This window comes from Theropithecus gelada, chromosome 12, assembly GCF_003255815.1.
Source record: "Theropithecus gelada isolate Dixy chromosome 12, Tgel_1.0, whole genome shotgun sequence".
In the NCBI taxonomy this organism is placed as follows: Eukaryota; Metazoa; Chordata; class Mammalia; order Primates; family Cercopithecidae; genus Theropithecus; species Theropithecus gelada.
The window spans coordinates 98,869,101-99,013,279 of NC_037680.1; the positions used below are offsets into that span (position 1 = coordinate 98,869,101).

The 144,179-nt window shown below is 41.6% G+C and overlaps 1 protein-coding gene across 4 annotated transcripts; it reads right to left on the minus strand.

The window, feature by feature from the left end:
* Positions 1–14,917: 14,917 nt before the first annotated feature.
* On the minus strand, positions 14,918–114,953 carry PAX3 (paired box 3). Of its 4 annotated transcripts, none has more exons than XM_025404702.1 (9): positions 114,488–114,953; positions 112,939–113,174; positions 111,501–111,627; positions 110,133–110,267; positions 47,819–48,024; positions 36,551–36,716; positions 35,421–35,635; positions 16,988–17,234; positions 14,918–16,481 (listed from the first exon to the last, which is right to left on the minus strand). In XM_025404702.1, exons 1-9 carry the CDS (start codon positions 114,570–114,572, stop codon positions 16,447–16,449), a joined length of 1,452 nt encoding a protein of 483 aa, XP_025260487.1. In that variant the 5' UTR covers positions 114,573–114,953; the 3' UTR covers positions 14,918–16,446. The 4 variants fall into 4 exon arrangements, with proteins under 4 accessions (XP_025260487.1, XP_025260486.1, XP_025260488.1 ...); XM_025404701.1 differs by having other exon boundaries at positions 111,501–111,630; XM_025404703.1 differs by lacking the exon at positions 16,988–17,234 and having other exon boundaries at positions 111,501–111,630.
* Between the last annotated feature and the right edge of the window lie 29,226 nt (positions 114,954–144,179).

Here is a 144,179-nt window from a genome sequence, read left to right on the forward strand (position 1 = left end):
ACCTGACACCAGTTGTCTACCTGACAGAATGATGGTGGAAGTGATCTGATGGAGATACTTGGATATCCCTTTATTGTACACTGTAAGCAGAAAATAGATCTGAGCAAAAAGAAGAAATAGAGCATATAAAAAGTCCTATGCTTTAGACAAATCACACGTGTAACTAGAATTTTAGAAAATTATAGTAGACACACGGAGAAATGTAGTAGACACAATACAGCACAAGGCATTGTGTCACGGGGTCCTGGCTACCTTTCCAAGCCCATCTTTCCTTGCTTCTCCATGATCTCACCCAAAGGCAGTTCTCAAAGTGTGTTAAGCTCTTTCCATGAAAAACTCACTTCCCCTCAACCCAATCAAGTCAAGCTTCTACTCCTGGATATTTTTCTTTTCACCTTTCAGACCTAAACCAGTGTCCCCTCTTCCAAACCTTCCTGGATCACACTACCCAGGTCTGACTCAGGAGACCTTTCTCTTTGTCCAACCCTCTCCAGGTGAGATATCTACTCACTCACGTCTTCCTGATTCTGCTATGTGCTCCTTGAAGAAAAATAGACCCATTCATGGACAACCCATTATGGGACTCCAAAGGTTTACATTAATTAGAAACCTGAGGTGTTGAAATCCAGGAAGAAGCCATTTACCTTATAGAGCTGAAATCAGTGCATGAACCTGCAAAGCAGTAGACAGGGCTGAGGAATGACTAGCTATCCAGGATAGATGGTTAAGTTCTCCAAGTATCTCCATCAGATCACTTCCACCATCATTCTGTCAGGTAGACAACTAGTGTTATATTTATCAACAAGATTCAAATGCAGCTTAGATATCCCTTTCTCCCATCACCATTGCTTCCCTTCACCCCCATCTGCTCTTACACAGTTGAGCTGGAGCTGTCAACACTGTGAGGACTGAGCAACCACAACCAGCAGGCAATATTTTAAAAACTGGCTCAGGGCATACAGGAGCAAGATGGCTGAATAGGAACTGCTCCAGTCTCCAACTCCCAGCGCGAGCAACACAGAAGACCGGTGATTTCTGCATTTTCAACTGAGGTACTGGGTTCATCTCACTGGGGAGTGCCGGACGATCGGTGCTGGTCAGCTGCTGCAGCCCGACCAGCAAGAGCTGAAGCAGGGCGAGGCATCGCCTCACCTGGGAAGCGCAAGGGGGAAGGGAATCCCTTTTCCTAGCCAGGGGAACTGAGACACAAAACACCTGGAAAATCGGGTAACTCCCACCCCAATATTGCACTTTAAGCAAACAGGCACACCAGGAGATCATATCCCACACCTGGCCGGGAGGGTCCCACGCCCACGGAGCCTCCCTCATTGCTAGCACAGCAGTCTGTGATCTACCGGCAAGGCAGCAGCGAGGCTGGGGGAGGGGCGCCCGCCATTGCTGAGGCTTAAGTAGGTAAACAAAGCTGCTGGGAAGCTCCAACTGGGTGGAGCTCACAGCAGCTCAAGGAAACCTGCCTGTCTCTGTAGACTCCACCCTGGGGACAGGGCACAGCTACACAACAACAACAACAAAAAAAAAGCAGCAGAAACCTCTGCAGACACAAACGACTCTGTCTGACAGCTTTGAAGAGAGCAGTGGATCTCCCAACACGGAGGTTGAGATCTGAGAAGGGACAGACTGCCTGCTCAAGTGGGTCCCTGACCCCTGAGTAGCCTAACTGGGAGACATCCCCCACTAGGGGCAGTCTGACACCCCACACCTCACAGGGTGGAGTACACCCCTGAGAGGAAGCTTCCAAAGCAAGAATCAGACAGGTACACTTGCTGTTCAGAAATATTCTATCTTCTGCAGCCTCTGCTGCTGTTACCCAGGCAAACAGGGTCTGGAGTGGACCTCAAGCAATCTCCAACAGACCTACAGCTGAGGGTCCTGACTGTTAGAAGGAAAACTATCAAACAGGAAGGACACCTACACCAAAACCCCATCAGTACATCACCATCATCAAAGACCAGAGGCAGATAAAACCACAAAGATGGGGAAAAAGCAGGGCAGAAAAGCTGGAAATTCAAAAAATAAGAGCACATCTCCCCCAGCAAAGGAGCGCAGCTCATCGCCAGCAACGGATCAAAGCTGGACGGAGAATGACTTTGACGAGATGAGAGAAGAAGGCTTCAGTCCATCAAATTTCTCAGAGCTAAAGGAGGAATTACGTACCCAGCGCAAAGAAACTAAAAATCTTGAAAAAAAAGTGGAAGAATTGACGGCTAGACTAATTAATGCAGAGAAGGTCATAAACGAAATGAAAGAGATGAAAACCATGACACGAGAAATACGTGACAAATGCACAAGCTTCAGTAACCGACTCGATCAACTGGAAGAAAGAGTATCAGCGATTGAGGATCAAATGAATGAAATGAAGCGAGAAGAGAAACCAAAAGAAAAAAGAAGAAAAAGAAATGAACAAAGCCTGCAAGAAGTATGGGATTATGTAAAAAGACCAAATCTACGTCTGATTGGGGTGCCTGAAAGTGAGGGGGAAAATGGAACCAAGTTGGAAAACACTCTTCAGGATATCATCCAGGAGAACTTCCCCAACCTAGTAGGGCAGGCCAACATTCAAATCCAGGAAATACAGAGAACGCCACAAAGATACTCCTCGAGAAGAGCAACTCCAAGACACATAATTGCCAGATTCACCAAAGTTGAAATGAAGGAAAAAATCTTAAGGGCAGCCAGAGAGAAAGGTCGGGTTACCCACAAAAGGAAGCCCATCAGACTAACAGCAGATCTCTCGGCAGAAACTCTACAAGCCAGAAGAGAGTAGGGGCCAATATTCAACATTCTTAAAGAAAAGAATTTTCAACCCAGAATTTCATATCCAGCCAAACTAAGTTTCATAAGTGAAGGAGAAATAAAATCCTTTACAGATAAGCAAATGCTTAGAGATTTTGTCACCACCAGGCCTGCCTTACAAGAGACCCTGAAGGAAGCACTCAACATGGAAAGGAACAACCGGTACCAGCCATTGCAAAAACATGCCAAAATGTAAAGACCATCGAGGCTAGGAAGAAACTGCATCAACTAACGAGCAAAATAACCAGTTAATATCATAATGGCAGGATCAAGTTCACACATAACAATCTTAACCTTAAATGTAAATGGACTAAATGCTCCAATTAAAAGACACAGACTGGCAAACTGGATAAAGAGTCAAGACCCATCAGTCTGCTGTATTCAGGAGACCCATCTCACACGCAGAGACATACATAGGCTCAAAATAAAGGGATGGAGGAAGATTTACCAAGCAAATGGAGAACAAAAAAAGCAGGGGTTGCAATACTAGTCTCTGATAAAACAGACTTTAAACCATCAAAGATCAAAAGAGACAAAGAAGGCCATTACATAATGGTAAAGGGATCAATTCAACAGGAAGAGCTAACTATCCTAAATATATATGCACCCAATACAGGAGCACCCAGATTCATAAAGCAAGTCCTTAGAGACTTACAAAGAGACTTCGACTCCCATACAATAATAATGGGAGACTTCAACACTCCACTGTCAACATTAGACAGATCAACAAGACAGAAAGTTAACAAGGATATCCAGGAATTGAACTCATCTCTGCAGCAAGCAGACCTAATAGACATCTATAGAACTCTCCACCCCAAATCAACAGAATATACATTCTTCTCAGCACCACATCGTACTTACTCCAAAATTGACCATATAATTGGAAGTAAAGCACTCCTTAGCAAATGTACAAGAACAGAAATTATAACAAACTGTCTCTCAGACCACAGTGCAATCAAACTAGAACTCAGGACTAAGAAACTCAATCAAAACCGCTCAACTACATGGAAACTGAACAACCTGCTCCTGAATGACTACTGGGTACATAACGAAATGAAGGCAGAAATAAAGATGTTCTTTGAAACCAATGAGAACAAAGATACAACATACCAGAATCTCTGGGACACATTTAAAGCAGTGTGTAGAGGGAAATTTATAGCACTAAATGCCCACAAGAGAAAGCAGGAAAGATCAAAAATTGACACTCTAACATCGCAATTAAAAGAACTAGAGAAGCAAGAGCAAACACATTCCAAAGCTAGCAGAAGGCAAGAAATAACTAAGATCAGAGCAGAACTGAAGGAGATAGAGACACAAAAAACCCTCCAAAAAATCAATGAATCCAGGAGTTGGTTTTTTGAAAAGATCAACAAAATTGACAGACCACTAGCAAGACTAATAAAGAAGAAAAGAGAGAAGAATCAAATCGACGCAATTAAAAATGATAAAGGGGATATCACCACCGACCCCACAGAAATACAAACTACCATCACAGAATACTATAAACACCTCTACGCAAATAAACTGGAAAACCTAGAAGAAATGGATAATTTCCTGGACACTTACACTCTTCCAAGACTAAACCAGGAAGAAGTTGAATCCCTGAATAGACCAATAGTAGGCTCTGAAATTGAGGCAATAATTAATAGCCTACCAACCAAAAAAAGTCCAGGACCAGATGGATTCACAGCTGAATTCTACCAGAGATATAAGGAGGAGTTGGTACCATTCCTTCTGAAACTATTCCAATCAATAGAAAAAGAGGGAATCCTCCCTAACTCATTTTATGAGGCCAACATCATCCTGATACCAAAGCCTGGCAGAGACACAACAAAAAAAGAGAATTTTAGACCAATATCCCTGATGAACATCGATGCAAAAATCCTCAATAAAATACTGGCAAACCGGATTCAACAACACATCAAAAAGCTTATCCACCATGATCAAGTGGGCTTCATCCCTGGGATGCAAGGCTGGTTCAACATTCGCAAATCAATAAACATAATCCAGCATATAAACAGAACCAAAGACAAGAACCACATGATTATCTCAATAGATGCAGAAAAGGCTTTTGACAAAATTCAACAGCCCTTCATGCTAAAAACACTCAATAAATTCGGTATTGATGGAACGTACCTCAAAATAATAAGAGCTATTTATGACAAACCCACAGCCAATATCATACTGAATGGGCAAAAACTGGAAAAATTCCCTTTGAAAACTGGCACAAGACAGGGATGCCCTCTCTCACCACTCCTATTCAACATAGTGTTGGAAGTTCTGGCTAGGGCAATTAGGCAAGAGAAAGAAATCAGGGGTATTCAGTTAGGAAAAGAAGAAGTCAAATTGTCCCTGTTTGCAGATGACATGATTGTATATTTAGAAAACCCCATTGTCTCAGCCCAAAATCTCCTTAAGCTGATAAGCAACTTCAGCAAAGTCTCAGGATACAAAATTAATGTGCAAAAATCACAAGCATTCTTATACACCAATACCAGACAAACACAGAGCCAAATCATGAATGAACTTCCATTCACAATTGCTTCAAAGAGAATAAAATACCTAGGAATCCAATTTACAAGGGATGTAAAGGACCTCTTCAAGGAGAACTACAAACCACTGCTCAGTGAAATCAAAGAGGACACAAACAAATGGAAGAACATACCATGCTCATGGATAGGAAGAATCAATATCGTGAAAATGGCCATACTGCCCAAGGTAATTTATAGATTCAATGCCATCCCCATCAAGCTACCAATGAGTTTCTTCACAGAATTGGAAAAAACTGCTTTAAAATTCATATGGAACCAAAAAAGAGCCTGCATCTCCAAGACAATCCTAAGTCAAAAGAACAAAGCTGGAGGCATCACGCTCCCTGACTTCAAACTATACTACAAGGCTACAGTAACCAAAACAGCATGGTACTGGTACCAAAACAGAGATATAGACCAATGGAACAGAACAGAGTCCTCAGAAATAATACCACACATCTACAGCCATCTGATCTTTGACAAACCTGAGAAAAACAAGAAATGGGGAAAGGATTCCCTATTTAATAAATGGTGCTGGGAAAATTGGCTAGCCATAAGTAGAAAGCTGAAACTGGATCCTTTCCTTACTCCTTATACGAAAATTAATTCAAGATGGATTAGAGACTTAAATGTTAGACCTAATACCATAAAAATCCTAGAGGAAAACCTAGGTAGTACCATTCAGGACATAGGCATGGGCAAGGACTTCATGTCTAAAACACCAAAAGCAATGGCAACAAAAGCCAAAATTGACAAATGGGATCTAAATAAACTAAAGAGCTTCTGCACAGCAAAAGAAACTACCATCAGAGTGAACAGGCAATCTACAGAATGGGAGAAAATTTTTGCAATCTACTCCTCTGACAAAGGGCTAATATCCAGAACCTACAAAGAACTCAAACAAATTTACAAGAAAAAAACAAACAACCCCATCCAAAAGTGGGCAAAGGATATGAACAGACATTTCTCAAAAGAAGACATTCATACAGCCAACAGACATATGAAAAAATGCTCATCATCACTGGCCAGCAGAGAAATGCAAATCAAAACCACAATGAGATACCATCTCACACCAGTTAGAATGGCGATCATTAAAAAGTCAGGAAACAACAGGTGCTGGAGAGGATGTGGAGAAATAGGAACACTTTTACACTGTTGGTGGGATTGTAAACTAGTTCAACCATTATGGAACACAGTATGGCGATTCCTCAAGGATCTAGAACTAGATGTACCATATGACCCAGCCATCCCATTACTGGGGATATACCCAAAGGATTATAAATTATGCTGCTATAAAGACACATGCACACGTATGTTTATTGCGGCACTATTCACAATAGCAAAGACTTGGAATCAACCCAAATGTCCATCAGTGACAGATTGGATTAAGAAAATGTGGCACATATACACCATGGAATACTATGCAGCCATAAAAAAGGATGAGTTTGCATCCTTTGTAGGGACATGGATGCAGCTGGAAACCATCATTCTTAGCAAACTATCACAAGAACAGAAAACCAAACACCGCATGTTCTCACTCATAGGTGGGAACTGAACAATGAGATCACTTGGACTCAGGAAGGGGAACATCACACACCGGGGCCTATCATGGGGAGGGGGGAGGGGGGAGGGATTGCATTGGGAGTTATACCTGATGTAAATGATGAGTTGATGGGTGCAGCAGACCAACATGGCACAAGTATACATATGTAACAAACCTGCACGTTATGCACATGTACCCTACAACTTAAAGTATAATAATAATAAATAAATTAAAAAAAAAAACTGGCTCAGTATTATATTCATATTATATTAGAAGAGTAAGCAAAGATCCATAATGTCTTATAAAACTTAGAAAGCCAGTTTCTCTTACGAGCTTAAATAATGTGAGCATGGGTCTAGAGGTCTAATAGAGAGTAACGGTAAGCAAGTATTTAAGAATTCACTGAGGGCATATTCTAACTGAAACATGGTGTTGTGGAGCGATTACTAAATGGAAAAGTAGGAAGCCTGAATTGTATTCCTGATTCCACCATTATTAGCTGAGTTGGAACTATTAGACAATCATTTGACTTTTCTGTTGCTTAATATTCTTGCTGTAAACTGAGAATCATATTCATGAGCTGCCTTCCTAATGAAGATATTGGGAAGGGCAATGTAATGTATGTGAAAATTCCTTGAAATTCTAAGGTGTTATACAGACCATCACAGATGCATAATACTACTCCTCAAACTCTTTGATATTTACAATTAAATAAAAAGTCTACAAATATAGAAATAGATATGGAGATATTTTCTTACTATCAATGTTCAAGTTGACTTTTTCTTTTTAATATTAAGCTTGAGAGTAAAAACAAAAGAAAAAAGGAAAATAAGTTAGATGAGATAAGAAGCTAAAACAAAATAAAACAACCCCCCCAAAGTACTTGAATTTTGCAAAAGAAAACCAGATTTCAGAAATTTAGTGTTTATAATATTCCCTTTATTGTACACTGTAAGCAGAGAATAGATCTGAGCAAAAAGAAGAAATGGAGCACATAAAAAGTCCTATGCTTTAGACAAATCACACGTGTAACTAGAATTTTAGAAAATTATAGTAGACACATGGAGAAATGAGACAGTTATGTAGTAATTGACATTAGTAATAATTTTTTTTCTAAAAATTTTTTGTGGCCAGGTGCAGTGGCTATGCCTGTAACGCCAGCATTTTGAGAGGCAAGGCAGGTGGATCACTTGAAGTCAGGAGTTCAAGACCAGCCCAGCCAACATGGTAAAACCCCATCTTTACTAAAAATAGAAAAATTAGCCATGCATGGTGACAGGAGACTGTAGTCCCAGCTACTTGGGAGGCTGACACAGGAGAATCACTTGAACTTGGGAGGCAGAGGTTGCAGTGAGCTGGGATCATGGCACTGCACAATCTGGGAGACAGAGCAAGACTCCTTCTCAAGAAAAAAAAAAAAAGAAAAAACAGGTTTGTTTGTTGTTGTTGTTGTTTAATTTACTGTACTTGAATGATCATGAAAAGGTATACTTAGTATACTCATAGGTATACTTGGCTAAAGACTGGAAGAGAATATACGAAACTGAAAATGTCTCTCATGTTGGTAGAATAACATACTGTTAAGCTTTCTCTAAAATTGGACTCTTGTCTTAATTTTTAATTGGAATGAAATTAAATTGATAGAACTTTTTTTAAGAAAAGAAATGTTACTACTATCAAATATATATCGTAACTTCAGCTGCCAACTAAAGAAGTGTTGCCAAACACAAATTTCTGTAAGTCCTTTTTAAAAAAATACATGCCCTCTGAATTATAATTGCCATATAACTTTGTTCATTCATAAATAGTTCTTGTGATCTTGAAGACTTGACTTATTAAGTACTCTTATTATTGTCAGTATAATCATATTTACATCACAATTTTCTTGGCAAGTTCTTTATTTCTAATACAAAAGTTAACTAAACTTTAGCTTTTATCATATAATCATACAAACTGTATTTTGAATTCATCCATAGATTACAGCTCCTTGAATGTAGGAATCATGATTTGTTTTGTCTATCTCCCAAACACCTGGGATGTAGAGTAAATGCAGTGAATTCTATAACATCCTAAATGCCTTCTGTATTCTTTTCTCCAATTGTAATGGACCATCTCTTTTATATTATCAGAAATCCATAAAGATTAAAACACACAATTACAGAATTTCAGTATTTAAATCAATTGCAGCTGAAAAGAAGTAAATCTGTTATGTTTAAGGTGTAAAGAACTATTCATGTGCTGCATAATAATCAAACATACATGGTAAGCAACAATTTAATTCCATTCAATAAACATGTCAGACAGGTTGATAGTGAACAAAACAAAGCTGGAAACACAGGAATGACCAAGACACTGTCCTTATCTTCCAAAAACTTAAACTATGGAAGAAATAGACAAATCTAAAGCAGTTATGAAACTGTTCCTGTGGGTAAGTCTGGTGTTCCAGATCTCCTGGTATGGTGACTAAAAAGGACCATTCTCACTTTCCTTTTGATATCCAGTTTCTTATACTGCAAAGAGCCATACTGATTAATGACAAGAAGTACAGCATTTGACCAGGTTCCTCTCCTCCAAATACTTCTGGGAATTCCTAAGCAAAGAGTGTGTCTTTCCTAAACCTCACTCTGTCATCTCAGTCAACCAGTGGACTTTAAATGGCTGCTGCACACAATGCTGCTTGCCCCCTGGAGATTAGCCTTCCTCCAGCAGTGTCCTCGTACATTGCATCATCTCTCCCCAGCTTGGGCATGGATCCTTCCCTGAATTCCTTAGGATGATGGTTAAGGCTGTCTAAGGCTTTTTAAGGGGTTGGGGATAACTGAAAGGGACTGTGTTATAGTTCATTCAGGCTAATAAAACAGACTACCATAAACTGGGTGGCTTATGAACCACAGAAGTTTATTTATCACAGTTCTGGAGGCTGGGAAGTCTCAGATCAAGGCGCTGGCAGATTTAGTGTCTAAGGAGAGCCTGCTTCCTGTTTCATAGATGGCACCTTCTCACTGTGTCCTCAGATGGCAGAGAAGAAGTAGCAAACTCTCTTGGGACTCTTATTGACAAGGACACTAATCCCATTCATGAGGGCTTCACCTTCCCGACCTCATCTAATCCTAATTATCTTCCGAAGACCCCACCTTATAACACCATTACCCTGAGGATTAGGATTTCAACATAAAAATTTGGGGGCAGGGTGGGGAGGGGACACAAACATTCAGACCATAGCAGACTGTGAAATAGAAAATCCAAGCCTCGGCATAAGCTGCAGACTCTCCCAGATCCTTCTCCGCCTTTCCCTACCTGGCTCTCTCTCTCTCTGCAGGGGATTGGTGTATGGAGCACAAGCTTGACTCCTGTGCCCTCTGGTTCTAACTGGGTTCAGTCCATGGGAGCCCCAGCAGGAGTTGGGAGATGAGAAGAAAATTAGACCAGGACATTTGTCCCCTGGATCCCTCCCTTTGAGGTTTCCTCTGGATGTCTGCATCGTTCTTCAGAGGTCACTGTCAGAATCACTTGTTCTACACAGCTCTTTATTTCCAGGTTTCAGTAAGCTCACCCTCCCCACTCCATAGCTGCCCAACTATCCTCAGGTTTCTACATCATCCTTTGTGATTTCCCTCCACCACTTCATTTGTAAATAGTCTCTTATTAAAAATCCTTCTCTAAGTTTCCAATTCAAGTATAGCGGCTGTTTTCTGTTGGGAACCTGACTCAGCCATGATTGCCTGAGAGGACAGCAGCTCTCCCAGACCCACATTCTTCTACTGGGGCCCTCAGCCTGCCCCCTTTGTTTCTGGGGGTAGTTTCCTTCCCTTGAGTAGGCCTCTACTCTTCCAAGACAGAAAGCAGGAGTTGGTTCCCTACAACTAGGTATAATCTGCAAACATAAAACTCTACCTACAAATTGAGCTTTTGACATGCTTGTACAAAGCTACTTAGCTTCTCGTCATCTCTATGTGCATCTACGTGTAGTCTACCCTCCATCTCAGAGTCAGATGTTTGCTTTTCCTTTACACAACCAAGAGACCCACTAGTGTGCTTACAAAGGGGAAAAGGGTAAAGCTTGCCCCAAAGAAGAATTTAAACTTGGAGCTCAAGTAGAAGAGAGAAAGCAACAGTTTTTCTCATTTTGACCCATCAAAGTTGAGCAAAGAGATCTTGGGGCCTGTCCTTGGCAAAGCACCCAGTTAAGTAAGAATGGATCATCCCAGTAAGCCTGGAACAATCTATAGAAGTATTGAGGAGCATTGCAGCTTCCCAGGCAAATGCCAGGGACAAGCATGGAGCAGCTTCCAGACCTCCAACAAAGAGTCGTCCATCTATAAAAATGCAGCTGGGCCACTAAGAGTGAGCATTACCCCCCTACCAAACTTTGGGGGATCAGCTTAGGAAGAGGATAATGATAGTAGACATATGTTCCTTCACCCATGAGTTTCTTTCTTTCTCTTTCTTTTTCTTTCTTTCTTTCTTTCTTTCTTTCTTTCTTTCTTTCTTTCTTTCTCTTTCTTTCTCTTTCTTTCTTTCTTTCTTTCTTTCTTTCTCTTTCTTTCTTTCTTTCTTTCTCTTTCTTTCTTTCTTTTTCTCTCTTTCAGGTTTGTTGGGAGATAAGGCTAAGCTGTGTCCATACTTCCTGTCTCAGGTGGGCTGTGGTGAACAGCCCTGACCACTGCTTCAAGCCCCAGAAAAGTTATCTAATCAGGTGTGGCCACAGTTGCAATGCAGCCAGAGGCCTCTCCCAGAGCTCCTGCTTTGTCAACTTTCCTGGCATTTGTCTTAGTGGATTCTAAGTTCAGTGATCTGAATGTTCTCTCTTTTTCTCCTCTCTCTCTCTCTCTTTCTCTCTCTTTGTTTTTAATGTGCAGATTACTGAACAGCCAGGGCTAATAGCTACTTTTCTAAGCAATAAAGCAACTGGCTATTTCCCTTTTCTGTTCTAATCCTTCCAGTGGTGAATCCCACAAATCACCACCTTGTATCCTCTGCTACTCTCAAAATCATCAGAAATATGGCTTTTGAGTGACTTGTTAGGCTAGCTGCCTCTCACTCCTTTCCTAAGACTTTGTGCCAATCTAACCTTGGGGCAATCTGTGTACCTCTGGTTATACAATTATCTCCCTGCTCAGAAGATCATGTAGGGACAGTATAAGAAAATTGCTTTTCATCTATTTATTTATTCATTTATTCAACAGGCATGTTCTGAGTACCTGTAATGGGTCAGACATGGTGCTAGGCACGTGGGACGCCATGGTCAGCAATTTCAAAGCGGGGTCTATGGAAAAAGGAAAACTAGCTCATATCACTGGCATCTGGTGAGAAGTCCTGTACCCAGCTTTGTTTTCTTCCTTTTCTCTCATGCATCATCTACCATTGACTTAAAGCTCCGTGAGTACTTATCTGAGGCTGAGGCTGGCCATGTGGAACTTTTTGCACAAATACTGCCAGTCACCACTTACTGTGCCCACCATGTTTGACATCAGCTTTCCTTATCCGTGAATGACTTAACACCAAGACTTATTCCATCAGAATGGTTGAGGCTCAGGTAAATAGATTTCCTTCTTACAGATACTTTGGTTCTGGTCCTGTGTATTAATTTTAACTCTTAATTATGTAGTTTTCAGATAGAGTCTTCCATGCCATATTCAGATAAAAGGCATTGATGAATCCATCTCCTTCTCCATTTAAGACTTCCTAAACTTATAGCCACGAGCCAGTGATCTTGTCTCTTACTCTGGCTCTATACGCCAGCACTAATGAAGATCCCTTCTAACCTAGGATGTTTCCCAAGCATCCAAGTGTATATGAAAATACATTTCCAGACTGGGCTAAATCAAAGGCATAAAACAATATGCTTGCTTCTGTCATAGATGTGAAATGTATGATATCTATTCCTAGAAAAATTGCTGCCAAGGAATGGCTCAGCAGCTGACAAGCTGACAATGTTACATCCACAATTTAATATTTGAGTTTTAGTTTTCAGCTTTTACTTTTAATTTTTCAAATGAAATTAAATAACTACATGGACAAGGGGGAACCCCCCACATAAAATCAGGTTCAAGTTCTGTTGAATGTCAAAAGGTCAAAGTTCTTAAGGCTACTTGTCCCAGCAAATGAGGGTAGGAACTCTGACTGAAAGAAATCACATGGCATTTCCCCAGAGATTTATTAGATATTTTAAGAGTCTGGAGAAAAAAGATTTACAGGGACTTTCAACATGAGAAGTAATAGCAGAGAAATAGATTTCAAAGACGTGCAGAAACAAGAAAAGGACACAAAGAAATATATCAAAATAAGATATAAGCCATTCATGGCAAGTTCTGGTATCAGGAGACAGAAAGGAAAACCGATCATGTAAAATGAGTTTCTCTTGTGTAATCTGAATCCCGGCAGCATTCCTCTCATGTATTGGGAGTGAATGATTTTTTAAAATGCCTGTTTGCAACTTGAGTTTGGCATGAGGATAGACTGATGTAATTAAGTGGGTATTGCAAGCAGCATTTGGAGAGGCAAATAAAACAAAGAGGTTCTGCCACATGGTTGCATAGAAGCCAAAGTCTTTTTTTTTTTTTTTTTTTTTTTTTTTTTTGCCATTTCTGGCTATATGTAATGTTGGCCCAGATTCTTAACAGCTTTGGCCTCAGTGCATTTATCTATAAATTGGGGTTAATAATGCCCACCTTATGGGACATTGTGAGGATTAAACAAGACAACGAAAGTAAGTGTGCTGTAAAGATTATCTTCCTTTCCTCTTAAATTATTTTTGGAATAATTGTCAGAAGAAGAGCAACACATTTGATCAGAAAGATGAGTGTGTGAACTAAAAAAACCTAAACCATTTTACAACTTTGGAAAATGTTACCTACCGCATTTCAAGTTTTTGATATTGTTAAACTATGAACTCACATGCGTTCAATCAGCTGACCAGTGAAACTTTCCTGTGCTGTGGAATGTTCCACAGCAACGATCCCCAGTATGGCAGCTTCTGGCCCCATGTGGCTATTGCACACTTGAAATGTGGCTAGTGCAACTTAGGAACTAATTTTGTCATTTTATGTACTTCGGTTTGCTTTAAATTTAAATAGGGATACATGGCTAGTAGCTTCTAATTGGACAGCACCCTTTTAGATCTTCCTGACTGTAAGGTTTTCTCACACCAGTCTTGAGGAAGCAGAAGAGCATGAGTTTAAACACCTCGGGCACCGAGATTGCACTAGGTTCAAATCCTAGCTCTGCCACTGAGTGATTCATGTAAGTTCCTTAAGCCTCAGTTTTTTCATCTGTACAAAAGAAATGGTAATGACATCACTTGCTGCATGTGATATGTGGAGAGTAATAAATAAGTTAATACAAGTAAGAGCTTCAAAAGGTATTATGATTATTCCTTCTACAATAACAGTCCTCACACTTTATTGAAACTGTGCATTTATTCCTCTGCCTTCTCCACTAGGCTACAAGCACTGCTATAACACAAGTGCCAATCACCATGCCTAGCACATTTGGACTCTCATTAAATACTTTCAGGAAGAAGGGAGGGAGGGAGAGAAGAAAGGATCAGGAGAGGAAGGGAAGGAGAAGGAAGAAAGGAAGAATGAATGAAGTAGGCAGTAATATCTTTCATATAGAATAAAGTAGGCTGCTAAAATAAAATAAATAAAATATGAGAGTTTTAATTACAAATTTCAGTGGAGATGACTTAGAGATGAAGATGGAGCCTGGTACTCCAGGGAAAACGTATATCTAAGTGACAGTTAAGGGACTAGATAACTCTGAGAGAACCAAAGGAAGATGAAGGAAGCTAAACTGAAGGGTTTTTCTAGATGCTACACTGATAAAAACATAAACTTCAATCCTTAAAAGTGTGTTCAACAAGCTTCTTCAAGAGAGTACAACTGTGGGTTGTGTAACCTTACTTGTCTACAGTATATTCTCATAGAAAGGTTCCACTAGAAGTGAAGTACATGTATATTGGGCTCCCCATTGCCAAGTTTTCATTTATACTACATTCACCAGTTCCCCCAAAAAAGCAGTAGTGGGCAAGTTTTCATAACTGTTTATTCATTATAAATAGTAAATATTTACTGCACTTTTTACATGAAAGACATTTTTACAACACATTGTTGTTGGTTGAGGCTGCAACACAAAGATAGTACTTCTCTTGTTCCATCACCCTCTAAGACCAATGCATGAACTAAACTCGGTACTATGTCTAGTCTCACTAACCCGCTACGTCATAGTTCTTAACTCTAAAAGGAATGTATTTGTGCCTACCTCATTCATGGTTCCAAGAATAGAAAGAAATAAATAACACTGCCTTTCACCTTCTTGTTCCTCTCAACAATTCAAAAAACAAATTTATTGACATTCTAAAATGTCGCCACACAAACGTATGTAAACCTCAGTTCCTATAATCTTTTAATATTGGATATCAATGTATAATTTAAAAGTACGAGAGCCATGTGAACATTTCTGTTCTTGCCCTGCCTTTCATAGAAAAGAGAAGAATGTAAACGTAATCAGTTTAAAAGCATAATTATCTGATCTGATCTCTAATCAAAGGAGCAACACGGGTGTTGGTTGTCCAGCAAATGGCAAACATCACTGTACTCTATAACTATGAATTATGGGCTGTGAAAATAAAAGCACCTGCAAAAATATAGTTCTGATTTTGTTTATATCGCCTTGGGCATTGCCAAAGCATCCATGAGGTACACAGTATTGCACACTGATAAGCAGATATGTGAATGCATGTCACTTTCTCTCCGCCATGCCCTTCCTCCAACCCAGGTGGGCTACCAAATAAATGTGAGCTGGAAAAACGTCACACACCTCTCCCCACACCAGAAAAGGAAACAAGTCCTTCTTCCTGGTAGCCCATATCCTGTTAGCAAGACGTATCCGGGACATTTATTGACAACTAGATTACAAATGAGGATACAGTAACAAATAATTTATTTAGGAGGTCCTTTACAGCTAGTCTAGCTTCCTAAAAAATGGTGGCATTTATTTTTACATCAATTTCCAGTGTGTAAGAGTCAAGGATTCCTCCATTCTTGCTTCATGAAGTGAGCAGTTTTAAAGTTGTACAAGTATCAGCATCGAACATCAACATGTTATACTTTAGAGTATTCTATTATATTTTAAAATAGCCTGCTTGCCCAAACCAGTCCAGGTAAATCTCAATACACACACACACACACACACACACACACACACACACGTGCACGCACACAAGCAAATGGAATGTTCTAGCTCCTCGATGATCAGCACTAAAGAACTGGGATATTTTGATATGTAACCATGTGAAACCATTGCCTTAAAATGTTGCATTTGTTCTTTATTGCTCCAGGTCTTCTTCTTCTCCACCACTTTTGTCAAACATGTTCAAAAAATTTGAAACCAACTATTGGAGGAAGAAAATCAATCGCTCTCCTTTGTCTCCTATTGGGACCTCCCCGCCCCAAACAAAAGGGTAATTTTTTTTTTTTGTTTTCTGAGCAGATTCTTCATGTCTAGGCTGCGAAGACCAGAAACAGGGCCAGTTTTAGCTCCAAGTGGACAGTTCACTTATGCGATATCTGGCTTGAGATAATGAAAGGCACCTGTAAGGAAACACACGCAGCTTCTTAGGTCATGCTGGGACAATTCACAGTCAGGGGCAAGATCAGCTACAGGCTGACAATGTCATATTTAATACCGTGGTATCAAAGGCTTGAGACTAATATTTTTATTCCTGAGACAAGTTTGACACAACTCTGTGTCCCTGGGATTATCCCCCATATGATCCTGGAGCTGACCTCATTAAGAACATGTGTTTCTAATGTCAGGGATTATTTCATTTTGGCCAACCCTTGTGTTTCACCTAGTGGCAATCAGGTTTCACGTCTCAACAATTAATAATCGCAAGATGTTGTTGACATCGGTTAAGAAAATAATTACACAAGGAAGCCCTTGCTGGAACAGTCAGCTGGTTTTGCAAAAAAAAAAAAAAAAAAAATCGATACCGGCATGTGAGGCTTAATCATGCCTCTAATTGACCTTTCTTAAGCAAGAGTTGAGTTTATCTCCCTTCCAGGAGTAATTGCCCCCTAAAAAGTCCAAGGCTTACTTTGTCCATATTGCCCATATTGGTAGCCTGTGACAGGGTCCATACTGTAGCCTGTGGTGCTATAGGTGGGTGGACAGTAGGACTGAGATGTTGGCAGACTGTCCAAGCTCTTCATATGGTCTAGTCTCTGACTGCAGCTGGCCGACACCGTGGTGGTAGGTTCCAGACCCCCGGTGAGAGGGGAGAGCGCGTAATCAGTCTGGGGCTGATGAGGTACCCCACCGTGGTTGGTCAGGAGTCCCATTACCTAAAAACACAGCCAGATTGGGAAGAAGTTAAAATGCAGAGAGAACCAGATTGCAGCCTACAGCTGAAAGAATAACTTGACGGTTCAGTTTTTATTTCTTTGGAAATCTGTTAAAGAGCTGTCCTGGAGACTATGACCCCAATTCTAAGTGGCAGAGATATTACATCATGCCCGACGATAACATCTGACTGCAGTTTCAGAAGAAGGAAAGGGGGAGGGAGAAGAAGGGAGAAGAGGGGGGAAAGGAAAAGAAGGAAGGAGAAGAGGAAAGCGAGAAATTACACCATGTCTCCAGTGATAAAATCAGACTGGAATTTCAAAGAAGAGGAAAAAAAGGATGAAAAGAGGGAGAAATTATATCTGTTCATACAGAAAAATGTCTATTCATACATTATATCTGGAAGTTTCACATGTGGTTTTTAAACAGTCATTTGCTTATATTTTTAAAAGATAAATGAATCCAAATCAAGTTATTTTTCATGTACTTTGAGATCTCTGTGCCTTTTTTTTTTTAAAATAGTGTTCCCTCTCAAGAAAGCCCCTTTCCTTATCTTGACCATCCTCTGGTAATTAGAAATATTTACTCGCCTCCTGATGGTCCCTGGTACTTTACTTACCCCTTCCACTGTATATTCATTAGTTCAGTCACCTGCTTTGACTGGTGAGAGCTTTGAGAGGAGCAACCTACTCATCTTTATATCCCAGCACCTAAAGCAGTGAGTGCTTGACACATATTAAGTGCCGGATGAATGAAATGTAAATGATTCTCCAAGTAAAAGCCTCCATTACCTACTATTTTATTTCTTCCCTAAACCACCATTTCATAGATATATAGTGTTAAAAGGAAAGACAAGCCTGAAATGCAAACATGTTCTTAAAACATTCAGTTTTGTAAATAACCTGGAGAGTAAGACAACTTGGGAAAAAAAAAAATATCCTGTGAAAGAACAACTTTCAGATCAACCTGGTGAAGTGTTTCACAAACTCAAGATCCCTGACCCTTACAGCACCTCGTGGTGAAAGTAAGTGGATAATTAATTTTGCAGCTGGAAAACTGCCACACGAGAGGGGAAGTGATTTTTCTAAACTGTGTACCCTTCTGTGGCAGGGTTCAAAATCTATTGCAAAAGAAATCTAACACCAGGTGAAGAGCCCCCCAAGACACATCCACTTACAAAGTATTTAAATGCAGTATCCAACAATTCCACAACATTTCCACAACAGTCGTGTCTTATTTTTGGAAGTCTGAAGCCTATAGAGATTAAAGTGTGTAACTAAGAGAAAGAGGAGAGGGCAGAAATGACAACGAAGCCCTTATTATAAGCCCTCGTGCTAACTGCAAAATAGCTCTCATAATTCAGGCAATAGAACCCTGGATCTAGGAGTTCCAGCAAGGCAGGAATCTGAGAGGCAGGTCGGGCACAGGGCAGGTCTAGTTTTGCTTCCCAGAAAGCATCTCAAGTCAGATTCCAAAAGCAAGGATCCCATAATTGCCTTTGGGAAGGGTTTGCATAATCCTTATGATTAAGCCTAATCTTCTTGAACTACAGCTCTGAGCTGATCCATCTTCAGTTAGCCCCCAACAGACAGGGAAAAAGAGATCCACCTCCTGTGGGTTATCAGTTATCCACTCTTCCTCCATTTGAACGATCATTTGGATGGATGTCCCTGCCTTCCCCAGAAATCCTGTTTTTCATTTTGCTGTCTCTCTTTCATTTGAGTTATTGTCTATGCACGCACATGGGAAGGTGGGCCCATGTGGGCAAAGCAACACAGCAATGCCCACATTTTGAAAGACATCCCAGGAATCTAAAATTTTTTGAGATATGTGGCAAAACGTCTTTTTTTTTACAATTTTTAAAAATGTTATATTCTTTAAAAAAAACAAAAAAACATTATTTGTGGCAGAGCTTAGTTTTGTTTTAATGGGGATTTGGAGAAAGTGAAAGTCAAAAAATAAAGTAAGCATCAACAGGACTGACAATTCCAGGAAGATGGAAAATCACTAGAATGTGGGCTCTTTTAGGGCCCTACCCAGCATGGTTTATAGCAAGTTAATTTCTTCATCTCTCTATTTTAAAAAACTTGAACATAACTAAGAATGGATTTAAATTAGTTCCTGGAAATGTTTTCCATCTACATGGGTTCTTTTTGCGTTTCTTTGAGCTTTACAGATGATTTCACAGGATATACCTGGAAAATTCATGAATTTCAGTTGATACACTAATTTATTAATTATGAAATTTCAGCCCAAATTAGACATCTCTTTTAGAAGGAAAGATTCTTTAAGTTAGAGGTTGTTTGGTGCCGGTCACACTCCTTTCAAATCAGGAGTACATTTTTGTGTGTGATCCTGATGGGTGAGATTGGACATGAACATAACATTTTAAAATGTGATTTTTCTTAATGAAAGGAAATAAATCGCACAGGCCAAATATTTTACCAGGAATAAGTTGTGTTAAGGAAAATTCAAAAACTTAGGAAAAGCAATTTTGTAACTATATTAGTCCAGAGAAGAAAGATATCCAGTGGCATTAAATAAAAGGAAAATAAACTTTAAATTAATAGTGTCCTTCATGAAGATACTTACTTGAAATTCAGTCAATGGTATGTCGCTTTAAGGGAGAAATGGAATGCTCTATCTACAGTTATACTTGATGAGCTCAGAGCAGAATTTTATTCAAAACACGCACACTTTCCCATGAGCTATATGTACATTTTTGTGATAAACTTTTTTAAAAATCCCCTGCCACACATTTTTTGTTTGCATAACTTTGAAGGCAGCAATAAGCAATTACAGGGGACAGGCGAACCCAAGAAGGTCCTAAAAGAGAAGAAACAAGTCCTTCCTATAAGCAAAAATCAGCTTATGATGTTGTTCATGAAGCAGTTTTTGGCAGTCACTGCATTAGAAAATTCCTCAGGACAGGATTTAACTCTAAGACCTTGAACTTCATCTATTGAAGGATGGAGAAGGTACCCTGTCTGCAGGGCCATATTAGGGCAATAGAAAGATAGTTCCTCAAAGATTCCAGGGCTGAGTAGCTTTAAGACATCCCGAAACATGACTCAAATAGGAAGGACACCTGCAGAGTCTTCCTGTGTGTCACTATTGTCACACACAGGAAGCTAGTGAGGGCGTCTCCTTTAGCCACAGCACTCAGCACAGCAAACCAATACTTGCAGGGGCTGATGTGAGGGCACAGAGGGGACCAGAGACCAGTTATCTTTTGTTCCTTTGACTTCCCTGATAGAGCCCCTAAGACAGACATTCACAAGTTCTTATTTCCACTGTGATGGTCACATATTATTATCATAATCTCAAGAATCTTATAAGGATGGGGAATACTGCACTAATATTTTCCTACATTTGGCCTGAAACTGAGATTAATAAATAACTATAATGTGATTTCTTTCAATATTTCACACTGAGAAAACTTGAGAAATATACACCATTTTACAAACCTACTGTTTTACATTTTTTAAAATTATGTGCTGGCAGGGGAAGTGAGGACATCAATAGAAAATGCATTACTCTCCCCTCACATAATGTAAAACCTCAAGTCTCTGTAGACGGTTCCCGTTACACTTTCATGTATGTTTCTTTAAAAGCTACTTTGTGTTTCACGTGGTTCAAGGGAAGCTATGGAAATTTCTTTCTGTGCACAAACAAGTTGGTAAATGAACTTCTTAGAACTTATCCAATATGGTTATGGAATGCCTTCCAGTCACATTTTCTTTTTAAGAATAATGTCAGAATTTCTTTTATGCATGCTTTTCCTACAAATTCCTTCGAATTTGTAATTCAAAGCCTAAAATAAAACCTTCATTTGTTGTAAAGTGGATTTTTTTGCCCTCCCCTTAAACAATTAGTAAGGTATTTCTACTATAGGGCTGGCATTTTGTACCTGATTTTTTTGTTGTTGTTTTAATTTGGGGTATTAGAGAAGCTTGATTGCCTAGTTTTGACAAACAATTTCAAAGAAAAAGAAACAAATTCAAGGCTACTTAGTTCTGTCTCCTGAACACTGATCACACTCATTGAATGCCAGGTAAATCCAGGAGATGCAATGACCAGAAAGAGTTTTTCTTTAATAAAGATCTCTGTTCTGCCTCGCCAGAAAAGGAAGTAAGGAGAACTCTTTCTTTTTACTTTTAGTTGTGAACCATCTAAAAACAAAATCTATTAAGCAGATTTCTAAATTGTTACCTCCAAAATGTGTCCCACATACTGTTCCTAAACTGTTTTCTGAACAGCCTTTAAAAACAAATTCAAAGCTTCCGAATTTATGTCCACATTTCTTCTACCAGCTCCTCCATCTTTTGCATTATTAGAGAGACATTTTGTGAAGATCTCTTTAAACTCATTCTCAAGTTTCAGAATTCCAAATAGGTTGTTTATATCTTGGTTGGAAGATTATATGGTTCAGGAAAAACTTAAGTCTTTACAATTGCTCCATGCCATATTTCTCTTGAATTAATTTTCCTATTTTAAGATTAAATAAAAAAGATAAAAACTGTGGGCCAAATGAAGATTTACCTTTAAAACTATGTCTGGAAAATATTTGTCTTGGCACAAGCATTATGGTTTTCCCATCAGTTGAAAGTGCCTGAAGCTTATCAGAAATCTAAAATGATTTAGTAAATTATGGTGTACATCCAGGCGCTTCTTTTTTCTTTAGTAGGAATTCTTGGTTCACGTCTTTATTTTCTTTCCTGTTCTTAAGAAATCAGATGTTCTGATTTAACATTTAACATACACATTTAGTTAGTTTTTTTTTTTTAATGTTGTGAATTACAGCTTTGTATGACATAAAGAGTTTTTTCAGCCTTCTATCCTTTCCTCCAAAAATCTACTGACTATATTTTTTATTTAGATATAATTTATTTTCAGAACCAAACAAAAATGTTCATATATTTATCCAATTTTTTTTTTTACCAATATGGGTGTTACTGGAGTCATCTAATGGTTAAATTTCAGTAACTGTATCTTTGAGGTTAAAAACCTAAATTTAAAGAGCAGAGACTTTCCTGAAAATGTTGTCCTCAGATTCAAATGCCTTAGGAATTATCCTGCAGTTGATTAGCATCTAAATAATTAGATTTTGGGTCCTGTCTGTTTGAAAGCCACAAGAGGGAAGTTGCCTGAAGGCAGAAGTTTCTCTTAAGGTATGTGTGGTGACCTTCTCACCCATCCTGAGAGTTAGGGAAAGGCCAAGACTGACCTTTACCTAACCAGATAGAAAACCTGTGCATGTAAAATGCCCAGCTTAGTATGTCTTTATCTGTTTTATTTTGATCCTTAGCCTACATTTTACAAGTAGCTGTACTTAGTGCATGATGAAGAAGTATGAGTGCCAGACAAGTGTGCTTCATATGCAGCATACATTTCCAAGTTTTCATTGTAAAGAGTACAGTAAGTATTGTCTCAGTTAAACTCTAAGGGATTATGTATGTTTCATCTCCAGCCCTGTGACCAATCACAGAAATAGCTTATTTTTTACCAATTATTTTGAATACGTATTGCTCAATAGAGTTAAGTGCTAAATTTAGTAGCAATATTCTTTGGGGACTGATGACTAAAATATAAATCTAGACAGAGAATTAGCACAGAAATGAGTTGCATAACCATAGGTACTTGTTCTTAACAAGGCAGATGTTCTTTTAATTTAACATTTTATATGCACATTTAGTTGTTTTATAAAAAACCATTGTGAATTATGATTTTGTATGATATAAAGGGTTTTTCAGCCTTCTAGTCTTCCCTCTAAAGTGTATATATATGTAACTTCTAGTTTACTTCTAGCCAGTGATGAATAACCATATCATGTCCATCTATTATCAATAAAGCCCATTAAGGAAAAGCTCATTCCACCTAAATGAAAAAGCATGCCAGTTAATACCACTGGTATTTGACTATGTTAGACCCACCATGGGCATAATAAAATTCTCATATGTTTTAATTCATTTACGCATGCCTGCATTTAATATGCTTTGTGACCATGTCTACAATTAATATGATTTATGGGAAAAGAACATGTGCAATATCGGGGGAGTATAGCAAATATTTTTTTCTTCTATGAATGAAAAATATAACAAAACGGCTCAAGGAAAATTGTTGGCCCTTAGCATATTAAGAGGGACTGACGGAGCCCTGAGTAAACTTGGGGGAGTTAATGATATCCTCTTATCTGACCCTGACACATTTGCAACATGTAATTTACAGAAGCTCTGTCCAGGGAATCTTGACAAATGCTCCTGAGGATGTCAGGGCAATGTTCCATTCTAATGTAAAACAGATGTGGGTCAGATACCCTCATTCATCACTTAACACAGAGAGCCTCAAACTCTTTCTGGGAGGAATGACATTACCTGCTGTTAACTCTTCTCATTTCAGGAAATTTCTCACAACCACAGTAGCCCTCTAAAGCGTGTGTGCTCAAACCTATCACCGTTTCAAAATTCAGTCTGAGAACATGACTGTGGAAAATCAAACGTGTATCTTGGTTTCATTTCATGACTACTCTAGGATACTTTTGCTAAATATTAATTGACCCTTTGAGACTTGGGATTCTAAATATAGAAAGAGAAAAGCTCTATGTTTGGGCATCTCACAATACTTCAGTGATATGGCATTCAAAATTTTCTCTCTAATTGCTTGTAAACCAAACTTCCATGTAAGGAAATGCAGAGCTGATTCACCCTAATAACCATTCATAAATGCAAATCTTGCTGACCTTTAACTTCACAGTCCCATTTGAGACTCACAGATCACTTATAATAAACTAGAAATACTGCCTTTTAGCAAAAAGAGCTTCAACTCTGCCTATCCCAAGCAGAGGAATGTTGGTCTATATATACTATATTCCCATTTCCCTAAAAGTTTTCCCTCCACCTACCACTCTAACAACATGTAAGGCAGACATTCTGAGCTGCTAAAAGAAGAAAATGGTTGTCCAGCTCAACAAAGAAATGTCTTCTTTCTTCCAAACTATGTAGGATGTAAGCAAATACTTCTGTGGCTGCCCAAAGTCAATAGCATAAGGTTCCATCTATGAAATGTCTGAAGACTACAGAAAAGAAACTTCCCTACCCTTCTCTTCATGTGAAGAAGGTACATCCTTAAGATAAAGAAAAGAACTAACTGAAAATACCTGGTGATACTGATTTACCTGTGATACTGATGAGTAGATGTCAGGAAACGTATTTCTGTTAATCATGGGGAAATGGAGAACAGGCATGAGCATACTCTTTAGAAAACACTTTCTGGTCTGTTTCATAGGCTCTGTGGTAAGGCAGAATAAGCATTCATTTAAAATTCATGGAATTTGGCCAGATGTGGTGGCTCATGCCTGTAATCTCAGCACTTCGGGAGGCTGAGGCCAGAGGATTGCTTGAGCCCGGGAGTTCAAGACCAACCTAGTCAATACAGCAAAACTCCGTCTCTACAAAAAGAAAAAAAATTAGCTGGGTGTGGTGGCATGCACCTGTAGTCCCAGCTACTGGGGGCCTAAGGGAAGAGAATCACCTGAGCCCAGGAAGTCAAGGCTGCAATGAGCTGTGTTTGCATCACTGTACTCCAGCCTGGGTGACAGAGTGACACTCTGTCTCAAAAAAATATTAAATTTAATCAAATTAATGGAATTTGTACCAACTCTACAAACGTGAGACAACATCTAAGAACACAGTCTTCTAAAAGCTAGAAACTACTACACCATTAAGCTAAAATCATATTTAACTTAATTCTCTCCCATACCTAACTCCAGGGATGCTGAACCAATAATGATGCTGTGCTCTCTTTTCTACCTTACGACTTGTACTTATGGTCATAATCTGGGCAGTGGTTATGTCTCCTACCGCACAGGCAGCTTGGTGTAGACTGGCAACATACAGAATCTACTTCCATCTACAGAAACTAATTCTGCTCCTGCAGATCCTAGCAAAATAAAATCTTTGTAATCTAGTGATTTTAAAAAGTGCTCCCAAAATCACTTAGATTGCCCCTTATGTTCCAAAACCTTTTTTTTTTTTTTTTTTTTTTTGAGACGGAGTCTTGCTCTGTCACCCAGGCTGGAGTGCAGTGGTGTGATCTCGGCTCACTGCAAGCTCCACGTCCCAGGTTCACATCATTCTCCTGCCTCAGACTCCCGAGTAGCTGGGACTACAGGCGCCCGCCACTACGCCCGGCTAATTTTTTGTATTTTCAGTAGAGACGGGGTTTCACTGTGTTAGCCAGGATGGTCTTGATCTCCTGACCTCCTGATCCGCCCGCCTCCCAAAGTGCTGGCATTACAGGCGTGAGCCACCGCACCCGGCTGTTCCAAAACCTTTTGATGGTACATGATGTTTTAGCTACCCTTATCCTTGGCTGGTGAGAGAGAAGCATCACTGCATATCAGATTCCCCTGCCTTTGAGGCAAGTATCATGCTTCTAATTTACCCATTATCTATTGTTATAGAAGATGGACTGCATATTTTCAAAAATACATTCATGTCAATATTACATTTCAATAAGTCAAAACTAGAATACAAAAAGAAAAACAGCAGGACGACCTCTCCCCTCCCTGTTCCCAGCCCCATGAAATGAAGGATGGTTGACTTTAGTTTTCATTATAGTGGGTTCTCATGTTATTGTAATCTGAATTTCTCAAATAAATTGATATTAGTACATTATATTTCTGGAGACTATCTTATCCAGCCACCTTAGAGTTACTGCATTCTGAGTGGACATCAATATGAATCCTTAGATCTTTGAAATGTCTAAGTGGAATACTTGAAAATATTCAAGTGGTAAGTTTACCAACATACCGCCTTTCCTTTGATGTCACTCAGTTTCCATGTTTGCTTTATTTTTCATGGACAAGCAAAAGGATATTTTCTGTCAGAGATTCACATAATTTTTTTTTTCTGACTCTGTCACCCAGGCTGAGTGCAATGGTACAATCATGGCTCACTGCAGTCTCACCCTCCCGGGCTTAAGGTGTCCTCTCACCTCAGCCTCCTGAGTAGTTGGGACTACAGGTACAGGCCACCATTCCAAGCTAATTTTTGTATCTTTTGTAGAGAGGAGGTCTCACTATGTTGCCTAGGCTGGTCTCAAACTCCTAGACACAAGTGATCCCACCTTAGCCTGCCAAAGTCCTGAGATTACAGATGTGAACCACCACACTTGGCCATACATGGTATTTTTAAGTCAACAATAATGAAGCCCTATTGCAACAGCATTAGCTTTATAAAAAAGCATTTAATGTTCCTCAGCCTAAGTCTACAAGACAATTTTTTTTAGTATCGTCTAAGTTGAACAAGAAGGCACAGCAGAAGCTGAGACAGTTTAAACAGTTTATGTGAAAATGTGCAGCTAGTAAGCGACTGATAAGTTTGAACTCTATTGGGGCTGTCTTTAAATTAATGAGTTATACTTACACTGCAATCAATTCACTAGATAGGAATTCTTTCTTCTCCTTTACCCCCTTATTTGCCTCATCCTAAATATTATTAGGTAGTTTATAGTCTCTTCTTTAAAATTAGTCTCCCCCTACTCTAAGTTCTTACACAAACGGCTGACACTGTTTTAAGGTAGAAGGCACTATCAGACATTAATTAGAGAAAAGCATTCACCCATGGAAAAAATCAAGAAGCCATTTTAGAAACAAATGAATCAAGAGTTGGGTCTCCACCTGGGTTTCCCATCATTCAGTACATCCCAGGACATGTTCCTCAAAACTTGATAGCTCGGTATTCAACAAAAGGGCGCCATAATCAGATTAGAATACACTGAATTAAACAAAGTTAAACATGTTTTCATACTGCAAGACTTGTCAGGGCCTTTAGTAGGCTAATGTGCACTCATACACTGAAAGGTAAAGGGATGTAATTTCTGAGTTTTACCAAATTTTACCTTCAGAATGCTTTTCTATCACACCACTGTTCTACAGAGCCTGCTTTGGGGAACAAGACTTTATCATGAGACTTGGTTTGGTTTCAGAGTGTGCAAATAGTATCATTCCTCTAGAAGCTTATAATCAAAGGCAGTGGGGGTATGGATACACTATAATAGAATAGAGTCTAGTATGCGTTTTAACAAGGTATAAATATAATAATGTGGCATCAATAGAGGCTAAAAAAGAAATTTTGCCTGGAAGAGTCATGGAACGGTTGACATTGAGCCAGAAGCACAGAGCGACACAAATAGAGGATCAGCTCTACAGCAGGTATTTTGAAATCTCAGGACAGATGCAAGAGTTTGACAGATGCAAGAGTTTAACTAGATTTTTTTTTTTAATACAAGCTGCCCAAAATGAGACATTAGTATTTTCGTGAGAAAAAAAAGAAGAGTTACTTCTTTAAGTAATGCTTGCTTCTTTCATTAGTTCAGTCCTAAAGGTTACCTGAACAGTCATCTTACAGCTAAGAAATATTCCCTTCAATGTAGACACACTACCCCATGATTCTGCAAAATGCACTCTCCTCAAATGTCTCCCAATTTGCCATCTGTTCCATTGATCAGCAGGGGCAATGCAATCGCTAATCTCAGAAACTCTAGTTTACTGAATTCGAGCTAAATGTCAAGAGCAATTTTTAAATATTATACTATACATTGAAAAATATATACCTCTGATGAAACCCAGACTGTTTTACAGAGACAGATTCTTTGGAAAAACAAACACACACATACACACACAAATAGTATACAACTAATGACTGAATCAAGTCTTCTATGCCTGTAATACAAAGCATACATTCATCCCCTAATTGAATAAATATGCAAGTATTCAGATTTCTGAAGATATTGCCATTTTGCAAATGCAATAATAAATTAAAAGCTTTACATTGCATTCCAACCACATATAAAAGGTTGATTCAGGCCATTGGCCCCACATAGTATCTAGCACGGCTGTGTATTGCCGACTACAAAGAGAAACTTTTTATCCTAGTTGCTTTGTTATAGACAAAGCAATAATGCTCATTTTTTTTTTTCTACTCAATAGCTAGAGGAATTCAAATGGGACTAAAAAAGAAAACACAAGGTTGTTGCATTTGATTTGCCCAATGTACAGGAGAACATAGCTGACAGAATTTCTATTTAAATCAGTTCGGCAGACACAAAAATAATTAATTCAGCAAGGAAGGTTTTCTTGTGGCTCATTTCAGTGACATGATGTAAGATTCAGTCACTGGTTGCTACATTCTCCCTTTCTTTAAAAAGGAGATGTGGGCCAAGTCGTTGTCTCTCTCACAATTCGCCAAATTTAACTAACTCAAGAGGCTATGACTGGAGCTGACATAAACCAGGGCTCTCCTCATACTCTTTAAGTGTAGCAGCCACAGCCTTAGAGAAAAACCAAAAGTACCAGGTCAATTACAGGCTGCATTGATTCAACAAATGGATTAACAGCCATGTTTTCATCCAGGAGCAGAACATCTCGAAAACCTGATATGGCAGAATGGAAACCTCCAAATGGCCAGTGGTTTTTCTGGTGTAGCTGAAATGGGCTCGTTTATGATCATAAACATTCTTGAGCCTTCATAAACATGGAGGCTTCTGAAGTCCTGGCAATCAGCTCACAAACTGCTTTAGAAAAGAAACAGAAAGAGGCTCAAGTCTTTGAGAGACTGCCACTTTTGTAAAAAAAACACCTCTCTGCCCCCAGCTTTGTTTGACACCTAACAAATTTCTTACACCCAACAAATTTCTTTAATCAAAATCACTCCTTTTTCTTCTACAGATGAATTCCTGGAAAGTGTAAAGGGAAGAAAGCCCCTCCATTGGGAAATAGGATGGTGGCAGGCTATCTGCTTGTCTGATTCTTCACAATGATAAAGGCAGGTCAAGGGCACAGAATTTGCAACCAGTGTGTGAAATGGACAAAATGAATGGCTTGTCAACAAGACTAGCCTCAAGTAGCTTCTGAATGTGCACCCAAAAATGTCCCAAAAAATTATCTATCTTGAAACAGAAGCTGGCTGTATCGCCAGGCTGAACCTTATTGCTTTGCCCTATATCAACAGCAAAAGAAAAAGGCAAGGAATTACCAAGCCACGGTGGGAAAGATTTTCACAGCAACAAATGAAACAGAGAAGTAACCACTGCAACCATTTTTAATGACTATATCCCATCCACGTAACAGGTCCTTACCCCTTGGATGAGCAAACAACCATCATTTTGCCTTGGCCGCTGAAAAATTTGAGATCGTTGTTAGCACTGTGGTCCCAAAAATGACAAGTGAAATCAAAAACAGTCTTGAGTTTTGAGTACACATATTAACACTTAAATGCTTCTTCCTAATAAGTTTCAGGATTAACAAATGTTTGTCAAAAGGAACTGTGCTGAGCAATTGAAATCTAATTTGAAATGGAACCGTGATAGTCTAATACATATATGCATGAAACGAAGAAGCTTCCTAATAGGCGTAGCTGACACCAAATATGCAATTTACATACATTACACACTAATAATCTCAATTTTAATATTATTCTTTAAAAGCAACTGGATGGGTGGTAGAGTTAAAGGTTTGCTTTTGTAAAATGTGAATAAGGACAAAAAGTTGATCCTGGCATTTTATGCCATTAACCACAGTCGTCTTAGTGTAAAGAGCTATCTGCTCTTTCTGAGTCTATTTCAGAGATGGTATCTCATCACCATAAGTCTGTGATGATTCAGCCGGACTTACTAGATGAATGGTGGATAAACTGCAGATGAGATCTGCAGACCTCCTCTTTGTTCCTGAGTGGTGCTGAGTGGTGGGCAAACATTCAGGCATTTTCAAGCCCAGTACACAAATCTTTATGAGAATTTTTTCTTTCCTCAGCAGATTATCCATGAAATAGGACAGGTGTACTGGTTATTCAATTACATCTTACCCAAGACCTGAACAAAATTTGAAACGAGGACTCACAGCATAGTTCTTACCATGGGGATTTATTAATAACAGTTAAAGGTTCTCTAAAACAAAACTTTTTTGTAATTTAAGCCTATTTTCTTATTTTGTCATTGGTTTCACTCATAAACCAGAAACTAAAATCTGCCCATCTGCTCTAAACATAAAATATGTTCATAATAATCCAGATTTATACCAAATGTATTTGTAAGTATTGCTGAATTGAGAGGAACTCAAAATTTATGGGCTCTGAGGTTGCAAACAGAACTTCCTCTTTTTAGAGAGGAAAATGCTTAAAATGAATGTAGGAAAAGCTCAGAAAGCTTCTTGGATATCAAATGGCTTCATAGGGAAAAAAAAATGTCAGTGATATAAGAGTAAATGAATCAAAACCATATGGATCAAATTTTCCCTAAAATACACAGTTTGAAAAATTAAGGAGGAAAAGTGCTTGGCAAAAATGTGTTTTAGGTTTTACCAAACCCAAAACATTTGAAGAATCATTTGCAATGGTTGATGAACCCTAAATGCAGCCAAGTTGGCCCATTTTGCATACTACAAAACAATAGGAAAACTTCCTAGAAACCGTGTAACCCACTGATACTGTATTTCACTCAGGAAATCTTTAGAAACTGTTATCGAAGAACTGTGGAGTTTGTAGAAGTGGGATGGGGGTGAGGCATGAAATGATAAAAGTTTGTTAATTTAATTGGTCTTGTTTTGGGGGTTTGGCAATGTGTGTCTTGGGGGTGGGGGAGCAGTGAGGGTAGTATTTCTTGCAAAGAAAAGTTAATTAGAAGAACATGGGCCAAATGTTAATTAGCCTCACATCTTGAGCATATGGTAGTACTTCCTCAGCACTCTGTATTCCAAGGCAGCATTCCTTTTTCTTCCCACATGTGTAGGAAGGTGCTGGTAATGTACTCTCCTGGGATGCAGGGGAAATAAATGGTCTGTATTACCCCCTGTACTATATTGTCCTCACATCCACAGAACAGAAACTTTCAGAAGGATGGTACTACAGAAGAAAGCCTGTGTTGCAGTGAGTTAAACGCTTTCCTTCCCAGAGGGTATTTTGTCATTCATTATAAGCCCCATCTCCAAACAGGTTATGCAGTTCAGACAGCAATCCAGAGATGACAGAAAATTTTGAGGTCATTAGCCTGTCTCCACCCTCTCACGCATCACTGAGAATCTCGCCTCAAGTTCTCTGACACATCCAGCCTTCAATGGAATGAAAAACCAAGCCCACCATTTGTGAAGCCATTCCACCCTGACTGCAAGAAAATTCAGTCGCATATCAGTGGGGCAGCCCTTGGAAAATTTCTTAGGACATTATGCTTCCTCTGGTGGCGACCAGCCACTAAAATGTGTAATTTGTGTTCATAGAAGAACTAGTAAGAACTGGACAAGACATAGAGTTGGCTCTTAACCCTGCCACTAGCTCATTCCATCAATTAGGTGATTGTGTTGCCTTGGCCTCAGTTTTCCAATAAGTAAAATGAAAATATTCCCCAGATATTGTTGCTGATTCCCTCAGAACAAGAAAACCTTGCCAATGATTAAGTAATGCACAGACCCTTTCAGCAACTTGAGGAGGAATAACATCAGAGTTTCTAAAGGTTGCTATTGGTATTCTGAGATTTAGGCTGTCACAAATACAGATCAGTCCATTGTCAGGCTCTGACCATCTGGACAGGTGTGACCTCCCTGAGACACTGTTTCACGCCAGCCCCTCATGAAGCTGAGGCCTTCTCTGAGGAACGGACTGAGGGCATCTATGATGCGCCATTTGGCAAATGGCTCTAATTCCCAGCCTTTGCTCGGGAGAACAGATACGTTAGAGATGCAAAACAAAAACCAACTATTGTATACATACACACACACACACATAGAGAGAGAGAGAGAGACAGAGAAAGAGAGAGAGAGAGAGAAAGAAATGCTTTGGCTATCCTTATAGTGTCTATTAGCTCCTTGATGAGAAACTAGAAAGCCCATTCTACAATGGTTCACACGAATTCTAGCTCACAATTTCTAACTGTGGATGGCAAACAATACATCAATGTCAATGGCTCTAGGGGAAAAGTTGAATAAAATGCAGAAATATTTTTAACATATCAAATAGCTCCACCAGAGAGATATACAGTGAGCTGACCACAGTGACTCAAAAAACTATATCCAATTCCGTGTAAATTGACAGGTGGCAAAAGGCCTATGATGACACGTAAATACAGAGAAAAGGCAAGATACAGAGGTGTATATACTGCTTTCTACTTTCTCAATTATGTTTCTAAAGGAGGCATAAGAACCTAAAAAGGCTAGAAGGCAATATGCAAAGATATTCATGGTAGTTGCCCTGGGGGATTCTTTTTTCTACTTTACAGACACTGTTTAAGCAATTTAAGCAATTTTTTTTATTTCTCTACAATGAACATCCAGTGCTTTTATTCTGGGGATAAGATAAAAGACCAATGGAAATTAAACTTAGCAAAAAGAGCATAAATTAACCTGAACAGAAAACTTTAAAAAACTAATCTCTACTAAATTATTTTATAATATGACTAAAACCCCCTGCATCTGTTTTTTCATGAAACTTGTTTTGTCTTCATTCAACTATGGGCTATAATAGACAAGATCCTAGACCAGGAACCAGGAATCCTAGATTCTAGTCTCAATTCCCTCCCTGTCAGTTCTTTGGCTGGCAGAAGGTGACAATCATTTTGGGCCTCAGTTGGTTTTTCTGCGTATTAGATAACCAGACAGAGGTAGAGGAAGTAGGAGAGTAAGTAACAAGGAAGAGGAGAAATGGTAATCGTAATGCTATTAGTTATCATCAGTTAGCATAACATTGTCTGTGTTACATGATCCAATATATTAATAAGTACTCTATAATAAGCAGTGACTTATTAGAGGTCACCAGCCTTTCTCTAGTCCCTTCTTTAGTTAACAAGCAAACTAGGGTGCTAGACATGAGCTCTTTGCTCCACATTTTTCTTTAAAATATTTTTAAGAAAGCCAGATAAGCACCTCTTGTTTAAATAGAGTCATTATAGAGAAGTGAGACAGCCCAAAGTCTACAGAAATCTAAGTTCGAATCCAATTCTCCTACTCCACTGTTACATAAACATGTTTGGCAAGATACTGATTTACTCGTTGTCCTTTGTTCTTTAACTTTGCCTGAGGAAATAAGGAAGAACTTCATATTATGTGTCTCTTTTCTAACTCAGTGGGGTTGCCACAAAAACCAAGAGAACATAAATTCCTAGTGGTGGTTTGAGGTGGAAATGTATGGCAGAAATGCAAAATACCTTGCATATTGCAATGTAATCAGGAATTAACATAATCATGTAAGATACAGTAAAGAAATACAGGAAAAAATGCCTATGAAATTTTCCATTGCTTAGTATTAGAATGATTTCGCTCTAACATCAACTCCAGAATCATAGCCAGGCTTCTTGAAGTCAAGGATTAATAGTTAGGAGATCACATTCTAGCAATTCTACTTATGTGATACTTGTATAATACAAAAGAATACACATCATAACATACAAGGTAATACACTTATACAAGAAACTACCAGTTTCACTTATAGAATACAGGTTCTTGTTAGTTTTATTGCTATTGAATAAAATAAGGTACTAAGAAATGCCAATGGAATCTGGGATCTCCCTTTTCAGAAGCAGCTAGGGCGGGAGTTTACTTTTATTAAAAGTTTCAACCAAATCATGTTCATAAAAAGCTTTTCTATGGCCCCCAAAACTACAAATGTTGAAAAAGTCGCAGAGATAAGTACATTTGATGTTACTTCTAAGTTGTGGAAGAAGCTTATATGCTATGAATCTGGGTATTTTAAGGATGACTTTATGAATATAAGTCCATTATTTTCATGCAGAAATCACATTCACAAATGCCAGCACTTGGAAATAAAATGTATTAAAGTCCTGTAGGAAGCACTTTCATTGTTTTCATGTTGTTATTTTTCAGCTGAGGTTTAAAGCCACTTCATAATTATTTTTTTATCCCAGGATGTGCTATAGGAATCTATGAAACTTAATTACATTTACTGTTACAAAAAAGGATTTATGAACTTTTGCCTTTAGGCGGAAATGTTTATTTCATTGCCTTTGCTATCCATTCTTTTCAACTCCTCCGACTTTGAACTTTTCAGCTGCTCACAGTTATCACCGTGGTGCAGAGCCCAGGAACTTCACTCCCAAGACACACACCACAAGTTGAAGAAAACGAAGAAGGCAAATATATACGAGTCGTTATTTTGGCCACCCTTTGTGCCATTAAAATCTCATTTTCTGCCTATTAGAATGCCCTCTTGGTGCTTAGGCAGCGGTGATAGTCAGTGATTAGTGTGTAATTGAGTATAATTGTCTTTTCACTTTTCATTTGTGTCATTCTGAGCTTCTCTCTGTTTTTCTAACCACCAAGAGGAAAAAGGGGGTTGAAAACAGATAAAGCTGTTCAAACTCTCTGAAGAGCTTCTCGATTGCAATTATAGATTGCAACCCCTTGTGACATTTCTCCAAATTTAGTGGGCAGCTATCCTCGCCACCTGGGCCAAGCACTCTCTAATAAAATCAAGGGATCTGTATTTAAACAACTGCTAATAATGTCAACCTCGGACAGATGCCACATGTAGGAAATTTAACCAACCCTCTCACATGCAATTATCAAGGCAATTTATTAATATGATCTCCCAAGAAAAGCTCATAGTCCAATGCCAATTAGAAAAACAATTACAACATTCAAATATTTATATAGTCCCAAAGAGCAGTAATTCCCCTAATTTGTGCATTTATAACTCATTTATTCCAGAGTTTGTAGTCATCAGCTGGGTCTCTCTCCACAGGACTCATTTGCTTCCGCTCTGATTGTTTTGTCAAAGCTTTAGTGTTTTCTTACGAGGTGCTTTTGATCGAAACTTCATCAGCTGACCAAATACAATTTAAAACAAAAAACAAAACAAAAAGTCTGCCACTGTTTGCAAGTTTCTTAACCAAAGCCCAGAACTAGGATGGAGAAGACAAAACATGGCAAACACCTTCACAACTAAATACGAACACAAAGTCTCCAAGATTATATCAAAAATCACTTGAATTTTAAGTCTAAGCTACAACTTTTGATGAAGCCAGTAGGAAGGGTGGAGAGAAAGGAAACTAGAAAACCGAAATCATGTGGCTTGTATAAAGAATACATTATGGTTTAAATTTGGCAATTCATTACACCACTGCCTCAGGGAATTGAGTATTTGGTTCTGGTATACAGCAAATCGTCTGTCTGGAAACACGGGACTGACCTGAGGTGAGAGGCCATTGCCAATGGTGGGGTTCATGGGGTTGGAGGGCCCGGACGGAGGCACAAAGCTGTCTGTGTAGCTGGAAAATCCATGCCTGGTGCTGGGGAGGCAGTAGGCAGAGCTGCTGTCTGGGTTGGAAGGAATCGTGCTTTGGTGTACAGTGCTTGGAGGAAGCGGTTGAGGTCTGTGAACGGTACTGCTGGGATCTGACACGGCTGAAATGAAAAAGACTGTCAACCATCATGTTTTCTTTTAGGCCAGCAGAGAAAGTTCCGTGCAAAAGTTCATCAGCCACCAGGCCATCAGGAGCATCTATTGATCAAATCAAATGTTCACTTCAAATTGCATTTCTTAACATGCAGGTGTAGAATCACCCATAACAGACACAGTCACACCCATCTCTGCACATATTTGTAAGTGACATATATACTCTCACGGCAGGCTCACCCAGAATACAAATGTAGAAATCATATTAGCAATGCTAACAAGCATATTTTGGTAGTGAATGTTATTCATCAATATGAGAATTAACCAATGTAAGGACTGCAAGTCTCAAATTTCTTATCAAATATAAGAAATGTAAGGACTGCAAGTCTCAAATTTCTTATCAAATATACTTTTAAAGCACCTAAATATTTGTGTAATAACATAGTTTCAAATGCCTGGAATGCTATTTCATAATCCAAAATAATTGGGTCTTACAATTTAACTTTATCCCATTCACCTCCATGTACTAACAAATAATGACTTTGTCAAAGCTTACCTTCCCTCTATTATTCCTGCAGTTAGTAAGCATCATCGAATTCCAGTTAGTTGCAAACTGGAGTGAAATGTAGAGGTAAAATTTTAACAAAAGAAAAGCAAATCCCATGGTTATTTAGGAAGTTTGTTTTGTTTTAAAATGCTGCATTGGAATTCTATTACAGCACAGTTTATCTAGAGATATTCAGATACATCATAGAACAAACTATGTTTCTGAAATGTGACAGGTTAAGTCCAGGTCAACCCGATGTATTATAATTACAAACAACATGGGTGTCAGCACTGCAGAAGGATTCACTTGTATAAAATATCCACCAGAGAAATTGCCTGGAAGCTACTTTTTAATCTCCTTGACTCTTCCTCGATACCTTGTGGAATAGATGTGGGCTGGTAAGAGGTCTCCGACAGCTGGTACGTCGGCAGGGTCGGCATGGCAGTGGGAGGGAACCCCCCCGGAATGAGATGGTTGAAAGCCATCAGTTGATTGGCCCCAGCTTGCTTCCTCCATCTTGCGCGGCGGTTGCTAAACCAGACCTATGGATTTAATTTAAAAGTTAAGGATTTCACTGATGAAATAATAGTACATTCTTAATGAATTTTTCATGCTAAAACAGATTAAAGGCCCCTGACTGACAGGGAAATAGATGCAAGAGTTCTCTGCCTTCTGTGTTGTTTGGGCGAATTGTCAGGACTGAAAGATTTTAGCGTCAAAGGTCAGTAGAGGGGCTTCAGGGACCCTCCATGGTCTTGCTACAGCAGCCCCCGTGAACCTTGTGAGGACTATGGGCAGGAATCACTGAGCAGGAGTAGGAACAACAGGAACTCCCCTCCCTTCCCTCAACACCCACCCACCTGCATGTGGAGAGCCTTCTGGGGAGAATACGTGAGCCTCTGTGACCCTGCATGGCACATGTCCTAAATGTGGCCTTGCCTATTACACCAAGCCTTGTATTTATATTCTTATTAGTCTGTCTCTGTATTTCTCTGGTCACTATGGGTATAGCTTCTGGATGGTCATATAAACTGAACAGAGGATAGGTGGAGCCATTTTTTCATCTCTTCCAAAATATGAGACATTGCTCTGATCTCGGTGGAAATAAATGCCAAAGAGGTAAGTGTTTCAAAAAATGAAAGCCTCTTTTTTTAAATCTAAAATAATTCATTTGTGTCTTATTTCTTTCAACAACGGCTTTAAGCTCCTAGAATACGCTGTGTCAAGCACTACGCTAACCAGGTACGTTCAGAAAAGCCAGATACAATATAATAAAATGCCCTCAAAGAATTCAAAGCCCAAGTATTTTGTATGAGTCAATGGAGAGAAAGGGCAATCATGACAGCAAGAAATGTAACTGAATATCTAAAATGTTGAGAAATTGTGATATAAGGCCTTTAATGGGTCCTGTGCTCCTGCCCAACTCTTACATGTGCAGAGTTTAAATGTAGAACTTGGGGTGATTTTTCCACGGACCACACATGATGTTTCCCTCAAAATGAGAGAGAATTTCTACCAACTAAAGATATTCTAATTCCTACATCAAAAGTTCATTGAAACTTTTTTTTTTTTTTTTTTGAAACAGTCTCTTGCTCTGTCGCCCAGGCTGGAGTGCAATGGCACGATCTCAGCTCACCCCAACCTCCACCTCCCGGGTTCAAGCGATTCTCTTGCCTCAGCCTCCCGAGTAGCTGTGATTACAGGTGCCCACCACCATGCCCAGCTAATTTTTGCATTTTTAGTAGAGATAGGGTTTCACCATGTTGGTCTTGAACTCCTGACCTCAGGTGATCCACCCACCTCAGCCTCCCAAAGTGTGGGGATTACAGGTGTGAGCCACCCATTGAAACTGAATATGGAGGAAAGCACTGTGCTTGGGGATGGAAGGATATAAAGGGAATAAAGTAGGATCTCTGCACTCTGGTAGTTTGCTGTCTTGTCCTCATGGGATTCCCAGAGCAGTCAAGGAGACCAAAATAATTGCTCACTAGAGGTAGAAACTCCATATTTGGAAGCACAGAGAATTAGGAAAACTCTAAAGTTGGAAGCAAAAAGTTTCAGCTTATTTTAAAGTTTGATTCTAATTTTGACGAGCGATGGCTCGAGATGGAAGTGGCATCTCCTTCCTGTCGTACAGGGCAGGCAGATGCGGCTTGTTCCAGGAGGTCAGCTGGTCTAAGAGAAGATGAGAATTGATTTCCTTCCAGAGCAATGTTAACAATTTTGCAACTCAATTGTAATTTTTAAAGTCAGATCCATTTAAGAGGGAAGGAAAAGATTTTTCTGGAGCAGGAAAGCTCAATTTAGTGAATCCTTGGCCGAGGGATTTGCTCAAACTTTTGGTACTCACCCAAGCATTTGTCTGAAAAGAGTTTTGTCTTCTCTCGCCATTGTTGCAAGATACTGGTAAGGAAAGCTGTTTGAACTTCCTCAAAACATCAACATGTAATACTCCTTAAGTTTCCAACAGGAAAACGAGGTAAGTTAATATTTTCCCATGTTGATATATAATTGAATTAGAGTTTTACTTAACTTAATAAATTGCCACCTGGGGTAATAGAACCATGAGCAGCACTTAATTTCAGGTCTGCATCAACTGTGGTCACTGCAAGTCTGAGCGCCTATTACCATGACTCCCAAAGGCATCAGGGTAAGAAAATCATTTTCAAGAAAATTCTGGGAACAAACTGTATTAGCTTGGGGAGGCTGAGGTTGGGAAATTAGGGTCATGTTCATGCCTGAGTGCACTGTACTATACCACACACTGTGGTTGCAGTTTATATTATAATACTTCAAGATTAAGGAGGTACTCCCGGCTCAGATGAGGTAGTCCTCTGCAACTGTCTAGCCCAGCAATGTACAGTGCATCTCCAGCTTTATATTGCTGGGAGGAGAACTGGACTTCCAAAAGTTTTGATGTAACTTCACTCATGAAGATTCGCTATGCTCAATTCCACCGGTGAAATCATTTATGAAGAACTCAGAAAGGTATGCTTCGGTTGTCAGATTTGTTGCCAATCTCTGTGTGCCACCTGCCTTCTATAACCTTTAGATAAGCAAACCCAGGGGTAGTGAAGCCTGATCTCTCCATCAATCTCAAGTTACTGTTGACTCAAGGTTCATTCTAACTCCACCATAACCCAATTTTTAAAAACAAAAATGTCTTTGCTCAAATAATAAAGAAGCAGCATCATGAGTTTCTACAAATACCTTCCAAAGACAGAATCCAAACAGAGGAGGAATATAAGGGTTTTGGGGTTTGTTTTCATATTTTCTAAAATGATATAAATAGGTAACAAGGACATTGAGTAAACCCACCAGGAGTTGGATTAAAAAGTCCTTATATTTATACTACGATATCTATTATATCCACAATAAAAAGTGAAGAGAAATTGTTGTGAAGCAAATTTTTACTGAAAAACAAAACTTCAACAAGAGGTTCAAGAGATTCCCAAAGGAAGGAATCCAAATGTTGTTTAAATTTAGGTGAAATAAATCCAGAGGGCTATTTCTGAGAGAACCAGGGCTTAGTGAGGACTGGCCTACCTGTCTCTGGCCATTTAACCCAATTTTTTATCATCTTACCATTGCCAGCCTTCTGCATTTTCTAGAACCAGCTGAATTTGTCAAAAGAAGCATTAAAGGAAAAATACACTAAAGTTGCAAATTAAGAACTGGTCTTTGCCTTCTTTATGTTTTGAAAGTCAAAAAAGACAAATCTTCTATGTTTAATAGACTAAAAAGAGTACCCTAGAAATGACCTTCACTTTCAATACCTGAACAAACCAAGTGTAGTGATCCTAGGAGACTGTTATCAGTCCACATTTAACTGAAATTTTCTTGATACTCCTAAGTCTTAGATAACTCTTTCAATATTGAATCACTAATTCCTAACAGACAATCAATGAATAATCTATGGAATGGCATGTGTGAGTGTATAACACTGAATAAGTTCATCTATAATATACATATTTATAACTCAGTGGTTACACTTTCTAGAAATTTCCCCTTGTTTTGAAAAGAACAGCAGTAGCAACAGAGGCAAACTGGCCTATGACTGATGTTCTAGGAGAGAAAAGTAATTTTCCACACAATGTCTTTGCCAGTAGGGTGGAAAGAACAAGCTTTACAAAGTTGACTACACACGTTTAAATGAAATTCTATGATCTACAATTCAATGTAATTTTACTATCCCCATACAAGATTACCTGGCCTTCCACATCACACTTAGCATGTTAAGGAAGTGGGGGCAGGAGGTACAAATTGGTCAGTAACCTACTATACTATTAGGCACAGTTAATTGCCTATCACTGCATGTGTAATATTACACCAAAAGTCTCCCTCAAAGCAAGTTGTTATTTCATTTGATAAACTGCAGCCTGGTTCGTTTTTATCTGCCTCCTGTACTTCCCAGCTTGGATGTCTCTCTACTGAGCCCTTCCATAAAGCCGTATTTCATGTCTTTGAAAAATGATCTTTAGATGCATTTCTCTGGTAGTATAATGTCCAGTGATTTTTTGAAACAAAATTTAAATTGGTTGAAAGAGCCCCATAACATCATGATAAGTAGGAAAAAAAGATAGTAATTAGAAAAGAAATTTTCCTAACTTTTTCTCTTCATGAGTAAGCAAACCAATTTGTTCAGACTCTCAACATTACAAGTTGTGGGGACGGGTGAGGATGGGGAAACTAGTACTTTCTACAGTAAAGATACAACAATACGTCTTATTCACGTGTGCAATGCAGACCAGGCAAAAGTTGAATCTCAACTCCTCACTTACATTAATACTTCTGTGACCATGAACAATTTGCTTAATATCTGGGGGTCTCTGTTTTCCCATGTGCTAAATGAGGAATACAAAAACTACTTCACAAGATTGTTGTGACAATTAAAAATACAGTACAATCTTAGCATTCAAAAGAATACCAAGGAGATATTAAATGTTCAATAAATGTTAGCTATTAAGTAAAAAGTCTCACACTGACACTTCTATCTGAGAAAACCAAGAATTAAAGCTCTGTTTTGCTTCCTTCACTCTGTGGTGTCCAGCCAAAGCCTTTTGTGTCTATGTGTAAACAGGAAAGTGCCCAGGAAACACCTCAAATAATTGAAAGCCGGTTTGACTTCAATGGAGGCTTAGGTCAAATTTGCTTCCAAGTTTCATGGATTAGTGCTAATTGTCCCATGGTGTCAGCCTAATTTTGCCCATCAATAAATTACTGGTTCACATTTTTGGTGGCGTTCTCAAAGGCAACTCAGCCTGTATTATTCAAGATGGATTATTTCAAAGGCAATTTGAAAAATGGTGAGAGAACATAATAGTTAATCCTTAGAAAGAGAATTTGCAACAAGATTGTAAAACGTTTGGTTAAATACTAGACTCAGGATGTTGAATGCTGAAGTGCCAAGTACAGTACTTTCCAAGTAGAGAAATTCATGGCAAGCTGCTCATTTCCCTGGACCTTCTCCTTCACTCTCACCTCCTTTCTCTTTCTATACCAGGTTCTCCCAGCCTTCCTATCACTGCTGCTATCCAACTTTGGCCACCATTCGGAGAGCAGGTTGGAAACAGGATGGGCCAGATTGAACAGGAGGAACGCCATGCTCCCATGCATGTGAAAAGACCATGGACACATACAAAAGCACACTCAACTGCATCTTGATACATCCCAAAAGCAAACTCCTGCAGAGAGCTTCAGGATGAACATATGTTTGCTTCATTATGAAGCTTAGGATATTCTATACCTATCTGAACTTCTGAACTATACAGATCAGTTAGACTGCTTTAAATCACCCTGGTGCTTTTTTGGGAATTCCAAATTACTGATGCTATAAGGATTCTGTCATATTCTCATTCCCTTTCTCATTCCCAAGGGTCCTGAGAAATCATGCATTTGGGTCATTCCCAAAATGCATGATTTCTCAGGACCCTTGGGAATCACCATTGTTATTTTTTGGGAATCCTAAATTACTGATGCTACAAGGGTCCTGAGAAATCATGCGTTCTACTAGCTTTTAATTGGGGCATGGGGGAAAGGTATTTGAACATATAATGAAAGCCAGAGGCCCCCTTTCTCTGGTTAACAGTTGTGTATACACATACACAAGCAAAGGAGCAAAATTTTGTGTACAAATCTTAAATCTCCCAGATCTCCTGAAGTCCATCCATGATTATCCTGGTGGGGCATGAACCCAAGCTTAGATCATGGATCCAACTAACCCCATATATTTTAAAATTAAAAAAAATTAAAAACCTGAAGTCCAAAATGATTCCAGCAGGATTAAGTAACTTGCTCAACAAAACACATTTGTCAACTGGGAACCAAACCCATATCGTCTGACTCCTAGTTAAATTCTATTTCCCCAGTAACTTTTTTTCTGTCTTCCATTGTCTTGGTGGTAAAAGAGGATGTTACTTGCCTACTTCATGGGATGCTTCGATGGAATATTTACTAAAACTTTTGCACATCACAAATATTTGGGCCAGGTACAGTGGCTCACACCTGTAATCTCAGCACTTTGGGAGGCTGAAATAGGAGGATTGCTTGATTCCAGGAGTTTGAGATCAGCCTGGGCAACATGGTGAAACTTCATCTCTACAATACAAAAATTAGCCGGGTATGGTGGCACAAGCCTGTAGTCCCAGCTACCCAGGAGGCTGAGGCGGGAGGATCATCTGAGCCCAGGAGGCAGAGGTTGCGGTGAGCAGAGATCGCACCACTGTACTCCAGTGTGCTCCAGCTCAGGCAACAGAGTGAGACCCTGTCTCAAAAAAAAATTAATTAATATTTGCAAGTAATTCCTCCCCACAAAACTTTGATGTTTGTCATTACTTGCAGAATATTAATAACAGCTACCCTAATTACAGATGAATTAGGCAAAACATCTTTTTTAAAAAAAAAAAAACAACCCACCTTGTAGTGTTATTATTACCAGGCAAATAGTCATTAGTATACAACAGTTCTTACATTGTGTACTCAGATTTGGTTATGATAAACTCAACACAGCTACAGCCTAAATGAATTTATATAAAACACTGACAAAAGCTAAAGTTATTATAGTTTTAGTCCCATCTCTATTTAGAAGAGTGTAGAAATATTTTTCCTCAGGGGGAAAAAAATGAAATGTAGACATGGTTTGGGGTCTGGGGGGTTTTGTGTTTGGTTTTCCCAGGTGCCCCAGATTAAACTAACTCCCACTTTCTGGCTATCACTCAAACTGAGTTGACTTGGCTACTGCTTTCCCAGATCCTCTAAAAACTAAAGGATTTTCTTCTGGCATTTTAATCAGTGATTAACTACTCCCTTCTTTTTCCTGCTGGGTTAAGTAAAAGACCCATATGCTGGGTGTTCTAGGGAATTTGTTAGGCTATAGATCACAGCCGTAGTGCAAGCCATGATGTGTCTCAAGGGAACTAAAGAAGCCATAAGGAATGTCAAGAGTCACCGGGTTAAAGCCACATTAAGACAGCTGTTACGTTAATGAAGGCCCTGCTTCGAAGAGGAGGTCACTATATGGAAAAGTATGAACTACTCTTTATTGGTTTGATCCCATGTCCTCTGAAAGTTAATGGGCCGTTATTATTATTATCCTTTGACATTCACTGAGCCAGATGAGAATGCTGGGTGCTGTACAAGCTACATGGGTTTGAAATATATTCTGTCTCCATCCTTAGTTTTGACAAAGGCAGGAATGAAAGAGAGCAACACCGGCCGGGCGCGGTGGCTCAAGCCTGTAATCCCAGCACTTTGGGAGGCCGAGACGGGCGGATCACGAGGTCAGGAGATCGAGACCATCCTGGCTAACATGGTGAAACCCCGTCTCTACTAAAAAATACAAAAAACTAGCCGGGCGAGGTGGCGGGCGCCTGTAGTCCCAGCTACTTGGGAGGCTGAGGCAGGAGGATGGCATAAACCTGGGAGGCAGAGCTTGCAGTGAGCTGAGATCTGGCCACTGCACTCCAGCCTGGGCGACAGAGCGAGACTCCATCTCAAAAAAAAAAAAAAAAAAGAAAGAGAGCAACACCGAACACTCCTCAGTTTTCCATCACACTCATTGTCTGATCTCTTTACAATAAATGTTTTGGTTTTTGGTTTTTGGTTTTTTTGTTTTTTTTACTCACATTGAGTTCAGAGCTGATACTCGGCCTATCTTAAAAATAGATCTAGTGCCAGTGGCTTACACCTATAATCTCAACACTTTGGGAAGTCGAGAAGGGAGGATCACTTGAGTCCAGGAGCTCGAGAGCAACCTGAGCAACATAGCAAGACCCCATTTCTACAAAAAAAAAAGAAAGAAAAATAATTAGCCAGACATAGTGGCACACACTTGTAGACCCAGCTACTCTGGAAGCTGAGGCGGAAGAATCACTTGAGCTTGGAAGATCGAGGCTACACAGTGAGCCGTGATTAAGCCACTGTACTCCAGGCTGGGCAACAAAGTGAGACTCCGTCTCAAAAAAAAAAAAAAAAAACAGATCTAGTAGGTGGGCTTGACCAGTTACAGAGGACAGGTACCAAATCCTGAAATATAGTGGCCACTTAAAAGACACATGATTGGACCTCACCTAACATTTGCAGGTAATCACAGAACTATAATAAAAGCAAAGTAGATTTGAAACACATTATTTACAACATTGTTATCTATAATATTATACTATTATAATATGATTTAATTTGTCTGCCCATTTGATTGAGAGACAGAGTGTTTCTCCCCACCGCACAGAAATGACCTCCATTAACCACAAATCATGTTATATTAATATGCATATTAATATCATTACATTGACATAGTAATATTAATGGCATGTTAATATAATATTTATATAGTAGTATATTATATAATATTACTACATCAATACTGTATTAAAATGTTTTTCTATTAAAATGTTATAATTTAGTTAATAAAGGTTATTTCTACACTGTGCGGTGGAGAGAAACACTGTTTCCCAATGATAATACGTTTCCTAACTTTAAAACATCAGCCCTGTGAACCTTGGTGTATCTACAACTCTTCCTTTCACTCACCTTCCTCCCCACTTCTAGATTACACAATCAGTTGCCCATTCTACCTCTGAATACCTTCACCACCATCTCTTCCTTGCCATTCCCACTGCCACTACCTATCTCATGCCATAGCCCCCACTCCCTGTCACATCAAATGTGAGCTCACTAGCCTGAAACCCAAGACCTCCACAGGATGTCTTCAACCTAGCTACCAAACCCCATTTCTTCCACCACCCTACCACTCCTTACATTCTAATCAAACTAACTGTTCTCCCAATATGACTAGAGTGAAAATGAAAGGTCATCTTACATGTAACCCACCACTTCTACCTCTCTGTGCCTCCGCTCATATAATTCCCTATTACTAATATACTCTCCTTATGCAACTGGTCCAGTGAATATCTATCTAGCCTGGAAAGTTCATCTTAAGTCTGCCCTCTGGGTCCAGCACAATGGCTCATGACTATAATCCCAGCCCTTTGGGAAGCCAGGGCAAGTGGATTGCTTGAACCTGGGAGTTCAAGAACAGCCTGGGCAACGTGGCAAAATCCCATCTCTCCAAAAAATTATCCAGGCATAGTGGCATGCACCTGAAGTCCCAACTATCTGGGAGGCTGAGGTGGGAGGATCACCTGAGCTCAGGAGGTGGAGGCTGCAGTGAGCTGTGATCGTACCACTGTACTCCAACCTGGGCTACAGAATGAGACTCTGTCTCTTAAAAAAAAAAAAAAAAAATTAAATCTGCCATCTTCATATATCTCTCTTCATTCCTTCAGGATCTCATCCCTTGAGTTCGTGTCCTTTGCAGGGACATTTATGAAGCTGGAAAAACCATCATTCTCAACAAACTAACACAGGAACAGAAAACCAAACACTGCATGTTCTCACTTATAAGTGGGAGTTGAACAATGAGAACACATGGACACAGGGAGGGGAAAATCACACACCAGGGCCTGTTGGGGGTGGGGGGTTAGGGGAGGGATAGCATTAGGAGAAATATCTAATGTAGATGACGGGTTGATGGGTGTAGCAAACAACCATGGCATGTGTTATACCTATGTAACAAACCTGCCCGTTCTCCACAAGTATCCCAGAACTTAAAGTATAATTAAAAAAAAAAAAAAAAAAGGGGCACGGTGGCTCATGCCTGTAATCCCAGCGCTTTGGGAGGCCAAGGTGGCCAGATCACGAGGTCAGGAGTTCGAGACCAGCCTGACCAACATGGTGAAACCCCATCTCTACTAAAAATACAAAAACTAGCCAGGCCTGGTGGCATGCACCTGTAATTCCAGCTGCTCAGGAGGCTGAGGCAGGAGAATCGCTTGAACTTAGAAGGCAGAGGTTGCAGTGAGCTGAGGTTGCACCGAGCTGAGGTTACACCACTGCACTCTAGCCTGCGTGACTGAGCGAGACTCCATCTAAAAAAAAGAAAAAAAAAACCTTATCCTTTCCTCTTCTCAACTCCCATTGCACTTTTTCTCTTTCTGCACTTATCACATCTATGTTATTTTTAAATTATTTGTATGTTTACTTTTTTACCTTTCTTAGATTGCAGCTCCTTGAGAGACTTAATTGATCTTAGCATTCCTCGACTTTCCTAGCACTATGATGACTATATGGAAGTTTGAAGAAAACAATCTCTCTGACTGAGCTCTGCAGCCTGGAAGAGGCTATTTCTGTAACATTCTGTAATAGGAGAGTTAATTAGCTGCATCTATGAACGTGTTGATGAATCTAGGGACCATGTCAACTGACTAGTTCACTGCTGAGTCCCCAGCCTGCAAGTTAAGAATCTGGAAACAACACACAATATTTGCAGACAAGGTAACCTAACTTCTAGGGTGGTGAGGAGTTCCAGGATACCCTAAGATATCTGCCATCTTTCAAACCCTGTTTTACTAACTCCAGGGGAAAGTTCCTCATTAATGATGAAAACATTATTCTATACTCGATAGAAACATATTACATCTAAGTAGCCTTTCCAGAAGGTTCAGAGCGCCTCTAAGAGTTCAAAAGATAATTCAACATGTTCTTTAAGTAACATAATTACTTGAAATGCTTCTTAATTATAAAATCTTTAAAGGAAGGAATTTCACGTTATGCACCTTTGCACATTTTCACAATTGAAAGGTCACAGAGATGAAGCATATGGGATCCAATTATCTCTAGACTCACTTTGCAGCTATGCCACCTTGGGTAGTTACTTATATAGTCCAAGTCTCAGTTTCCTTATTTGTAAATGGAGAGTAGCAATCATAGTACCCGCCTAGGATTTTAATAATGATTCAATGGGTTAATTCATGTGAAGCACTGAAAATAGTGCCTGGGACAGAGTAACCACTCAAAATTTATTTGCTCTTGCTTGTGTATCACCCCCAAAGTCCATTTAGTGTTGGTGCACAATAAGGATTCCTGAAATGTTGAGTAAGTCACGTGAAGTGGTGGAGTTCTGTGTGTCATAAATGATATAGTTGTATTCCTTCAGTAATAATCATCAAAGTCTTAACAATATGCATCCCTAGTAAAGGGCCATTCCTAATATATTTTTGGCAGGGGTTGACATATGTTTTAGATGAGAAGATGCTTGTTTGTTTCCTGTCTGGACTGAAGTAGGACACAGAGGTTTGGGCAACAGTACCTGTACTCGGGCCTCGGTGAGCTTTGCCCTCTGGGCCAGTTCCTCCCTAGTATAAATGTCAGGGTAATGAGTTCTCTCAAAAGCACGCTCCAGTTCCTCCAACTGTTCTGCTGTGAAGGTGGTTCGGCTTCTGCGCTGTTTCCTCTTTAGTGGTAAATCTGGTTCAGAGTCAATATCAGAGCCTTCATCTGATTGGGGTGCTGAGGCTAAAAGCACAGAAGAAAAAAACATCATAAAATGTGAATCAAAAAAATAAAACTGAGATTGAATCCAAGTTCTCTCTCCAACTGCAAGACCTCATTACAGTGGTCCCTATACCAAAAGTAAAATAAATGTGGATCAAAAAATAAGTCTAACCAACTCATAATAATCTAAATCTTGGTCTACGGTGCATTCCCAATGTCTTCCATGGACACCAAGCACCCCCCGCCACCACAGTCCTGCATCATTAAATAATATTTAATCTCTTCCCCTACTCTATCTTTCTGTCCCCTAGGCAGAAATAATTGCTCATTGCATCTGTCATTCTAGGTCAATTATGAGCTCTTAGAAAATAGGGACAGGCCTTATTCCATTTGTATGGCCCTATGCTTACTACTTAATGAGTGTTTCCTTCGTGTCTAATGAATGAATCACATTGAGTTTTGTTTCTGATAAATTTTCACCACCCTTTACACCCGGAAATCTGTTCAATGTGATTTTTTAAAATATTCCAAACTTGACCTAAGAAACCAGTAACAGTAAACTATTCCCAGATTCCTATGTGTTTATAGACTCCACTGCTCTTATAAAAAAAAAAAAAAAGTACATTTAAATCTAGTATCTTATTACCAGATATGGGGAAATGCTTTAAAGAAAATACACATACTAGGCCAGGCGCGGTGGCTCAAGCCTGTAATCTCAGCAGTCTGGGAGGCCGAGACGGGCGGATCATGAGGTCAGGAGATCAAGACCATCCTGGCTAACACGATGAAACCCCGTCTCTACTTAAAAAATACAAAAAATTAGCCAGGCAAGGTGGCGGGCGCCTGTAGTCCCAGCTACTTGGGAGGCTGAGGCGGGAGAACGGTGTGAACCCGGGAGGCGGAGCTTGCAGTGAGCTGAGATCTGGCCACTGCACTCCAGCCTGGGCGACAGAGCAAGACTCTGTCTCAAAAAAAAAAAAAAGAAAGAAAAAAAAGAAAATACACATACTATGAAAATGTAAATCTCTAGAACTGACTCGAGAAGAAGCAGGCAAGCATTGTCTTGTGAACTGTCCCTAAACTAAAGTTTAGAGTCTGGGACTCTGCTGAATAGGCGGGCATCTGTCCAGGACAGCTGCTTTATTTAAGAAACCCAATGCAAAAAAAAAAAAAAAAAAAAGTATAGTCCCTTTTGTAAAAAAAATATAACGAGTTTCAAGAAGGCAACAACAGATCATTAACCCAATCCCAGGGCCATTCTGAGTGTGTGGCCCTGAGCAACTGCATAAGACAAAAATGCCCCTGAAGCCTCTCTGTGGTGGCCTAACACACACAAAGCTTGTGCGTATTTGCCTGTACTCATATGTGGAAGGGAACTTCAAAATTGAGTGGCCTGGTACATGGGCAAGAGAAGCAGGAACTGGGAAATTAGATAGAAATTACATTAATGATACATTACGGTTAGTACTCCTGTAAGAACTGGGTCTGAATCTGTGGCTGCAACTAGCAAAGCCTGGGCACGAGTGGTTCCATCTTTCAGGCCAGAATTTGATGAGGGCAGGGGTGGAGCAGGCATTTTCCCTGTTTCTGCTAAGAATGCATTAGGGATCCCATAGCAAAGTGAACCCTTACAGTAACAGAGTAACACCGGCTATAGAGGGTTCTGCAGTGTGAGGGAGAATGCATCAGATCGGGGCTCTGGGCAGGGACAGCAGCCCTCTCTCAAGATCCCAGATACTGGTGTAGTGGGCAAAGGTCTGTCAAAGGGTTATCAGGCCACAGACCCTGAGCCTAGAGGGGGAACCAGAGCAGTCTGGCTCTTGAACACATCCAAATGTGCTCTGAAAATTCTCCCAAATAACTAAGGGATCCTGTAAAGAAGGGGCCGAGGTTACTGTCAGTAAATGCAACAGTAATCCAGAAAATTGTAGATTGTTAATGTCAATGTTATGCTAACTCATTTGCACCCTCAGGCTGATAGGACCTGGGGAAATGAAGGTGGTGCTAGAAGCAATGTGAAAATGTGTAAGTCCTATACTTCTAATTCTCTTTTATCTTAAATTCCAACTTAACTCTGCCCTACAGAAATCTAAAATTTCATTATATTTCAGTAGAAATTTTAAACTGCCCCAAATGGTACACATCCAAAATGAACCCGTAAATATGATTTTCAGTTTTCTAACATTTTAATACTTCCATACTTTATTTACATCTAAACATTATGAAACTAAGAGGCAAAAGAGTAAATTAATAGTGTATGTGATAATTTTTAAATATACCTGAAAACAAATACATGTGCATAAAACAAGAGAAGTATTATATATAATGCATCTAATGTGTGTTAGATATTACTTTTGATTTTTCAATTATCTAATTTAATATGAAATTGTTTCATTTAACATAAATCTTATGTTAGGATATTTTACTATTAAAGAAAGAAAACTAGACTTTCTCTAGCTATGGCAATATTTTAAAGCACTATTAACATGCTAAAAAATACGCCATGCATTGCATTATAAACTCCAAAAGCTCCCAATGCAACTTATATTCATGTATGATTGATAAATGTAAGCTAAACTAAATGAGCAATAATTTGTGCTGAGTCATAGATCAGTGTTTCATAAGCTTTTGGAGCAGTAGGATCACCTGGAGGGCTTGGTAAAACATAGACTGGTGACTCCCTGTCCATGGTTTCGATTCAGTAGATCTCAGGTGGGCTCCAAGAGTTTGCACATCTAACACATTCTCAGGTGATTGATGCTGATTCTACTGACCCCAGACAACACTGAGAAGCACCTCTATAGAATACTCTAGATTAATTCCTGCCACTCTCAAAAGTTTCAGCTCTATAAAATACATCTGCACAATTAACTGAAAAAGACACTCCTACATATATGTTTTTATATTGTAAACAATATGCTCCCTAAGAAACAAATTATATATTCCGCTAAGAAAACAAACTTCCATAAAATATTTTCCTTCATTGCTTCCAGTTTCTAACCTTTCTTTCCAAAGTGAATTCAGGTGAAACACTCAGTAGCATTTAAAGACTGACCAAAAGCTTCCTCTGCCCAAGAGAACCCTAAATCTTTGCTTGCACGTTCTCTTACTACGATCCCATTAGGATAATAGTATGTGGAAATTTTCATGTTTCCTTTGGGAGTCTCTGGGGTTATTAAATTCTTTCAAGTAAATATGATGTGCCATGCACTGTCAGGTCAATTAATCAAAATCATCTCTGGTTTCTGAAGAAAAAGACTGGTTAGATTTACAAGCACCAGCGAGAATTAATCCTGAGGGTCAAGACCACGATGTTTCACCTTAACAATCAACATCCCCCAGAATATAAACTGGGTGAGCTCAAAGCCCTTCTCCGCCTTGTTCACTGCTGGAACACTTAGAACACAGTAGGAGCTCAATAAGGACAAGTTGAATGAATGCCAAGTGTGGGACAAATTTTAGATTTGCTCCAACACTGATTTATTTGACATTGTTTTACATCTTTATTTTTAAAATGGAAATTCTTCTCTTAGGACATCTCCCAACATCTATTCAGATGGGCTTTGGAAGTCTGTGAGGCCTCAACAATCACTTTGAATGTTTAGCAGGTATTTGTATACCTGCATTGTTTGGAAGAATGATTACTAATTTTTTCAGTGGTTTGTGGGTTTTTTTAAAGATGAAAACTAGCATAGCTAGTAATGTAAAAGCCTCAGAATTTGGGACAGTACAGCTGTCAAATGGGAATACAGGTATCCTAAGGTGAGTTCAGGGAAGACAGAAACTTCCAGTGGAGGAGAAGGGCAAAAACTCCCTTGATCCTGACTTTCAGTGTAAATATAGGCCATGAAAGCAGGGCCTGGTGATTCTTTAAAATAAAAAAAAGTCTCAGAATTTAAGAGTTCAATAGGACAGCCGTTACCACCAAAAATAAAACTCTCTTTAACAAGCTTACAAATCGCTACTCTTACTTCCAGACTGTTTATTCAAAAGCAATGGAAAGGTTGCCTCTAACTGGGAAAACCACCATACAGCATAATTTCAGAAGATGTTGAGGAAATGATTTGCCTGATTTTTCGGCTGGAAACTTAGAGAAACCAGATCATTTTTGGCAATATGAAGCCACAATCTTACAAGTTAATTCTAACTTTTCCCCATCTGTAAACCCCAAAGGGATGTGGGCTTCAAAATATGTAAAGTCAGCAACCCAAGATTAATCTGCCAGCTAGGAAAAACTAGCTATTTCTAAACATGGAAATACTACTATTTCTTATATCATTCAATAGAAATAAAATTTGTTTGTACAGTACTTGATTCACAAGGATCACCTCAATTTGATTCATTTCATTTTTGTTTGTTTGTTTGTTTGTTTTTTTGTTTTAGAGACAGGGTCTTGCTGTGTTGTCCAGGCTGCTCTTAAACTCCTGGGCTCTAGCAATCTTCCCACCCCAGCCTCCCAAATAGCTGGGACTACAGACTCACACCACCTGGCAGAATCATCCAGTTTTTAGCAAGAACAAATCTAAAACTTAAATCCCATTTTAAGAGCACATAGGAGGCTCATTTTGTTGGATTTCATCTATTTTACATATTCAGTTTTACTTAGGCTATTAGAACCAATTGGATACTAGATACAAAGAATCTAATTCTAAATATCACATGGAAAGTAAAAACAAAGCTTTCTTTCAGGAAGCTTAATAGAAAGAAATCATATCTTTTTTCTGTATAGAATATCTGATTCTATGATTTGGAAACCACAGATGTGTTAGCAGGACAGTTGTATAAATGAGTTAACAATTGCCAGGATACAGCAATTAAATATAAACTCTTTGGACTATTACTACTGTACAACTTTAATATTAAGGGAATATTTTAAATTACACTTAAGTTGCTCAATCGTATTTTACAGACGCCTTCACAAAGAAGATTTCCTTTATTATTAGAGATATTGTTCCCAAATTTGAAATTCCAGAAGAGATGTCATAAGAAAATCCATATCAATACATCATGCACAGCATTCTAAATGGAAACTTCATTGCTTTAAATTGCAAAAAAAAAAAAAAAATTGCAGATTTTATCCCAATCTATATTGTTATCAGATTTAGAAATTCTTGACTCTATTATTAAAACCCCTTTACAATCCATTATCTGGTTTATCCATTAGTTTAACTCAATGTCACCAATGACCCTAGAGCAATGCTTTCTAGGAAAATGAAGATTTCTCTCCCTTCCCCCTTAACTGCACAGCCACCCTAGGAATTAGGTACTTATTCCACTGTACAGAAAAAGGAAACTGAGACTCCAAGAGGTTGTTCAGGTCATACATATAAGGAAACTAGAATTTGACCCAGGTCTGTGGGACTTCAGAGGACATGCTTGCTGGCTTGCTTCTAGCTTGGAGTATCTTAAATGAGTGTTGAGGCTTTTATCACACACACACACACACACACAATTCTTTTGTAGAGGAATAACAGAAATGAACGAAAACAGGAACTGAAATATCAATCACTTAGCTAATCGCCACTATTGCTACCATTTATCCCAAATTTTCAAAAACTGCCTGAATAAAATTAAATCCACAGAACTACTAGAGTTGGATCAATATTATACACCAATCCAAATGATTTTCCAGTGGATTCAATTCAACAAACACTTATTGAAATCTTTATATGTTTCCAAGGTATAGTTTTTAAACAACAATAAGAAATAAATCAATTTTGCCAAGATATTAAATGGATTTAAGAAATCAAAGTAGTTCATCTGACCATTTGCAGTCTCTACTAAGAACCAACACAGACCATTGTTATCTAGGGTCAGTCTGGAACCCACCAATAGTAAGAAGCAGGTGAATTGATTATTCATTTTATATCTTTATTAAAGCTTTATTTTGGTATTTTGTGTTACAATGAATGTAACAAAAATATATCAAGAGCTAAAATGGTCTTCTGAAGGAAAAGTGCAGGAAGGAATAACTGGAAACATATCAGGATATTCTCAGGTTATTCAGCAGAAACTCCAGTGTGATCACTGGAAAGTATCACCTCTCACTGAAGTATTTCAACTCTGTGCTTTATAAGGAAGTTCGATCTCAAGCTAATTTTAGATACAGGAGCCCAATTTTTAGTTATCCTAATGATCTCACATTAACTCCCAAGATTACACTTGGGAAAATGGACATTGTCAGTAAAAAGAAAGACAGGATCAAGCACAGGGCAACTGTCATACCACACAGGATTACAAACTCTTCCTTCAGAGACAAATCAAACTGGGAGGAGAAGGCAAAAGTATTACCACCAGCGGGCTAACCATGAAGTTTAATTAAAGAAGGAATTACAGAATTAGAGAGTATGTCTTTGTCTGTTAGCCCCTTGTGACCTCCTCTGTAGCCTCGGGAAATATTTCATCCTAGTTAACACTATTATACATGAAATCTTGCCTCAATTTTATAGGGATTTAGTCATGTGGAATTCTATAATTATTGGTGTTCAGACAAATATAATTCAGAGATGGGAGACAGGCAAAAAATGGAGAAACAAAATAATTCACAAGCATGAATTTGGTACATTGTCTTTCTTCTCAGCAAGACGTTTCATTTGAATAATTAAAGAATCAAAACATGACAACCATTTAAACTCTATGTTTGCCCTAGATATAATACAATGTGATTTACAGACACCGGAGGAGGTGGGGGGATCTCTGGAGGCTGAACTTCCTAGTCATAGTTTATTTACTATAAGATGGCCTCATACCAAACCCGATGGTCTTTTCGTCGGTTTTAATCTTTCTGAGCTAGACTTGTCAGCACTTTTACTCCCAGCTGTGTTTCACTGATAAAAGAACAAGATAAAAATAAGAATCCTGCCTGAGAGTTCCATGAAGCCTTTTTATACTGCGAGTCTGATCACTTAAGGGTATTTCACAAGTATATCCCAGAAGGTGTTTAACAGGTCAACTCGAAGTTCGATGCACCTACTTGGCTAATTGCAGAACGTCTCCTGTGCTTGTGAGTTTTGCCATTCAACGTGAAGGGTACAATGGGACAACGAACTGTTTTCTGATCTGAAGTAGCCCTTTTACACTGAGAAAGATGTGAATGACCTCTCTCGTGTTTACTCGGGTGAAAGTCAGGAGGAGTGAAGCAAGACTGATATTCCCTTGCGGACCCAGAGTAAATGACAAATGACATTTTCCCTTTGTGATCTTTGGGATTTTTGTTGACTTATTTGGAGGCTTTTGTTGGATCCCAAGAAATGGCCTGTGGCTGAGGCCTATTCTACCGATTTCCACGCTCCATCTGTGGAATCCATCAGCAGGGCATTTACCCTCATTCAGGGTTCTGACACCTGCCTGGCAGGGCGCAGGAGACACAAAGAAAGCTGGAGTGGATGAGAAAGGGGAGGTTGGGGTGGTTTGTTTTTTTTTTTTTCAAAGAGGGGAGGAGGGGGGAGGCTGAAATGGATACACAGTAGGGGTTAATCCAAGCCAGTTGAGAGGCTTCAGCACCTGGAAGCTTCTCTTCCACATTAATTCACAAGCTAAGAAGTAATAGGCGATGTCATTTTTAAAGTATTTTAAAATTGTATATATGTTGAGAGAAGAAAACAGATACGTAGCTGAGAAAAAAAAACAAAACAGAGATTTAAAATAAAATTCTAACGTGCAGCTAGAACTATACATTGTGTAACTATCAAGCCATACATTGAACTTTCCGGAATTCTTAACCCAGAACTAAGGTCCGAGTAATTGCTATTTTGATAAACAATTGTTAGTTGATCAACTAGGAGGTAGGGTTTATAACCTGTTCAATGGTCTATTCGGTGGTGGGGGGGAGGGGTAGGTAAAGGGGTCTTGTTTTGTTTTTAGTCCCTCTATGATTTCTCCCCGAAATGTGCCAGCAAAAGACTCTTTAGCAAGTGCGAAAAAAAAAAAAAAATAGAATTTTTGGCAAAGATATGCTGGATTTTCTTGAGCAAAGGTTCTTTCAAGAACACTAAATCTAATTAAGACCCTCCAGCCATTTACCTAGTCTTGTTCCTGCCCAGCAGTCCCCCATTTTTTGGCTGGGGAAAAGTAACGCTCTTCCCCTCCCTTCTGACCCGAGCCCTTCCCTCGGAAGCTGCAGTCTCACAGCACGAGGTCATTAGAAGGAAAATAAGCTCCTGCCAGGTTGGGGCTAATCAAAATAGCACAAATAAACCCTGACACTGAACAACTCCCCGAGTGCCTGCTGCCCTGGGAGGAGAGTACAGATTGGTTATGAATATGGCTGGCCACGGGGACAGTCCAGGAGGGCCTGGCCGTGTGCTCCGTTGCTCCGGAGTTACTCTTAATGCACAACATGCACCACTGGGTGTTTATTTAAGATAAGGGCTGACACGCAGAGGCTGGCGGCATGGCAAGCTGCCTCTGAAGCGCTGAACTGCGCATCCCCAAAGCCCCCCAATATCCTAAGCTTCCCAGAATGTGAGGTTTCAGGTGTGTGCAGGATTTCTATCCACATTTCCTTGAGACAACTTTCTCTGGATGGAGTTCTCTCTCAAGCCACCACCTGACCATTGGTCATCGAAAAGGCCTCTCCTTTTTAACAGCAGCAGCAAACAAGAAGGGCTTATTTCTCCTTCATTCATTCATGCAGCCCTGCCAGTGATTATTTTTAGTAGCTGTATTCACTGGTATGCTTATGTAAAACCATGCTTGGGTCTTTTTCAACCACTCGTACAAGCAACATTTTGCTTAAAAGAGCCACAGAATACCCACCAATCCGTATCTGTTTAAGCAACTCCTTTCAAAGGCTTAAAGTGAAGGAGGACTTCGTTGTTGGCTTGAGAACCCTAACACTGACCCAAATTAGCCTGGTGGCTTCTTAACCCCCTTATTTTGAGGTACGTGTGTATATGTATGTAACAAGAATTCCTTTTACAACACGAACGAGATCTCCCTTTCCTACAGTCCCCTGCAAAAGACTTCTATTTGCAATTGTTTTTAATAGCTTTTTAAAACGCCATGGTAACCACCACCAAAGCATTTCAAAGAGAAAAAGAGAGGAAAGTCCACAAGAAAATGTGTCCCTATTCAATTAGGAAAACTGATTAGTTAATTAATTAATCAGCTAACAGCGTTCTAAGAATAGTCTCCCATGATAAGAACTTTCTCCCCCCCCAAGAGCTTAAAAGTCAGCCATAATTAAAATTAAGAGCCATGGCTGCTATCTATAGTAAGGCTCCATGTCTCTAAAAGCAGTAAGCTAAGTTCTAGTTTACTGGGATTGGATGGCAAGGAGCGCAGAAAGGTAATTTGCACACTGAAGGGGAACAGGAAAACAGTAGTTCTCGTGAAAGGAAAAGGGCCAAGTGACTTTTATTTACAATTGCCAAGAGAGAGGCCATTATTGACCATATGTGCCACAATTGCCCTCTTATCGCGGGCTGGCCATCACGTCCTTTGGGAGCTGTTAATGAACTGGGTAATTGAGCTGCTGACATGTGTTACCAAAACAAAACAATAGGAAGAAGAGACAAATGAACATTTTATTTGCCAATCAGAGTAGGTTCAGCTTTTCACGGAGCTGCCGCTAAGTAACTGACTGAATACATAAAACAGTGCGTTGAAAGCAAGCAGATGCAGGCACAATAATAGTTAACTGACAGCTTATGGCCCATCTGTGCTTAACATTTTGTTAAAGAAATTACTTGACTTGCTAAAGAGACAAATCATACAGCTGCCCCGAGTGCTGCATTATAAGAGATAAATCATTAGCTAAACTGTTTCATGCTTAAAATGACAATGCTTATTAACAGTTATGTTGGGACATTTTGTCAGCACAGCTTGACACAGTTATTACTTACTAGAAATGTGACAACTCGTAGATATTCAATGGAATTGAGTCAGAATGAAAGAACACTGCAAACAATTTGAAAGAACAATGGGCGTTTTTAATCTCTCACAATTAAGTATGCATTTCTAAGATGTTATAAATGAAAATAATTAACTCTATGAAATAGGACATAAGATCGTGTTCCCTGTAGTAATTATATACCTTTCTGCAATTTACATCTTACTTATTCAAAACTGCAGAATTTTAGAAATGCTCTCATTCTGGGTTGATTACCATGACAGAACAAAATCAGTGATCGAACAAAAAATAAGCAGATTAAAGTAATTGTTTCTAGCCATTTCATTTTTTCAACATACCTTCTTCCTTTGGAAAAAAAAAAAATATTTCTTTAACAGGGAAAGAAAAACCATGTTGCAAGACTAGTTTTATGAGGGGATTTCGCTTATGTTTTTGTTACTACAACCGAATTGGAACCACGTTTTTTGATCCAGGTGTGTTTCATCCATTGAACAACTTACTTCTGAAGTTATAGCTATGTAAACGGGTTAACTAGAGGCAGAACACAGATCTCTCAAAGCCCTTCTTGTGATGGACTTTTTACCATTATGGACAAAATTAACTTAATAATAGTAATTATGATATAAGAAAAGCAGCTACTTACTGACCTGCTAACAGCTTCCTCCACCCAATCCCTGCTCCCTGCGAAGTCCTTGCTGTGCATTTTCTTTCACCTTTAACAAAACCCTCTTTGGAGGGGTATTGTCATCCCCATCTTACAGATGGGCAAAATGAGGCAAAAAAGAGTGATGTTACCTACCTGATTCATGAGAACTCAGAGAGGCTACCCTAATATAAAATCGTATCAGCATTGTCATTTGAGGAATAGGATTGATGAGGGTTGAAAGAAAAACTGTGGCCAATATCTTCACTTCTTTCTTCCTGATCCACTGAGCTAGGACTCAGATATCACAACCCTATAAATCAGTTGTGAAAACATAAGCATAAAAGGTGAGTAATACTTTCAGTGGTGGTTGGTGTAGGTGGAAATTATGTTCTATACAGTTACCAAGAAAGAACTCTGCTTATGAAATCCAAACTTTAGCTGTCTTTACAGAACTTTAAATGAGACCTGAGTGTTCAATAAGGCTCATGACATAATTGACCAAGACAAAGTACTTTGCCTTCATCCTTATTTTCCACTATCAAATATGTTTGCTATTGTGTGCATATATTGTTTAAAAGTCAACAAATAAACTAAGATTCAATGTGTAAAGGAGATAATAAGTTAGTTACATACAGAGCCTCTTGGAGCGGGTAGAAAACAAAATAATTCTCCTGTCACCCTTATTAAGACAAAACTACCCAAAGATACACAAAACCTGAACAGCTTTATCCACAATGAAACTTTGCCAAGATTAGCATGACACGAGATGTTTGGAAAATAAAATAAAGGCAGATTTTAGAAGAAAGTTAAATACTACACTTTTTTTGTGCCAAAGCCTGTGCGAAGAGGTAAGAAGATAAATGAGTAGAGAATTGAAAATGCCAAGACAAAGAATTTACAAAATTGCAGAATCCTTGAAAGGAACCCTAAGCCAATCCCTTCATTATATAGATGAAGCCCAGAGAGAGCAAGTGAGGTTATCTCAAATGATACATCATGCAATAAACATTTATTAAATGCCTGAGATGTGGCTGATATTGTCCTTGGCACCAGGAATGCAAATATGAATAATATATGGAGGCTAAACTCAAAAAGTAAAACTCCCATTCTCGTACTCTTTCCACTAAGGCAAAAGAAAGTGTCAGTATACATAGGAGTTAATCTAGTCATGCCCTGTGGCAACAGAAAGATTAAATGGCCTGTCAAAGCTGAAAAACCTAGATATGCTATTTACTAAAAAACAGAGCCATAGATTCTGTAATCTTTAGTATAAAGATCAAAATAATACAGAAATGCTTTTAATGACACTTCCCATATGGCATTTCAAGATTGTTTCTTTGCTTCCCATCTTCTCTTGGGTTCTATAAAAAAGAAAAAGGGTAGCACAGGAAGCTTGTTTTGAAAATCCAAATCTTATCTGGGTCAATTACTGCTTGTTGGAAGATAGAAAGAGGCAATAACTGAACATAAGAGAAAACTCTTTTCCTGGAGGCAATGGAGAAGGGTGAGCTTAATCCTTGCTGGTAAAGGAATTAGCAGCAACGTCAAGGTCATCATCAGAAATCATGCTTGGGATACCTACTGTGCAAGAAGTACTTCCCGAGTGGCTGTGCAGAGGGGATAATGAATGAGAAGAGAGTGTGATTCTTCCCCTTCATCATGCAAAAGTATAAATGTCCTGTCTAGAAGGTGGTCATTCAGATTGGTGTCACATCCCACCAATGGACCTAGGGGAGGAATTGGCAAACCAGTCAAAATGACTAAATAGATGATGTAAATGATTTATCACGAGCCTTAGGTAGGGACAGCTGCTTTTTGAAATTTTTGTCTTCTTTTTGTGTCTCAGCAACAGTTGCCATTGAACTTAGAAGAGGTGATATCAAAGGTCTGGGCAAAGGAAGTTTCATGTCATGGTGACGTGTCCTACAGCTTAGGAGAGAGGCCAAACTACTTCAAATACCTAATTGGCCACTTCGTCTCTGATTTGGGACAAGCTTATTAACCCTCTGAATCAGTTTTCTCATCAGCAAAGTAGGATTTAAAACATCTGCTGGAAAGACCAGTTTTTAAGGAAAGGAGGTAGTTTGCAAAACATAATACAATTCCTGACACACAATTTATCCTCAGCAAATGTTACCCCCTCTGCACCTATTCCCCTTCTTGTTAACCAGTCCTACCAGGCATAAAGGAATAGCATGAGAAGAAGGTTAGCTACATCCTAAGACTGAGAGAGAAAAATCGCCACCAGAGCTTTGTAGGTATTTGTAGAAGTTCCCAAATGTGTACAATAAGCATGATCCAATCTCCATCAGCTTCCCCTTCAGAAGAACCTGCCCATAGTTGGACAGTATATTGTTCACCAAAAAGGAAAAAAAAAAAAAGATATTCAGCTCTTGCTCATTCCCAATTCCCTTAAAAATCCAAAATGAAGATCAAAGTTACTCAACTTCACCTAGCCCAGGACCTGTATCTGTACTGTGGGATCAAAAATTAGGCCGAGTGTGGTGGTGTATGCCTGTAATCTCAGCACTTTGAGAGGCTGAGGTGGGCAGATCACTTGAGGCCATAAGTATGAAACCAGCCCGGCCAAAGTGGCAAAATCCTGTCTCTAATGAAAATACAAAAATTAGCCGGATATGATGGTGCACGCCTGTGATCCCAGCTATTCAGGAGGCTGAAGCACGAGAATCACTTGAACCCGGGAGGCAGAGGTTGCAATGCGCTGAGATCATGCCACTGCACTCCAGCCTGGACAACAGAATGAGACTGTCTCAAAAAAAAAGAAAAAAGAAGTAGAATAAAATTAAGGTAGCTATGAAAGTAAATAAATTCAGTGCTCCCAAATACCTCCGGGCCTAAACAAGAAGGCTGAGCTTAACAAAAATCAGGCAACCAGCCTAAAAGAAATTAAGCATATGCCAACATTTAGTTTGATTTTCATGGGGAAAAACTGAGTATGTTTGCTTGGAGGCAAATTCTTGTCTTCTCTATCTCTATTGCTATGGATCTGCATAGGCAAAATGCAGTAGAATTGTGAGCAATTCACCATCTGATCATTTTTATCAATGTCCACAACCAGTGTGAACAGGTCAGGTACCCAACATCAGAAAAAACAAGAATGTCTTCAGTAGCAAGTTTCTGCATGAATTATTGGACAACTGCCTTTCCTTTCCACATTGCCTTTTCAGGGACAATCTTGCAGAACTGAAGGAAAATTAATTAGGAAGTGCTATGTGGGAGAGAGTAAAGGAGGGGAGGAGAGAAGAGAAAATCACCAAAGAGAATAAAAGAGGGGAGAAAGAAGAGAAGAGAGGTCGGGCACTGTGGCTCATGCCTGTAATCCCAGCACTTTGGGAGGCCAAGGCAAGTGGATCACCTGAGATCAGGAGTTTGAGAACAGCCTAGCCAACATGGTGAAACCCCATCTTTACTAAAAATAAAAAATAAATAAAAAAAAAATTAGCTGGGCATGGTGGTGCACACACAGCAGGAGAATCACTTGAACTCTGGAGGCAGAGGTTGCAGTGAGCTGAGATCATGTCACTGTACTCTCGCCTAGGTGACAGAGCGAGACTCTGTCTCAAAGAGAGAGAGAGAGAGACAGAGAGAGAGAGAGAGAGAGAGAGAGGATCAACTTTCCTTTCTAGCAAAGAAGGATAAACAATAAAGCAATCGGCAGTTTCAGAGTCAATGGGTTCATCACAACCACTTTTTTCCCCAAAAGTCTCCTCTGACAAGCCTTTCTGAGTTAGGAAAGCCTGCTCTGAGGGACTGAAGTTGAGGCTGAGGGTCTGACAATGTGTCCTAATCCCTGGCAGCTTTAAATAAATTAAAGCTTTTCCTGGGTAAAAACCAAAAGTAGTCCCACCTATTCTTCCCACCCACACCAGCCCGTGGTTTTAACTGGAAATCATCCCATCACCATGTCAAGACAGATGCCAACATTTAAAGAAACTACTGCCAATTCAGTTCAAACTCAAGCTCATTCTTCACCACCCAATTTACGTGTTGGTTCCTAAGAAAAGTTTTTTGGGCAAAATATGTTTCTTATTTCATTGTACTTTTTTGTTTTCATACTATAAAAGTACATTACATTATAAAATAAAATTTGAGCAATGTCTAAAAATAAAAAATAATGCTAGTCCCAGAATCAAAAAGAATTACTATTGATTTTAAATTAGAAAATTAGATTATACAGATGGATGGATGGATGGATGGATGGATGGATGGATGGATGGATGGATGGATGGATCAATATATCAACAGATAGATATAGATAGACCAAACTCCTTTGCTATGTTTCTTGCCATTCTTTTTTTCTGTGTATATTATTAACAAAATACAAGTTTTTTAAAACTTTCTTAATTACACATTAAAAACATAAATAAAACTCTTTCCTCCAGCTAGTTTTCAAGTGAATTTATCTTTGTTATTTTAGCAATAACAAAAGTTGCTTGGTTAATAGTATTGTTTATATTTGAAAACTTAACTTTCTGAAAGTTGTTTTCTGAGATTATAAAGCACTACTCCTTCTGATTTGTTCATATTTACCTGTGGATGCATTTGGATATGCAGATATGAAAATTTGCCAGTTTCTCTTTATGAGGGCTGAGACAAATGCACATATATTCTCATTGTCTTTGTATAACTCAGGTATCAAATTCATCCAAACAAGCATTGAACCCACTTAAATATCTCTCTTGCTATTCTCACAATAAGTTAGCCACAAGTTTAAGAAAGCTTGTCTAGGCCTGGGTCATCAGAGGTTATTGTCCTTACAGACCATCCCCCGCAAGTCCATGTCATTATTCCTATTCAGGCCTCAATGAAGTAGGAGGGGGCTCTTCAAATACTTCCTTCTTTCTGATAGAAGACGCTAGAGCAAGGTGAGAGTGTGAATGGCTGAGTGTAAGCCTCTGCACAGAGGGTGGCAAGAGAAGAAAACCAGCAGAAGCACAGGAATGCAAATCCCAGGTAACTAACAACGTAACTAAATTGCAGGGAGAAAATTAGAAATAGATCGCTTTTAAAAAATTTTTCCCACTGTTGGTCAGAGATGTTCATGTTTTGTGCTAAATGTGCTGCTTAGCATAGAATTTTAAAACCTAGAAATCACTTTAAATATCAGCAGACAACTCTTTACTCTAGATTTTAAAAATTCAAGAAACGAAAACTGAGTTTCAGAGGAATGAAATGATACCTCCATCATCAACTGGCTTGGGGGCAAATTAAATTTCAAACCTATATCTCCGAGTTCTAAATTCTGGCTGTTTTCACTTTATCACATGATCAACTCATTATTTTCTGTGGATCTGTAGGTGAATTTACTCCTATTTTCTGATGGTAGCTAGAGTCCTCCTACCACCAACAGACTCATTGAATCTGAAAATTAGTGGAATGAGGTGAACTCATAATTGGGCCCAGACAGGAAAAAAAAAAAATTTGTTTTAGTGTCTTAACCATTCTATTTACATCTAACCATTATATAATGCTGTTTTCTGATTCTTAAATTCTCACTATATCTCATAATGTCTACCTTATTACATCTTTATAATTACTATGTGAGTTGGATATTATCTTTGTTTTTAAAATGATATTGATAAAAGAATTTGCCCAAAGTCTCAGCAGGTCAATTAGATGTCAGGGATTCAAAGATAATCATCAGTCTTCACTTTAAATATGCATAAAAATGTCCTCTGGATCATTTACTGTTTAGTATTATTCACAAATTTTCTTTCACTCACTCAATAACATGTATATTCAAATACTGATTAAAAACCAATTTTATAAGAAATAATGATTAATAAATTTCAAAGTAAATTAGCTATAAAATATAGAAAACTAATAATTAATGTGAAATTGAACATGTACACAAAAACCTGCTAGGAACTCACTTTATGGAATTTAAAGTGTTCATTAGAGTGGAACAAAACTACTTCCCAGAATCTCGTGTGCTTGCCAAAATGGACCAACTGTTTGTCATAACTTGACTTTCTCACTGTCTGTGCTACCTTGAATACCTTTCTGCACATCGTCACACAGTGTCACATGCAGATCTCAAAGCCCAGTTGCACAAAGCATTCACTGAACCTTGCAGCCATCGATACCCCTCCCTTCTCTGTACTGCAAGAGCATTTTGTACTTAGCATACACACCATGCCTTTCCTTGGTAATTGAACTATTGACTACAACTTGCAGGTCAACTCTTGTTGCAACTACACTTATTTCTCTGATTGACCACTTCCTTGAATTTGTATCCATCTAGCTGTGTGTCCCAGCAGTACTTTTCATTTTAAAGGGTCAAATAGTCAGAGGTCAGCAAAGCAACTAGTAAGTTCATACAGACAAACCTAAAAAATGCAAACATTGCCTTACTAAAAGCAGGTTTTGAGGGAGCTTGGTTCTTTGCTTGCCTGTTGAGTTGTTTTGTAAGCAAAAACTTAGAGGTCATTTTAAGAGACATGTCTTTGTATGTTAAAGTTTAGTGGTTATTTTGACTGCCACAATGCTAAAAAAAAAAAAAATCTGAGGAAAGGAGGAAAAACTGGCTGATGGTATGACATGGCATTATTACAATACAAGGAAAGTGACTGAGGAGTATGTAATCAATTCTACTTCAGTCTTTCATAGGATTGCAGTTAATTTTGGAGACATTCACAGACAGTAGATAAGGAGGCTCTTTCTTGGTTTCAGTATTTATCAAAGGAGAAAAACTGTGAAGGTGTTTAGTAAACTGTAACATTCATGTAACATACATGTTTTCATCAGCAGCAGCACGCCCACCAGACTGTTATTATTATAGTAGACAGTAAAGCACCAGTTAAACTTTATTAGCAAGAATTAAACTAAAGAGGCATTATACTAAGCCTTTCACTTGCTGCAAAAAATAAAAACATAAGGGTATGAAGTCATTTTCTCTGATGAACTAAATACACTTGCCCCTCTTTTTCTCAAATGTCCTGATTCTTTTCTTTGAATACAAGAAGACATCAACAATACCATTCCTCTCTCAGCTCAGTGACCATTTCCTTGAGTAAATCTTTCCTTTTCCCAGTTTCATCTTCAGTCTTATGCCTTAGGAAAGGTTTACTCTTCAACTTCCAGAGTCCTACATATTTGTCAACAAAGAGGTTTTTTACTTCTCCCCTTTCAAAAAAGGTTTGAGTAAGTCCTAGCCCAAAAGTGCAGTGTTAGAAGTAGATCCATGTTTTGCAGAGGTCTGAAGCTTTTCCGATTTGGAAAGATCCACTTTAAGAACACAAAACTAGCTTTCTTCTGCATATTCTACAAAATCACATGACCATGTGACACATTGTAAGGGCCTTCTGCAGAGATTCAGAAGACGCCTTTGCCCCCGGGGTCCTGCAGTTCTCTCCATTGCAAATTCACTCTGCCCGTGAACCTCTGGTGAAGCCAGTCTTCAAGTGACAGACACTTTCCTTCTATGTCTGCCCTTCCTGCTAATGACACAGTATAAAATATCCCTAAATAACAGTAATGACAGCCCTCCCCCAATCCCCAAATAGCAGGAATAATCAAGTCAATCAATACTCATGCTTATAAACTACCTAGAGTCTTTGATAGGGGAATAGGGTTTATTTCCCAATTCCACTTGAAATCAACCTACCTTGACTTATGAGTAAATGGAGACATATAGGTCATGGATAGTTCAGAGAACCTCATGATTAAAACTGTGGTTTTATTTTTTGCTTTATGTGCCACACTTAAAGAAATGTCTTGAGAACCTGGACTTTATCACAGGTAGGGGGATCTTATGAGCATGGTTGCACCCTTCCCATCACTCTGGTTCCTCCATGTGCATGTCTTTACACTCACTAAGCCTCAAAAGAATGCAGTTGAAATAGCTTATGAAATTCTACTATGAATATATCTTCTGTAGTGAATATGTATTACTTTTGTGCAATGGAAGTAGTTCCATTATTGGGAAGTAACCCCCAGAAAGCTTTGGTATTTTCATGAGAATTTTCAAACAACCTTGAGTCAATTCAGGATTTTAGCCAGCATGTATAATCTTTTTGTGCCTAAAAAATGATACTGCTAGCACCCTCTCAAACTTGAAAAAAATTATATACCACTGAAAATTCTATGCATGCCAATTCACTTTGTAACATCTTGCATAGGAAATACCTGCATCACAGAAACTTCAAAAAAGGTGTTATGAGAAAGGGAACATGGGCCAGACATAGGCCAGACGTAATACCCTAGAAACTGAAGTAGAAGAATTGGGGCAATTAGAAATTTACAAGAAAAAAGAATGTTTTTGGTTAGATTGGTTGATTATTTCAAGGACAAGGGCATTAGAATTTCACTTACCTAAATACTATCTTATAGTTCTCCTTTATTTGCATCCGACGATGTGGCTTTATTCTCATTTGAGATTTCTTAAATTCTAAATATGACACAGGACCTCATACAGTTCTGCCCCAAATGATTCATTAGGAGCTACATTTCTCTACACTTCTTCACACTTTCAAATAAATAAAACACAGATTTTCACTTATCTCAGCAGTTCCAACACGTGATCATTTGAGGAAGATTTATTTAACACAGAAGTTTTGGGCTGACTGCCAAGGCTCCTGGATTATAAACAAAATTGAAAATGCACATTTGCATTTAAAGAACCACCTCCCCCAACACTTCCACTGTCCTCTAGTGGTAACCACTTTGTGGTCATAACCACCCTCAGGTGAAGGGGGAACACTGTCAATACCCACCACAATTTCACCGTGGCTTTCTGAGATTGCTTTGCTACATAACCAGAATTTACCAACAGAACTCTAAGAAGAACCATCACAAACACAAATGGAGTGCTAGGAGACAAAAGAATATCTCCAAATCAAAGATGTAACAGACTATACCAAAGGTCAGCCAAACGTGATCCACTGCCTGTTTTTACCTCTGAGCTAAGGATGGTTATTACATTACTTCATGGTTGAAAACAAGAAGAATAACACTGAAACATGAAAATTATATATAATGTTAGTGTTGATAAATTCTATTAGAACACAGCCATGCTCATCCATTCCTGTATTTTCTATGGCTGCATGCTATAACAGCAGAGCTGAGTAGTGGTAACAGAGGCCAGTGGCCCCAAAAAGCCAAAAATATTCACTATATGGACCTTGACAGAAAATATTTGCCTAGTCTATATGATAGCCAACATTTTATAGGTGCTTACTATGCACCAGCTGCCATGCCAAGCATCTTTACTTGCTTTCCCTCATCCAATCTTCAAATCAACATTATTATTGTCCCCCGTTTTACAGATGGAATAAATGAGGCTCAGAGAGGTTAGCTAGTCTGTAGTGAGGATAGAATTAACTTTCAGTGTCTCTCATATAGAAGCTTGTGTTTATGAATTTTGTGCCAAACTTCATCCCCACATTCCGTTACCACCAAAGCCCATCATCAGTACCATCATCTAAGACTCAAAACTCCCATTAACCACAGCATAATGCAAGTCCCAATCCCTCTGCCATGTGGATGGAGGGACGCCATGGCCCTATCTCCTGTTATTCTCCTATGTTCAGACATTAATGAATCCAGAGTTGTGTGAAATTTTTTTCTCATGAGGGCCCAGGTCTCTGTGATGTTACTCAACCTTACAGGGCTGGTGTCCAACTTAATTTATGAATTAATTACACCCAAAAACTGAGCTATTGCTCAGTTCATAAAAAGGGTGAGAACCAGGAAACTCTTTTAACAGGACAGTAGTTTTCTAAGTGGTCTGGAGTCTTGGTGCTATGATTGGTTTAGCTTACTGATCCTTGCTTTTGACTTCAGACTCAGTGACCTCCGACATGAACCACCAACTACTCTCCCAGAAATGCTAGAACCAAAGTTGTCACCTCACTCCCCAATCTTATGCCCTGGTGCCCCATAGGCTACTTCCATTGCCTCTATCTAAATGGCCACCCCCGGAGCAGCAAGCTTACCTACTTAGTAAACAAGGAAACTAGAAGTAGCATGAAAGAAAGAACCGTTGTTCTATTCTGAGGATTCTATTCTCAACCCAGATGACCAGTTGGGTGAGCTGCTTAAACGGTATGGCTCTTAGATACCCTGTCTGTGAAGGAGTGCTAACACTCCACAGGTAGCTCTGAGGAACAAATTTACAGGGGTATCAACAGACTTTGGAAAACATAGAGTGCTTGTAGAATGTAAAACACAGGTAAGTTATAGTGTTGAGGTATGAAATGCATATCCTGGTTTGACATTAGTTTGTTGACTTTCTCAAACTCTAAAGACATTTTAGGCATTTTAGCGTGTGACTTAGCATCCAAAACTTCATGCAAACTAAGATTCTGAGTAAACCTAAGTGATGCACCAGAAAAACAACAATAAAACAAGTTGTCAAAGATACAGCCAGAGTCCAGAGAATAGGGCACAACCTACAACATACATACATTTAGGCATACGTTTTCTTTCCCAAGAAAAAAATAAGTCAAAATTTTTAACAACCTCACTACAAAATTTCTCACTTTTTCTTTCTTTTTATTTTCTTTTAGAGATAGAAGAAAAGAGCCTGTTGCCCAGTCTGGAGTGCAGTGTCATGATCCTAGCTCACTGCAGCCTCAACCTTCTAGGCTCAAGTGATCCTCCCACCTCAGCCCCCTGAGTAGTTAAGTAGCTGGGACTACAGAAGCATGCCACCACATCCCGCTAATTTTTTTTAAGAGATAGGGCTCTCATTATGTTGCTCAGGCTGTTCTCAAACTCCTGGGCACAAGCAATCCTCCTGCCTTGGCCTCCCAAAGTGCTGGAAATATAGACACGAGCCACCACACCTGGCCTTCTTTTTTTTCTTCAAAATGTTTCTCTAAATTTACATTCATTTATTCACCAAATACTTACTCAGTGCCCACAGTATTTCCAGTTCTCTGCAAAGCAGTGCACATAAAAAGCTGAGCAGAACAGAGCTCATAGTACAGCGAATATCATTTTTTTTTTAATATGACATCCAATCTCCAGGAAATGTCAATTACAAATGTTTTTTAAACAGAAAGTTTCACTGTAAGTATTCAATCAGACATGTTAGATGGTTAACCTGATAATAGTTGGACTTCTAATCCCATTTTGTGTTCAGTTGATATGTTATTTGCCTGGGGAAAGGAGGGTAGCTGTCACAGTGTTTTTTCATCTTACATTTTGTCAGTCTTTTCTCACCTTACATGTAGATTGGTCTTGTTGTATGAAATATGCTCGTCTGTTCTGACATGCTTCCTCTTGCAATAAGCGTTGTCCAGTGCATCGGACATATAATGTTACCCTAAGGGTCTGAAATTCAGAGTTTCTTAGATGACCAGGAAGACCTTCGGAAATTTGGGTTTCCCACAGTCACCAAGTATTATTTTATCAAAAAGGCATCTGGCAGACCCATCTCTGGATCTGCCCCTAAACTGATGTCTCCATCAATGTCATAATTACTTAGGATGCAGGAGAACATTGTGGCTAGCTAGGACTACCAGAAGATCCCTTAGAGAGAGTTAACGAGCAATGATTTCATATTGTTTAGTGTTTCTGATGATACTCTACAGTATAAGCATGTCAAAAACTCAGCATCAACATAGCATTTATCATAGACTCTCATATATTTAAGGTTCACTATTAAGCTTTACATTTTCTATTTTTTGTTTTTCTGAAACTTAGTCTTGCTCTATTGGCCAGGCTAGAGTGCAGTGGCACAATCTCGGTTCACTGCAACCTCTGCCTCCTGGGTTCAAGCGATTCTCCTACCTCAGCCTCCCAAGTAGCTGGTACTACAGGCACACCACCACCACGCCTGGCTAATTTTTGTATTTTTAGAAGAGATGGGGTTTCACCATGTTGGCCAGGCTGGTCTTGAACTCCTGACCTCAAGTGATCCACCCACCTCGGTCTCCCAAAGTACTGAAATTACAGGCTTGAGCCACCGCACCTGGCAAGCTTTACATTTTCAACTCAGGGACTCGGCAGGGCAAGTTGCAGCATTAATACAAATTGGTATTTTGTTTTGTTCAGGCCAGATTCATTTACAGATTTCACTGGGGGGAAGACAATGTGCAGCCTTCAAAAATGTGAGTCATGGGATTTGATTTTGATACTGAATGAGGTCATTCCACTGTAGAGGCATGTGATAGAAGATGCCTGCCCTGCCTAAATATGGTGAAGTCTTCAAGGAGATCAGCTGAGCAGTATAGAGACCTCCTAGCTGGAAAATCTCCACTAGGCGATGTCATGCAAATCTTCTACCAGCACCTGCATCAGAATCACCTGAGCTCTTTGTTAAAAAGGAAGACCTGGGGGCCGCACCTCAGACTGCAACATCAAAATCACTTAAAGTGGTCCCAGAAATGTTCTTTTTAAACAAGGGCCTCAGAAATTAATTGTAATAATACTGACACCTATCTAGCATCTACCATGTCAGTCCGTCAGTGTTCTTGGCATTTTACGTACAGGAGCTCAGGTTCTCTTGCAGGCAGCTCAGATATCTTGATGTTAGGGAAGTACTGACCTACCTAGATTTTGAAGGAAGATGCACATAAAGTGAATTCCTTGATCTGTCATATTTAGCAGTGTGGCCATAGCACATGCTATTTCACATGTCTATAATAGAATAGTAATGACATGCCCAATAACACTCTTTTTTTTTTTTTTTTTTGAGACAGAGTCTCACTCTGTCACCCAGGCTGGAGTGCAGTGGCGCGATATTGGCCATTCTCCTGCCTCAGCCTCCCAAGTAGCTGGGACTACAGGCGCACACCACCTCGCCTGGCTGATTTTTTTTTTTTTTTTTTTGTATTTGTAGTACAGACGGGGTTTCACTTTGTGTTAGCCAGGACGGTCTCAATCCCCTGACCTCGTGATCCGCCCGCCTCGCCCTCCCAAGGTGCTAGTATTACAGGCGTGAGCAACCGCGCCTGGCCCTGATTATATTCTTTACTCGAAGTTGTTAGCACCTACCTTGAGGATGAGCTTTAGCTTGTACCAAACGCTGATCTTGAAACCTTGGAGTCATGGGCTCCTTTCTTCCTCTGCTATTTGGAATGCACCAGAATCAATTACATTCCAAGGAGGCAAACTGGCCATCAGGCAGATCCTCCTAAGGGTTTTCAGAATTTGTAGGAAGACTTTCTCTCTTTACAAAAAAACCATTCTTCCCTCCAGCCAGCCCTGCAGACAGTGCTCATCATCCTTTGGATGATGCCTTGATAGGAGCAGGACGTCCTCGCATCCCAATAATGCCATCCCTGCCTCTCAGAGACCCCTGCCGTTCTTCCTTGATCCCTTGGGCTCACACTGAGGCAGGCACTTCCTGATCCTTCCCTCTCCCTCTCCACTCCCACTGAGACAATCCCTCAGGCACAAAGACCCCCTAACCTCCTTCAAGTCCTTCGGCCCCAGAGACTCGGAAACTGCTCTTTGATTTCTCTACTGCAAGGAATTAACTTTTCATTACCAGTAGTCTGGAAGTCTTATTTTCTCATGAATGCAAAATTAAATACTGTATATAACAGCACTTTTAAAACTAATACTTTTCTATTTTCTCTTCCTAAACATCATAAAGTGAATAATAATGCAGTATTTTTCATGTTGTGCTTCAATGACACAATTTGTTTTAGAGAAAGTAACCTGACATCATCTCAGAAAGCAGTCACGGCACTTGAAGAACTTGCTTTCCATTTTGAAATTCGACAGACTGGCCCAAGACTTATTCTACCTCTAAAAAGACAGATAGGGCCACCTACCACTAAACTCTAAACTTTGCTTTCATTCGTATCATTGAAAGGGACCCTGCAATTGTGAGATAGTTTGTATAATAAAGCTAATTCGAGACAATAAATATAATCAATATGTAGGTAAAATCTGGGAAATAGTCACAGAATAGGCACACACAGGCACACCCCACCATGGGCTCTTTTATGGTAAGGGAAAATAGTAGTTGGGGACAAAGATAATTTTGACACAGATACATATTTTACAATGTCTATGCTTTGCTTAAATGTCTCCAGGTGCCTTGCTCTTAACAGGGACACAGTAAACATCAGCTGTATAAATGGCTCAGCATTTTTTTTTTTTTTTGACTTTCAGATAAGTTTTTGTTCCTTCACACTCACTTACTATTGAAATTTACTTTTAAGTTTTCATGCTATGACAATTCAAGATGTATGTTGTTTTCATGTCTTTTAACTCATAAAGCCAAATATAAAGGGCCAATTAATAATGTACTTGTATGTTTTAAGTATAGTACTATGCTAGAACAATTATTTTTCTACCTCAGCAGCTACAAAAAATTTGAAACCCCATAGCTAGTAAATGCTCAAAAAATAATTAATTATTGCTGTTTTGCCATGCTAATTATTGAGACTTGTTCTCAGGGACTTTCACTGAGATAGTGTCTATTTTTCAGACGTTGTTTTAAACATATCCTTCATTTTGTGTTGAAAAAGTCATCTAAATTGACTACCTGTCTCGATTCATCATTTCAAATGCCAGTAAGAATGCAAGCACCGGTCACTGTACGATATGTTCTCCCACAGAATTATGCTTAAAAAATAAAACAATAAAGAGTGATAAAGACTAGAGGGCCCTTCGCATCTGACAGCAGGGCAGAAGTCAGAAGTCGGGGCCTCCTGAGGCTCAAGGTAGCGCATGGCTGGGCAGGAAATGGGGCTGTTTTGTGCCTACCAGGGCCTCCCCACGGTCACCCCCATGCTGCTGACTGCATTGGTCCTGGCTTAGGGAGTTCCCACACCACCTCTGTGAGAACATCCAGGCAGGGCACAGAGGAGCTTTGTAATAGGGATGGACGGCAAACCCTTCTGGGGAAAAGGGAAGGAAAAAAGAACAGCTCCAAGAAAGAGGAATATTCTATTCAAGAGACACCCTTCTATTCTAAAACTTAGTTTTCTAGAGTGCTTTCAAGTGCATGTATATTTTAAATTAAATCAAATTAAGATGAATCCTCCAACCCTAGTGGAAACAAGTAAAAACAAAAGCAAACCCAAAAAAGATGAATTCATATTACATCATCCTGCTTTTTCAGAGGGAACTATAGTGGTGAAAAAAACAATATATTTGTGTGCCTAAAGGAAGCAGTCATGTTTTTAAGCCTCAATTATTTCATCTGGAAAGTGAGAATAATATTTACCTCATAGCATTGCTGTGAGGATTAAATTATGTAATGTGTATGAAACTTTATTATTATTACCCATTGTTAGATTATTATAAGTAAGAACAATTTTCTGTTTTCATTATTAAATAATACTTAGTAAATCCAATAGGGTAATTTGAAAAAACATCTGAATACACTACCACAAATTTATTTAAATATGGAGCTTATAGTCACAGCCAGAATGATGACACCGTCACCACCACCACCACCATCCTGCCCCTGCCTTTTTGTTGACCTAGAGATAAACTTTGACCTGTTGTTTGATAATCACACTTTTTCTGAAGATGCCTTGTTCCCTTTAAGAACAACAGCTTGATCGCAGAGTCTGGAAACTGACATGCATCAATATGCTTCTCCCCTTCCTCTGCAGCTGCCCAGGAAGAACCTTTCAGCTTGGGACTTGATTTCCGAATCTTGCGTACTGTTTGCAATTACAGAATATATGGCATACATGGAGGATTTTTTAAATCTGAGTTTTATTGTGTATGGATTACATTTTTCTAATTTTCTAATGGGTGGATCTGAAATTCAGTTCTTAACAACAACAAAAAGTCTCTTATTGGTGATGCTGAGACTTCTTTTTTTCCTGAGTCTTGTTCTCTAGAGCCAAATCTGGGGTTGACTGTGTGGTGCTGATTTTAAACACTTTATACAAATCTCAAACCCTGAGGCATACTGTGGAGTGAGCTACTAAGCCAGCATCAACAAGAGGACTAGAATTAGGAAACTCCTTCTTTAAAAAAAAAATCTTAACATTTCAAATTTCCTCAACTAAATTTATTCTGTATTTTGCTGCATCTGCAGCAGCTGAGATCTACTTTCCAAGAGTGCTTTCCCGTGAAAGGGAAAACCTACTTTTACTACCTTGAAATGAACACATACCTTAAAATTAATGCGCGCGCACACACACACACACACACGGAAGCAACTAACACAATTCATCCAACAGAACATCATTGTTTGAATAAGCCCATTCTCCACTTCCTGATACATTCTGAGATGGAAATTCTTCATTCCTGGAATCATATGACATTAAAGGCAGGAATCGCATTGCTTCTGCCTGTTTTATATCTAGATCAAAAGGTAAGGCCAAGAGATTGTACAAAACAAATAAGCACTCTGTAGGTAATATATGAAATATATCAAATATAAAGACTAGGCATGGCATTATACCAATCAACATCTATTAAGAACATCAGAATAAAAGGGGTTTATAACTAAACAGAGAAGTGACATTGGGAAATAACACTGACTGTGTTTAAAGAAAGAAAAACGCAAGTATTCATATTTTTTCAACATTTCAAAGCCAGAGTTGATGCTACAAAATTTAGCATTCTTACCTTTTTTTCATCTTGTCTTAAAGGAAAAAAAAATTTAAACCCTAATAACTTTTGCCCCAGGATCAGAAATTCAGGACTTTGAAGTCATACTTTCTCTTTTCTAATAGATATAGATAGGAATTTGCTTTACCTAAAAGTAAAATGCCATTTCAGATTGGTGTGAGAATGAGGTTATCATCTTGATTCTGCTACTTACTAGCAGTTACTTACTAGTGAAGTTAGGTTCATTTAACTTTTCTGATCCTCATTTTCTTTTCTTTTCTTTTCTTTCTTTCTTTTTTTTTTTTTTTTTTAAAGAGATAGTCACCCAGGCTGGAGTGCAGCGGCACAATCATGGCTCACTGCATCCTCCAGCTCCTGGACTCAAGCAATCCTCCAGAGGAGCTGGGACTACAGGCACACACCACCGGGCTGGGATAATTTTTTAAAAAATAAAATTTGTAGAAACGAGGTCTAGCTTTGTTGCCAGGCTAGCCTGGAACTCCTGGCCTCAGGCAATTCTCCTGCCTCAGTCTCCCAAAGTGCTGGGATTATAGGCATGAGCCACTATGCCTGGTCTGTTTATCTTTAAGATGGGGAACTTAATGCTCTTCTGGTGTACATCACAAGATTGAAGTGGCAAATTAAGACTACATGTAAAAAAAAAAAAAAAAAAAAAAACTATAGAAAAATAAGAATTGCTTGAGCCTGGGAGGTCAAGGCTACAGTGAGCCATGATCATGCCACTGCACTCCGCCTGGGCAACAGAGCAAGACCTTTCTCAAAAAGAAAACAATAGGAAAAGAAAATTTCTTAATGATCACTGCTGGATTATTAGAGTTTTGCTATGCTTTTTTTTTTTTTGAGACGGAGTCCCTCTCTGTCACCCAGGCTGGAGTGCAGTGACCGGATCTCAGCTCACTGCAAGCTCCGCCTCCCGGGTTTACCCCATTCTCCTGCCTTAGCCTCCCAAGTAGCTGGGACTACAGGCGCCCGCCACCTCGCCCAGCTAGTTTTTTTGTATTTTTTAGTAGAGACGAGGTTTCACCGTGTTAGCCAGGATAGTCTCGATCTCCTGACCTCGTGATCCGCCTGTCTCGGACTCCCAAAGTGCTGGGATTACAGGCTTCAGCCACCGCGCCCGGCCTGCTGTGCTATTTTTCTATTTGTTCTTTGAGAAATCAAACTCCCTTTCATTTACACATGTCTGTATTTCAATACCATAAGGTTATGGTTGAGAAATGAAAAGACTATTTCAAGCACACAAGATTTTTTTTTTTGAGGTGAAGTCTCTCTCTGTTGCCCAGGTTGGAGTACAGTGACATGATCTCAGCTCACCGCAACCTCCACCCTCCAGGTTCAAGCAATTCTCCTCCTCAGCTTCCTGAGTAGCTGGAATTACAGGTGTGAACCTCCATGCCCGGCTAAGTTTTGTGTTTTTAGTAGAGACGGGATTTCACCATGTTGGACAGGCTGGTCTCGAACTCCTGACCTCAAGCGATCTGCCTCGGCCTCCCAAAGTGCTGGAATTATAGGCATAAGCCACCGCACCATGCCGCAACACAAGATTTAAAAATAATGCTTTCCTTAGAACCATTGAATAATCACCTGGAGTCACTTAGACTTTTTACAACTAGTTAAAATGGACTCAGGCTGTGGCCGGAAGCACTCAGCACCACATCCTTCAATGCAGTGAGTACAGCCTCAATAGAGAATTCTTAAAATTACTTTACTGATAAGTTTTGTCCTTAGATATTCATCTCAATATACAGTTTTTTCTAAGTAACCTGAAATGCAGACTGCATCTAACCCGAAGTTCCAAAATTATATCAGCAAACAACGATTTTGCCAGAGCTGGCATGCACGCAGTGGACTGCCAGGATATCCACAGCTACCAACTAATAACAGCCTCTCTCAAAAAGCCAAGAGTTTCACAGGCAGCCTCGGCCAAATTTGAGACTCACTTGTTGAATCCTTAATTATATTTAAGCTCATTTTCATAATGCTCACATTGACTTTGTAAGTGTTAAATTTTAATCCTATTTGAAATGTTAGCAAATGGCTAGGAAGAAAAAATACTAAATACCTAGCGCACATGTCAATTTGTATGGAACATTACAACACAGTGTTCGAAGTTCACTGGAACTATGCAATGAAATTCTACATTAGGAGGAAAAGATACCAAGAAGATTGTAATATTTCTCTAATTGTCCTCTTCTGAGGCAGAACAGAGGGTGGGTTTCTGTCTTCACTCAAGCAGAAACAAACAACAACAAAAAGAAAAAGAAAAAGAAACACCAACTTCTTACCTTCTACTTCCCTTCCCAAGTTCCTGATATTGTAGTTTTTAATGCATAAGTCATAACAGTGGCCTGCAAACCTTATAATATTGTACATTTGCAAATGTTTTTGAGAAGACCCAAATGCTTACAACTATGTAAATTAAATCAATGATATAAAAGCCATGAGGAGATTGACCTTTTCTTTATGAATATACATTAAATGTTTCATGTATGCCTTCGTGTTCTCTGAAAATAATTTTGAGTGTTGCATGACAAATTAGTAAAGCAGGTTAAACAAGCATGACAGGTAACCAATATCCCAATGGGTTCCCAAAGTAGAACTTTCCCAGCACCCCAAATAGTTTTTTTGTGCCCCTTTGGTCAGTTCATCTAAGAGGCAGTTACTGTTCTAATTTCTACCACAATCCATTGGTTTTGCATGTGTTGGAATGCCAGATAAGTAGAATCAGACAGTGTATGTAGACTCATACGTTTGGCTTCTTTTGCTCAACATAACGTTTTTCAGATTCATGCATGCTGTTGCGTATGTAAGTAGTTCATTCTTATTTTATTACTGAACAGTACTCCAATATAGTGTATATAGCACAATTTATTTATTTATCCATTTTATCAATTTTTATTTTGGTGGACTTAGGGATTATTTCCTATTTGGGCTATAACAAATAAAGCTACTATGACCATTCTTTTAAAAAACAACAGAACAAACAAACCAAAAAAATGCATGACAATTCAAATTTTTTCTGGTGTAGATATCATGACGTTACTCAACCCCTCTCACCATTTTACTAAAACTGAGCACTTGTATAGAGGAAAAATTTATAATAAAATGACATCCTCAGTTTGACAGATAATTTTATTAATTGGGTATGTAATAGAAATAGAGTCATTTTTTCATCACCCTTTGATTTCCAAAACTCTTTAAAACCAATATAAAATATCTTTTGAAAGTAAATTGTTCTCAGAAGGTTGTTTTTTGTAGATACAGACAAATTAATTCACAAATTTATGTGGATAAACAGAGGACTAGAATAGCTAAAAACAATTTTAAAAAGAAGAATAAAGTTAGAGGAATCACATTTTTTGATTTTAAGAATTACTCTGAAACCACAGTGATCAAGACACTGTGGTATAAGGAAAGACACAGATATATATATGGAACAGAACAGATAATTCAGAAACAACCACAAAAATATGGACAGCCAATTTTTGACAAAGTGCAAATGCAACTGAATGGAGAAAGGAACTCCTTTTCAACAAACAGTGTTGAAACAATTAGACATACAGATGCAAAAAATACATTAACAAACCTTGCCCTAAACCTAACACCACCACATACAAAAATTAACTCAAAATGGGTCATAGAAATAAATGTACAATCTATATTTTCAGAATATTTTCAGGACCAAGGCTAGTCAAATAGTTTTTAGATGTGATGCTTTAAAGGACAACTGATAAAATTTTAAAAATTGAAAAATTGGACTTCGCCAAAATAAAATTTTGGTTCTGCAAAAGACACTGTTAAAAGAATGAAAAGACAATGTAAAGATTGAGAGGAAATATTTGCAAATCATATATCTGACAAAAGACCTGTATTGAGAATATAAGAAGAACTTTCAAAACTCAACAATGTGAAAACAAAATATTTAACAATTTTTAAAAATGAGCAAAAGAGTTGAATAGACACTACACCAAAGAGGATATATGGTTATCAAATAAGGACATGAAAAGTTGTCCAACATCATTAGCCATTAGAGAAAAATGAATTAAAACCATTGTTAAATATCAGTAAGAATATATTATAATGGCAAAATAAAAAATATTGACAATACCAAGGGTTGGCACAGATGCAGAGCACCTGGGACTTTTGTGTATTGCTGATGGAATGCAGAAGGATAGAGCTACTCTATAAAACAGTCTGGCAGTTTCTTATAAAGTTAACTATACAGTTAACATATCACCCAGAAATCACACTTCTAGGTATTTAGGGAAATGAAAACTTGTGTTCACACAAAATCTCTAGACAAATGTTTATGGCAATTCTATTCATAATGACCAAAACTAGGAAATAACCAAAACCCTCAACTGGTTGTTGTTCCTCAACAGGTGGATGGATAAACAAACTGTGACATACCCAATCAGTAGAATACTACTCAGCAATACAAAGGGATGAAATATTGACACATGCAATGACTTGGGTGAATCTCAAAGTAATTACACTGATTGAAAGAAGCCAGTCTCAAAATATTACACACTGTATGATCCCGCTTAGAAGATATTCTTGAAGAACAAAACTACATTGATAGGGAACAGATCAGCAGCTTCCAGGGACTAAGAGCAGTAGAGAATACAGTTTCAAAGTGAGGTTTTTAGGGTGGTGGAACTGTGCTGTGTCCTAGCAGTCATGATGATTGCATAAATTAGCATGGATTATGACTCCAAAGAAAGATCAAATACATGTTCGTAGCAGCACTATTGAGTCAAAAGGTAGAAGCCCAAATGTCCATCAGTACATGAATGGATCACCAAATTAGGATATATAATACAATAGAATATTACTCAGCCATAAAAAGTAATGAAATACTGATGCATGCTACAATACATGTGAACCTCTAAGACATAATGCTAAGTGAAAGAAGCCAGACACAAAGGATCGCATACTGTAGGAGTCTATTTTTGTGAAATAACCAGAATAGTTAAATAAATCCATAGCGATAAAATGCAGATTGATGATTGCCAGGAGATGGATGGGGGATCGGGAAGCAATTGCTTAACGGGTCCCAGGTTTTCTTTTTGGGTGATTAAAATGTTTTAGAATTAGATAGATCTGGTGATTGCAATATGTTGTGAATATATCAAATGCCACTGAATTGTTCACTTTAAAATAGTTAATTTTGTGTTATGCAAATTTCACCCCAACACAAAGTAATCCAAAAAAGTCTATTTCACCATGATAATTTCAAAGAATAAATTTAAAATCATATAAAAAGAAAGAAACTAGAAAAAATTAATAATAATTTGTAACTCCATGCTTAGATTACTTCCTTGAACAAAGCACAAAGGAAGAGTTAAGTTGTTAAATTCCAAAGGACTTCCCATTTCAGTGTATCAGGCTCTGTTCTTTCCCAAAATGCTCCTACAAAATGGTCACTCACAGCTTTTGCCTTTGAAGACTGAGGCATTCTGGTGATAGGACCTCTTGTCTTCAACTTCTTGCCATTCTCACATACACTATGTGACCATTCCATACCTTTGCCCATGCTGTTCACTCTGCCAGTAATACCATTTATTTTTTGCTTCTTCAGCTCATTAGTCATCCTCTAACACTCAGCTCTGAGATCTTCTCTTCAAGGAAGCATTTCCTGAACTTGGGAATGGCCAGACGACCATCCCCCACATTCCCACAGTGCCTTGGACTCTAAAAAGTACTTAAACACATGAGATTGTTGTGATCTGCTCATGTGACCATCTTCCCCTCCAGGCTATAGGTTCTGGAAAAGAGAGAATATGTCTTATTAATCACTATGCTCTCCAGTATCTAGCATAGAGTAGGCATTCAAGAGTGGCTTGTTTGTGTGGATTTTGCTGTACGTGTCTCATAAAAGGCTCTAAATTGGTTTCTGGGCAATGCCTAGTTTCTCCTGTTACCCTTACTTTAAAATAAATTATTATTCCATAGGTTCTATGCTTTCCCAGTAGTTCTGTTAGCCTCTCGTGAATCCTTAAAACTTGCAGCAAGATTTTTCTTCTCGGCCAGGCCTGTAATCCCAGCACTTTGGGAGGCCGAGGCGGGTGGATTATGAGGTCAGGAGATGGAGACATCCTGGCTAACACGGTGAAACCCCATCTCTACTAAAAATACAAAATTAGCCGGGCATGGTGGTGGGCACCTGTAGTCCCAGATACTCAGGAGGCTGAGGCAGGAGAATGGCATGAACCCAGGAGGCAGAGCTTGCAGGGAGCTGAGATCATGCCACTGTACTCCAGCCTGGGCAACAGAGCAAGACTCCACCAAAAAAAAAAAAAAAAAGAGAGAGAGAGGAAGGAAGGAAGGGAGGGAGGGAAGGAGGGAGGGAGGGAGGGAAAGATTGATTTTTGATGTTTCCTCTAACCTTTTCAGGACACTGAGAGTTAGAATATTTAGCAAGTCAGACTTTTAACAATTCCAGAATACGATGATGTTGACTTCTTTAGTTTATGCATATACACACAGAATCTGACAGAACAGCTAGAATTCTTGTTCATACCTGTGGGTGAATCAAACTCTTAATCAACCAATCAACAACATGACCAAACTCCTACATCCTGCCAGAATCTGGCCCAGGGATACCTGTAGAAGGGTTTGAAGGCAGGGCCAATCCAATAGTGTGGGGACAGCCAGTTGATCCAGGTTTTGCAGAGCTTGAAGCTTGTAAAATTTGGGAGACTTTCTTTTAAAAAGAACATAGATTTACAAGTGCAAAATCTGGCTCAAAAAGTGAATATTTGTTTAGAATGGGAAAGAAATCACAACAAATTACTGGAGCTTCCTTTTATATGTATCTCTCGAGGCAATTTACCAGGAATGCCTACACAGAAACACATCCTGATTGCATCCTGGCTTCCCCTCCTCACTTAGAACACGACAGCACTCAATAAACCCTCAGCACACTCAGGAATTCATATGTGCAAGAGTCCCAGAGTTTAGGCTCTGTTAGCTTCCTGGGAAAGCCCCCTCTGGGCCAGGCCCTACAAATGAGATTAACAAGAACAATACCTGATGCTTACTGAGGGGAACTTGGCATCCCTGTATATTCTCAGATAGTCTTTATCACAATTTTATAAGGTGAATACTTTTATTGGCCCCACTTTATAGAGCTCCCGGCTGCAGAGGCACTAGACCCACGCCCTGAGAGTAGCTCCCTCCTCAGTTCTTTCTTAATACCATTTGTCTTCCCAGAAGGCACAAGCCAGTCACATAGCATGGCAGTTAAAAGTGCCGGTTCTAGAGTTGCGCAAACCTGATTCTGAGCCCAGTTCTGCCCCTTAATAGCTGCTACACAATCTCTCTAAACTTCTGCTTCCTTAGCTTTACAATTAGTACATTATTATTTCTGCTTTGTGGCTGTCTGCCTGGCCCTTGAAGGGGGATGCCTGTCAGATCCAAGAAGAAATGTATGTCCAAACGAGGCGGGAGAGAAAATTCTCTTCTTCTATGATTTCAGAGAGCCACGGAAACCATGAGATCCCAAAGATCATACAGACCCCAGGAATTCCTTCTGTACTTCTAGGAAGCAGCTTAGGAAATAGCAGAATCAGTCTGTTGCCTTTGCAACCTATGAAATCACGTGGCATTGAACCTGTATACAGCAGGCACTACAAGTGCAATAACTGGAAGTCTGCTCTGTAAGTTAGATAGAGCCACTTCAATTCAAATTCACCAAAGCATAGGCAGAACAAGTGATCAATTTTATCTTGATAAATGTATTCACAGCCACACTCTTACCCAGAGATTGCACATGATTCTAACTGATAGTTCAAGGAGGTGGGAGAAGTTAAAATGGGAGACCAAAAGTAACTCCAAGCGTTCTCTCTCACCACTGCTGCCCAGCCTTCACTCCTCGTAACACACGTTTTTGAGTTGCATGGAAAAGGAGTAAGAAAAAAGAGGCTAGAAGGGCAAAAGTTGATGGAAATGTGCAAGTCACCTAGGAGGTGTGAGGGGGAATACAATTAAAAAGTACTCCATATGTCCCTTCGCACGCCACTGATTGTGAGCTTACAAGGTACATCAATATTTTCAGTATTATAAGACGATAGACATTTCCCAATCTTTCCAGATATATGACATTTAGTCACCCTTTCAAAAGACACCAAAATAAGCTATGTATTTTTTCAAATAAAACACTTTTTCAAAATTATTGTGAAAAAAGAAATCTATTCTTTCTGTAAGTGGAAGAGAGTTACTGCTTACTATTAGGAAAAGTATCCTAGCTTATTCCATTACTTGAGTTTCCCCTTATTTTATAATTTCCTTTATATTACATTTTTATTATTATTTGGGGCATTTTGTGGTACTTTTTTCCTAAGACACCAAAGGAAATTTGCAATGCCACCAACTTGATTCCTGTTTAGTTAAGCAGCTACTGCTCTATTGACTGTCTGAGATAGTGACACCCCCTAACCCTTCAAACATTGTTCTGTTGTACCATTAAATGAGACAGAAGGTACAATTTATTGGTTGATCCTACTGAGTAGCTGAAGTTACTAATATGTTTTTTTTAAATCATATAATTTGTGATTCATAGTTTTATATACAACTTATCCTGGGTGTCTCCCAAATTGGAATTTTTTTAAGAAAAGAGAAGTTTTCGAGCACCAGTATATGACTGTTTTGTTAAAATGCAGAGCAACTGAGTACTTAGTTCAATAATGGACTTTTTACAAAGGCCATAACTTTTATATTAATAGCTACATTCTGGAACAGTATGTCCAAAACCTGCATAACAGATCCTTCAGATCTATTACTGTCCCTCTAAACAAAACCCATTATGCATAAATGCAACATCAAACAACAATCTGTAGCAGCCCATGTTGCAAATAATCTGAGCGGAGTCCTGGGGGCCTCTTTAAAGGCTGGTCATGTTTTGCAATTACAGACACATATTCGACCTATCTGCAGACATTTATGTGCCTGCCTGGGTTCCTCCTCCCTTACCCATACACCCCTGGGGGAATCTGGAAATATTTTTTCAACCGGTTTACTCACACTTTCAAAGAAGTGCTTGGCTTCTGTTGTTTTGTTTTTTATCATGACTAATAAAAGTGGAATCCAAAAATATCCATCCTAACCACATTAATAGAAAGCGATCAAATATCCAATCAACCCCCCAGCCCTACCTACTATCTGCCCGCTCTCTAGGTAACATAGGCAACTCGCTGTGGCTATGCGGTTACCACGGAGGGCTTTCCGGCTGTCTCTCCCCAAGGGTGTTTCAATAACCAGGCATAATGGGGAAAGCTAAGAGCTGAGTTTCCTACCTCACTCTGAATCTCCTCGTTTCCACGGGGGGCTGGGGGGCAGAGGGGAGTGATCGCCAAATCCTTCATATTATTGAAGCACAGCTCTTGCAGGCTATTTTATTTTTTCTCAAAGAGAACTTTCCTAGATGAGTAAACGTGTTTGTCTTTAAGAGTTGTTCCAGGAGAGATCATGCATATTTCAGCCAGCTCCAGATGAAACGAGTTAAGCGATTCTCCAGCATGCTAATGTTTGAAAATGCCATATTTGTGCCATATTCGGACATTTTACTAGGAACTCGACTTCAAGGCAGCCTCCGAGCCCCCAGCTCCCTTCCACCCCCTCCTACTCCTTTATGTATATATGTTGCATAATTATGGAGCAGTGAGTATTTATCACCTTTTCTGGGCAGTAAGCAGAAAGAAACACAATACCATTACTTCCAGTTACTGCTTTTCCCAAGATAATTAGGTAACTCAGTGGAGGAGCCTTGGTAAGCCTAACGCTGTTCAAGTTAAGTGATTGACATGGCTCTGTCTGGCTGCTCTATTAACTGTTTCATTTTGTTGCTATTTGCAGTTTTCTTGGCTAATACTCCGAACAAATACAGACTGTTTCTTTAGCCCCTTTTTTCTCTTTGACCTTCTCCTGCCCATTTTCTTTGACTCACTTCAAACTGCCTTGAAAAGGCCTGTTGAATGCGCACAGTCCATCAGAGGCCCAGGTTCGTCCCTACCCTTGCCCCGAATGCCTTACTTCAAAGATGGCCCGCATTCTTTAATTGCCCTTTGAATTAATATCAAAGGGTCACAATGCGAGTGCCAAAAGAGAAAGGGGCTTTAATGAAGCAAAGAGCTGCCATTCATTTGCAGATAAGCACGTTTTTATGCCTGAACGGTCACCATGGCTAAAGGCTTCGTGAAGAGGAGGCTGGCCTGTGAGGACTTCTCCCTAAGTAGTGATTAGTGCAAACAAACAAGAGTAAACAAATAAAAAAAAAAAAGCCTACAAACAACGACAACATAAAATAAATAATAACGCTAAATTCTCGAGCTGCACATTTCCCTCCCACCCTTCCATTAAGAAAAAAAAAAAAAAAAAGGCATACTTAATCAGCAAATCCCTTCACCATTTTTAAATACCATATTTCAACATTTAAATTCCAAGGGCAAAGTTCAACAATATGCCTGAGATAAAGTATTTTCAGTTTGAAATTGTGTGCCATGGGTAACACAGAGGGAAAATGTGATGACTTTAAAATAGAGGGAAAGAAATGCCACTTTCACAAAAAATGTCCTAGTGAGCTCAAGACAGAATTACTTTTGATATGAACATTTGTGCTTAAACACTTAACTTCTTTTAGTAGACAGAATTTAGTTTGAGCCTAAAATAGTAAAATTGTATCTCTCTATCTACACATTTAGATAATATTTTTCCATTTCTTACAGAGAAATCACCATGCAGTGACCACTGTCTGCAGTGTCCCCTTGCAACACTGTAGCCACGGCTATAGAATGAGCAAACCAACAGCACCAGAGGTCAACATAAGGTAAAATACAGCTCAAATCATAAATGATTACAGAGTGAAATAGTAAGCCCTGTTTCCCCCTCTTCATCATTCTCCTTGTAGAGAGGTTGATGATTAAAGAAAGATTTCAGTCCTGGTGAATTATCATCTTAGCTCAAGCTCCGACTAGCATCCTTGGTGCCCAGCTACAAACTGAACGATTGGCCTCCTGGTAGACATAACATTCGGACCATCGTCAGGGCTTCTCTCCCCTCACTGGATGCTTTGGTAAACAGAGTTTATGTTACCCTCAGTGACGTACAAGGGAGGTCCTTGTTCAGATGTTTCCATCAGTCTCCAAAAGTGAGTTGCCAATTTTACATTCGTGCACATAAAATTGTCACTGCTACGTTAAAAGAAAGAGAGAAAGAGAGAGCTTTGCCTTATCTTCGGGGAAATCAAAAGCATCTTCTCTTCACTGGCCTTATTTTCCATGAGCTTATCCATCTGGTTCAGAGTTGCCAAAATAGAGTGAAAAAGGGCAGCAAATAAATGTCAGAGAGTCAGCCAATCTGCATAAATCTCCAACTCCTTCCAGAGAAACTCCTTCCTGGCGTGCTGGGCCTTCCAGTCTTGTGACATGAGCCAACAGGCATCAGAGCAATGTGAAAATCAAAAGACTTATTTTGTCCAAATCCAAACCCTTAAAAGCAGTTTCCGCCATACCAGTTTTTCACTAGATATGCAGCGGTGTGCTGCTTTGCAATAAAGCAATGTTATCCCAGCAACTAGGTCCCTCATGTCCTAGATGTAGAATTAGTTCTATGTATTTTAGACTGACCACAGGAAGATCCACTTAATCCTTGTTAAACTGTACTCTGAGACAGCAAGAAGGCAAATCAATCAGCTACCAAACCTTGTTGTTGAGTACAAAAGCGATCAGCAGATTCTAAGTAAATAATACTTTACATTTGCTGAGGACTTCTGATGTGTTCATGGTCACTCACACAACAATCCTTTGAGGTAGTGGAGCAGATACTATCACCTACATTGAAAAGGTGAGAACAGCTCAGAACAGAGAGTGACTTTTCCATGATCACAACTATTCAGAGGGTGAAGCAGGACAAAACCCAAAATCTCTTAATCCCAAAGCCTTTCGTAAAGTCACGGTTATATCTGGTGCAGAACTAGACCTGGGCAGCCTGATGTCCTATGGATTCTTTACCAAAATCCATTAGGTGGAATAAATGTCAAGACCTCTGCAAATCCAGCTTAACAAGACACAAGAAAAATGTTTGGAACACATATTGCAACGCTTCCTCAGGATGCTATGGTCATGTAAATATAACTGTGACAAGTTCCATCCCAAACATAGCAATAATGGTGATGCTGATGATGATGGTGCTGGTGACAGTAACGATTATATCTTGCAGTTGTCTAGGGCTCTGCACTTCCTAAAGTATTTTTACACTCACTATTTGGTGTAACTATATAATTCTTTGAGTTAAGGAAAAACCTTTTTTTCACTTTAAGTGTCAAGGCATAAGGCAATGTGCCTTGACGTCAAGGGAAGTAAAGCATTTTGAAGTTTTTAAACCTAAATAACCTAGTCATTGAAGCTACCTAAGTAATGGGTTTCTTATTTCCTATGTAATTCTCAATAAAGCTGAGGGGTATTTGATACCCAAGTGAAATTTACATTCCCAAGGGACAAATCATTCGTGACAGCTTCCTCCTCCTAGCTACCTTCCCATTGGCAATTTCAAAAAGATGCTTCTGAAATTAAGTTCCACATGAAAGAAGCCTTCTAAGACTTAACCTGCAAGCTGCAAAAATGCAACAAGAAAGGTGTGCCAACTTCACAAGGAGCCGTTTTATGAAAGAATTTTCCTGGACTTCAAATGAAAGCCTTGTCCGTCCAGATGCCTGCTGGACGTCTCTCCTGAAGGTTTCACTTTCTTTGCATCACCAAGTCATGACCACAAAGCTGACCATGTCGCATGAAACTGTCCTACCAGACAACATTGACCTGGGATCTGATGAATGTTTAGTTCAGGAGACACTGCATAGTAGCCTCCACTGTTTATCCCAGTTAGGAATCAGAGGCACACTTAGAAGAAGCTCTCGTCCTCAACGGAAAAAAAGGAAAAAAAGTGAAGCAAGCCGTTCTGAAATTTGTAGAGTTACAAAAGCTGCATTAGCTTTAGTTCTTTAAAAATGTCATTATAGCTCTTCTAATCTTGCTGCCGCTTCTCCCAAGCACCAGCATGTTTCCCAAGCATGGAGTAAGTGTTATGTCAACTAAAGAGGCTTAAAGGGGAAGAAAATGTGATCTAAACAAACCTCTAGGAGCAGACATCCTGCTGTAGGCTTCAATGGGTAACATTTGTTATGAAGTAATAAGAATTTGCATAATTTTGGGGAAGACTTTGTTTTCAAAGTAATTCTCTTTTTCACCTGCTTAGGCCTTTACCGTGTATGGCTTTGGTTAAGTTTTGTTGATGGAGGCTCATGTTTAACCAACTGTTTTTAATTTACAAATTAAACTTGTCAGAAGTAGAAATCCTTCCCTTGGAACTCTTCCAATATGTCAAGAATTAATTCTAATGAAAACGGCATTGCCTAAATGCGGGATGGCCAGTCACTTATTTTATTTACACAAAGTCCTTCTCAGTTTCTTTGATAAAAGCAGCTAAATCTTTTTCCTCTTTCATGTTTTGTCAGCACTTGATTCCTTTTGTCCCTTGGCTATTTGCCTAGCTGTGGACAATAAGGCAGGAAGAATAGAAGCAGATTGTTGGAATGGCCCTCAATAAACCTAATTATGACATGTTGACTGCCCTCACCATGACACAGTCAGGGGACCCAGGCTTATTCAATTACCCTTGCCAGGTTTCTCTTTCAGACCTAAAGTTATCCTTTGACTGTTTGTATTTCTGAACAGTATTCATGTTCATTGTGAAAGAAAATCCCCTGGACTTTGAGGGGTTTTTAAGTTGATGCTGTTATTGTAGCTAATTTTTATTAACTGAATGATAACATGATAAAGAAATAGACTTTTGTTATGTAATAAGAACAAATCAGTGTGTGCTTAAAGTTACACCTTTCTTTCCTTTCTCTTCCAGCCAGTCTGGCAGGACATGTAACCTGAATTAATAAACAAAATCATTTCTTCAACCAGCATGTTCCTAACAACATGATACTGAATCTAGCAGTATGGAACAGGGTTGTGGCTTCACTGTGACTCTTCTTAACTAAAAAATATAACCACATGATTTTTGGGGGGGTGTGTGTGTGTGCACACTCGTGTGTGTCCGTGTGTGTTTAAACACCAAGAAGGTTCTTTACTCTATTAACACCAGGAAACATAAGTTCATTGGTACCTTTATGCCAACAGCTATTTCTTCTACTATTTAAGGTAGACAGGATGGGCAGTATTTAATTAAAACTCTGGCTGCTGGTTGGAAGGACCCTTTCCTCCTCAAACAGATTGTTCGGAGATCATGCCAGTGGTTCCTGCAAAGCCAGTGTATAAAAGCTGTGTGTCAAGTGAACAAAAGAGTGGAAAAATGAAGGAATGCCAAAAATCAGCTCCTGATCCTTCCTAGCTTTTAAGTCAACTATGTCTGAAAGAATTAATATTCAATTGTATTTAAAGCTGCACAAAGCTTAGCAGGAACGATGGTTATTTAGTTGCAGCATTTTTGGATAATTTCCCTTTCTTTTTCTTTTCTTTTTTTTTTTTTCCTATTGAGAAACTCATTGTTTCCTTTAGGTAATTTGACAGCTCTTGGAACTATAATCTAATAAAATTTCAACTAAAACATGGCAAATTAGGTGTTATAATTTTTAAAATTTGCTCCTCAATTCACTCTCTTCATTAGAAAATGGCTATCATTTGAATAAAAGCAGGAATAAATTGTAAACTGTCCTGCAAGTAAATTCGGAGTTTGGTACTTATTTGGTTCCTAGAAAAAATAGTTTTTTAATCCTAATGTGAGAAATTCACTTTACAAAGGACTTGTGAAATAAAATATACAGAATCCTTAATGTGCTCTCTCCACTGTGCTCTGTTCCGCACTCCCTCTCCCCTCAAATGCAACAATTTCATTTTCTCCAAATTCTAAAAGGATATTTTTAATCTCAAACATCCAAAATGAATTGTACAACAGTCTTTAAGCCCTGTTACACATGATTAATATAAGTAATTTTAACAAACTATATATTTATCTTCTTTCATAGAAATCATTCTATAGTTTCATTTTAGCATTTTTTTGATCTCAGTTTCCTTAATGAGTATAAATTTATATTTATATTAACATTACAATCCCTCTGACCAACTGTAAAAATAATCTTCTTCGCACTTTAAATTTTTTAAAATCTCTTGAAGAGAATGGAAAATAGTAAAGGTCTCAACACTGTAGAGTTAGCATTCTTTCTAAATGTTCAAATTATTTTAACCAGCAAACATAATCATCTCTATAAAGGAAGCTTTTTTTAAAAAAGAAAAAAACTCTGCTTTTGCTACTTTAGAGTGGAAATGTTATTAAAATATCCAAGATGTCTCAATATTTTAACTTGAAGCATATGTATTTTTGCATTCCCTAAAATGTTTTAATGTTTTTATATAGTTAAACAGAATAACAACTCTTCTTCGAATCTCAACTAGCACTTCCCTAAGAAAACATGAAAAAAAAATAAGTAGAGGAAATCAATACTCAGATGGAGTACTGCTCACCACCCCAAGCTTGGCAAAGCATCATGAATGCCTGCCATTTTAAAAGCTATACAGTTATCTTGCTATTCAAACTATATTAAACAAATTCATGCCATATCTCTCACAAATTCAACTTCTTCAAACCCGCTAGGACCCAATTCATGTGGCAGAATCTGTCAGAGTTTTGTCTGTGGATACGGAAAAGGGAGTCAATAATTTGAATTGTTTTGATTTGTATGGAATTACTGAAGAAAAATTCTAATGTTAGCTAGAAGTGAAGTGGCTAAGATCAGATTTCTTCTTTAATGTAAAGGTCAAGTAGTGACTTTCTCTCTTATTAAAGAAAAATTTTAATTTTGATTCAAAGTTCAAAATTGCAATATATTTGATCTGAGTACAGGATAATGACTAAGAAAAATAGAGACAAACTCTTTCATATGGTAAACAGCAGTGCTTATTATTCTGAATGTACAAAGGGGTATAGTTTCTCTTCCTAACATTCTCGTTTTATAATGTTTGGCTTCTATTTTAAAAGATTAGTAAATATTTTATGACAATATTTGCTTACATATGTTTCCACAAACCTATTTAAGATAACCTACAATAAAGTTTGAGCCATAGATATCAGGTACATACAAAAAATTATGCATGCAAATATTAGTTTGGATATTTTATATGCTCTAAAATTTTCTCAAACAAAAAAAAAATCACCAAATTTTCAAAGTGCATTTTATGTTGTTAATTTTACCATTCAGTCTTTGCAATTAAAAAGTGTAATATTTGAATGAATCATTGTCTACCTTCAGAATATATAGCTGAAAAGTCAGTATGTTGTGTAGATGATTTTTGAAATAATTTTCCTCCACAAAAGTAAAATAGCAAAAAAATGGGAGGATGAAACTTAGTAAAATCTCCCCTTGATAGGCTATGACATTTTGCTTTGGATTGTTTTCAATATAACAAAAAAATATTTCTTACATTCTTTCCAAGTTTTTAAATGCTTCAATGTCCTTACAAAAACAACAAAAGTTTTCAGATTTGAACTGCTCTCCTGTTTAATCTTTACAAGTTTTCTCTGAAACTCTGGCATTGAAAATTTTGATTTATTCAAATAAGATTTTTAAATACGTGAGTGTATATGTGTGTGTTTTAGTTAAGAGCAGAAAAATCTTATTTGCCCCAATCAGTTGGGACAACCGCTAAGTGTGAGCCATTAGGGCGTTCATTTAAGATATGACTTAGAATCATCTGAAATGAATGCACTATTGTCTGAGTCTCCTTCTCTTCAAGACCAGACAGCTTCTAACTTTGTGGTCAGTAACCAGAAATCCTGTGTGTCCCTCTCTGGACACAGGAAAAAAATCATCCAGGCACAGACGAAAGAGAGAGTCTCACCCTCCTGTGTAAGCAATTCTAACTTCCCGGCAGAATCATGAGCAACCCATTGAAAGGGAAGCTCTCGAAACAATACCCGGAGGCCTTTCCAGCCTCTTCTGGAAGCCACAGCTTTGAGAAGAGGTGCAAGAAAACACTCATCTCCCTGCGTGGATGGAGAAGAGCCGGTGCGTTCACCTGTGATACTGCACAGAAGTGCTTCTTCCCAGTAGGCTTCGTTTCCCACCTCCTTCCAGCACCTAAAGGCATCTTTCCCCCCAAACTCAAGGCAAGCTAGGAGTTGCTCACCTTCTAAGATATCAAGGGTCCTGGTCCTCTCCATCCTTGCCCTGATTCCCCGGCTGCCTGCAGGCCCCACGGTTTCTTCCAGTGGTTGCCTGTACCTTCTACAAGTCGACTGAGAGGTGGACAGGGCCACAGCTGCCACAACCTGCTAGACCTGGGAGAGACCGTGGCCTTCACCTTGCCCACAGCTTCCATTTGTCAGAGGAGGGGAGAATGAGGTCCAGAAAGGGAAAGCAACCTGGTTGCAGTAATAGTTTCGGAGACCTCCAAGAAACATCTAGAAAGTGCCTAACACAACCTTTACAGCTAAGGGAACTAAGCCTCTCTGCATCCTCCAATGAAGGGTTTTTCCCACCTGCCCCTATGCAGTGAGTGGATGTTTCTCATCTTCTCGTGAGGAGTCGGTCCAAGATCCCCCCAAAGAGTCTTCCTACAGAGACAGAGGATGCTGTGTAGAGTAAGAACCATATGGGTAAATTGTTAGTCAAACCCAGACTTTGACTTCTTGAAGCAAGCAAGATAAGGCACAGGAAATAAAGAAGCACCCTGCATATTCTAAAGTGCAAGACACAAGTTGGCACCGTTAGTATTTGGCTCTTACATGGTGTGCTGACTCACACTTTACACACAGAAGCGTACCATCTCTCCCCACCTCTGCTGAACAAGGACAAGGGTAGATGGTTTTGTGGGACCTGAAGCTTTCACAATTTGGGGGACTCCTCTGGAGAAATAAATACAATATATCTTAATTTTACAATATTTACAAAAATCTAATGACATAAAGATGTCGTTAGGGCTCCTCCCAGTGCCTGGAAGGGACCTACAAAGGTTCCTTAGCTCTGTGCTGAACCCGCCTCTTACAGGAATCCCTCCTGGGGAGACGTGGACTGTTTTTCTAGATGCTTATACTCCCTGTCATTACCTAATATTTATAAAACACAAATCAAGCCTGAGTGCCGGCTTTGGCCATCCAATAGGAACCCAAGATCATTTAAATCAAGTTTGTTCAACCTGTGGCTCGTGGGCCACATGCAGCCCTGGATGCTTTTGAACACAGCCCAAAACAAATTCATAAACTTCGTTAAAACATGAATTTTGGCCCCATGTGGTAGATCACACCTGTAACCCCAGCACTTTGGGAGGCCGAGGTAGGCGGATCACAAGGTCAAGAGATCGAGACCAGCCTGGCCAACGTGGTGAAACCCTGTCTCTACCAAAAATACAACAATTAGCCGGGTATGGTGGCATGTGCCTGTAGTCCCAGCTACTCGGGAGGCTGAGGCGGGAGAATCACTTGAACCTGGGAGGCAGAGGTTGCAGTGAGCTGAGATCATGCCACTGCACTCCAGCCTGGCATCAGAGTGAGACGCCATCTCAAAAAAAAAAAAAAAAAATTGAGATTTTTGTGATTTATTTTTTTTAGCTCATCAGCTATCTTGTTAGTGTTAGTGTATTTTATGTGTGACCCAAGACAATTCTTCTTGTTCCAGTGTGGCCCAGGGAACCCAAAAGATTGGACACCCTGATGAAAATGGTCCATGAATACACTGGCAGTTTCTGAATCCCAGATATCGTTGGTGAACTCAATCCCAGTTGTTCCACTGAGACCCTTTTGGTTTATATGCTCCAAAGTGATTTGTTTCTGAGGATCTCAAGAGTCCCAAAACTGAGAGTCTAGGAGTGTCTAGAGATTTAAGTCTCTGGCCCCTCCCTGGCCAGAAGCCTCCCCCACCCCCAGCCACAGCTAGTGGATCCATGACAGACATCCCTTGTACCCCACTCCTCTAGAGGAGGGGAATCTCATTTCTTCAGACCTCTGACAAGTGTCCAGGAGCCACTAGGGATGTGAGAGCTCAGCCCAGACCTCTGCTCCTTGGGGAGGGCTGTGAGTTTTAAGGTGAGATGAGCTCCACAGTTCCTTCCCAGTCTATAGCTCTGGGCCAAAGAGACCCTTCCTGTCCTTCTGCTTTTTGCCAGGGAGCCCAAAGGACACAAGCCAAGGCCCTTCCCTGGCACTGAGGAAGTGAGGGAAATCCACCTGTAGTGGAGGGGTGTTCTTGGTCCAACCTGGCTCTGTCTCCTCCTGGACAGCTCAATGGGGAATTGTCCCCTAGCAGGTCCTGCCCACCAGCACAGAACTCCCTCATAGCAGAGCTAATCCTGTCCTTTCTCGGTGAAGACAGGATCTGCTCAGGTGTGATTTTAGGGGCATCAGGAACCTATCTCCTGCCCCCACCAAACATGGACACCTGAGATTCTACCTTTAGGGATTAATTCCTTCATGCTAAGTTGTCAACTCTCAGTATCCTTTAGAAAAGAGCAAATACTTTCCATTTAACCAGTTAAAGGCTTACACAGTTGAGTTTCTCTTGTTTATTTGTTTGTTTTTGTTTGTTTGTTTGTTTGTTTTTGAGATGGAGTCTCACTCTGTTGCCCAGGCTGGAGTGCAGTGGTGTGATCTTGGCTCACTGCAACCTCTGCCTCCCAGGTTCAAACAATTCTCCTGCCTCAGCCTCCCAAGTAGCTGGGACTACAGGCACCTGCCACCACGCCTGGATAATTTTTGTATTTTTAGTAGAAATGGGATTTCACCATGTTGACCAGGCTGGTCTCAACCTCCTGATCTCAAGTGATCCGACCTCTTCAGCCTCCCGAAGTGCTAGGATTACAGGCGTGAGCCACCGCACCCAGCCAACCAGTTGAGTTTCTATACAAATGAGGTAGAGCTGGGTGCAAGCCTGTGTGTGTGTGTGTGTGTGTGTGTGTGTGTTTTGTAGTAGTAGTGGTAGTAGTAGTAGCAGGAACGTACAAGACAAAAGGCAGGGACAGGGATTCAGGAAAGGAGAGGGAAGAGCACCCAAGACTGACTTCATTCTTTTCACCTAAGGTCAGCCCACAGGGCCCTTTATGGAAGGAAAGTGGGGGAAAACATTTTCAAAGGCTTTGGGAGAGGAGAGTTAGGAGGTAGGGGAATTTTCAAGTATGCCTGCGAAAAGCCTACACTTGTTCTGGTAACATCATTTCCTGTAAATTGTAGTTTGAGTGACAGTTCCTTTTATTGTTCCTGAAGTTTTTCCATAAGAATTTTCCAAGTACCAGAAATTTCCATGTGAAAGACAGTTATTGTCTTACCTAATTAATTTAATTTGGGTTTTCATGTTACAAAAAAATAGAAAGGATTCATTTCAGGGGAAAAATTGTTAGTTTAAACCAGTAACATTAAATTATAGTAATTCAATAAAATGATGAAAGTTAGCCAACAAAGATTCAGAAAAAATTTGGCTCTCTGTGTCATTTGTATTTTATAATAAAGAAATGGTTGGTCTCCTTATCTGACCAAGGTATATACTAGCACCCCATTAGGAATAGAGTCCAAGGTCGGGCATGGTGGCTCACACCTGTAATCCCAGCACTTTGGGAGGCTGAGGTGGGTGGATCACCTGAGGTCAGGAGTTCGAGACCAGCCTGGCCAACATGGTGAAACCCCGTCTCCACTAAAAATACAAAAATTAGCCAGACGTGGTGGTGCATGCCTGTAATCCCAGCTACTCGGGAGGCTGAGACAGGAGAATTGCTTGAACGTGGGAGGTGGAGGTTGCAATGAGCTGAGATTGCGCTGTTGTACTGCAGCCAGGGTAAAAAGAGCAAAACTCTGTCAGGAAGGAAAGAAAGAGAGAAAGAGAAAGAGAGAGACAGAGGAAGGAAGGAAGGAAGGAAGGAAGGAAGGGAGGGAGGGACGGAGGGAGAGAGGGAGGGAAAGAGAAAGAGAAAGAAAGAGAGAGAGAGGGAGGGAGAGAGAGGGAGAGAGGGAGGGAAGGAGTGAGGGAGAGACAGGGAGGGGGAGGTGGAGGTGAGGGAGGGGGAGGGAAGGGGGAGGGGAGGAGGGAAGGGGGAGGGAGGGAAGAAAGGAAGGAAGGGAAGGGAGAAAGGAAAGAAAGAAAGAGAGAGAGAGAGAGAGAGAGAGAAAGAAAGAAAGAAAGAAAGAAAGAAAGAAAGAAAGAAAGAAAGAAAGAAAGAAAGAAAGAAAGAAAGAAAGAAAGGGGGAAGGAAGGAAGGAAAGAAAGAAAGAGAAAAAGAGAAAGAGAGGGAGAGAGAGAGGGAGGGAAGGAGGAAGGGAGGAAGAGGGAGGGGGAGGGAGAGGGGAAGGGGAGGGGGAGGAAGAGGGAGAGAGGAGAGGAGAGGAGAGGAGAGGAGAGGAGAGGAGAGGAAGAAAGAGAAAGAAAGAGTCCTGCGCAATGGCTTAGCTTCAATTTTTCTAAAAAGGACAAATAATATAAGACAAAGGTATGCCAGGAAATGAGTGAGTACTTGCTTTGACCTCCACAAGAGTTGTATTTCCCTACTTTTTACTGACAACACATTGAGCCTCTTACAAAAGCAAGATGAGACGGTCATCCCACTTATCCATTGGTTTTATGTTCAGGAATGCCCCAAGAAAGACCAGCTGATACTTTTCATAGACAAGGAGAAGACCCAGAGGAGCCAAGGCCCAAAAAGTTTACTGAGAAGCCCAGAAACTGAATCCAAAGTAGAACAGGCCTTGAGTTTCCATCCTGGCCTCCTACTTGGAGCCAATTCCCTGTATAATGGGGACAATTCCCTGTTAGAGGAATGCCCAGTACCCAGGCATTCCTCTAACCCCTGCACTCTTAAGCCTGGCTCTTTGTAGTTTCTGACATGATGCTAAATCCCCAGTCTTCCATTTGACTTCTGCTCTCAGACAAAAATTCAGCAAGTATTTGGAGCTTGGCAGGGCCAGTGACCACAAACGGACACTGGCTTCTAGTGAGAAACTGTAAAAGTTGCCTTTCTGTTGCCCTCTGATAAATGTGTGTCGTGTACACACATGCCCCAGATGTGCCCTGTCTGCACAAAAGCCAAGCATATCTACCACCTGGAAAGTTTCCACACTGGATCAATTCCCAAATTATATTCTGCTCTGGCATACTGCTAGTCCACCGGGGGCACCGTGAGGAGACCATTTATTTGCTCAACTTGAAATGGACTTTCAGCCTTCTTTAGAAATGGTCTGAGAGGGTGTTTTAGACGACCCAGAACTTCCCAAAATGTAACCAACCGTTCCCATCTACTTGGGAATCGTGAAATGGAAAATGGAAACACTTTCCTCAGATGAATTAATGATCTACTTCCTATTTTTTAAAAACTTGCAAGTTTATAAATCAGAAGCAAAGGGCTGCTCTCCCCACAAAACACCTGCTCTCTGACATTAAGCCTGGAGGTTTAAGTTCCCTGGAGGATGGCTCTGCCTGCCACTTCCCTTCACCTGTATGGATAAAAGCAGTGTGATGATCTGTCAGTCACCTAAAGCTTGATCACTATGGGCCTAGAAGCAAATTATTTTACATGATCTAAATGTTTGTTGGGAACATCACAGCAACTTCATGAACAAATGAAAATTTTCCATGTTGATATTAATCCTCCGTAGACTTTCCTTCCTGTGTGGAGAGCTGCATACTTTTACAGGTAGTAATCAGATGCCACAAACTATGAGCCTGATTCAACCCAAATTATGCAGAGCAGGGAGTTTTTAAAAAGCTGCTTTTGATTTTTCTTAGCTCTTCATAGACACTCTTAATGCAGGCCTGTTTCCATCCCCTAACTGACTCCTTTAGATTTCCATAGGCAAGTCAGAGAGAAAGCAAGAAGGAAATTGAGGGTACCTTGCTAGCCGTCTTCCATGTAAGCGCAAACAAAAGTTCTAGAATTAAGAAAACGCATTCTCCTGCCTTACCGGCAGACTATGTCCTGCACATTCTGAGCCTGGCCACAAGAACAGTCAAGAAAGAAGACGTGTTTTTGTTTTTTTGTAATTTTTTTAAAAACAAAATCAAGATTTTGATTTCCAGAAATATCCTTCACCCCTAACTTGTTCTCCTATTTCTGAAAGGCCCATTCCTAAGAAGAAATGACTGGAAACATTTGCTCTATAATATTCATTGGCATTCACAGCTCCAGTTTTCTCGGGAGGATTTTGAGGGGGTTGTTTTTCTCATGTACTTGGAGCAGAGTCCTTTCTGGCTCATTTCACGGACTGAAACGTCTGGCTTAGGTAGACCAGGTATTCAGCAGGGCAACAACGGAATTCCGTAGCATCAGATTTAAGGGAAAATAGACTGAAATGATTTGGGGGAAGCAAGGTTTTCAGAAAAAACATAAAAAGTCTTTTGTGCAGAGATGGGCATGGATACATACTCTCTAAAAATTCACAAATTAAAAGTCAGCCATTCCCAAACTGAAGAAACCCCTAGAGCATCCGGCAGCACTTCTGAAAAATAAATACAAGACCATATTTTCTTATTCATAAACCCTTCTCTTACTAGTTCAAACCTAATTTGGTGACCTTGGAGACAACTTTTCTTTTGTAAGTAAACAATTATAAGAAGTTGCCTCTAAGTCATTATAAAACTACCCACAATTTTTCTGGCTTACAAAGAAAAATAAGAATACTTAACATAAAGAGACTACTTTTGATGTTGTCAAACTTAAATGAACAGCAAATAGGGGAAAAGAAGAATTTTTTAAAAAGAACCAATAAGTCAAAGAAAAAAGTTTTCCTTGTATTTAGAGAATGTTCCATTTGAAGAAGCAATAGAATATTGGAGGAATGTCCAGAGGGTAGTCACTGATAGCAGAACAACTCTAAGCAGTAATTTTGAAACCTACGTTCCTACTCACATATAGTGATAGGAGAAAACATATCATTTTGCTTGTGCAAGTGCCCAAAAGCAAACACACTCCTGCACCATGCTTTCTAAGAACTTCCCCCACCATTTGTTCTCAATGCAGAACCTAAATTCCACCAAAGCTACCAGAATTACAAATGTCTTTCCTTTTGTCCTTACCAGGGAGGAATGATTTTACAAATAAACTCACACAGGTGCCAAATGGTGCTGTCAGATTGAAAACAATCTACATGTTGTTAAATAAGTCATCCTTTGCCAATATGATGGAGTACTATGCAGCTATACAAACAAGACATTATGCAGAATAATTCCTGAGATATATTCTAAAGTAGAAAAAAAATCAAGGTGCAGAGAAGTTTATACTGCAGGTAGACTACCATTTCTGCCAAAGGGGTAAGATAATATTTTTTAAAAAGAGAGAAATGTAATTGTTTGGTTGGCATAGAGTGTCTGGAAAAATAGACAAGATACTGGTCACTAGCAGACAGAGGTGGGAGGAAAACTAGTCACCAGACATCCATTTATATCTTTTGAATTTTGTGCAAAGTGAACGTTTTACCCAGTCAAAAATAAATACGATAATTTTTTTTTTAATCTGACAAAGTATATGTTTCACTTGAGTGTTTGGGTCAACAAGAGTGCAATCCTCAGAATAAAAGAACATTTCCCTTTGGAGGCTGAGAGTTGGCCCCCATAATCCAGGAGTCTCCTTGCATCTAAAAGCCTTCAGGGGGCCGGGATCGTCCAGAAGGAAGGCCCCATGGCTCGCCAGCGAATTTTTATCAGTTCACTGGGGGCCCGGCTGGCCAAGGAGCTCGGCTGCCTGCTGCGAAGCCTAAGCCGCAACAGCTGCATAAACTGGCTGTGCCCCAGCCTGACCTATTTTGGAGACAGGTCAGACCAGTGCATGCGGGGATAAGAAAACAACCTTCCTTGCAGCCACTGGCTGCACTGCCAAGCTGCGCCAGAAGGAGAAACATGGGGGCAGGAGCTCTCCAGCTCCTAGGAGCCTTACTAGCCAGGCTACTTTCTTTTTCACTCTCACACTGCACCCCAATAACACAGAAGCCTCCAACATTTTGGAACTAAATGGAGGAAAATGAAACAGAAAGGTCATTAAAATGTATCCTTCAGCTTGAAGAGTGCTACTTTGGAAGGTATCCTTAAAACTTCTGAGCTCCAGTTTTAAAGGAGAGGGAATTAAGAAGAATCATGCACAAAGAAAAAAGAATGCACACAACCTCACGTGCAGAGCCATAAAGACCTTTAAGAACAATGACGCAGGCTGAAGAGGGGATATAATGAGAAACTGTGCAAAAACAATTCCACAAAATGAAACACTGTAACAGCATTTTAGGAATAGGAATGGATATATGAGACTCATTTTCAAAAAGCAACCTATTTGTCAATTCCTGCTCCGCTGAAAAAACTTGTGCCAAACACACAAAAAAAGTTTGAGTTGTAGTTTCAAAAAAAGCCAAGCTAATCTAAAAGAGCAAAGTAACCTTTTAAACTGGGAGGAAAAGTAATTAAGAAGCATGTTTTGACATCTCAGCTAATGGTTTTAGAATTTTATTTTTTATACCCATTAAATTGAAGTTATTTACATTAAATAGTTGCTCATAAACTCAATTTTTTGACTTGGCGAAAGCGGACTTAGTGGTGTGGGTGGGTGTCTGTGTGTGTGTGTGTGTGTGTGTGTGTGTGTGTGTGTTTGGTCTTCATTGTTGTTTCTAAGCCCTGAATTAGGTTTTATCTGCCCTTGGGCAGAGCCCATCTGCTAGTTTGTAGGCTGGTCATTTTCTGCGTGTTCAGAGATTTTTTCCTCCAACCAAGACTTTTGAGTTTTACTGCTAGGTGTAATTTGCACATAATATGCACCTTCTCGTTTCATTCTCACAGAATCCTGGAAAGCTGGTATGCAGTTCCCTACCTTACAGATGTCAAAACTGAAGTTCAAGAGGTCACAACTAAAATGTGCTTGGTCTCAATTTTAGAGCAAAATTGGTGATGCAAAAACAGACCACTTTCACCTTGGGTACTGTGCTTTCACAATGCAACAAAGTTCTGAAAAGGTACTTTGGAGTGTGTTTAAATCAAACAAGACAAAAAGCATTCAATTGCTTTAGTGAACCTCAGTTGGGAAACTAGCCAAGTGGGGATTCATAAAGAAGAAACCTATTGCTTTTCTTATAATAAAATGAATTGGACCAATTAATTTTCTTTAGTTCAGGTTAAGCTCAACCATGATGATTGAGACACACACATGCACACACGCTGTGGCCAAGATTTTCTTAATCATGATATTACATTTGAATATTGAAAGAATTTAAATATATGTTTGAAGACAGATTCTATGAATCTATAATCATTTAAAAATGAAACGCTTTTTGAAAGAAAGAGGTGGTATAAAGGAAACTAGGAAGTTAGTACTCAAAGGCAAGGGCCAATGAACTGGATAAGAGCCAAGAGCCTGTGAACTGGGTAAGTTATGCCTACACTGGAGTTTGCCACAAAAAGCGTGGGGGGAGAAGAGGGATATACTTAAAAGTCACTTTCACTTTATGTATATATATACATTTAGCATATCTGTGTACCTGTAAAAATCACAAAATGCAAATGCAGGCTTTCTATTAAAAATGCAAATGTGTATGTGACCATATCAGCATTTACTATGAGAGTACACAATAATTCCATGGTGAAACACAAATTTCATAGCAGTTAACTTTTCTTTCTTAGTATTCTACCCTAACTTACTTATTATTTCCAATCATTAACACAAGACCAAATGTATTTAATTCTACCATTGTTTCCATAAATATGCCTACTTTTCAATTATAAAAATTTTGAAAATCTACATTTAAGTCTTGATAAAACTGTACTACTTGAATTATCCATATGATCCTATAAATTTTTAAGTGCTAAAAATCAGTGGTATTTCCTCTCTCTCAATCCTATGTTGTTCAACCAAGAAGTCTCCCGTCCCTGTCACAAAGCATTTTGATCACCTATTTTTTTTTTTCTGAAACAGAGTCTCGCTCTGTCATCCAGGCTGAAGTGCAGTAGCACGATCTCAGCTCACTGCAACCTCCGTCTCCCAGGTTCAAGCAATTCTCCTGCCTCAGCCTCCAAAGTAGCTGGGGTTACAGACGTGTGCCATCACACCTGTCTAATTTTTATATTTTTAGTAGAGATGAGGTTTCATCATTTGGCCAGGCTGGTCTCAAACTCCCAACCTCAGGTGATCTACCTCCCTCGGCCTCCCAAAGTGCTGGGATTACAGGCGTGAGCCACCGCGCTGGGTGGCTTGATCAGCTATTTTTAAACAGAATATATTGGATTAGGTCCAAGGTGCATGGGGAATTGGCTTATAGAATTCAGAGTTGATATTCACATACTATTACAGATACAGTAAATATGGCCAAACAAAAGTACATAAGAAAGTGTAGTCGAGGAATTACGCAGTGAGTTTAAGGAGCCAAATATACAGCTAGTTTAATTGTTGCCTACCTTGAGTTTTAATCTATTTTGCTAGGGAAGGTAATTTATCAATCACCTTAGTAAGAGGTGGACATAAAAACTCAGACTACTTTGATCAACTTACTTTACCACAAAGTGGAGGTGTTTTGTTTGGTTTTGTTTGACTTAAAATCCTGCAGCAAAATGTAAAATGCTATGAACTTTGCTGTATGCAATGTGCGAGGCAAAATGCTTTCTCAAGATTTTCGTTTCTCCTAGAAGAAATGTGCATCAAATCAAATTGTTAACACTGTTGCCCTTTATTCAATACAATTTCATTTTCAAAGACAAGTGGCCACTTCAACAGCAGCAATTACCTGTTGGTGGTTTTTAAAAAGATTTATCAGGAAGGAAAGAAGGAAAAGAAGAAGATAAGAATTTATAACACCTATTATTCTTCAACTGTCCTCAATAACTATATTTCATGATTTTCATATCTTCCTTTGACAGTTGTGAACTTTCTAATTCTTCTCTCTTGAATCGGTGTTTTATAATGTTAAATAGGCATTTTGATAACTGTGCATATTCCAACTAAAAATTGGAAATATATGTATTCTGTTCATTTTGGAGCATAATCTCAGCTTAGATAATTTGAAGAAAGCTTTCCTAAAGGAGAGGTGCTCTGCTTCCAGCAAAAGCTCACAATGCTACTGGAGCTCAGTATTTCCCAACACTGTAGGGTAGAGCTAAAAGCTGAGTTGCATCTTGCTCTACCGAAGACTGGTGTGAATGGGACAAAAATATCTTTCCCAATAGGGCAGAGGATGGCCATTAGGGGATTAGTCTTCTCACTAACCTTTATTAGGAAGGAAAGAAATAAAATAGGTATTGAAGGTAAGAAATTATAACACCTATTATTCACCTATTATAGAATTATAATACCTATTGCTGCTTTGGTGTCTATCTTCCAGAAAGATGGCAATATCTGAATTTTCTCAGAAATATCTGAAATTCCTTTTCACAATTCCCCAACTAAAGGCAGCCGGTTCTTGGGTTAGCAATTTTGAGTTGGTACTGAGGTGAGGCCCAGCTTGGAGCTGGGAGCTGCTGTCCCTGGGGCAGTGTATGAATACACAGCCTAATACACAAGGATGAAAAGTTCTTGAACTCTGTATGTATATGAAATATACATTTGAAATATACGACAAAGAACTATTTAATGCTATATCTGGACCCAGGACATGGGAACCATAACAAATCTGAGCTAACTGTAACTTCTGGCTTAATCTATTTCAGGCAGTTGTTCTACACTGCAATGTTTGGTAGTAAATATTTTACATCAGAGAGCATTTAAGCACAGATAGATTATTAATTAATAGGAGGATTCTAATAGAAAATATTAGATAATACCCACCAAAATTCTGCTCTCAATGTCAAGATTCATCTTGCTCAAGAGCGAACAAGAGTAAAAAATAAAATAATAAAGCCTCATGCACAATTTTTTAGTAATGAAATGAGCACAAAGAAGGAGATTTGAAAACCTCACACACAGGCAGATCCATGATGCACAGTTATATATCCAAAGCCTAAATCTGGAATGAATTGTACAACCTCAGTTAGTGCTATTTGTTGGAATTTGCAAATTAAGCGCAGAGATGGTATTTCCAAAAGATTCCTTTGCAGAAGTTTTGCTTTCATAATAAAAGAAAAACCTATGCAAATACACTGAGTTCTTAAACAAAAGTCTAATAGTTCATCTCAGAATCAACAGTTTAAAAAAGTCGTAAAGTGATTCAAGGAAATATTTCTCCTGGCATTCAACAACTGGGAGGCTGTGCTGTTACCTCAGTTTCTGATGACTTGAGAAAGTGCAATCCATAGGACAAACATATCTTCATTTTGTGCAACTAAATATAGTTTAGTGCCAGCATAATTCTTAGTGTAATAATTAAACTCTAACAATACACATACCGTACACATAAACACATATCTATTCCCAAATTATAGAGGATTAGAAATATACATGAGAATCACCTAACCATCTATAAACACAGAAATTATGGAAACACGGGTAGAGAGATGTAGTCAATATAACTCTCAGATTCCTGTATATTTAATTATTCCCCACCTAATTTTACATAAAAATCTGCTATGTTTTCATTAAATTCCAGCTTGGAAGACAACTTTAGGGCAACTTTTGTATTTAGAAATTTAGCAACAGGCAGGTAGTAGCTGCCGTGCTTTCTGCCACCCACCCCCCGACAAAATGAGAATCTATTTGATGATAAATTCACCATCATAGCCTCCGTTCTAAGTAAGAAATCACGATAGGATAATTAAAAACACCCCATGAGTCTTCTCTACAAATCTACAACATGTAACTGGTTTCAGTTCCTATTTCTTAAAGAGAATTTGGTCAATTCTTCCTTAGAGATTTCAGAGGAAAAGAAGGATTTTCCAGGACAGATAAATTGAAATGATCCCGCTTTGATCTCTGTGGTTAAGAACCCGGCACAATGGAAGATGACCACTGAGGGGCCGCGCTCCCGGCCTTTTAATGCGTAACAATGGTATCACAAACAGCTACTTAATCAATATTTGGCCAGAGCTGCTGAAAACTTCCTTTTCAGATTTTAATTCCCACTTGTAAAACAACCCCAGAGCAGCCAGTGAGATAAGACATTAAACTGACTGCTTAATTGCCTTTTAGTGTCTTGTTAGTTATATATGTACATTCTAAACTGTTCTTTAATCTTTATTTACCCTCATGGATAAGGGTACCTGTCATACAGAATCCAATCGAACTTAAAACATGTTCTGTTCCAGCCCAAGCCAAACTCTATTTCTCAGCGTTTGTTTGTTGTTACTGTTGCAGCTTTTCATTTTCATTGGCCATCTACTTATATACAACTTAAACATTTAGTCTCACAGTAGGAAGAATTTTTTGTTGTTGTTCTCAAAATATATGCATTCATGGACGCTGAAGCCATTCGGATTTAGCGGCCACGCTCCTGTTCACGTGATCGATTTCTGTATATTCCACTCACCTGAACCGCTGCGCGCTGACTGGTTCCCCCTCACCGCCCGGGTGGGTTTTACTGCTCAGCCCTGGGGACTTTTAAATGACCCTTCAGTAATTATTACGCAGTAGAAGCCCCTACGTCCTGGTTCCGGTGCTATCAACAATCAAATCAAACCCCAAAATAAACATACGATTTCAAGCATTAATTAGAAAATCTGCATGTTTTCAATAAGGCTAGAAGGTAAGCACACAGCAGTCAACCAAACCAAATAGGCGAAAAGAAAAAGCTAGGAGCTGAACTCTGGTGTTTCCTTTCAAGTCGTTGCAGCAGGAAAATTGTTACCGCGACATTAACAGATAGAACACGGCGTGGTGTTCTAATAGAATTCAAGTTCTGATACTTCCAACACTTTTTTAAATGGGTGGTATTTCTTTGTTGAGTTTTGCAAGGACTTCAGAAAATATGAAGTTTACTCTAAACAATCGAGACGACGTTGAGGTCAAATTCGTGATCCTAACAAATTGACTTGGAGAGCGGTCTGGTCCGTCCACTTGAATAAAGGATCCGAGGCCATAAACCTATGATCCTACACCCAATGATTTTAATCTATGGGAAAGTTTGTCTCCCGCCTTCCCTTCCTCCCAACCTTGAACCAAAATGTCCCTTCCTGCTCAGTAACGGGAAAAGAAATGACCCTTCGTTTTCCTTGATTTCAGCAGTCCCTTAATGATAAGAGTGCTCTTTTCATGATTTCACTGGAAATAAAATATTCCAAAGACCTTTAATGCTTTTCTACGTTTTAAACTGATTTATCTTCCCCTACCTCCCCACAAAAAAGCTGAAGTCGTCCTCGTGAACTTTACAAAAGCTGACAAGCTTACAAATAAAATGGAAACTTGAGCAAAACTTTTGTCACTTTTGCTTTCTCCAATTTTTTAAGAAAGCACTCTTTTTTGTAAACGTCAAATAGGAGGGGACAGATAGGAAAGGAATATAAGCCCCCAATCGACCTATGCTTGAGATCTCTTAGCGGTATCTTTTAAATTGTTGCAAACCTCCCACGCTCACTTGTGATTTTAAAAGGGAGGAAAGTCTTATGAGAGTGTATCGCCAGTCCCCAATCAAAACATCAATTTGGCAATCTGGCCTCTCTCCCCCTGCACTCCGGAGCTGCCACTTCAAAGCCACTACAACAAGTCAGTAATTGTAACGTTGCATCTAAATATTTAAGCGAGAGTCTTGCAGTCGCGTGTCCATTTACAGTCCTCAACTGTCCTCTAATTCCATTACTGCACAAAGCAAAAATGTTTCCCAAAACTCACAAACAGGAAAAGCGTCACCCTGCTGGAGGAGAAGAAGGAGGGGTGGAGGAGGAGGAGGAGATGATGAAGGGGCAGTTTCTATTGATTAGTCACCGCTTTTGTGTTAAGGGCTTTCTTTAAAATAAGAAAAAAATGGGGGGAGGTTGCAGAAATTTCACTAATGTGAGCCTCAGGCAAGGGAGGAAAAAAAAAAGAGGAGAAGAAGGGGGGAGGCGGGCTGTGTCTAGATGAAAGTGAGAAGGACATAAAGGAGGCAATTGAGTCGGCTGCAGCCCGGCGAGCTAAGCTTCGAGCCGTCCAGAGAGTAGGGGAGGGGGCGGCGCGGCGCGGCGCTTTGGCGCAGAGCGCAGGAGTGGGGGCCCAGCCCATTGTGGCGGCGCCCGCGGGCCCGCTCGGCCGAGCCGGGGGAGGAACAGAGGCGCCCATTGACCGGCCGCTGCGCAGGGCCGTGCCCACAGCCCCGGATGCCTCGGCCAGGACTTGGCTCCCCCGGCTGCCCCTGCTCCAGTCTCAGCGCGGGCCAGGGGCTGGGGGGATTGGCGATAGCGGGCGGGGGTAGTGTTCCTGAGCCGCCCAGCCCTCTCCTTTCTCCTGAGCTATGAAGCTGGAAGCATGGATGCTGCAAGGGTACATCATGCTTAGTGCGCGCCCGTTAGGGAGCGCGGGCCCGAGCGCACTAGCTCCGCAAGCCACTCAGCTCTTGGATTGAACGAGAGAAAAGGGAAAGCTGGGAAAGTTAAGAGGACCATCTGAGAGAAAGACACTGGAGAGAAGAATGAGGGTGATTCTGACCTCATTCAAGGTGGCTCAATCCTTTTGTCCCAGTGTCTGCCAAGCAGACCTCAGGCAAAAGATGTCCCTTGAAAAGCCAGGCTCAGCAGCACCCACCAGGCCCACTAACTGGAAACAGGCAAGAATACACCACACTGATTAGAGGACCCCAATGTCCCTCCTCCCTCAGATTTCTCCTCCCTCTCTGCCAGGGCGCTAGGAGCGCTTTATCAGCATTCATTCTATTTTACAAGCGGGCAGCCTGGGATTTTTGATACCCAAACAACAGAAAGAAGTTTTTGAAGTTTCTAGACTTCAAACTACACCTCACTCTGTCCTTTCTCTGGGCCCCTGTTGCCCTCCAGGGCTCACCTAAAAAGGAGCTAGAGGTGCTGAAGAGACTGACACTGCATCTTCCTTGACAACCCCAAATTAAATTAGGCTTCAGTCTCCAAGGTGTGTGTGTGTGTGTGTGTGTGTGTGTGTGTATGTGTGTGTTTCCAACAGCACAGCCCCCACTGGGGAGAATACTCTGATTTTAAAAATGGTAGCAATTGCCCTTGAATAGCAGCCGGCCCAGCTAGACAGCCCAAAAGACTAGAAACATTTTGTAGGTGAAATGGCCACTTTTTCCACGCTGGAGAGTCCATAAAACTTCCTGGCGCAGCAGCTATTGGGGCTCATTGAATAATTCATCCCTCATTGCAAGCCCATAATGTCTATTCTCAGCCTTTTGTGGTGCTGTTTTCTCTTCTTTTCTCCTTGAATTATAAAAAGGTTGCCTTCCTTTGTTCACATCAAGCTGCTCCGAGCTGGAGCTTTGTCTGGGCTGAGCTAAAGTGTGAGTTTCAATGGACTCTCCAGGCTTTGTCTCCCAAGTTCATCTCCAAGTGTAGATTGTGTAGAGAAGGCCTTCTTTGTAAAAGCTGGAAAAGTTGTACAAATGTTTGACCAGCTCATTTGGGACGTTTTGTCTCCTGGGCCTCCGTCGCCTGTACTGCGAGAGAGCAGCCAGCCTGCCACGCCGGTGCCTCCAGCAACAAGTAGCAAAGCCGTGAGTCCCCAGCCTCTGTGACCGCTCTGGGCTCTTCTCCCCATTGCCCACAGGAACACATTTGGTTTGGGGTTGTCTGACTCCCTACCTTCCTCCCTTCTCAGCACCTCTATGCTGCAGCTAGGCCTGGGATAACAGCCAAGGTATCTTCTCAGAGACCAGGGCAGAAAAATGCACTCTCCAAAAAGAGGATTTAGGCTGAGTCCGTAGGAGGCCTCTGTCATACAGCAAAAGAAGCATCTCCTGCCCAACCTGCTGTAGTTGGACATGTCTTTGATTTCTTGTGTGCATCAGAGTATCTACATTTGTTTTTCCCTCAAATCAGCCATTTGGGTCTGTAACTTCCAAATCTAAATATTCCTTCCAGGTTGTGTACAGATCTTGCACTGCTTTGTAAAGCAGCCGCTCGGGAGAGCCAGTGGCTGCCCCAGAGTTGGGCAATGAAGATAAAAGAAGTCCCACTGGGATGCCACTCTGGTAAGGGCTCAGGCCCAGCTAGTCGCAGTCGGCGATGGCTCTGACCCCCCCTGGAAAGCCCCCTGTCCCTCTGGCAACTCCAAAACTGACTTTGCCCGGTGAACTCCAGGTCCCAGGTGGGGAAACTTCAGGCGCGAGTGGGGCTGCTGGCCACTCTTGACCATTTGTGCATTTGAAAAGGGGCAACCATCTCCAAGGCCAAAGCCACTGAGACACAATCCCCCCATCTCCCACTGCAATGATCCCTTCCTGGTTCAACTCTGATGGCATTTCTTTTCTTTTTTTCTTTTTGCATGTGTACCCTTAAAGTTTGAGGATGACTTGCAGCGGGTGAAGGGGAAGCGAGCTGCACTTCTGTCTCCCATGAGGGAGATTTTTTTTTTCTTAGTGCTGACAGTGCACAGCCAAAAAGGAATCGGGGGTCCGTACCCCTAGAAGACAGAGGGTGCCCGCACTCTAAGAACCCAGATCCCTTCAATTTGTAACCCAGAGCTTGGGTTCCTTTCAATTCCCAGACACACACAGGTTAAACCCCGTCACATTTGAAAATTAATTTCAAACAAATCAAACCAGTGAACACACACACACATTTATAAGGCAGCCAATGTGGGGGCAACTTTTGGAAGGCCCTTGCCCAAAAGAGTTCTCTCTCTCTCTCTCTCTCTCTCTCTCTCCCCTTTACTGCGGGGAAACTCCGGAGACCAGGGCCTTTCCTGAGAGCATAAAAGCTATTTCAACTTCTGAAGATTCAAGTACCCTCTATCCCAGGCCCTACAATTGCTCAGAGATGCCCAGTCTCATACCGTTTAATGGCAAGAGAGTAACAGCTTCCCCTGCCCCCTCCAATAGAGCACAATTCACAGTTCTAGAATCCCAGGGGCTGACAGTGGTAAGAAAGAAAGATTTACAAAACGGAAAAACTAAGCAGAATAGAAATGTTTGTTTTAATTCCTAGTGTCCCTCTGGTCTTCCACTTCCATGCCCTTACTCAGGCGCAGAGACACCGAGCACGAAGGGACCTTGATCCGAGCTGGGCTTGGCTGCCTTCAGATCCGCAACGTCAGGGAGCCGATGCCCGCCAAGGTCCCCAGCGAGTGCGCCGCCCAAGGCGCCACCTCTTACCTCGCTCGCTCAGGATGCCGTCGATGCTGTGTTTGGCCTTCTTCTCGCTTTCCTCTGCCTCCTTCCTCTCCAAGTCGGCCTCCTCCTCTTCACCTTTCCCGAATTTACTCCTCAGGATGCGGCTGATGGAACTCACTGGGGGCGGGAGGAGGAAGGAAGCAAGGGAGTGCACATAGCTGAGACAAGAGGGACTGTGCGGGAAGGAGGCCCCCCCACCAACCCCTAGCCAGGTCCCTAGAGCCGCTGCCCTGCACTGCTCGGGTGTCCCCTCCTGCATCCCTGGGCATCCACATCCTTCTCCAGCCCTCTCATCCTGCCATTCAAACCCCCCCTCCCTATTATCTGTATCTCGGTACCGAAAGACGGAGCCTGGGAAAACCGCGCCTCCAGGTTAGGGCCGGTTGCCATCTTTGTCCCTCGATTCTGGGCAGGAAGCGTTTCCCTTCTTGGACTCCAAAGACCGGGCTCTAGGTCTCCAATCTAAGAGAATTCTCCCACCAGCCCACTGGGTATCCTCCTTCCTCCCCACCTGAATGCATGGATCCTGCGGTTCGCCTTAAGGGAGGAAGAACCAAAGCTGACCTGTCCACCACCACCCCCCGCCCCCCCCCCCGTAAATCAAGTTTCTTCTTTTCCTTTCCTTTTTTTTTTTTTTTTTTTTTTTTTTAAGGCTATAAAGGGTTTAAATTTCAACTGTAGAATCGTTTCCTATTGTAAAAATCAAAAGAAAATGCACTCTCTCCCACTTATTTTTTCCAGATTCCAGTCTGGTAAACAAATCCATGTTCTGAAATATATGTTTCTCGCAGAGGGAAAAAGGGAGTTTCCTTTTAATTAAAAACAAACCCTCCCGTGCGCCCTCGCGCTGGCCCCGTGCTCGCCCCTCTTCTCCCTCCGCCTCCCCCAGGCTGCCGCGGCAGGGGGCTCCTGACCGTCCCTGAGACTCTCGGGGGCAATCGGGGCCGTTGTGAAAGCCTCCACAGCCCTGCGCACACGGCAAAGTCCCTCCTGGCGCGGGCCCCATCTCCCTTCGGTTGGGGTTACCAAAACATTTGTTTCTCTTTAAAAGGGAACATCAATATTAATAAACGCTCTGCCTCCGCCTCACGTTTCCTGCCCTGCCTCCTTGTCAGAAATCTTCTTTGGGGAGTCCTCAGCGGTGGTCTCGCCACCCTCCGCCCCCAGGACAAGCATTTCACCCCTCCCTCCATAAAGTGCCAAGAACGCCTGGTTGTTAAATATTTCAGGGCCTCGGGAGAGGCCACCTTCCAATAGCTGAGATCGATAATTGGGGTGATTACGTCTTGTTCTACCTGCCGGGGTAATAGCGACTATCGCGCCTCGGGGAGACGTTAATGGGCCTAGTACCTGAGGGCACGGTGTTTCGATCACAGACCGCGTCCTTAAGTAATTTGTCTCGGATTTCCCAGCTGAACATGCCCGGGTTCTCTCTTTTGTATTCCTCAATTTTCTTCTCCACGTCAGGCGTTGTCACCTGCTTTAAGAGAACAGGCGGGCAGGCGTTGGTACCCAGTACCCTGGGCCAGGTGGCGGCGGCCCCACCGCCTCTGGGCCTGTCGGGATGCTCCTCCCTGAATCCTCTGGGACAGTCCCCCTTTGTTAGCAAAAAGACCCCAACTCTCCGAGGCACTTTAGAAAGAGACAGACAAGAACACATCCCATTCCGAAGCAGCCTGGGAAGCCTCTACCTCCCCGAGACAGGCCCCAGACAACCGGGATAAATTCAAAAGAATTATAACATCTTGATGGGGATGGGGTGGGGTTGTACTTTCTCATCCCTGGAAATAAGGCAACTCCTTACACAGAACCAACAGGAAAACGAAACTAAAAAAGCAATGCTTGAAAAAGGAGCTGAAAAATTAAGTTAAATCTTCCACTTGTGCTTTTCCAAAGGTATAGTTATGCTAAAGTGAAGGCTGAAATGTAAAGGTACGTATTTAGGTTTTTAAAACTTCGAGTCGATGACAAATATAAATAAGAGAGACTGACTCTTCTCTCCACCGCCAGTATATATATTTTTTAAAGAAGAAGAAGGTTCCAAAGATTCTTAGAAAGGCTGTGAAAGGGTTTCAGCAGATGGGAAGGAAGAGGAGGGTGTTTGGAGGTCTTCGGTTTACCATAACCCTCTTGATTTTGCCCCGTGGCAACTGGAAGAAAACACAGACCTTGTGTAATTCCCTCCCACTCAACCCTAGTTGGCGTGACTCTTTCTTTTTAAAAAGGGAATCAAAATAATTTGAGGATAGCACCAAACTGCTTATATTTTTTAATGGAGTCATTGGCTTATTACAAAGAAAACTAATCATCCTAGTTTTTGACTCATTGAAAACAATTTGCACTGGGGGAGACTGAGGGCGGGGTTTGGGAGACAAACCAGTATAAAACCTGAAGAGGTTCCTTACATTCGTTTTGGAAAGGACAGTGCCATGGGTGGGAGCTGGGAAGACACTTAAGGAAGAAATCGGCAACAGGTGGGCACATACAGCTTGCCTACTTTAAGTGTTTATCTATTAAAATAATTTGATGAGGATTGCAAGGCTTATGGGCTGTAAAAAACAAATGTGATTTTTCCTTTGCAAAAAGGAGAGAGCTTTCCCTAAGTATTCATCAAGAAGTGTCCAGGGCGCGCGCACACATACACACACACACCCCTTTACACACTTTCACAAACTTCAAAAATAACTCATTGGAGAGCCCCAGATGCCAGCCATTCCCCTCTGCCCACTCTTCCCCAAAACAGGGGACCACAGTCTGGGAGCCAGGAGGGCAAGGCCCGCCCTCTCACCTTGGGCTTGCTGCCGCCGATGGCACCAGGACGTATGGAGCCGGTCTCCTGGTACCTGCACAGGATCTTGGAGACGCAGCCGTGGGACACGCGCAGCTGGCGCGAGATGACGCAGGGCCGGATGCCGTGGTGGGCCATCTCCACGATCTTGTGGCGGATGTGGTTGGGCAGCGGCCTGCCGTTGATAAAAACGCCGCCGAGCTGGTTGACGCGGCCCTGGCCGAGGGGAGTGGACACTGTGGGAAGGTGAAAAAGAGGGAAAAAGGGAAGGGAAGGGAAAAGTCACTGGAGGAAAATAAAAAGCAAAGAACAGCAGCACTTAATTTCGCAGTCTTCTGGCCCATCCTCATGTTACAGCACCGACACTGAAACTGCTCGACATCGGACTCCCAGACCCAGACCTCCTTTCAATCACATTTGTTCAAATTATTCAGCAATATAGCGCGTGTAACGTTGTGTAAAGACAGCAAGTGGGGCAAAATAATTCTCCCCAGAGAAAGCATCTTCCCCTTTGGGCCCGGGAGGAGTGGCAACTTAGGAGACCCTGTAGCTGATAGAGTGTCTAGCTTGCTCTAGAAACAGCCGCCTGGCGAAGAGAAGTTCACCCAGGCGCTGGCCTTGATGAACTCTGATCCCACCGATCCCTGTCCAATTGGGATCGCTCCCTTTCTAAGGGACTTGGGCGAGCTGATAGCCCTTGGGGTTTCTAGCCAAAAGTGCAGCAGCCAAGAGTCAAAGCGGGTCCAGAAAGGAGGCCCAAGCAGCAGTGCCTGTGTCACCTGTTACATCTTGGGACAGAGACCACAGCAGCGGCAGGACTGTTCCTGGGTCCCCTAGCCCCCATTCTTGCTCTGGGTGTTACATTCTACTCTAGGCTGGGTGTGAAGGGGGTGGGGGTGGGGGCGATGAGGATCTCTGCTGGGGCACCCTAACCTCGAAAACCATTGGAAACGGCTCAGGCTTGCAAGGCTTCCTGCCTCCTCGGGATTCCCAGAATCTTCAAGTGGACTGAAAGGCGATTCCTAAACAAGTTACAGAAAATTCTAGACGCTATTTGACACAAATAGAATTCTAATTTATTTAATTATTCTAAAAATTCCAATCACAATGGCGCGGCGTCAGCCACCACAATTTTGTAGGGCAAAAAAATGCTTCCTGAACTAACATATGTTTCACAAGTGTGGGCGCAGCCGGGACAATTTCGAGACAATTTCGAGTGGACAAATTGCGGAGAAGTTGCTTCTGCAGCTCAGAAGCTGATTCACCTCCTTCTCCCCCGCGACATTTCCAAAACAACAGGGGCAGGTCGCCCCGGCCCGCTGCAGGCCTGGCCGCCCAGCTCCGTCAGGATTTGAAGAGAGCAGCGCGCTCCATTTGCAGAAAGGAAATCGAGTAGGTCCTCGCCCCCGACTGGTGCTTCTTGGGGTGTGGGATGCCCGGGGAATGGGCTTACTGGAAGCACCAAAGGAGCCTGTGGAGCCTGCAGATGGGGTGAGGCAGCCGGTCCCAGGCCCCGGGATCCAGGCGGCGCCCTGAGGCCCTCCCTTACCTTCCAGAGGGAACCCGCTGCGCGGGTAGTTCTGCCCCGGGCCCGGCCGCATCATCCTGGGCACAGCGCCGGCCAGCGTGGTCATCCTGGGGGCAGCTTCGCTCGGAAATTATATCCAGGTGAAGGCGAAACGGAAAGGCGAGTGCGGCGCGAGTGACCCTCGGGAACTATCCGGAGCGTGGAGAGCCCCTCCCCAAAACGGCTGGAGAGAGAGGGAAGGACGCGGGGAGGGGGGCTGTCGGTTCCTAGTCCAGAGGCCGGAGCTGGAACCCGGGAAAGGGGAGGGCGGGGAGGCCCCGGAGTCCAGGATCCCGAGCCCAGGGCGGAAAAGTTTGGTGCGAGTCCGGGCAAATGCTCCCGCGACTGGGGTCCCTGAAAAGGGGGCTCAGAGAGCCACGGCGAGCCGGGGAGTCCGGTGAGGCGGGAGCGCGGCCTGCCTGAGTCTCCTCCTGTGGTGACACCGAGTGCGGGGATCCGGGCTCGGGAGCATTTATTAGTTCTTTTGCCCAAAGCTTGGTCAGGAGCCCTGAGCTGCGATTGGCCGATGGGGAGACCGTCCCGGGTGGCGGAGACACGCGCTGATTGGGCGACAGCGGCCACTTTCTCTTCCCATCTCTGGTGGTGCCGAGGCCTCTGCCGGCCCCGAGGGGGACCCGCGCTGCGCCCCTTGCCCAGGAGAGAAGGGTGGCCCGGTGAAAACTGAGAGAGACAGCCCTAGGGAAATGGCAGTCGCTGAGGGTGGAGAAGAGTCTCTGTCTCTGTCACTCTGTGTGAGTGTGTGTGTGTGTGTGTCTGATCTCTCTTTCCTTGACTTTCTATTTCTCTGTCTCTCTGTCTCTTTCTGTGTCTCTCTTTATGTGTCTCGCTCTGCCTGTATTCCTCTTGTGATTTCCTGTGTCTCTCTATGTCTCATTTTTTCTACCTGTAGGTCTCGCTCTCATTTCTCTTGGCTTACTGCCACTGAAGGGGGCACAATTCCAATAAGAAGGCATCTGGGGCCCCAGACATATTTAGCTTTCCTTCCTATGGTCAGTGCCCCTTGGCCTAGGCTTGTTAAGGGGTCCTCTCGATGGGGTTTCTCCCGGGAGTGAGTCCAGGGTGCGCTGATGTTCTTTTGTCTTCTCCGTCTGCAAGCTGGACTAGTGTGAAGCACAGGCAGCCGTCGCTAGGCCCAAGCCCTCGTTAGTTGAAGGCTGGGGATATGGGGGGAGGGTGCAGAAAAAAACTCGGCTCCTCTCCTTGATTTAAAAACCCCTCTGGCAAGCTGCGGCTCTAAATCTCCACATATAGATCCCTGATGCGTCGACAGAGATGTGTCTATATGTTAAAGTTTTGCCCGGCTGCAGCGTTTGTTCTCAGGAATTTATTATGGCATTCAGACTAAACTGCTGGAAAAATAAAAGGAACGAAGTCTTGGCTAGGAGCTGAAGTGTCCCCAGCAGGATATGACGCCAGGAGTGTTGTAAAGACTGTCTGTCCTTAGAGAAGGTACCATTGTGCATAGCCTTTTATTTATAACTTGGTAAGTGCCAGCGAACTCGCCTCCTTTACACCCCCGAGTGCCAGCCCCGCGCTCTGCACTGCGCTTTATTCGCTCGAGTCTATTCAGGGACTGTCACTCCGGGTCCGCGAGGTATTCAGGGCCTTAATCAATCAAAAGGATGAGAATCGGGCAGGTTTTTCCCTTTGAAATAAAGGAAACAATGACTTCTGGGCTTCAAGTTCCCCCTTTTCCTTTTACGATTTTTGAATTTTTCGTGCGCCAGGAGTTCTCCACTCCTCTCTCTCTGTCCCCCTCCCCCACCTCCTTTGACAGTTTTGACGTGAACTCGGGCCCCCACCGTACTTCGCCATTCCCTAATTAAGGCAAACTCAGAAGGCAAGATGGTGGGGGGGGGGGGGTGAGGGGGTTGGGGTATAGCTGCTCAGCAGTCCACAAGTTGGTCCTTTAAAAACCCACCCACCATAGGGGAAAACAGACAAGCTTTCAGCCTGCCTGATGCCAGAAGGCTTGGTTGACCCTCAGAGCCACGGGGACAGGTCTCAGGAGACTACCAAAAATGTCTGGACCCATGAGGGAGGCATGTGCCTTGTTTAACTTGGTTTTACAAATTATGATTCCATTTTTTTCAAGGGGAAAATTGTCTTATTTTCTTTTTAAGGAGTTGGGGTCACCAAAGCCTGTGTCCTTATTTTTTAAGCCACTTCTCAGCGACAGCGTTTTGAGAGTTAGACTTTTTCCAAGTTTTCTTCTTCCCAAAGGTTGAGCAGAGCCGACAGAACACTTTCTGGGGTCAGCGGTAATTGTTGGGTGAAGGAGGCATCCGAAGTGTAATATCAAGAAGGCAAATGCAGGCTCAACTCTCAGCTAAAATAAACTCTGGCACCCCGCGAGCAGTTAAAGAACATCTAGGACTGAGTCTCATTTGTTTTTGAGCCGGGGGCTTGGCCAAGCCCTCCCAGAGTCCACCCGTCTCTCTCCTGCCGGCAGTTTTCTCTCCTGAGAGCCGGCAGATGCTGGAGGGAGGCGCTTGTTCAAGCTTCCTTCTCCGGGTCCCTTAGACTGCAGAGTCCGCGAGACCGTTGAACGGAGGTACTGCCGGCTGAGCCGAGTCTTAAGTGTCCATGGGGGCTGGTTCATAAACTAGCCACCACTTGCTATAAAATCGTACAAATGGAGGCCATGAGGATGTGACTCCGGAATCAGGGGGCGACTCATTTTCTCTCCTTTCCGGCCTCTTTCTCTTCTGCCAAGCGCTCTGAGGTTCATATGTACCCAGATGATCAGCTCGGCCCTTCTCCACCGGGCAGTGGCCAGAGGTGCCTGGAGACACGGAGAGGGGTGGATGAGCACCCTTAGGCTCTGGACAGCTGAGCCACATCCAAAGACTTCGGGAATCTAAATTTCTTGTGGCCTGTGTCCCAGAAGTCCGACCTGGGATGGCCAGGACAGTAATGTTGGCTGAGGCTGCCCGGCCTAGGGCGCCCGCACTCTGTCGAAGTTAACCCGGCTCAGAGCCGGGGACTCCGCAGAACCGGGCGCAACAGGTCTCAGGAAAGTCGGGTGATTCCAGCCACTCTTTTTCTATCTCCGAGGCTTGAGCCTCCCGTTTATTTCTTTCTGAAGTCTCTCCGGAGCCCAAGCCACCGCACCCCCAATCCCCGCAGCTTGGTGGGAGTCCAGGCCACTTCCCTATCCGGATCCGGTGAGCCAAGGAGTCCTGGTGCCAAATTTGGCCGCGGTACAGGTGCTAATTGGTAAAGGAATGCCCCAGCGGTGGGGCTTGGAAGGCGAGGGCCCGCGCCTGCATCCTTGAACCCAGGTTTGGGAGGCAGTGGAGTTTCCCCGGGCTAACAAATTACCCAGAACGCATCAGGGGGACTCTTGGTGTTGTGAACGAACCTAGCCTCCACTCACGCTCTGTGCACGTTCGAAATGAAACCGGAGCCCTGAAGACAGTACTTGGATAATTTGACCAAAAAAAAAACCCAAACAAACAAACAAACAAACAAACAAAAAACAGGGGGCGGGGGGAATAGCTTCTGTTGCTCCCTCTGCCCCTCTACCTCCAATTTCAGAGTCGCTGCAGGTGAAATTAACAGTGGGCTGCCTGTCCAGGCCTGGGTGGAGCTTGCCCTTGTTGGCTTGAAGGTTCTACCTTGCAGCCCGTTTGGATGCGTGGACCTACAGCCTAGTCGCGCTTGGGTGACTTCAGTCTGGGCTGCGAAGTACCCTTCAGCGCACAGCCTCCGCACTTGGGGACACTGGCACAAGGGTTTCATGGCCCATGAACTCCTCCGGGCCTCTGAGGGATGAGTTCATACTCAGTGAAACACAAGTCTTAAGAGGAAATTATGATCTATTCAAAATAATGTCCCTGACCTAGTAGGGAGCGGGACTGGCGTCTGCCACCCAGGCCTTTTTCGTTCTGTCTGAAGGGCCAAGCTCTAGCAGGCTAACACGGTCGAGCAGAGAAGCTCCTGGCCACCCGCCCAGCCCCAGGCGTGACTCTCAGGATGCAGTAAAATTTGGGCAAACGCCGAGAAACCCCCAGTCCCACAGAAAGGCTGCCGGGGGCCCACGGGGAGGATATCGAAACGCCACGTTCCTGATCATGAGCTTCCGGTCCGGATGTGATGATACAGGATTGATGAATGCCGGGGTTAAACCCGTGGTCCTTCGCAGTTGCTGCCTCAGTGACCGCCATTAGGCCCCCCGCAGTTATTTGTCAAAAGCATTGGCGCCGCTCTTCTCCCCATCGAAAAATCAGTCGGGATGAGTTCGGATTAAGGGACTGGATGAGGATGTGGACATCGCATTGAAACGTGGTGTAGGCCAGCCGAAGTGGGTTTGTTCCTGCAGCTGGGGGAGCCCCAGGGAACTTGTGAGCGGGTTTACAATGAAGAACATGTGGTTTGTGGGAAGAAAGGAAGGAAGACGGAAAATAGGAAAGGAAGAAGGAAAATAAGAAAGGAAAAAGAAAAGAGGGAAAGAAGAAAGAGGTTTTTAAAGCCAGGGAGGGAGGGAGAGAATACATCTCATAGCGGTTGGTCTCCTAGTCCATTTGGGTCTGAGAAAATTATTTTTAGGCAAAACAAGGAAGACAAGATTCCAAAGCCCGATTCTCCGGGTGGGGGGAGGGGGAAAGGTGTCTTTTAGAAAATTAGAGTAAGTCTGTCTAATCTTCCAAAAAATGTTCTACTCAATTAGGTAAAAGTTCATGGTGGGGTGGAGGTGATGTTTAGAAGAGAAATTCGGTAACTGCTCTTTGGTGTGTGTATTCGGGGAGTGTGTGTATTCGGGCTGTGTGTATGTGTGTGAGTGAAAGAACCTGGAGTGTGTGAAAGGGGTAAGAATTGAAGGGCCTTACTTAGCTGAGGGACCGTCTTATATTGGAGGCAGGCAGCCTGGGCCTTGGAAAGACCAGAAAGTCTGACCTCTGCAGAGTCAGGCGAAGGCTGTGAGTGAGGTCGGGGCGGGAACAGAGTTGGAAGAAGTGAATAAAAGAAATCTTGGGGTCCGTTGGTTTCCTTGATTCCTGGAGCAAAAAAGTAGGCGAGTGACCACTCCAGGAACTCTTGCCTCCGGGCGCCTGTACACAAAGAGCTGGGGCTGTGTGTCCTGCTCTTGGGGGAGGAGGGTACTGGGCGGAGGGAGCTAACAGGTCTTTATTTCGCTCAGATCCGGACTGGACTCCTTCCGACTCCACGCGGCCCCAGCTCCTGAACCAGCGCAGTGAACCGCAGCCGTTTCTCAGCCTGGGTCTCTTGAACCCTCGGAGAAAATTTCTCCTCGAGATGGATTTCAGCGGTAGGGAAGAGGGGCCAGTGACGCGAGGAGCAAGAAAAGAGAAACATGGGAGACGAATGTTCAAACCCACATCTCCTCGCTAAGCCTGGAAGCTCGCCACAGTGGGATCATGGGACCCCGAGGGAAGAGGCTGAGAATCAGTCCGGCACCCGCGTTCCTCGGGTTTTAAAAGCACATCTGGGGCCAGAGACTGCATAGCCAACTAAACGGAGTAAACGCGACAGGTGGAGGAGGCAGAGTTGTCAGGGGCCAAGCCCCGCGAGATCTGGCCAGAGTCTTGGGGAGCGCTGACCTGGGACTGCAGAGAGGCGTTTTGAAGCGTGCTGCGCGCACCTGCCTCTCGGAGATACTCGACTCCACCCAGGCGTCTCCTGAGAGCCCGCAGTCCACAGACCCCGGGAGGGCTGCCTGCCCTAGGACACGTCCTCTCTCGACCCCTCACTCTTTCAAAACTGGGGAAGAGGCGGAGGGGATGAAAAAGAAGAAAGAGAGAGAGAAGGAAAGAGAGAAAGAAGGAAATAAATTAAAAAAATATATATTACAGTGAGGGAAGAATGGAGGGAAGGCGTGGGCGAGGGAAGAGGGGAGAAACTCTCATCACCACAACCAAAGCAGGATGCCTCAGCTTCCTGAATTTCTACATATGACTTTCATTAAGTTCCTTCCTAGACCTTAAACTTTTTCATCTCCCATCACCCAAGAAAACACCCGTTTCCTCTTTTAAATAAAGTTTCTTTTTCTGGAGATGAACCTTTAAACAAGTCCTAGGTTTGGGGGCGAGGGACAGGAGAATAATTTTGATCCAGAACCTTGGAGATTGGAGAACCAGGTGGAAAAATTCTAAAAAGATGAAACCTGACCATCTCCGACACAGAAACCCATCGAAAGGGGCCACGGAGACGCGTTGATTAGCTTGCAGGGAGCACGCAGCAGAAGGGCAGACCCCTCGCTAACCCGCCAACCTCCCACAGCCCTCTTGCAGAAAGCTGCCCGGCTCCCCGCCGTGGCCCTGCGCGCGCACCATCCTCGGGCTCTCGCTTCTTGGCCCCGGAAAACTCTGTGAGGGGCACCCCAGCCCCAGCCTGGCCAAGAGTTGAGACAAGTAGCCCCAAGAGGAAGGAGCCTCGGAGAGTCTTCCTGTTCTTCTTCGTCTTCTTTTTTTCTGAACGAAATCTAATACTATCTGGCTGCAAAAATATATTGTCACCGGCTCTGAGCCTAAGAGATTAACATTTGGATATGTAGGAAATGTAATCTGCATGGCTAATTGATTCTCAGCGTATCAGTTTAAAGGATAAAGATCGATATCTACATGATGGATATTGTATTAATAGGGGCATAAATAAAGGCCGAAGAGTCGTTACCAAAACCTTTGAAGCCACTTTTCGGCTCTCGGGCCCTGCACGCGGCCACTGGGTCTCTCCCACCTCCCTGCCCCCAGCTCCTTCTGGGCAGGGAGCACTTGCTTCCCCCTCCAACCCGGGACCAGGAGGAGTCTACGGTTAAAGCGAAAGTGTGTTTCACGGCGGCAACGCTAGGGAGAGGAGACTTTTTTTACCTGGACTGCAGCAGGTGAACCGTAAAGCCCGAGAAAAGGTAGTATTTTAACAAAACGCACCACTCCCAGATATTTAGAAACACACATATACGACCCATACAGGGACACAAACAGCCACACATGTACACACACACACACACACACACACACACAATCACGCAGGGCGGGGAGGGTTCTCAGCGTTCCGCGAGCGCCCTTTGGCCTTAGAGACACGGAATAAATGCTTCTTTCCATCCCTCGGCCCCCTCCCAGGTGGGAAGCGACGGAAGCCCTGGCCGAGCCCAAGGATCGGCGATCTGGGCTCCTGGAGGTACCCTCTAGATGGAGAAGGATCAGGAAGCTCTGCGGGAAACGTGCGGGGCTAGGGGGCGGGGGTGCCGCCAATGTCCGCAGAAGGCAAGGAGACCCATTCGAGGAGGGGTGAATGCAGACAGAGTTGAGTGGGGCCCTGAGCCCCAGGGAGTGCGGCCCGGTAGACCTCGGGGCGAGGGGAACAGGATGGGGGTACACTTGATCCGGAACAAGAACGCCTCGGCCGGGCGGTTGCCAATTAGTCCCGGGTCCCAGCGGCCGCTTCACCACGGAGCCCGAGCCGCCGAGGGAATTTTCCAAATGCAAATCAAACACCCTTAGAACCCCCTCCTTCATTAGTTAAGAGGAACGTTTCCACAAAACCGGCATAATCTTTATTAATTACGCAGCCCTTAGCTCGCCGTTCGCATCAATCACGCCCAAAGTGAAAGTGCAGGGGGCGCCTAATCCCTTCCCAGAGCGCGTTTGGAGAAGCAGCAGCGTGGCGGGCGTTTCCACCGTGACTTCCACCTTTCTGGGCTCTCCTGGCGCTGGCTGCTCACCCGGCGCGCAGGGAGGCCTTTCCGGAAACACGGGCTGGTTGCGCGCTAGCAGGACCGCTCTAGATCCCTGGACAGGCCGGGAAATGCCTCCCACTCACTATTTGGGCACGCGTTCAGAAACTCTCACAGGGACTCGCGAGGACACTTCATGGCCCATTTCCTCCGTCCCCTCACCCCCAGGCTCAAAGGGGACCACGCGGTTCTCAGTCCTCCTCTTCCCTAGGACCGTCTGAAAAGGAGCCTGGGGCGAAGCGACAGGGGGAGGCAGAAAACCTCCTGTTGCCCCAGGACGCCCCGAAAAACTACTCTGGGGGATGGCGCGGGGAAGACCTTAGAAGTCGTCCGGGCGACCAACTCCTCCCAGGTGACTAGGTTGCTGTACGACCAGCACACTGCTCAGGAGTGAGTTCTGGGGAGAGAGAGGGATCCTCCAATTATTGGCATAGAGAACCGGGAAAGCTCGCAGCCTCCGGGTCGCAAGTGGGAAAGCTGGCTGGAGATTGGGGTTAGAGGGGGTGGGTGCAAACTCAGGTTATTTCCGGGCAGCCCCGCAGCAGTCTCGTCCTCTGAAGGCAGGGACCCTGGGCTTTCACGGGAGAACGCCTTGGGGCGGGGTGTCCTGGGTGACCACCTCTCTCAGAAAAGCAGGGTTTGGCCTCCTGGCCTGACCTGCTCCCTAGTCCCACCCTATACTAGTAGGTCCTAACCTTTCTGCGCTTTGAGCCTGGACCGTCGTCCCTTCAAGAGATTCTGCTGGATAAAGAAAAATTATAAAAGCTGCATCAAGCTTGGCGTCGGAGGTCTGGCCTTCAGCTGGTCCCCACCCTAAAGGACTGCCCTGCCCACCCTCGCGTCCTCGGGCGCCCTTGGCTCGAGGGCCTTTCGGAGCCTCCCCGGGAAGCAGAAAGTCTCACCGCACACTGAGCCCTTCCTTCGAGCGCGCTGCCGGGAGCTACTGAGCCCTAGCACGCAGCCTTGGGCACCCGGTGGCCTGCGAAGGAACCTGCCCCACTGCGCTGCTTGGGCCGCACTAGCGGAGACGAGAGTGCGTGTGGCAGTGGCCCGCGAGCACCACCCGCCAGAGTTTAGCAGCGCCTGGAGCACCGCCCTCTTCCTTGCTGTTTCCTTCGTGCTGGGCACACTCCGGTGTCCGCATTCTCACATTCAATCATTCATTCTCCCTCTGAAAGTTCTCAGGCTCCTTTGATCACGGGTCATCTCCTGGACCTGAGGCACCTGCGAACCTTGCGGGTCACCAGATTATTTGATTGTCCCCCTCTTCTCCCACTGAATCGTTGGCCCGGCTAGTCTTCCGGCTTCTGGAGTCGATCGCATTCTGGCACCCTTGGCCTTTCATTTATTCCACATATACTTATTGAGCTTCTACTATGTGCCTTTCCTAGTGCTGGCGCCACAGCAAAGAAACAGACCAAAGTCTTTGCCCTGGCAGAGCTGATGGTCTAGAAAACAGCAACACACACACACACACACACACACACACACACACACACACATATATGCACCGTGCCAGGAGATTGGTTGTAAGACTGAAGCTCAGCTCAGGAGAATTTTGAAGGACCAAGGGTGGGGTAGTGAGTGAACGGGTATGAAAAGCTGGGATGCAGTTGATATTTCAGCAGGAGAGGTCTGGGAAGGCTGTAGCTCCCTGCAGAGAAGGGAGAGGAGGAAGGAGTGTTGGCTGAAGGAAAGGCAAGGATAAAGGAAAGTGATGAAACCATGTAGTCCACAACACTTTAGTGAATGCCTACTGTGCTGTGGTAGGCTGAGGTCCTGTAAAACTCCTGGCAGGGCCTGGGCTTCCAAACCTGCAGATATGCTTCCCTCCAAAAGAGGTAGTGCTTGCCTTCTCTGGGGGCCCAGCATCTCTCTAGATGTTTCCCATTGTCTTCTTTGGAAAGATATTTCAAAATGGCTGTGGGAGGCTGGGTGACAGGAGGACTGAACCTTCTGATGGACCGACTGAGGCTCCCTTTAGCTCTGTCCCTCGAACCACCTCCAGGGTTAGGGTAGCTGTCACCGTTGACATGCCAGAGGTATGGGACTCCTCCCTTCCAGTGATCGTGGCTCAAAAATCCAAGATGGACTTGGGCCACTTCATCTAACTCCTGTCTGCTGAAAATTGCATTTTTATTTGATAGAAAATGATAGCACACCTTCTTGGTGTCCACATCACCACTCTATAGAACCTGTCACTCCCATTTCCCATACGAAGGAAACTCCCTCCAAGGCAGGGGAGATGTTGGCAAAGCTAGGAGTGCCCTGCTCCACATCGTGGGGGCAAGTCTGTATTTTCCTCCTGGGTGATTCAGAAGAGCTACTACCACTTTGGCAGTGGAAGGGGTATGGAAGACCCCTCTTTCCAGATAATCCAGAGGAGCCCAAGACCCTAAAGAGCCAGTCATCATTCCTTGGCTGGTATTTCTGTGAGATAAATGGAAAATAAACCAGCAGGAAGAATTCGGGAGGAAATACTTTCACAGTTTCATAAGTTATTACAAAGTCTTTGAACACATCTTTGAAAGCTTAAGAAGTTTGGGACCAAGGAATGCAACAGATGAAGTGGAGGCAACAGCTTGTGGCCCTGTGGTAAAGGCTTGAAAAGAGACCACGAATTTTCTTTTCTTTCTTTCTTTCTTTCTTTCTTTCTTTCTTTCTTTCTTTCTTTCTTTCTTTCTTTCTTTCTTTCTTTCTCTTTCTTTCCTTCTTTCGTTCTTTCTTTCTTTCTTTCTCTTTCTCTTTCTTTCTCTTTCTTTCTCTTTCCTTCTTTCTTTTTTTTCTAGTTCTTCTTGTTGTTGTTCTTCTTCTACTACTTCTCCTTGCTCTCTCTCCCTCTTTCCCTCTCTTTCTCTCTTCCCACTGCCTTTCTTTCTTGAGATGGAGCCTCAAGGCTGCTCTTGAACTCTTGGTCTCAAGCCATTCTCCCACCTTGGACTCCCAAAGCCACTGTGAACACTACAGATTTCTCAGAGCAATATGCAGAAGTGCTACACAGTCAAAGAGAGCAGTTCTTATCACAAGAACCACTGATAAAGTAAAACCTACCAATAAACAACTTAGAGCTGCTCATCAGGGAAGTAAACAGAAACATGTACTGGTGGAAGAGGTGAGAAGGTCCATTGTTGAAAGGGAATCTTTGTGGCATCTCCAGACCTAATCTTGGTATCTCCAAAGCAATCCATAGAGGTCCTCAGAAACACCAGGCACCCCTGTCATAATGGGGACATGAGAATCATGCCTGTAACAGAAGATAATTTCTGGTCTCTCAGTACAAGGTCACATGATGGGGGCTTTGCTCCAGCCTTCTGCTTGGTGAAGTAGTTTGACTTTTAGAAGAGCAAACTGTGTGGGTTTCACTGGAGGAGAATGGCTCAGGAGGGCAGGAGCCAGACCACGGGACATTCAAAAGCAGGGTGGCAGGAAAAATCAGAGAAGCTTTCCAAGCTCAAAAAGCAGGAAAGTCCTAGGAATGGATAATATTAGAGACAGAAAAAAGGAAAAACGCCTGGAAAAAGAGAGGATTGTTCCAAACTGAAAAGAACCATGGAGGAAGAGAGAGAAATAGAGGGAGGCATCAAATATCAGAATAGAATTACTAAGATATATCTGATAAAATGAATCCTAACTGATGTTCTGCATGGAATCCAGGTGATATATTACATTAGGCAACAATGAATGATCATTTCCAATTTGAAGGGCACATTTGCACTGGGAGAACTGATCTGCATTCGCAATTCACTCTTCCATAATACGGGAGATTCTTGTATATTTTGGGGCAGCAGAATATAGGTGGTTGAGATAGGGAAAAAGATATTAGAAAGGAAAATGCAATATTTATGATCCTATCATGGGCTAGACAAATTACATATACCCTTACTTAGTACTGACTTAAGAAAAATCCTATTTGGTTTGCCCCCAAGATTTTAAAGTAAATCGAGTTTGGACTTTGCCTGCTCAAACTTTGCAAAAGTGCAGCAAGATAAGAGAAACGGTGAAGATAAATAAAACAAATACTTGGAATAAACCCTTTTAAAGTAGAAGTCACTGAAGTGCCAGGATGGGGGGATCAGGGAAGAGGATGCCGCTATGCCCTGCCTAGCATTACAAACTGCTCAGCAATCTTTCACCTGTCTCAGTCTCTGTCCTGGGAATCAGACGACACTCTTCTTGAGATTTCTTGGACATGTTTGGTGTCTTGGGGCTGGCAACATGAGGGCTTGGAGGGCCTGCTGTTTCTTGGTCCTGCTGCCAGGGTTCCCCATCGAAATAATCTGAATAAGGTATCTCAAGGGAACTAAGGAAATCCACATGTGGTGACAACAGTACTTGATAATGGTGAATCATAACAGTATATGTTTATTGAGTGCTTAGTATATAATGGCATTGTTCTCAGTGTGTTACAAAGATTCAACTACTTACTGCTCAAATCAATTAGGTTATATCTAGTTAAAATGAAAAAAGGAGGTACACAGAGGTTAATTAACTTGCCTAAGTTCACACAGCTAAGCCGCCGCTGTGTTAGGGTTTAAATCAGAACAAGGTTATGTTGCCAGTCCTGATCCGTTAGAAGGTACTGGTTTTCAACTACTTTGAGCAGCCCCGGAAAGCATGAGGTCTGGAAGCTACCTAAATACTTCATCTTTTTTTTTTTTTTTTTTTGGTGACAGAGTCTTGCTCAGTCGCCCAGGCTGAAGTGCGGTGGCGCCATCTCGGCTCACTGCAAGCTCCGCCTCCCGGGTTTACGCCATTCTCCTGCCTCAGCCTCCCGAGTAGCTGGGACTACAGGCGCCGCCACCTCGCCCGGCTAATTTTTTGTATTTTTTTTTTTTTTTTTTTTAGTAGAGACGGGGTTTCACCGTGTTAGCCAGGATGGTCTCGATCTCCTGACCTGGTGATCCGCCCACCTTGGCCTCCCAAAGTGCTGGGATAACAGGCGTGAGCCACCGTGCCCGGCCAATACTTCATCTTTCATTGTTTGCCTTGTTCTGTCAGTAAGTAAATGTCAACAAAAGTTACTTTTAATGCCTTCAGGAGACACCAAAGTAACTTATCTCGACTGAAAATAATTTAGAAATTTACTTCACCTCATTTCCCTTTTAAAATACGTCCAATAACCCCCTTTGAAGTGCTTGCTTATATGATTGATTGATTGAGACGGGGTCTTGCTTTGTCACCCAGGCTGGAGTGCAGTGGCCAGATCACAGCTCACTGCAGCCTCCAACTCCTGGGCTCAAGCGATCCTCCCGCCTCAGCCTTCCAGGTAGCTGGGACTACAGGCATGTGCCACCATGCCCGGCTAATTTTTGTATTTTTTGTTAGAGACAGGGATCTCGCTGTATTGACTAGGTTGGTCTGGAACTCCTGGCCTCAAAGGACCGTCTGGCCTCGGCCTCCCAAAGTGTTGGGTTTACAGGTGTGAGCCACTGTGCCCTGCCTAAAGTGTTTCTTATTTTAAACAACTTTTTTTTTTTTTTCCTCCCGGGGAAAATTTATTAACCTAATTTCCATGCAGAAAACAACTTGAGACACTTCAGCCTCTTATTCGGTCGGGACAACGGCGGGCGAAAGGTGAAGATACACAGTAAGAATTCCAACCTTCTCGCCTTCGTGTTACAGCCGATCTGCTCTGCATTTGGAATGAGGCGTCTTTGCCGGCGTTCTGAGTCCTTCCTACTCCGCGGCAAGCCCCGCAGCGATCCTCGCCTTCTTCCCGACCGCCAAGTCTGATTATGGAGACATCGTAGAAGGTCTGGGATAAGGACTGTGTCGTTGCGGAGGCCAGGTCTTGGGCTCCTGAGCGTGAGAACGCAGGTTCGACCCCTGGGGAGAAATTTACAAACGCACCTCTAGACTCCTAAGGTGTTTCCAAGTCCCCCCTCCAACTTTCGTGTCCAGGTCATACTGTCCCGCCCTCGGGTAATGAGACGGTTTGTCAAGATGCTCTTTGCATCTTTGGAAGCCGAGGGGAAATTGGGGACTTTCGGCGGGGAGCAGGTTTTCGGGAGCCGTTCGGGGCTGAGACTCTCGAAACCCTGCTGCCAAAAGCGAAGGAGAAACCTGGGACTAAACGAAGGCGACTCCCCGCAGGGCGCAGGCACCGTACCCGGCGTCTGTTTTTTTCTTAATTTACTTTTTTGGGCACCTCTGCTATTTTTACAAATAAATGCGAACGCGCAGCTTTCGGGCGGGCTCTGGGAGCGGCCCATGGGCATCTAGGAATATTAAAAACATCATCTGGTTGTAAATAACCTACTCCCCAGCCCCTGAAATCCGGGACGTTACAGGTAAGGCTGAATACCAGGTTCACCCAAAGGCAAACCAAACTCAGAAGGGATGCCGAGTGATGGGGTTGGCAAGATAGTGTGGCCGCTGGTTCCCTCCACGCGTGACAAATGGGCTCATGGCAGCGTCCTTGTGCCTTCGATTTGTCCCCGAGCCCTCCTCTGCCTTTTCGATCTTAAATTCACCTGTAATGGAGCTGGGAACTGGGGCGAACGGGACAGCCTAAAGCGTCGTTGGCCCGACGGAGAGGGGCTCAGCGCCTGGCACCTCGGGGGGCCTTGGGTCCTTTCCAGCCGGAGAGGCTGCAGGGGGCAAGGAAGACCCCGCTAGCCCCAGGGTGCGGGATTCTGCCCCTCCCACCCCCGGTGTCCCACTGGCAGTGGCTGCCGCGGGCCGCGGTTGCAGAGTAAGCAGGGGCTCCAGTCTTCGGCCCGCGGGCTCTGCCCTTCCCGTGAGAGTCCTTGGGCTCAGCTGGAAGCCACCGCTGGCGTGCGCACCCACAAGGAGAGAAAAGGAGGTAACCCCCGCCTCCCACTGACTGCCGGAAGCTCGGCCTCTGTGCACACTCAGTATACCTGCACCTAAGAGAGTGGAATTAATTTACACACTGAATGGCTACTATTAAAAAGGGTCCTTTAAACAACTCTCCTGGCGAGTATTTTAAAAAACGACTCTGCGCTATATCAGCTCGCCCGTCGGCACCTGTCAGCGACCAGCACACAAGCTGAGATTCCCCTTTCAGCTGTCACTGGCGATGACACCCACATCTATCACTGGCGATGTTTTGTTCATTTAACCTCGAGACTTCCCTGATTATCCACATAATCCGTCCTCAAATCCCCTCGTTGTCACTGCATTTTGATGACTCAGGGGACTTGGAAAGCACCTATTTTGTGGGGGATGGGGAAGCCCACAGAAAAGCCCGCTGATGGGGGAAGGAGCAACCGCCACCCCGCCCACGTGAGAAGAGATCCCAGCAGCCAAATGCGGATGCGAATATTTACTCAACCTTCCTTTGAACGCAAAGGTAACAACAGGAGCGTGTGTGTGTGTGTGTGTGTGGGGGGGGGGGGGGAGAGAGAGAGAGAGAGAGAGAGAGAGAGAGAGAGAGAGAGAGAGAGAGAAGCAACGATTAAATAACCCTCCTTTGGTGATTCAAGACCACTTCCAGAATCCAAAATCCAACCATTGCCTCAGAATCTCCCAATCGGTTTCTAAGACAGGGCATGTGGTGGTGTTTAGTTCATTAAAGTGAGATTAGGAAGACTTGGCCTTTCAGTAACTACGGTAAATATAATGGCTCTCAAATTTGGCTGCACATAGTCTCACTTGGGGTGACTTTAAAAGAATACCGATGCATCTTCTTCTCCGCCGCCGCCCCGACCTATTAAATATGTGTCTCTGGGGGCAGGAACGGTGCTTCTGCAATTTTTTTTTAAAGCTCTCCAGGTAATTCTAATGTGCTAATAGGGTTGGGAACCTCCATAAAGCTCACATGGTGGATAAATTTGCTATGTGTGAATTTAATAGGAAATGAGCTTCTAGGGACAAATCATTTGCCTTGCAAAGCTTGGCCCTCCAGTTTTTCCAAGCCAAGACTAATTCTCACTGAAAGTTAATTCTTCCCCAAACTTTGCATCAGATAGAATTTGCTCTCTACCTCTCAAATTTGACTACAAAATATTTTTAAAGTCACACAGTAGTGACACAAATGTGTTATTTATATATGATGGAGAATACTGGTTTATGTGCTATGAGATAGCTGAGTGGACCATAGATTACCACAGTTCTTGAAATCGTAGTTGTTGAAATAAAATTGTTCTATTCTTGTAGTAATTAAACACGCTCTCTTCTGTTTATTGTGTAGTATGTTCTGTAAGATTAAAAGCTAAAAGAACTTTTTGCATATTTTCTCCACTCTTTTCCTACTTCAATATTCCCCACTCAACCCCATGGAGGTATGGTATTTCTAAACCAAAGATAATCCAATTTTACATGCAAAGACAACTTAAAAAAAAAAAAAGGAAGTGTTCACATTCTTCCTCAGCTCCTAGGAATATTCTTGGAAATTAGGCATTGAATATTCTTACTTCTCCAAGTATATTTTATAATCAGAAATTATTGTGAATTCATCACAGAAACAAACTGGTTTTTCTTTGGCATATTTTAGTCTGCATAAGAGTATAGAAGACTTAGAATCAAAACAGATTGAAGGAAACAATGCTGATATACATTACAAAGCTTATCTTATATGGAAAATCAAAAGAGATCTCTAGCAGAAGATAAATTCAATTTCTTACACTTTCTTCATTCATATAACTTCAAACTAAGATCTGGCTGCAGTCATTTCTAACACTCATTTCAGAAATAGATACTACAGTAAATATTAGCTACTCAAACAAACTTGTACTATAACAAATACAATAAAAAACATATGATTTCAAAGGAAGAAGTGTAATGCACATTTAGCAAGCATGCAGTTCATTGTCCATAATGTGAATTTCATTATCTTTGTATAATAGCAGAAACGTGAAATACAAATATTAGCTAACAGGAATTAAATGATTAAAGAGGGTAAGAGTTGAATCACAGAATAACTGGGGAATTAGTTAGTTATTAAGATCATAGTAACTAGGAAATTGCTTAGTTATTAAGACCATAGAATTAGCAATTCTATGAAGAACGATTTATTAAAATGGCAAAGATTGAATACTTAATAAAACAGGGAGTAACAAATAGTAAGAAATTTAATAGATCTTGTTCTCATGTTGGAAATTCCACTGCAATGTGCTTTTTTCCCAGTTTTGCAGGTGCTGCTAGCCTTGGAGGCAACAATGTAGACATGTTCACAAAGATACCTTAAAATGTCACACAATGCAGAACTGATTAAAAAATGGAGGCCAAATGTCCTTTAGTTTCTCTAGCAGTTCCTATCACTGAATATAAAATGTAAGAGTTCCACTATTATAGTGTTAATTTTTCTCAAAACTCAAAGTGCTTGACATAAATATTTTTTTCACCTTTCAAAAATTCTTATGAAGTAAGGAAGGAAACTGTTTACCTAAGCCTCCCAGGATCTCAGGAGTTATGTAAGTCTGGGAATGTAAGTTTGGGAAACCAGGTCACCTAAGATTCATTCCAGAGTGTTCCTTCAGCAGACTCAACAGAACATTTATCAGTCACTCACTACGTGCCCAGAACTGGTTAAGGCTTTGTGCATCAAATGGATGACCAGAGAGACAAAGTTCCTGTTCATGTCTTTACATTCTGGTGGCAGGAGAGTGATGAAAAATGCAACTGATAAGTAAGACTACTGCAAACAGTATAACACATATTATACAAAGTAAATCTCATTAAGAAAGTAAAACTGGGATAGATATCCACTGGAAATAGAGTTGCCAAGGCAGACCTCTCTGGGGAGGTAATATTAGACACTTGGAGACCTAAATAAAAGCTAGGTCCATATAGGGCTTTAGTTTCCAAATAATTTTCATGAATTTATCCTCTTATGTGTACAAATCTTCACACCAACTCCATGAGGTAGGGGGCGCTGATACTCCCCACCTCTAATTTTATAGATGGGGAACCTGAGACTCAAAAGAGGTTAAATGATTTTTAATGGCCTTTCTGACTAAAGAAAGAACCAATGTTCAGGCTTACACCTCCTGGCTGCAGATGCTGACCCCAAATCCAATGTGCTTTTTAGATGTGTATGTTGTTCACTAAATCATATTGTATTCAGAGGCTGAGTGTTTAATTCACCACCTGCATCATGAGTTTCTTTCACCTGAAATGTAGATCCTATGAAAGCATGATGATAAGTCTAACCTGTAGCCCCAGAACCTAGGCATAATGCAGCCCATGGGAACCAGGAATTTCCAATCAGGTACAAAGACCAGACCAGGTCTGGCTTTTTGTAGTGACTCTACTGGTAGTTCTCACTCATAAGGTGAAGAGGTGTCCAGGATTAAATCAAGCTTTTCCGAGATGAAGAGATTTGCCACTGGAAGGGAGAAAAATACTCCATTTTCACCAGGAGCCCTCCTGACAACTCACTTGTTATTTCAACAATTACTCCTTAAACTCCTGCTTTGTCTAAGGTGCTGGTGTGCAGGTCTTTCCGTGTGAATATAAATGATTAAATCCAATCTGCTGAATGGAGAGAGGGGAGAGAGACCTGAATGCCAGATAACCACTAGAAACCAGACAGATATTTTCCATGACCATATCCTGCCACTCAGTTCCTGATAACACAATCAGAAATTAGCAATAAAGCATTGGTAAGCCACAGAAAATATCTCTCCATGTTTAGATACTGAGCTGCTAAGTGTGTCTCTTTGACTTAAAAGTATTCTAACTCAAATTTTAATTACATAAAATTTATGCATGTAATTCATAAGAGAAGCAAAATGTGGCTTTTGTTGCCATTGAGGTGATTCAAGAATGTATTTCTCAGTTATGAGGAATCTTTTAGGTTACATTATTGGCATACTTCTCTGGAACACAAATAAACTCTAAGAGGAAACTTGGTGCCCATAGTAACTTTAGACAGACTTCCAGGTTGCCAGTTTAGCACACATAAAAAACTCATGTGTGTGTACACATGTACACATTGTTACAGTCACAAAGCCAAGTTGTTACCAGTATTCATATATTTTATACACAATATATCTTTAAACAGATACCTAATACATACATATATACATGTGTAGCTGCACTTCTGCAACTCAGTAGTTTTTAGTGCAAACAGAATCTTAGCAATGGAGGTAAATAAAGAATGAATAAAAGGTAAAAATGAGTATAGAAGTAAAACACAAGACATGGGGGTATAAATAAAACTAAGCTCTGAAAAGTGATTTTTAGTAATAGAAACCTAAAAACATTTCATACAAAGCAAGAACAAAGTCTAACAACAGAGTTTAGTTTTAGTAGAAGTTGTGGTAGTAAATATGTAAGTTACTTCTCTCTTCAGAATACAACAGATCTCACTGGGCCTTCCAGGGTCATTATTCCTAGAAATAATCCCACAAAATGCCCATCTTAGCAAAGCACATTTCAATGTGTGAGTTATTTCTCTCTCCGCCCCATTTAAAAATGTGAAATTTGGATTTAGATGGGGACGTGTATTTAAGGAAGAGAAGTGCCACACAAATAACAGAGCAAGTTTACCATGAAATCAATGTCATAAAAATAGATATTTCTATAAAGACCTCTTGTTTTTATTATTAAGACAATGCAGACATAAAACACTTCATACGGTAGTTTCTACATTGCAGTCAAACCACTTATCAATGGCCAATAAATTACTTCACTCTTATGATAGATACAAATGCTCGATTCAAGTTCAATTAATAGAATAGTGTCAGGAGATCATGCAGACAGCTTGCATAAATACTTGAGGAATAATAGCATACCTTCAGCAGCTTCTGTGATTTTTAAGCATGAAAACTTTGTCTTATTCCAAATTTCAAAAGATGGAATAAGGAATGTTTTCATATAAAGTACATTTGGAACAGTTTCCCTTCTTAAGAAAAAGGCATCTAACCCACTTGCAACATACACTGGTAATTCATCTTTGTAGTTACAAAATCAGATAGATATATATTCTTTTTCATCTCATGTGACTGTATGTGAACATTTCAGTGATTCCAACAATATCAAACAGTTGAATTCAAAATCATATAATACTTTCTAATAAATGTATACGATATATATCTTTGTAGTCAAAGGCAGAAAGACCTTCAGTTAGTTGATTTCATCTTTGGGCACTAGTTTATATTTTATCAGATAATTAAAAGTCATTAGTTATTTCACAGTATAAAATATTGAATCAATTACCAACAGGCCTTTATTTTCTGCTCCTAATTTCGAAATGTATTTGGACGCGAGGCATGGGACTAATGTCACCGCTTATCAAACAATTTTCTGGAAATCTTAACGCACAAAAATTTCCGGATTTATATATTCAAAAATAAATTATATCTTAAATGAAATTAAGAAAAAAAGGCGAGGGAAAGGAGAAAATATAGTTTATATTCGCTGTGAATAGCTTTCAATATCTTCCAGGTGGGGGCAACAGTAAGTCACTTTTGAGAGAAGGGAGAACAGGCTCTTTAAGCTCCCTGAGTCCAGTTACAGAAGATGAAATGACTTCCTGGCAGTAACACCGTGAATAAAACAACCACAAGCTTCCAGGAGATGAGACTTCTGGGCTCTGCTCCAGACAACACCCGGCCATGAGCAACAGGGCCCCCCGCCCTGGGCGCACCGCCACCTCCGCCGCTCGGAGTCTGCCCCGAGCGCGCACGCGCGCCGTGCACCTGCCCCATCGCGCCCAGCTGCTGCCCGCGGGTTCTTCCAGCCGCTCCCGGCACGCCAGCGCTGTGCGGGCGGGGAGTGTCCGTCACTCTCAGCGCTCAGGATCTCTCCCTTTCCAGGACCGCTACGAAGCAGGAAACCCTTTTCCTGTCACGTTTACATCCCATTCATTCTTCCTCCGGCCAATTTAAGTCCATTCACAGCCGCCACAGATGCACGTGTGCGCGCGCGCAGCTGCACCTTTAAAGAAACTCTCAAGTCCTGGCAGCCAGAACACCAGCTTTCGGGCGGGGCGGCGGGGCTCCCCCTCCCCTTGCCTCCTCTCTGAAGATCCTTGTGCTCTAGGGAGGGATGGCCGCACACTCTGACGAGGACGAAGGTGGTGCATAACGCGGAGGTCAGTTTTGCACAGTCCGGGCAAAAGAGACCTCCCACCAGCATCCCCGCCTGTTCAGTTTCCCTCTCTGGCCCAGCGCGAAGGGCGAGGGGCGACAGAAGCCCGAGGGACAGAAAACCGAGGCCCCTCAGTGGCCGAGTAGGGAGAGGGTGTGAGTCCGGGAAAGCCCGAGGGCCGCAGGGAGAGGGCGCAGAAGGTCGAGCGCACAGAGCCAGAGGCCCCCTCTTCTCCCGCCGCGCGGAGCTGGAGGTGCAGACGCCAGGTCCGCGGCGCGGCCCGGCTATGTGTCGCTCCTCCGCGCGCCGCCCGCCGCCGCCCGTGCCCTCGGGCCGCCGCCGCCGCTGCCCCCCGTCGAGCCCGCGGCCGCACCCTCGGGCCGATACTTGAGCCAGCAGATGACCCAGGTGACAACGACTGAGAAGAGTGCCAGGATGCTGGCCACCGACAGGCAGATGGGCCCCACGGGCGAGGGTGAGGGCGACCCAGCGGCAGGTGCCTCGCCAGGGGGCGCCCCTCCTCCGGGGGGTCCCCCGCCGCCGTAGTGGTTGACGAAGATGAGGCCGGTAAAGAGCAGCACCACCATGGAGAGGAAGGAGAAGACCACGCACACGCAGCCGGCGGTGAGCGCAGCGCGCTTGCAGTTCTGGCAGCTGTCGTAGGAGCCCGGGGCGCGGAGGCCGGGGCGGGCGCGAGGCCCGGGGGCCGCGTCCTCGGCAGGCGGCGGCGGCTGCGGCGGGGCCGGGGAGGGCGGCGGTGGCGGGGCCGGGGTAGGCTGAGGGGCAGCGGCGGGTGCGGGCCGGCGCGCGGGCAGCGGCGGGAGGCGGTCCTGGGGCAGCGGGTCGTGCGCGGCGCGCAAAGCCAGCGGGAAGGCCTCGGCGAGCTTGGTGTTGTTGGGCAGGCCGTGCACGCGGCTGTCGGGCAGCGGCGTGCGGTGGCGGCACACCGGGCACGCGATGGCGCCGGGCGGGCAGAGCCAGGGCGGCGGGCGCGGCGGGCGCTCAGGCGCGGCGGCAGCGGCGGCGGCGGCGGCGGCGCGGAGCTGCAGCTGGCTCAGGCACTCCTGGCAGAAGGTGTGCAAGCACGCCAGCAGCTTGGGCGCGCGCCGGTCCGCATCGAAGTAGTTGTAGCAGATTTTGCACTCGTAGTCCTCGAGCGGAGCGAGGCCGGAGACCGTCTCCGCTGCGTCCCGGGCTCCTGCGTCTCCGCAGTCCGGGGCTCCCTCCGCGGCGACCCCAGCTCCCTGCCGGCTCCCGGGGCTGCTGCTCGGGCTCTGCTGGCTGCCGCCGCTGTCGCTCGCCGGCGCTGCCATGGCATGATCCGCCCCTCATCGGGGGCAAGGTGAGGTGCCTTCCTCCCCCTGCACCGCCGCCTGGGCTCCGGGCGGGGAGGAGTCGCTTCTGCCTCCCCCCTCTGACTGCTGTCGCCTGGCGGGGGAGGCACCGCTGGCTGGGCCAGGCGGGGGCGCAGCAGCGACCGCCTCCCCCTCTCGCCTCCCCGCCCCCCGCCCCCTGCGCGTGCACCGCGGTCCCCGCGCGTCCCTGGGCTCCTCTGCAGTCCCCCTCGGCCCCCTCAGTGCAGCTTTCCTAGCAGATTAGGATATCGGTTTTTGCTGGACTTGAAATTGGGAGTTGAGGGCGGCCTGGAGGCGCGCGGGAAGGAGATTTGGGGTGCGGCTGCTCTATAAAGATGTTGCCTTTCACCCCAGCAGCCCCCCACCCCCTACGCGGGGTCGTGGCAGAAAACCGAGTCCTGAGTTTTCCTTCTTTTTCTTCCTCGACACCACTTCCCCGCCAGTGTGGTTCTGTTTATCCTCCTCGCCCTGGGGCTGGGTCCCTGGCGAAGCCTCCTTTTCACCCACCCACCCCCAAGCCAGAGCTCACCAGTGATGTAATGCGGGACCCGCGCGGGGAGGGGAAGCGGCAGCCTGAACGGCCTGGCAGCGGCGGTTCCTTCTCTTCGTGAAAATCGTGATCTCATCTCTCAGTCCAAGGGCGAAAAACAGCCATCACCAGGCCATTCACGCTTTGTGCTTTTGTTAGCAGAGCCCAGGCAGCCCTGCAGCCCCACATCTAGGGTGCAAAGGGAGCGGCGGCGTTTTCCTTTTATCATTTAGAGGAAATTTTTGAGCTGAAGAGTATTTTTTTTTTCTCCCTCTCTCTCTCTCTCAGAAATATTGCTGAAATTTAAAGGAGGACGAAGACACAGATTCATAGCTGGCTCTTGCTGTTTTCCTGACGCTGACCACAGCGGATCGAGGTAGCTATTTCGTTGGTGCACAGGCATTCACAGAGGCAGAGAGGGGAGAAAGTTGTCAAACAGGTTCACAGACTGTCGAAGTGCGGCTTAAACCGAGTTCCTGGGCTCCCCTCACTGGCTTTGTCCACTTAAACTTGTAACAGACACATGTAGAGAGCTGAAACTCCGGGGGTAACATGGGACAGGTCTTCTTGATTTAATGAAAACAGAAGATCAGTTGGACCCGGTAGCAAGAACGAGGGCTTGTTTAAAAAGCACTGAGTAGGTGACAGGAGTGGTGATGGGTGCCTGTCATCCCAGCTGCTTGGGAAACTGAGGCAGGAAAATCCTTTGAACTCGGGAGGCAGAGGTTGCAGTGAGCTAAGATCACACCATTGCACTCCAGCCTGGGCAACAGAGAGAGATTCTGTCTAAAAATATATATATATATAATATATTTATATAATATTTAGATATTAAATATTATAAATTTATATATATTTTTATATAATATATTTTATATTACATATTTTATATATTTATATATTATAAAATATATTATATATTTATATATTATATAATATATTATATATTATATATTATATAAAATACAATATATAATATATTTTTATATTATATATTATATAAATATTTATAAATATATAAATATATAATATATAATGTATATTTTATATATATTACATATTTATATAGTATATAATATATTATATAATATATTAAAAGCCCCACATGGCATTTATATAATATAATATATATTATATATTATAGATTTATATATTATATATTGTATATTTATATTATATCCTTATATATTATATCTTTATGTATTATATATTATATCTATATATTATATATAATTATATATTTATATATTACATAATATATTTATATTTTATATATTTATATATTACACAATTATATATTATATATTAAAAGCCCCACATGGCATTTATATATTATATATTATATATTATATTTATATATTATATATTATATATTATATATAAAGCATTCACATAGAGTGTGCGTTGACAGTCCTGAGTCCGCATCCTAGTTCTGCTGCTCATCATTTGTGTAGTATTAGATGTGCTATTTAGTTTCTCTGTGCTTTAGTTTCCCAAACTGTAAAATGAGGATAAGGGTGGTTACTGCATAAGTCTGTTGTGAAGATTGAATATGCTGTACCCATAACACACAAAGACTCCTGGGCTGCTGTTAACACTCAGTATTATCTATGTCAGCGGTTCCTATACCTGATCTCAGTAATTCATATGAAGCACTGTGAGAGAGGCTTAGAAAGTTTATGTAATCAGCTCAAGATGACACAGCCAATAAGAGCAAAGTAGTTCTCATGCATCTCTTCTGTTATTTCAGAGATAGAGACACAGGTAGTAGCTCAGTCAAGAAGACCAGGCAGATGCCTGTCCTATGAATTTAATCACACATTATTGATCTACTAGTTGCAATAAATAAATCCCTGCATAAAGCACCAGGACAAAGTGAAATCTCACTATAGGTATTGGAGGAAAATATATATAGGCAGATCATGCCACTCAGAAGCAGGTACTAGATGATTCAATCAAAGCCATGGCATTTTAAAATAGAAACAAGGTCTATTCAATCAACATTTATTGAGGTCCTATTCCAGAAGCCACTGGTGCTAGTGATAAAATACCTGGCCTCCTGGACCCAATAATTTAATAGACGAGTCAAGAGGAGCCTGAGGAGGCAGGATGATTATATGTGATGTAGTAATATCCTGGAGGGAATCCTAGAGCAGAAAAAGAGCATTAGGGAAAAGTTAAGGAGATCTGATTAAAGCATGGACTTTAGTAAACAGCAGTGAATCAACAATTAGACTGTCATAATGTATGAAAATGGGTAAAGTTAGATGATGGGGATACAGAAGATCATTATACTACTATCTTCCATGATATCTAAAAATGTTCATAACAGTCATCAATCTTAGAGACACACTCAAAATTGGGATCATCTGTACAAAAATAGCACAAATAATGCCTACATTTTTGAAGACCTCACTAAGCACATTAGTTTTGAGGGACTGGAGAAAATGATCTGGAATCTAGTTCTTTTGTTCACTTTTTTTCCTTTGGTCTTTTTTGTTCTCTGCCATCTTCAAGAAGTCTACAGCCGGGTGCAGTGTCTCACACCTGTAATCCCAGCACTTTGGGAGGTAGAGGCAGGAGGACCACTTGAAGACAGAAGTTCAAGACTAGCCTGGGCAACACAGAGAGATTGTCTCTACAAAAAACTAAAATATTAGCCAGATGTGATGGCACATGCCTATAGTCCTAGCTACTCGGGAGGCTGAGGCAGTAGGATCCCTTGAGCTATAGAGTTTGAGGCTGCAGTGCACCACTGCACTCCAGCCTGGGCAGCCAAGAAGACAGAAAGAAAGAAAGAGAGAGAGAGAGAAAGAGAGAGAGAGAGAAAGAGAAAGAAAGAGAGAGAGAGAGAAGGAAGAGGAAAGGAAAGGAATGGAAGGAAGGAAGGAGAAAGAAAGAGAGAGAGAAAGAAAGAAAGGAAGGAAGGAAGGAAGCAAGGAAGGAGGAAGGGAAGGGAAGGGAAGGAGGGAGGGAGGGAGGAAGGAAGGAAGGAAGAAAGGAAGGAAGGAAAAAGAAATCAAGGAAGGCTAATGGTGGTGGTTCACACCTTTAATTTCAGCACTTTGGGAGGCAGAGGTGGGAGAATCACTTGAGGCCAGGAGTTCAAGACCAACCTAGGAAATATGGCCAGCTCCTATCTCTACAAAATATAATAATAGATAAAAATTAGCCAAGGGTGGTGGTGTGCACATCTGGTCCCAGCTACAAAGGGAAGCTGGAGAGGGAGGATCCCTTGGGTACAGGAGTTCAAGGCTACAGTGAGCCACAACTGCACCATTGTACCTAGCCTGTGTGACAGAGCAAGATTCTATCTCAAAACAAAAACAAAACGGAAAGAATTCAAGGAAGCGCTGAAGCGGGATGGGAGCCCAGATGTCCCCTTTTTGAAACAGGGAGGAAAATCAAGGTTGAGCTCACTGCCCAGGAGTCCTAGGAGTCCTTCTCTTCCTCTCTCCATTCTCCACAGGCACTGCTCAGGCCTCAGACCACTGCCCTTATCACTCAAGACACTGGTGATATCATTGCTCCAAGACTCAGACTGCATGGACCAAAGCAGATGAAGAAATATGGGAGCTTATCAATGCTATATAATAAAACGAATAATGGGAAAATGGCAGAATGGAAAAATAGGAGCTTCTTCCACAGTGGATTTTGTAAGAATTACTAAATCCACTGTGGAAGAAATACCTGTTTAAATACCTGTTTCTAATCTATACATGGTCTCTGAAGCTTTTTGCTTTTCAGATCTTTGTGCAAAGTTTTAAAAGATGCAGGTCTAGGAAGCTGGGCCATCTCCTCACCTGGGAAAATGATTGCCCTACCTCAATCTCTGGAAGCCATTCATTAACGTATGCCTTCTATGCCAAGCAGCTACAGGCTCAATTCTAAAATACCTTTTTCCCTTCTAATATTTGCTACACTTTGTATGCCAAAGGCAAGATCAAATGGAAATGCATGCAATGCACTTTGTTTCTCAAAGGTCATTCTGCAGCCTGTGACTCTTTCAATCAAGTCTGCATTGTTGCCAGAAAAATGTTTCCCTCTTATAATTCTACCCTTTTATTTGATGCTATTAATATAAAAACACTTTATCAGGTCAAAAATGTGTGTTGAAGTTGCAAAAGCTTTTTCGCTTTGAGCTATGAATATTCTCTTTGAGAAATAAAAGTAAAACACAGCACTTTTAATATAAAGAAATACACCTTCTTGGACGCCACAAATAGGAGTAAATGAAGCTGCAATGGTATTGCATTTCTTACCTTTATTTGTCCTGGCACTTCTATCAAAGCAATGATTCTCAAAACTCAAAAGGCTGCCCTAGTGCTGTGAAATGCTAAAGGCACTCAAGTTCCCAACCTGACACCAGGGATCGTCTTGACCTTGAGGGAGAATAAAAGCCAAAGATGGTGTTAAGTCTAATCAAGTCTTTGACTGAAAGAAGAGGTATTGCAGGTTCCCACGGACTGTGGGAGGTGAGGAGATGGCCCAGCTTCTGAGACTCTAGTCTCTTTGATACTTCGCAAAGATCTAAGTAGTAAAAGTCATCACAGACTGTGTGGCCAAGCAGTCCTTGAGGTGTATGATCACCAGTTGCAAAATTTGAAAGGAAACATCAAATGAAAACATTTCAGACTTGGTGTCAATTTCTCACTTGTTAACACCCTTTATATACGTATACCATCTATTTATAATCTCTTAAGTATCCTGGCTCCAAGGGGAATTTATTAAAAGAACTCATTTGATTAGAACAAAAGTGAACAAAGGTACACAGAAAGAGAAGTACAGTTGAACAACATGAGTTTGAATTGCATGGGTCCATTTACACATGGATTTTCTTCCTCTTTTGCCACACCTGAGACAGTAAGACCAACCCTTCTTCCTCCTCCTCCTCAGCCTATTCAATGTGAAGATGACAAGGATGAAGACCTTTATGATGATTTACTTCCACTTAATCAATAGTAAATATATTTTCTCTTCCTCATGATTTTCTTAATAATATTCTTTTCTCTGGCTTGCTTTATTATAAGAATACAGTATATAAAACATATACAAAATATGTGTGAATCAAGTATTTATATTATCTATAAAGCTGCCGGTCAATGCTGCCGGTCAATGGTAGGCTTTTAGTAGTTAAGTTTTTGGGGACTCAAGAGTTATATGCAGATTTTTGACTCAACAGGGGGCTGGTTCCCCTAACCTCTGAATTGTTCGAGTTAACTGTAGACCAGCCACAGTGGCTCACACCTGTAATCCCAGCACTTTGGGAAGCCAAAGTGAGTGGATCACTTGAGGCCAGGAGTTTGAGACCAGCCTGACCAACATGGCGAAACCCCGTCTCTACTAAAAATACAAAACTTAGCCAGGTATGGTGGTGGGCGCCTGTAATTCCACCTACTTGGGAGGCTGAGGAAAGAGAATCGGTTGAACCTGGAAAGTGAAAGTTGCAGTGAGCCGAGATGGTGCCACTGCATTCCAGCCTAGGTGATGGAGTGAGACTCTGTCACAAAAAAAAAAAAAAAAAAAGTCAATTGTTCTAGAAAGTCTAGTTATAAATGACCTTCATTCATCTTTGAGTAGCTACCAGACAGTCACTGTTTTATTTATGGTTGTCGTGTGTGTGTGTGTGTGTGTGTGTGTAAAACACATAACATAAAATTGATCATCGTAACCATTTTTAAGTGTATAGTCCAGTAATGCTAAGTATATTCACATTGCTATGAAACAGATATCCAGAGCTTTTTATCTTTCAAATCAGAAACTCTATACCCACTAAAGAACAAATGCCTTTTCCCTACTCCCCCCAGCCCCTGGTAACCATCATTTTACTTTCTGTTTCTATTAGTTTGGTGTAAAAGTAATTGCAGTTCTTGCCATTAAAAGTAAACTTCACCACTTATATATGTCATATAAGTGGAATTATATGCTTTTTGTCTTTTCGTTACTGGCTTATTTTACTTAGCATAATCTCCTCAAGGCTTATTCATGTTGTAGCATGTGTTAGCATTTCCTTCCTTTTTAAGGCAGAATGATATTCCATTGTATGTGTATATCACATTTTGTTTATCCATTCAGCCATCAGTGGACATTTTGGGTTGCTTCCACCTCTTGGCTATTGTGAATAACGCTGCTTTGAACATGGGAGTGCTGATATCTCTTTAATATACTGATTTCAGTTCTTTTGGACATATTGAGATTGCTGGATCATAGGGCAGTTCTATTTTTAGTTTTTTTGAGAAAGTTTCATACTGTTTTCCATAGCAGTTGCATCATTTTACAATTTCACCAGTAGTATGTAAGTACTCCAATTTTTCCACATCCTTGCCAACACTTATTATTTTGGTTTTTTTGGGTTGTTGTTGTTGTTGTTGTCGTTGTTGATAGCCGTGCTAATGGGTCTCAGGTGAAATTTCATTGTGGTTTTGATTTGCATTTCTCTAATGATTAGTGATATTGAGCAACTTTTTTCATATGCCTGTTAGCCATTTGTATATCATCTTTGAAGAAATGTCTATTCAATGCCTTGGCCCATTTTCTAATTAGGTTATTTAATTTTTTTGTTATTGAGTCATTGTAGGAATTCCTGACATATTCTGGATATTAACCCCTACAAATATATGATTGGCAAATACTTTCTCCCATCCCATAGGCTGCCTTTTCATTATGTTGATTGTGTCCTTCGATGTGCAGAAGTTTTTAGGTTTGATGCAGTCCCATTTATCTATTTTGCTTTTATTGCCAGTGCTTTTGGTATTGTATCCAAGCAATCATTGCCAAGTCTAGTGTCATGAAGCTTCACTTCTATATTTTCTTCTACAAGTTTTATAATTTTATGTCTTACTTTTATGTCTTTAATTCATTTTGATTTAATTTTTGTATATGGTATAAAATAAAAGTCAAATTCATCCTTTTGCAAATGTATATCCAGTTTTCTCAGTACCATTTATCTATTTCTCTGTTCTTTCCCCCTTGAGTGATCTTGGCACCCCAATCAAAGATCATTTGATTATACACATGGGTTTATTTCTGGGCTCTCTATTTTTTTTTTTTTTTTTTTTTTTTTTAAAAGTTTTC

What these genes read in the sequence shown, in the direction of transcription:
- PAX3 (XM_025404701.1), bottom strand. Translation starts at nt 114,572, where the DNA reads ATGACCACGCTGGCCGGCGCTGTGCCCAGGATGATGCGGCCGGGCCCG. An exon ending in TCACCGAGGCCCGAGTACAG is followed by an intron (nt 36,717 to 47,818) that starts GTACTGTTGCCC and finishes TTAAATCCATAG; the next exon opens with GTCTGGTTTAGCAACCGCCG. An exon ending in ATATGGGCAATATGGACAAA is followed by an intron (nt 16,482 to 16,987) that starts GTAAGCCTTGGA and finishes GTTTCCTTACAG; the next exon opens with GTGCCTTTCATTATCTCAAG.